General features: G+C 38.2%; 1 protein-coding gene across 1 annotated transcript; it reads left to right on the top strand.

The window, feature by feature from the left end:
* The first annotated feature begins 1,571 nt into the window (after positions 1–1,571).
* Positions 1,572–74,617, top strand: LRRC2 (leucine rich repeat containing 2). Its single transcript, XM_079331319.1, has 8 exons — positions 1,572–1,713; positions 19,545–19,755; positions 33,647–33,803; positions 47,326–47,462; positions 68,139–68,284; positions 70,404–70,559; positions 72,282–72,418; positions 73,624–74,617. Exons 1-8 carry the CDS (start codon positions 1,589–1,591, stop codon positions 73,671–73,673), a joined length of 1,119 nt encoding a protein of 372 aa, XP_079187445.1. The 5' UTR covers positions 1,572–1,588; the 3' UTR covers positions 73,674–74,617.
* The last annotated feature ends 28,220 nt before the right edge of the window (positions 74,618–102,837 follow it).

The raw sequence follows: 102,837 nt of genomic DNA, 5'->3' as shown, positions 1-102,837 counted from the left end.
CCTTAGCACTACTTGTAGGAGGATCTGTTCCAGGACTTTCCCAGGCACAGAGGTGAGGCTGACAGCTTGGTGATGCCCTTTTTAACCTTTCAAAAGATGGGTGCAGTGTTTATCTTTTTCCATACACCAGGGGCTTCTCTTGATTTCCATGACTCTCCAGATATCAGGGAGATTGGCTTGTCAACTGCCTCAGTCAATTCCCTCAGAACTCTGATATGCATCCCATCAGGCCCCAAGAACTCACACATGTTCAGATTCCTCTAATGGTCATGAACCTGATCTTGTGGGAGGCAGTTTTCTCTTTGAGCCCACATCCTGCAGTCCACCCAGTCAGGACAGTGGGAAAAGAGGTTGCCATTAAGGAATGAGTAACTAAGCTTCGTCCTGGTCCACTACTACCAGTTTTCCAGCATTTTATACCAGAGGAGTTACATATCCTTTGACCTTCCTTTTGTGGGTGACATCAGTTTTTAACAGTGGAACATAATACACTGATACCAAACTTTTGGCTGCTGGAATGTGTTTCTATATGTGTTGTGGATTAGGAATGATATTCCCCAATTTGTTCTTCCTACTCAAAACACACCAGACAATGTGCTGTGCTCTCACTGCTTGCCTTCCCCTGTAGTAGGATCAAGAAAAGAATGGGAAACACAAAAAGGTAAAGATCATGCATTGAAGTAAGAATGATTTAGTAGAAACAGCCATGAAATAAAAAAAACCCCAGAAAACACAACAGACAGTAACAACTATACTAATAGCAGTGTACAGGACAGGTGAATGATTCACATGTGATTGCTCATTAAGACCTGGCATTATCTGACTGTGCACTCCAGTAAACTGAAAAAGGCAGGTGTCACTACCTCCTCATGTGCTGAGGTGAATAACCTCAGGGTCCTGACTATGGTCCTCCCAACTGCAAAGTCAGCCCTGTTGACTGACCAAAATAAAAACATGTTAGCTAGTGGGGACCATGATGTGTTTACAAAGCCTTCCCCATGTCTCTGCCTTGGGTAAATTTGTGTGTTGTGGGGCTGGTCTTTCAAACATCTTTCATTGATAAGCACATACTTATGGGAACACTGGAATTTCACAAATTCCATTGAAATAAGATAGCTTGAGGTCGTAAAGATCAATACACAACAACTCCAGATGATGTGCTTTTGCATGATTTAAAATGAATAAATTCTTTATGAGCATTCATTTTAATATTAGTCACAGAAATTATTAAAAATGCAAAGCCTTGAAAGCTATTTTCATCAGTGTTACTTAATCAAACCAGTGTTTTTTTTCAACTCTGTCTTTATCTTGAAAAGGAGAAGATGTAAGGAATACAAAAAATGCAAAGTGTAGCTGTTACCATGGATTTTATGTAGAAGTCAATTGTGTGCCAATTGATTACTGTCAGCACAAAACCCTAGATAAATTGGGTAAGATGGAAAACATACTATGTTAATATTTCCTATGACTTCAGCTCTTTTCCCCAGACAATTTTAATTAAACATGGTAGCTTGGATATTTGTTTTCCTTATTATTCCTTTTCTGAAGAGTTGGCTTGTTCTTGCAGGAGAAGTTTAATGTCAGCAATATGGGGCATCAGGTGATAATATTTGACTTTTCTGTCATAAGAGGACTGTGGGAAACTCGAGTTAAGAAGAACAAAGAACGTCAGAGGAAGGAGAAAGAAAGATTAGAACAAAGTGCATTGGAGAGGTAAGAAAACTTTTGTGTTGTTAATTTTAACCAAATCTGTTCTTATTATCCACTAACATTGCTATATACTAAATTTAATAAATAGAAATATATATAATAAATATTATGGATACATTAAATAATAATTGATTATTAATTTTTTTTTGTTTGAGTTTGATTTTAATGATGTCTTACTTTCTTTCCTCATATGATAGTAAGATAAATGCAGCACAAACAATACTTGTGTTTCATTATTTTCTTCTCTTTCCTATGCATAATATATTCATTAATATATACGCATAATATATTTTATTGTTTACCCTAAACATAAATTGAAGAGAAAAATAACATTTATATCTTTCTCTTTCTCATGTGTTACATAAAAGTATGGATTATTAATTATAGAAAGTGTGAACACATGCTCTTAAATTTCAGTACTAAGAAATACTTTAAGAATTTTTGTTGTGTTGGCAGGAGAATGAAAAGGAGTTACATTAGTGGACACATTTAATTGCTTCTGAATAGGCAATAGCAAAGAGAATAAGAATTGTTAGGTTATTTTTTCTTGTTGGAGTATTAAAGAAGGCCTTGATATAATGTTTATACTCAATAATTTTATTGGTTTTATTATATTGATTTTTTTAAACAATATTTTGCTTCCCATAAGATGCTGTTAAATATTAAAACTGTGTTGGCAAGTTTGGAAACATATGACTTAATCAATTTCCTCCCTCTGAGAAGAGGAAAAAAAATAGAAATCACTTTCTATTTTAAAAATAAAATGCACAGGGTTAAACAGTGCCCTTGCTTAAGAACATAATTGCATTGAACCTTTGTGTGGTGTTCCAGTGTTCTCAGGATACCCTCACTAGTAATTCTCACTGCCAGTGCAGCTACATTGACAGCAGAGCAGCTGGTCTAAGAGGAGACCAGGGTAATAAAAAGTCTGGCTGTCCTTTCAGTGGGACCTTTCTCCTCAAAACAGCCATAGCAGCAGTCTTGATTTTCATCCCCACTAAAGCTCACATTAAAAACTGTTATCCTAACTAAAACAGAAGAAAAAAAAAGAAACAAGAAGTTCACCCTCCAGACTGAATTCTCTAGCAAGGATAAGTTTTCTTTTTGTTGTGAGCTGTGCCCTGATTTCAGCAGGATTGTTAATTTTCTTCTTAGTAACTAGTACAGTGTGCTGTTTTGGATTTAGAGTGAGAACAATGTTGATAACACACTGTTTTTTGGATTGTTGCTTAGTAGTGCTTATGCTAAGTCAAGGACTTTTCAGCCCTTCTGATAGGGAGGGACTGAAAAAAGAGCTGGCAGGGAGCACAACCAGGACAGCTGACCTGAATGTGATATTCCATACCATAGAACTTTATTCTTGCTATATAAATTGATGGAGTTGGCCAGAGGTGAGTGATTGTTTCTCAGGAATCAACTAGGAATGGGTCAGCAGGTTGTGAGCAGTTGTACTCGACATAATTTGTTTCTCTTGGGTTTTCTTTCCCTATTTTCATTATTATTAATATTAATAGTATTATTATATTTTACTTTGTTTCTATTAGAAAACTAATCTTACTTCACTTTTTTTTTTTTTCCTTAATTCTCCCACCAATCTCACCAGGGTTTTGGGGAGTAAATGTGTGTGTGGTACTTGGTTGCCATCTGGGTTAAACCATGACAGCTGAGGGAGGGATGTTTGCTGTTTCCCTTATGGTAGAAAACACAAATGAAAGGATTTGGGATCGAACTTGATCAAACCTTATTTCTGTCCTAAAGTGGACAACATGTCAACAGCCCCCTGCCACTTCTTTTTGTTTGTTTTGGTTTTCTGTGGTGGAGAAGATGACTTTAGATTTCACTAGTACAAAAGCAAATGATGCATGATAAGTTCTCCCTGCAAGAGGGAAAGAGGGTAGCCTTACATCCCTTGAGGTAGTTAATTTGAGCTCCTATGGCTTTTGTCAGTAGCATATGTTAAGAGTAAGTTCTTACAGTGGCTTGTATTTTCCATGAAAACAAAGCATTCCCCCTTTTTTTCTGCCTATGTTTAATTGTGTAGACACACTTCCATCTGAGTGGAACTTCACTGCTTTTCCTGTGTTTTTTCCATTGATGACGTCTAAATTAATTCTCTTATCTTCCTGTACCACTATAGGAAATTTAAGATATAATGCACAGAAATAAAAGTTCCCAGGTGCATTTGTTGGATGTGCAAAGGATTTTTGTTATCTTCCTTCAAAATTGCAATTTGCATATTGTACTTTGTATAGCTGTGTGTCTTCATGCAGTCAGATTGCCTTCCAGTTAGTTCTACTTGTAGAGCTCCTGGAAAAATAAAAGAGGAAATGCATTAGACTTTGTGTCCTGAATATGAGTGATCAGTATTACAGTCTCTGAAATAAATGGCAAAGTTCATTTTCATTCTTATGGTGCAGGCCTTATAGAAGGTTCAAAGCTGATAGACTAATGGTCAAAGCAATAATAATATTAGTAATAAAGTGCCAAATTCAGTTAAAAGAAAATCCTCTTTGTTTTATGAGGTGTGCAGTGACCACTAGCATTTAGGTCCTAAATATCAGCCCACAACTTATTTCTTAAGTGCTTTTCATCTCTCAAATGTTGGACCAAAAAAATTTGAAAAAACTTTGCTAGTTTTACCTTGGAAGTATAAATAAAATTGTATTTCTAATTAAATTATAGAAATAATGTTTCTGTGTATAAATACATTTCATTATTTTATGGAGTTCTGCATTGACAAAGTTCAGGTATTATACTCAGGGATTAAAATTTTGCTATTTTTAGGTAGGTCCACTGACATCAATGCAAGTTCATACTGTGCCACAGTAAGAAAGTATTTTAGAAGCACTTTGATGCAAAATTACATTTCCCAGAAGACATTTAGAGATAGCACTTTCCTGAGATGGGGACTGCACCCTGGCATTTAAGATTCTAGATATTTACTTTGGCCAGAAGTCAGAGTGAATTCCTAAGTAGGTTGAAAATATTAGTTTCTCTGCAAATACAGTCATGCAATAGAGTATGGAATCTGGCCTTGGGGGCTTTTTTGTTTTTTGTTTTTTCCTTTTTTTAGCAAAACTCAATTTTTCTCAAAGAGGCTGGAATTTGCTAATGCCTTTGAGATTGTGCAATTTCTTGGTATGCTATATTACTATGTAAAATGACTTGATAATGCACAGTGAAATGTAGCTCCTGTTAACCTCTAGGGAACTTAGTTTGCCTTGGGGCAAAGTAATTTAGTTCGTGCAGCCTCATTAAACTGTAACCTGTAAGACAGTTTTTGACTGAATATTTTCTTAAGACGAAAATCTCACGAATGAATGAAAAGCTTCAACTGCGCATTAACGGGTGAGGTCTTGTAAAGATTTGTTTACAAGGCAAATGTTTAAGCAACTGGCCAGTGAAAGCTGAGTCTGGACAGCCAACTACTGAGGATACTGCTGTTCTGAGATACTGGTATTAGATATATTTTTTTTGTGGATTTAATTCAATCCTCTGTTTCCTCTTTGGTTTTGTGGGACTATGAAAGTATGGCAGTTTAAAGAAAACACATAAAACAGCTACTGAATATAAAAGAAAAAGCAATGGAGCAGTATTGGATAGACTTATTTTCATTTTATGTCATGTTATTGATCCTGTCAGACAAGCCCATTTGAAATCTCCCATAGGATATGAACCATAAAATGCTACAAAAAGTGTGCACTGTCCTGATATTTCCTATATGTTTATGAAAGTGCATATTACAGAAAGAAGTTTGTGTTTATAGCACTGTTTTATATTTAATCTTCTAGATCCTGGTAGTGGTGAATAGTCTTTTATTGTTACTCAAAATCCTGAATGCTGTCAGATTACCTTGATGTGGTATGATGATTTTTTTAATTGAGATTTATTTCCTGTTTTCTTTTTTCACTATTTTTTCTTTTTCTTTTTTTCTTTTTCTTTTTCTTTTTCTTTTTCTTTTTCTTTTTCTTTTTCTTTTTCTTTTTCTTTTTCTTTTTCTTTTTCTTTTTCTTTTTCTTTTTCTTTTTCTTTTTCTTTTCCTTTTTCTTTTCCTTTTTCTTTTCCTTTTTTTCTTTTTTTTTTTTTTAATGGAATAAGTTTACAGTTAGATTTTTTTGAGGGATTGAAACATCTTTGTCATTTGTGTGAAGAGCAGGTAAGATAAATCTGAAGGCTAAAAAATTAAGCATTCAGGTGAGGAAATGCCAGAGCTGTTTGCCCAGATTAGCTATCTAAATCTTTGCTGCAAAATGGCACAGCCTTCTCTGTTCACCAACACATATGCTGCAAAAATAAAAGATTGTTCATCTACCTCTTCCAGTGTCTCTTCTATAAAAATTTGTTCTCAAAGTCTGCTAATTAAAAATGCATGTTTTATTTTTTGAGTTATATAATCCCTGAATATTAAAAGTAAAAAGCAACAAGAAAACTACAGGCAGACTTTTTTTTTTCTCTGAGATGTCACATGTTAGTTTAATAAAAAAGATTTGTCTCTCTTTATCTGCCAAACTTCAGTGTTATAACTCTGTTTGTACCTGAACTAAGATTTTATTTGTTATGTTTATCTTTATTCTCCTACTCAATACCCAATGCAGAAGTTTTCCCAAGCTAGTGAAAAGCTGTAGCTTTGGCCCCAAACACAAATTATAGTCAACAATTTTGGTTAAGATCTGCAGAACTAATAAAAATATTAAGTTATTTGCCTTTGTTCGCAGGCAGTTGTGCATACAGACCATGCATCTAAAGTAATGCAAAGAAGTGCATTGTAAGGTAAAAGCCAATGTTCAACCACAAGCCTTTAAAATGCATGGAATAGCCTGGCAGTGACACTGAAATTGAATCAATCCAATTGAATTTGAAGCAAATGTTACTCATCCATCAGGAATATTATTCTGGGCTGAGCTCCAGTTTTACTGAGATGCTTCTCTAAAAATTCTATAGGATTATTTAATGATCCTGCATGAGTAGTGATTTTGATTTAAACATTGCTCAGGAGTCTAAACTCTGTCACCATGTAGTGTCCCAGTCAATTCTTGTGTCCTGGTTTAGAGGGAATAGTGCCATCTGACAACACTTCCTTTCCTTACCTAGGACTCACAGCTTTTCCCCAATATCTTCTAATCAGACATTGGACAGAGGATACCTGCTGAAGGAAGAGCAATTGAAAGAAACCCAATTACTCCTCATTTGCTTTGATGGCTCTTGAAATCCCTTTCAATGCACACTTCTTCTCAAGCTGGTTCCTCCTTTGAAAGGTCCAATTACTGAGTTTATTGTAGAGTAACTCTTTGCATCAGGTTAATTGGATTCATAATTTTGTTGGAGAAAATAAAATTTCAATCAGGGAACTTCCATGTCCTTGAAAATAATTCTTATTCTTATTCTTATTCTTATTCTTATTCTTATTCTTATTCTTATTCTTATTCTTATTCTTATTCTTATTCTTATTCTTATTCTTATTCCTATTATTATTCTTTTCTTATTTTTATTCTTAATAATAATGATAATAATAATAATAATGATAATACATGCTGTGAATCTTTTTTCTGAAGGTATACTTCAGTAGTGAAGTAGTATTTGGGAAATGATTACCTGAGAAGGAATACAGCATTAAACAAAATGAAAATACTTGAATCTTCGATATCTCTGCTGGTCTTGTTTCATAACTAAATTGTCCTGGAAGCTTATTGTAAATAGGCAATATATTGGAAAATAACTTGCCAGAGTAAAATTCTTCTATACAATATACATCTGCCTTAGTGACAGGTGTGCTTTTGTTTTACAGATATATAGGTATGAAACTTGACTTTTGTTTTTTTTTTCTGACAGACATAAGAAGCATTCAACCAGACTTTTTTACAATTAGTGGTACTATTTGAATGATTGAAGAGGAAATATTGTAATAGTTAGCTGAGTTGGAGCCTTAGACCTCATTTGGACCTTTTGTCTAAGAAAAATATATTTTTTGTTCATACTGAGGTCAAATTAGGCCTGACTTAACTATCTGCAATTTTTTAATTGAAGAAAATAATTATTGTTTCTTTAATCTGACTTCAGCTGTTTGATCAAGGCCTAGATGAAAATGAAAATATTTTATTGTTAAATAGTATTAAAAAGGCATGAACTTCAGGAGAGCTGTGACTTTGTAACTTATCTGTCATATGTGGAAATGAGTTTCTGGAATATCATGAGTCTTTGAAGTGTCAAGACCAGAAATATAATTTCTCTAAAAGTATATTAGTATTTAGAAGATTATTTTATTTGTGTGGATTTTTTTTTTCTTTTTGCTTCACTGGTTTACATACTTTTCTTCTAGACATCTTTCCTGAAGATTCATGTAATAGCCTCCAGATATGACAAAAGTGGAGGAAATTCTGTCTAATTTGAGGATTGTCACCAAATGAAGACTTAAAAGGATCTTTATTTTCATAATGATCCCTTAAAAGTGCCATCATCTCAATTTTTTGACAACGACAGAGCAGAATGACAACCATGTAGCCAAATAGATCCCTTTGGTTTGATCTCAACTGAGCCTGCAAATTTACAGCTTTGTCATCTTCTCTTCATGATACTTATATCTGGCTTGATTTAAGTTGTAACTCCAGGCCAGTAAGGCTTATAATGATTAGTCTGGGTAGTAACTCAAGGGTACAGCCAGGTGGTGTAAATTATTAGACCCTTTGCCCCTGGGTAATACATTGTTTTCATACTGCAATATACTGTACAAAATAATGCACTTTTGTTGCTCCATTATTAATTCACCTTCCATCTGTTCTAAATGTGCTTGTACACAATACTTGCATTCTTTAAAAGCCTAACAGAGCACATTAACATAACTTAATGTCTGAATAAAGAGGAAATTTGACACAGAGTTCCATATCTGTGCGAAATATACCTGTTGAATTTCCTGGTAGGTTTAATTTTTAAGCCCTGTCTTTCTTCCGAGGTATTTCACTGACTGATTTGCTTAACAGCCATTTTTGTTGTATGCATTTTATTTTACTTGTCTAGCAATGACCTCCTGAGTTTTGTGTTTTGTACATGTTATCAGAATGAGAGGGCAGTTTGTTTTTTCAGCTTTAATGTAACTCCCTTAGCATTTTTGATACTCCTTGTTTTGAGACAGTTAAATTTTAGATCTGAGACCTCTACTCTGGTGTCCCTGGGATCTACCTGACAAATCCAGCCCTGATGACTAGTAATGCAGCTTACTTTTATTGGGTTAGACTTTCTGACCTCTTTTTTCTGTTGCTTAAATTTCTAGCATTCTTAGAATTTATACTGTGAGGAATGAGTCAGTCATTTTTGGGCTTGAAGGAAGAGCAATGAGTACAAAACCTGCCCATTTTGTAGGCAACTTCTTTTCAGTGCACTAAATTATGCACTGAGTGAAATATTTATTGCTTTGATAGAAAATGAAGGAATTCCACAGAAATGAGAGGGTAGTAATGCAGAGTAAAGTTTCACAGAAGGGCAGAAAAGCTCTGTGTGAAGGACTGGAACATGTGAGAAAGATCAGTACAACAGTGGTAAATTTCAGAATATTTTAGAAAAAAAGAATTCTAGGTACTTGGTCCTATAGTCCTTGTGGCTCCTGCCTTTTAATTGTTCAGATAATTTTGTTCTCTTCCATGAAATTCAGTTAACACCTTCCCCACACCACTTCACTTCCTAGCCATACAGAGTTTTATAGCTGTATAGTTATACTCACTGGTACACAGGTTTTGGAGCAAAATATGAGGAGGTGGTTTAGAACTGTTTATTTTTCATTATAGTATATGAAAATATTGTTTTGTAGCTTTTCCTAGCAATTTTTTGCTATTGCAATATCCTTACTCTGCTGTGTTTGCAGTTTGTGGGGTACAAACAACAAATTGAATAGTTAAGATCAACACTAAAAATTGAATTGCCTCATGTGTCAAAGAATCTGAAATATTTTTGGACTATCATGCCTGCTGGTATGGAAAACTCTGTCATCTGAGCACTTGTAGACTGCAACTGATGGGGATACCCTTAGCAGGGGTGCTTAGTGAAATCAGGTGTTTGGATATCTCTCCTTCTGTAATAGAAAATTTAGAAATATAAGCTACAGCTTCTTGACATATCAGAGTGTGGGCTAAGGAGCTGTATCTGCTTTAACCTATTTTCTTGTCTTTGTCATATCAAATAAACTCAGACAAGGTTTGTGGAGATATTGTGCATAGTTGGTGGACTCTTCCTTGACTGTGCTAACAACTTCAGTCCACACTGGGGACTCCCTGGGCTGAATGCTTTTCTGTCTCTCCAGTCTATTTTTTCTTAACTCACTTAAATATCACAGCTTGCTGTGATATTAAACATTCCACAATGCAGTAGACACTGAGAAAAACTGGGAACTTTATTTCAAATATATTTTAGTATTACACGTGCCCTATCAATACTTCTAATATCAGTGATTATTCCAGATGTTGACTTGTGAGGTGCATTCTGATCTCTCCAATGATAACTGAAGCCAAGAATGAGTAACATTTCTGCAGCTCTCAATAACTTCTATAACTATTCCTTCATTGCTCCTTTCATATTTTGAGAAGTTATTGTTCCCGTCATCTCTGTGAAGCATGATATAATACAAATCCTTTTTACTACTCATTTGTATACCTGCAGTAACTTAATTTGCTTTTTTTGGTGTTTATCAGAGCTCACGTTTCCTTCTATTTTTTCTCATTTGAGGATAAATACAATTTTATATTTAAAAAAAAAATTTATGTACTTTTTGAAAAAAGGGATAAAGATATCCTTACTGTCTTTTCATTGGAATGTACTTAGTCTGAGTTTCTGCTGTCTTCATATTGTCTGTCAACACTTTACCCAGTGAGCTACCTTTTAATCATGCTCACTGTTAATTTATCTCCTAAAATATTTGTAGAAGGTGTTTTTCTGTATTTTATAAGGATATTACTTAGAAATACATTGCAGTGATCATTACAGAAGGGATTTCCTACATTTCTCTTATATTCCATGTCTAATGTGCTGCGCTTTGAAACTCTTCTCTGGTGGTGCCTCAGGCTTGCTCCTCTGATAAATGGTTATACGTATTTTCCAAAAGTGTAGAAAATGCCTGCAGTGTGCCCCTGTGCTCTGTGTCTTTGCCATTGCTCTGCTCTCTGCTTTGAGTCTCTCTAAATCCCCTGAAATTTCTCTGAGTGCCACAATGTACACAACTGTCTCAATACTTTTCTATCTAGGCATGCGATTTTGCTCTCTAAAGACTTATTTTGATAGCATTAAGTCAAGAATGACTTTTAATCTGGGCTACTGTATTTCCATAAGACTACTCTGCAATACAGTTTCATACCTTGTTATGGGCATCCAAAAGTTATTTAGTTCAACAAGATTTTGGGACATGCTTCTTATACCTAAGTTTTTGACGGGTTTCTTGATCAATGACCAAGTGGAAGAGCAGTGATGAGTGGTGCCCCTCAGGAGTCAGTGTTAGGACCTACACCTGGGTTGAGGTGATCCCAGACACATCTACAGGCTGGACATAGAACTGATTGAGAGCAGCCCTGGGGAGAAGGACTGGCGGGTGATATTTGACAAAAAAATGAAACATGAGCCAGCAATGTGTGTTCACAGCCCAGAAACTGTGTGCTGGGCTGTGTCAAAAGCTGGTCAAGAAAGGTGATTCCATCCCTCTGCTCTGCTCTTATGAGACTCCACATCCAGCTTTGGTATTCACAAAATAAAACCATGGAACTGTTTGGGCAAGTCCAGAGGAGGCCGAAGTTGATAAGAGGACTGGAGCATTCCTCCTATGAAGACAGGCTGAGAAAAGCCTGAGAAAGCTTGGGTGGTTCAGCCTGTAGAAGAGAAAGTTGCTTGGAGGTCTCATAGTGTCCTGGTTTGAAAGGACAGGTGTCTGCCACTAAGGGCAGAAGTTTCCCTTTGGAATAGAGAGTTTGGTTCCACTCCTGCCCCCCCAAGTATTATAATTGTTTGAATCAAGGACTCTGAGGCAGAGATAAGGGGGTGGGAATAACAGCTCTTTTACTAATATATCTAACTGTACAAGCAGAAAACAATAACAGTCGAAATTGCTAACAGAACGGAATAGATAACTCGGTGTCAGTCCCTTTAGATGCAAGCACGGTGTTTCTGTGCTTAGTCCACAGCTCGGATCTGCCGAAGGGCAGACGGGAACGGAGGCAGGAGGGAGGGGGGAGGGGCGGCAGCGGCCACGCCGGTCTCGGGCGGGAACGGGCTGGAGCGGCGGCTCCTCGCTCACCGTGTGTGTCCGGGTGATCAGCTGTGTCCACAGAGGCAGGAGGCTGGAACGGGGCAGATGCAGGGCAGGTGATCACAGACCGTCTGGCTCTCCTGTGCTCCGCCGTGTGGCTGAACGATCCCCGGGCATCCTGCTCCCAGCTCGCCGGAAACACGAGTGCCCTCCCGGAAGCCTCAGAGGCCCCTCCAGGGCCGTCCCCACCCACCCCTTTGTCTAGACTCATCAGGGACCCTGGGTGTAGCCCTGCCAGCTCCATTGGCATGATAATGGGAAAAATTCTTTCAATTGACACCGTAACAGAAAAACACTCAACCCCCAACATTATCCACCCCGAATTTTTTCCATGCCAACATGCTACATTGAAACCTTTAAATTATATACATACATGTAGTTATAGGCACAGTATCATAGATAGTTCACCCTAGAACAAGGTCCCCTTGGGGTATGCATCGGGTCTCTCCATCCTTTTGCATCACCCACCGAGTGCAACCTGGTCCCTGAGCGAAAACCACCCCACGAACAGGATTGTCTTTGCTGGAAGCAGAATTCACCCAGACAGTTTTCCCTAACATGCCTCTCAGGTGTACCACTGGAACCTTATCTCCATCTGCTGCTCCCAAGGGCTCTGACTGGGCAGGGCCTGCTCGGTTAGTGGAACCTCGGGTATTCACTAATCATGTGGCCTTTGGTAGATTGATCTCCCAGTTCTTGAAAGTCCCCCCACCAAGAGCCTTTAAGGTGGTTTTAAGCAGACCATTGCACCGTTCAACTTTCCCAGCCGCTGGTGCATGGTAGGGAATATGGTACACCCACTCGATGCCGTGTTCTTTAGCCCAGGTGTTTATAAGGCTATTTTTGAAATGAGTCCCATTGTCTGACTCAATTCTTTCAGGGGTACCATGCCTCCAGAGGACTTGTTTTTCCAGGCCCAGGATGGTGTTCCGAGCAGTGGCATGGGGCACAGGGTAGGTCTCCAACCATCCGGTGGTGGCTTCCACCATGGTCAGCATGTAGCGCTTGCCTTGGCGGGTCTGAGGCAGTGTGATATAGTCAATCTGCCAGGCCTCTCCGTACTTATATTTGGACCATTGCCCCCCCATACCAGAGGGGCTTCACCCGCTTGGCCTGTTTGATGGCAGCACACGTGTTACAGTCATGAATAACCTGAGAGATCCTGTCCATGGTTATATCCACCCCTCGGTCTCGTGCCCACTTATAGGTGGCGTCTCTGCCCTGATGGCCTGAGGCATCGTGGGCCCATCGAGCCAGGAACAGTTCTCCCTTGTGTTCTCAATCTAAGTCTGTCTTTGAGACCTCTATCTGTGCAGCCTGATCTACCTGCTTGTTGTGCCTATGTTCTTCATTAGCCCGACTCTTGGGAACATGGGCATCCACATGACGGACTTTCACGGGGAGCTTCTCTACCCGAGTGGCAATGTCTTTCCACTCGTCAGCAGCCCAGATTGGTTTTCCTCTACGTTGCCAGTCAGCCTTTTTCCACCTTTCCAGCCAACCCCACAGAGCATTGGCTACCATCCACAAATCAGTGTAAAGGTAGAGCTTTGGCCATTTCTCTCTCTCAGCAATGTCCAAGGACAGCTGAACAGCTTTGAGTTCTGCAAGTTGACTCGATCCACCTTCTCCTTTGGTAGCTTGTGCAACCTGTCATGTGGGGCTCTATACGGCAGCTTTCCACTTCTGGTTCATCCCCACAACGCGGCAGGAACCGTCGGTGAAAAGGGCGTAGCGTGTTTCATCTGCTGGCAGCTGGTTGTACGGTGGAGCTTCTTCAGCCCGGGTCACTTGCTTCTGCTCCTCTTCATCAGCGAGACCAAAATCTTCACCTTCTGGCCAGTTCGTAATTATCTCCAAAATCCCAGGGCGATTCGGGTTGCCAATACGGGCGCACTGTGTGATGAGGGCAATCCACTTGCTCCATGTGGCGTCGGTGGCGTGGTGAGTAGAGGGAACCTTTCCTTTGAACATCCACCCCAGCACTGGCAGTCGGGGTGCCAGGAGAAGCTGTGCTTCTGTGCCAATCACCTCTGAGGCAGCTTGAACTCCCTCATAGGCAGCCAAGATTTCCTTCTCTGTGGGAGTGTAGTTGGCTTCAGATCCTTTGTAGCTTCTGCTCCAGAATCCCAGGGGTCGGCCTCGGGTCTCACCAGGCACCTTCTGCCACAGGCTCCAGGACAGACCATGGTTCCCAGCTGCAGAGTAGAGCACATTCTTTACCTCTGATCCTGTCCTGACTGGGCCAAGGGCCACTGCATGAGCGATTTCCTGTTTGATCTGGGTGAAGGCTTTCTGTTGTTCAGGGCCCCAATGGAAATCGTTCTTCTTGCGAGTGACCTGGTAGAGAGGGCTCACAATCTGGCTGTACTCAGGGATGTGCATTCTCCAAAAGCTGATAGCACCTAGAAAAGCTTGTGTCTCCTTCTTGCTTGTTGGTGGAGACATTGCAGTGATCTTATTGATGACTTCAGTGGGGATCTGGCGCCGTCCATCCTGCCACTTCACTCCCAGGAACTGGATCTCTCGGGCAGGTCCTTTGAATTTGCTCTTTTTAATGGCGAAACCGGCTCCCAGCAAAATCTGGATGATCTTCTCTCCTTTCTCAAATACCTCCATTGCTGTGTTCCCCCACACAATGATGTCATCGATGTACTGCAAATGTTCTGGAGCCTCACCCTTCTCCAGTGCAGCCTGGATCAGTCCATGGCAGATGGTGGGACTGTGCTTCTACCCCTGGGGCAGTCGGTTCCAGGTGTACTGCACGCCCCTCCAGGTGAAAGCAAACTGAGGCCTGCACTCTGCTGCCAAAGGAATGGAGAAGAATGCATTTGCAATGTCAATGGTGGCATACCACCTTGCTGCCTTGGACTCCAGCTCGTACTGGAGTTCCAGCATGTCTGGCACGGCGGCGCTCAGCAGTGGAGTCACTTCATTCAATGCCCAATAGTCCACAGTCAGTCTCCATTCTCCATCAGATTTCTGCACAGGCCAGATGGGGCTGTTAAAAGGTGAGTGGATTTTGCTGACCACCCCTTGGCTATCCAGCTCAGGGATCATCTTGTGGATGGGGATCACAGCATCTCGATTTGTCCGGTACTGCCGGTGGTGCACTGTCATGGTGGCAATTGGCACCTGTTGCTCAATCACTTTCAGGAGTCCTACTGCAGAGGGGTTTTCTGACAGTCCAGGCAAGGTGTTCAACTGCTTAATGCTCTCTGTCTCTACAGTAGCTATTCCAAAAGCCCACCTGAACCCCTTTGGGTCTTTGTAGTAGCCGTTCCTGAGGAAGTCTATGCCTAGAATGCACGGTGCCCCTGGGCCAGTTACAATTGGATGTTTCTGCCACCCCTTCCCTGTCAGGCTAATCTCAGCTTCCAGCAAAGTGAATTCCTGTGATCCCCCCGTCACCCCAACAATGGAAACAGGTACCTTCCCCACATGTTCTGATGGTATCAGGGTGCATTGTGAACCAGTATCAACTAACACTTTATGTTTCTGGCTTTGACGTGCCAGGCCATCGCACCCACACTATCCAATAGATCCTGTCATCCCATGCCTCTCCCTGGCTAGAGGCAGGGCCCCTCTAGCCCCGGTTATTATTTCTTTCCTGGGCATACATAGTGGAGGTTCCTTCCAGGGGATCTGACAGAACATCCTCCTTGCTGTAATACCCTGCACCTTGCTTGTGGGAGGTTGAGGCTACCTTCATTTTAGTGCGGCTCCCTCGGTTAGCATTTCTCTCCCTGAGCTGACGCACCCATGCTGCCAGGACAGAAGTGGGTTTCCCATCCCATTTTCCCATGTCTTCCCCATGGTCTCGCAGGAAAAACCACAGGTCAGCTCGTGAGGTGTACTCTCTCTCCCTAGCTGGGGTACATGAAGCTCTGACTTGGGGGCCTGTGACTCGTACTGGTGCTACGCTGATCTTCCTCACCTCCTCAATTCTCTCCATCATCTCCTCCCTCATATCCCTCATCCTATCTTCGACCTGCTGGAGGTCCCTGGCCACGGCAGAGACATTAGCCTGCATTGGGCCATTCATCATGCTCTCGAAATTTCTGAGTTTGTTGGCAACAGAACACACTGTCTCTGGACTGTTATCGGCATTAATCATTGCTATGTAGGTGGTATATTGAGATGGACCCAAGGTTGCCAGATTCCATAACATCTGCCCTGTGCACTTGACCTTGTCAGGGTCATTGTCATGCTGTCCATCCCTCCCAAAGAGTACCTCTAATACTGCTGTCTCTCTCAGCTGCTGGATCCCTTCCTCAAGGGTCTTCCAGCGCATCCTACGGTGGTGCTCCTGCATTCTCTCTCTGTGTACAAACTTCTTTCTCACACTCATTAAAAGCCGGTCCCAGAGGGAAAGGAGGCCTTGCTCCCTTATGAATATCTGGTCCACACCTGAATCCTGGGCCAAGCATCCCAAATTCCTGGCCTCAGTTCCATCCAGTTGTACACCTGTTCCCGTAAGGTCCCAGACCCGGAGTAACCAAGTTGTAAAAGGCTCACGGCCCCGCCGAGCAATGTCTTTACGCAGGTTACAGAGACTATCGTATGAGAGGGACTCGGTGACAATCTCAACCTCTGGCTCCCTTGCTGGTTGTGAGGACCCTCCTTGCTGATCCCCATTATCTAAGTGCCTCATTTTAATCTTAGATTTCTTAGTTTCCACAGGAGCAACTGCTGCTGGCTGTGGCTGCTCCTGTGATCCAGCTGGAACCTGGACAGATACAACATCTACGGGTTCCACTGCAGCACCATCTGACTCTCCCTCTTTAGGGCAGGGGGAGGGTTTCTCACCAGCTGGAGAAAAATCCTCCTTCATCATCTGGCTATGCTCTTTCAGCATTTGGCCTATATCCTTCATTAGAGCCCCCACCCACTCTGGGTGGCTCATTTCTGCGGTGGGCTGTGGGGCAGGGTTAGGCTCTGGGGCAGCCTCCCTAGTCCCTGGGGCAGAGGCAGGTTCTGGGGCAACATCCCTAGTCCCTGGGGCAGGTATCAGAGTTGCTGTCCAAGCCAATATTCCCATGTTTCTGAATGCTAAATAGAACAAGCCTATCAGCAACACCAGCCACTGTATAATAACAGTGGCAATTAAAACAGATCTGAAATCCTTGAGAACCAGTGGGGTAGCCTCAAAAAACTGGGTGATGGGTTGGGAGAAAATTTCCCTTGCACTCGTTATCTCACAGTAAGTACCGTTACTGAAATAACCCCAGAAACATGCAGTTAGAGTACGATAGCTCCGGATCCATGCAACCGCTTCCCAGAAAAAAATTAAAAACCCATGAATTCCTGACATAATCAATCCACCAAACTAATCGGATAATAGCTACAGTAACTTTGGTGAGGGGGCCCAAATTCAAATAAGGGCTTGCAAATGGGAGGGAGATGGCTGTGACCACATGGAACACAAACCAGATTAAACCAGACAACATATTGCCAGTTAAGAGAGCTGTTATTCCTGTGTTAACTCTCAACTCAGTGCACTCTGTCCCACGTCTGGTCGCCAAAATCTGTCCTGGTTTGAAAGGACAGGTGTCTGCCACTAAGGGCAGAAGTTTCCCTTTGGAATAGAGAGTTTGGTTCCACTCCTGCCCCCCCAAGTATTATAATTGTTTGAATCAAGGACTCTGAGGCAGAGATAAGGGGGTGGGAATAACAGCTCTTTTACTAATATATCTAACTGTACAAGCAGAAAACAATAACAGTCGAAATTGCTAACAGAACGGAATAGATAACTCGGTGTCAGTCCCTTTAGATGCAAGCACGGTGTTTCTGTGCTTAGTCCACAGCTCGGATCTGCCGAAGGGCAGACGGGAACGGAGGCAGGAGGGAGGGGGGAGGGGCGGCAGCGGCCACGCTGGTCTCGGTGGGAACGGGCTGGAGCGGCAGCTCCTCACTCACCGTGTGTGTCCGGGTGATCAGCTGTGTCCGCAGAGGCAGGAGGCTGGAACGGGCCAGATGCAGGGCAGGTGATAGCAGAGGGTCTGGCTCTCCTGTGCTCCGCCGCGTGGCTGAACGATCCCCGGGCGTCCTGCTCCCAGCTCGCCGGAAACACGAGTGCCCTCCCGGAAGCCTCAGAGGCCCCTCCAGGGCCGTCCCCACCCACCCCTTTGTCTAGACTCATCAGGGACCCTGGGTGTAGCCTGGCCAGCTCCATTGGCATGATAATGGGAAAAATTCTTTCAATTGACACAGTAACAGAAAAACACTCAACCCCCAACACATAGCATCCTTCCAGTATCTGAAAAAGGGTCACAAGGAAGCCAGAGAAAGTCTTTTTATCAGGAACTGTATGGACAAGGGAAGATGGCTTCAGACTGGAAGAGAAGATATTAAGAAGAAATTATATCAGATATTACAAAGAAATTCTTAACTGTAAGGGTGATGAGGCACTGAAACATGTTGCTCGGAGGAGCTGTGGATGTCCCATCCCTGGAAGTGTTCAAGGCTCCTTTGTGGCTGAGGGCAGAAATTGAGCAACCTGGCCTTGTGGAAGGTGTCCCTACCCATGGCAGTGGGATGGGAACTAGATGATCTGCAGCATCCCTTCCAACCCAAATAATCCTATGATTCTGTTTCATGTGGTACTCTTTTTTACATCTTAGCACTGTAGAGAAGAATTCCATGATTAAGTGGCAATACATGTAAGGGTTTTGTTACTCCCTGTTTGGGCTTTTTAAACTTGCATGTGTTTCTCTTTCTAGGACATGATGTATTTACTTCCTCTAGGGGTACTTTATCCTGAACTTTGTGTCTTTCTTAAGCTCTTCATTTCCTTTAATCCTTTAGATTCAGGTTTCTATCAGAGGATGGAGATGGCATAAATGAATCCTATGTACTACAGGATATAGAATTCAAAGTGTGAGATCAGATTTATGATACAAGGGGCTCTGCAGAGTCTCATTTGGTGTAAGGAAGGCTTGCTTCTGTGAATCAACCAGTTCTTTAATTGACTAAGCTGAAATAAATCTCTCCTAACTATAAGCATGAGCTTTTGAGAATGCCTAATTATGACAAACTGAATTTGCACCTGAAGTTATATGAGAAAAAGCTTGCCTTGGAAATGATGTAAAAGTTACACTGAAAGTTAATCTGAAATCAGTTGGCACGTGACAACTTTGACCTCTACTTCTAAAAAGATATTGGTGTAAAAATTAAAATAAGTCGTTATATTTGAACAAGGAAGGGAAAGGTGAAAAGGCACTTCTTACCTTTTCTTCCCCATAGAAAATGTTTTCATATATCACCAGGTATTTGATTTTCTTTATGCATATAACCCGTTCTGTGAGAATATATTTCCTATCCTAGCAAATTAAAGATCATAATTTTTGCTCTTTTCCATAACAGTTTGCTTAGTCTCCAGTTTTCTGTTGTTCTCTGGGTGTTACTATATAATTTTATATATATTTATAAATAGCCAATACTTTAGATGAATAATTATATTTTGTTAAGTTGTTCTGCAAACACAGATTAAGCTTTTGAACTTACCTGCAATATTTTTTCAGCTTATTCACATAAACATTTTTTGGCACTATTTCAGGATAAAACAGGAATGGAATTTGATACTAGAGTGCCGTAAGAAAGGTATTCCTCAATCAAAATACCTCAAGAATGGCTTTGTAGACATCAATGAGAAGAACCTGGACACTCATGAAAAGACTTCTCACCTCAAGAAGAGTCATGCCTTGTCAGATGGAGTAAATAAGGAAAAAAACAAGTTTATTTTTCAGCTTTCTGGAGAGCAGTGGACGGTAAATATAATAGAAAATATGTTTCTATTGGCAAAGAATTTGGGTGACTTAGACTGTATCTTTTAATATCCCTTTTTTTAATGGCAAATGCATATCAAATTGATGCTTTTCCACAGTGTTAGAATTGACCAATGTATTTTTACCTCAGCCTGAACTAGTGGTTTAGTTCTCAGGTATGTGTATTTTAAATTCTCTGCTGATATATGTAATTTATCTCTCTTAATAATTTTGGTGTGGGCAATAATATTGCAATAAGGTCTCTTTCTCTAACATTCCCCAATGGGTGAAGAGAGATAAATATAAGATTTTTTGGTTTATTGCTGTCTTCTATTAATCAGAGATCTGTATTCTTGCTCTAATGTTGTGATCACACTTTCTCAAGCTCTGCTCAGTTTAAAACTGATATTAACATCAATCCACAAGGGTCTAACTGAAAAAAACACATTTGACTTGCAGATACGTTTGATGTGAAATAACAGTTTGCAGATAAGATGTGAGTAACTCCTGGCTTGAAATTGAGCAAGTGGTGAGTTGGAGTTGGTCAGAAACTTTCAGGAGTTGTAAAAGCTTTAATTGAAATATATTTGAAGAAACACTACTTTATTAATGAAAATGTGAAATTAAAATTTTAATTTCATGTGGTATTTTCATTCCAAAAAATACAAGTCAGAACACTGATAAAAAGCTAGAATTATTTTTTGAATTACCTGAAGTGCAACTTTAGCTTAGATTTGATCTTGAATCTGATGATATTTTCTTTTTTGGCTTTCTTTCTTTTTTTTTCTTCTTGCTTTAACTTCCCTCTAAATAAGCATACAATATTTGAAATTTCAGGAATATATAAAACCCTGGTTCCCATTCAGCTCTACTAAGAGACTCTTTCTTGAACTGATACCTATCATTGATCTGGTAGGACTGATTGCTGAAAAGTTATCACATCTCTTCATTCAAGAACTTAGGATTTTGAAAATTAAGTTTAAGATGTGTCGTCAAAACCTGCATACTTCTGTGTATTGTAAACCTTTGTTTAGAGGTACTTTAGAAAAATAAAAAGAGAGATTACAGCTCCTTAGACATTGATATAGTAGCAACTGCAAATTAAACTTTTCTGTTGCGTATTATCTTTTGCCAAACCATTAAAATTTTGCTATATCACTGTAAGTTAGGCTTTACATTAGGAGGCAAAGTCAAACATACATTTTGTTCTGTTTTTCCAGAATATTTAATTTTAATTTGATACTCTGAAATATCCCATTTAAGAGAAATTGGTGTAATGCTACACATAATATGCCACCTTGAGCAGTACATTCCTAACCACCATGGGTTTTGATATTCTGTGGTCTCCTTTTATGATCAGGTGACCCACCTGATGAACTCAGCTGTGGCTGTTGTGTCTGTTGTGTGCTGGATTTCAGGAAGGCCTGTGACACTGTCTCCCACAGCACACTCCTGGAAAAGCTGCAGCCCATGGCTTGGACAGGAGCACTCTGTGCTGGGTTAGGAACTGGCTGATGCTAGGTGTTCCAGTCTGGGTTTTCTCCTTTGCCCCGAGATCACCCCAGAGGGACACGAAGGTGGTTCAAACCCTGGTTTTCTCTGAAGCAGTCGAAGAGAGACTGCTGGAGACGGTTTTCTCTTGTTCCAAGGATTGTTTATTGTTTCTTATCTCAGGGACTTTTTGCCTGGCCAGCAGAGGTCTGCTCAGCCTGGCATCCATGGTGGAATCTGCCTGGTGAAGGCAGGGCTTATCTTATATAGGTTTGTACTACATATTACATGTTTACAAAATTTTCCCAATACAATACAATTTTATTAAATGGTCCAGCTCTGATCCAATTTAAAAGTGCCAACATGTCATCCAACACGGATGACAGGGAGAAGAAGGAGGAAAAGATATCCACCCCCCAAATTCTCCATCTTGGCCACGTGTCCCTTATCATAAACTTTCCAAAAAACCTATTTATCTACATTCTAAAAGTCTAATTTATACTTTACTAATTTTGGTGACCTGTTTCCATTCTCTTTGTACTGACAGCTTCCCCCAGGGGTTAGAATTCAGCGCCTGTGACACCAGGGTCTCACTCAGGAGTCTTTGAGACCCTTGCCAGGGGGATTTTGAGACCCCCAAGGAGGCCAAGGGTATTCCCTGGGCTCCCACAGTGCCAAGTCCTGCATTTTGGTCTCAATAATTCCTGCAATGATATATTCTGGGGACAATGTGGCTGGACAGTGCCCATGCAGAAAGGGACCTGAGCCAGCAGTGTGCCCTGGTGGCCAAGAAGGCCAGTGGAATCCTGGCCTGGATCAGGAATGGTGTGGCCAGCAGAAGCAGGGAGGTCCTTCTTCCCCTGTACCCAGCACTAGTGAAGTCACAGCTTCAGTGTTGTGTCCAGTTTTGTCCCCAGTTCAAGCACCTTGAGACACTTGAGTGTGTCCAAAGGAGGCAACGGGGCTGGTGAGGGGCTTGGAACACAAACCCTGTGAGGAATGGCTGAGGGAGCTGGGATTGTTTAACCTGGAGAAAAGGAAAATCAGAGGTGATCTTATCACTCTCTACAACTCTCTGAAAGCTGGCTGAAGTCAGGTGGAGATTGGTCTCTTTCCCCAGGCAGCAAGTGCAGAATGAGAGGACAAAATCTTAAGCTGTGCCAAGGGAAATATAGGTTGGATATTAGGAAAAAGTTTTTAAAAAAAAAAGAGTGATCAAGTACTGAAATTGTACAGGGAAGGTGGATGTGTTTAAAAAAAAGTTTGGATTTGGCACTTGGTGCCATGGTTTAGTTGAGGTGCTGGGCTGGGTTGGACTTGATGATCATGAAGGTCTCTTCCAAACTTGTGATTCTGTGATTCTGTGTGATCTTCTTATCAGATGTTCAGTGTGTCCATATCAAACAGCCATCAAGTCTCATTGTCCAGCTCTAGCCTAGTTGAAGTGGGTTTCCTCTTTCAACAACAAACTGTGACAAAGTTCAGATGTTTGCAGACAAATTATAGCTGATTTATTTAGAGATCAAAATTGAAATGTTACTTTCTAACAGCTGTCTGTCTAACAGACAATTATTTTAAAATTGTGAAAACTTATTTGACAAAGTTCTGAAAGGAGTGTATATATTACATAAATTGTGAAAATTTTTCACCTGTTATACAAATCATACCACTTATTTTGCTTTACATAATCTGAACTAAAGACAGAATCAGATATATAGTATTTTCCCCTATTACTTTTTCACAAAAAGAAAGTATTCACATTTAAGCAAAATGAATTTTCAGACTATGAAATCAGTGCTGCAGTCTGCCAATTTGTGCATGAATAAAATCTATGGACATATGACAGTTTTCTCATAGAAGTCTGTATGCTATGTAACTGGGAGCAGTGGGTCAATTGTGGTTTAATATTTTTTTATGTGCTTTGCACACACAAATACATCTATGAGTTGAAAGTTTCGGTGATTAAGCACTCAGGGACTTGGAGAAGTCAGAATTGGGATTACCTGTGCAGATTCATAGGCACATAGCCAGCTGGATTTGCTGTTGACTGGCCACTTACCATTGGCAGCAGCAAACAGCAGAGCTCTGTAAAGTATCCATTTGGGGATGAGCTGCTGAATCTTCTATCTTCCTTTTAGCTGATAAGTATTTCTATTATGTTTCCCCTTTTCTCTCATCAATGAAGCAACAATATGTCCTCCAGAGAGTTGATAGCTAAATCTGAGTAGGTTGTTGGTATGACTTAGAGGTTTAATTTTGAGAACAAGGCTTGCTTCTGAGCTATACCCTTTCTTTTTATGGATGCTAGGAATCTAAGTCTCATGGAGGAGTAATCCTCAGTATAGGGATATGGCTTTAACACGTCCTTTTTGTAGGTTTCAATGTCAGAGTGCCCAGGATGTCTAGATGGTAAAACCATACTCTTGTTAGAAAGAAGCTTCTGCTTTGTACTCCATATTCAAATAGAATCTGCCTTACTGATTGATTGTTGAGTAGAAGGTTAAAAAGTGGTCTTGTAAAATGCTCTATGATGGAGTCATAGTATTGTTTAGCCTGGAAAAGACCTTTAAGCTCATTGAGACAAACCATTAACCTAGCAGTTGAGAGATGTAGTCAATGCCTTTGGTCATGCTTTGCCATGAGGCTATCTGGCACCTAGAGAATGTGGTCTCTCCTTATCTCTGAGGATACCTTTCCACATCCAGAGTACTTGTGGATAGGTAATGATATTCACCCAGCTGCAAGAGCTTGGGATAGCTTGGGTAAATATTTTGAAAATTATATGCATCATGCTTTTTTGAAAATAACATCAGACCTTCTTCTGAGAACCTTAGTAAAGGTGGTAATAAGAGCAGATCACATATTTTGAATCCCTAATAGGAATTCCTTCCTTCGAGACCTTGTGCCACTTTTTTCCCATCTCTCAAATATCATTGATACAATAATGCATTTTCATTTGGTGGAGACCCACTGTTCCTTGTACTTGTAAAGTAATTATTTTAACACATAAAGCTGTTTGACAGCAACAAAATAGTGAGGGGAAAAAGGAAAATTATTTTTGTAATAATTAGCCTTTAACACTTTTTGGTTTATTCCTCTTAGTATTTGTGACTATGGGCCTCTTTAAAGGCATGTATTTCTGTAAAGAAGATGAATAGAGTGAGTGATTCATGGATTTAAAGCCAAGGAATTATGACACAGTGCTAAAGTAGACAAGGGAGCAGCTCAGTTTGTGTTTTTAGCAAAGCTAGAGTGACAGTGGGATCAGTGAAAAGAGACTGGAAATAAAAATAATCAAGTACAAATTTTACTTCTTTCTTAGAAGCAAGAATAACAGTCTTAAACATGGCACAGCTAACACTGGGCATGCCTTGAAAGGGATAATTACAGAAATGAAAACTATTTTGATGCCAGGCAAACAAAAGGAGAAAATGTTAGATTGCAACAGTGAATGGCACACTACAGTGTTCTGTGTAACTCACATAAAAGTAAAAAGCTCACACAAAAAATACTAGGTTGGACAAGTAGGCACAAAGTAGTAGCTAAAGAGATTAGAACTTAATTTTACAGTGTATGAATTCTGAAAAAAATCTATTCTGTTTATGCAGATCCATATTTCCTTGTAGATCAACAGCCCTGGAAATAGAACTGGCCTTTGTGCTTGAAGAGTAAGTCACTCTGAATCTGAAAGACATTTTGTAGATTGGGTTCTGGTTTAGCCCTGCCTATCTTTGCAGTTTGTTTCAGCCTGTGAGTAGTGGTTGATAACTTCACTTATGAGATAATCTTACCTTTATCTGTCAAAGCTCCATCTGGGGCTGCTTGACAGCACCCTTAAGATTCAGGAGTCCTTGTCTCTCTTTTACATAATGGATAAATATTTTAGGCTGTATATTAGGGAAAATTCTTCACAGAAAGAGTGTTTGGATATTGGAATGGGTTGCCCAGGGAGCTGGTGGAATCACTGTCCCTGGAGGAGTTGAAGAAAGAATGGATGTGGCACTTGGTGCCATGGTTTGACAAGGTGAGGTAAGGTCATAGGTTGGACTCGATGATCTCAAAGTCTTTTCCAAGCTAGTTAATTCTGTGATTCTGTGATTCTGTGATTCTGTGGTTCTGTGGTTCTGTGGTTCTGTGACTCAAGTGTCTACCTCCCATGGTGTGCATTTCTGCCGGCTGAGAACAGTATATGCAGTATATGCAGTATATGCAGTATATGCAGTATATGCAGTATATGCAGTTAAAAAAGAAAAGAGCATACAATAAAAAATGGGCTTGTCTTAATCATAGAATATCAATGCGATACTGTGAATGAAATCAGACAGGTTTTCTCTTCTTTTCTTTTTTAATAAAAAATGGGGAGAATCCAGTTGTATTGCCCAAGAAGTGAGTCTCCTAAATCTTCCTGTGTTTGCAAAACACTTGGGACTTTAAAAGCATGAGAATGGTGTGTTGTGCTACAAGTAATATCAGGTTCCCAAGGTATGTTTCAGAAAAATAAAAGTATTTATTTGAGAGTTTTACAGGCAAACACATTGTGAAAAAAAAAAAAGAAAAAAGTATGGATTATGGATCTTTGAATTGTGTGTTTGAATTGGATGCCTAGGAAAAGAAAAAAAAAAAAGCAAAATTGATGCAACACTTGAGAACCTCTGTACACATAAACATGTATCTACTCAATTAAATTAGTTCTTCAGAGAAACAACTATTAGAACTAGAAACTGAGGCAAAATAATGCCATGAATATTCATATGAATTTTAAAATTGAATCACTTTAACTCTGTTTTTCCCCTCTGAGTGTTTACTTTCTGCTGTTAATTAATGAATGTTTATTCTCTAGTGAATCAGTGAATTTTAAATGTTTTCCACAAAATATTGAGGATAAACAAATTTTTTAATGTTGTGATATCAATATTGGCAGAGGAAAGCTGATGATGCTTCTCAAATACATAGTAGGACTGTTCTTGGTTATGCTTCTTTACCTGAGTAGAGAATTTGTGTACACATCTACTTTAAAAAACCTTAATGTCAGACGTGCAAATAAGTGAGTGGTGGTAAAATTCTTTACTCACAAATCATTACTTTCATGCATTTAATTTCCTCACAGAACAAGGCAACGAATTAATATATTTGAATTTATTCTCACAGTTTTATTGTCTGGCATAATATGTATTTTCACTGAGAAGAGAAAAGAATCAGTGAGGTTTGAAAAAAACATCTAAGGTCATTGAGTCCAGCCATTAACTAACATTAACATCTATGTTAATAGCCCACAGAGGAGGAGCATTGGGGCTCTCCTGCTCTGCCTGTTGGCATGGGCTTTGCCAGTAGTCCTCTTTTTCTCAAGAAGCAATAGGACAAGTGAGGTTGGAAAATCATCCTGTTTATTGACATGTCCAAAACAGACCTCTCCCCCACTTCTTCCTTGAGATCCACCACAGATTTGCAAATGTTCATGGTTTAAAGGAATGAAAAAAAAACAGAGAGTTAAAAAAAACCTCACTAATTTAATCAGCAAATTACCATTACAATTCGACATTAAATTCCTCTGCCTAAATGAAGGTGCAAATGCAACCAAATCCTGGTACAAGAACACTAATTTTACTCTGTGTACTAATTTTATTAAGATATGAGTAAAAAAGAGTGAGATTGGGAGGAGGGAGAGATACAGAGTTAGAGGGGATAATACAAGCAGAAAATAGCTGCTAGACAGTGCTTGTTTAAACGATATGATGCAAATGTTATTAAGCCTTCCCTTACACCACCTTTTAACTTAAATTTTGATCAGTAGTCATAGTCTTTGATCATATACTTCATCCATGGTCATGCTGGGGATGTACCAAACAGAGGGAGAAAATAAGGATGAAGCAGAAGAAATAATGCAATAAATATATGCTTCACATATGAAACAATACTCTATGAGTTTTCATGATCAGAGTATAGACATCAACCAGGAGGTGGGGCTCCAACCATTAAACCACTCATTGGCTTCATGGATTGAAACAATTCTGCAGCTTAACCAGCTAGCTCTTTCATCTTCCTTAATGGAAGTAGAGGCATAAGGAATGGTAATACAACATTCTGAGTTGTATACAACTCATAATACATCTTTTTCTTTTAAGTAATTGATTTGGTAAAACATTTTTTTATACTTGTTGGACTTGCAATTTTAGTTCTCCAGAGTCATGTATTTGTATTGTCCAACTGCTTGATCTATGCACTTACTATGTGACATGGTCTGATAACTATATAAGGTTTATCTTAAATCTCAAAGCTAATCTGAACCCTCAACAGCTCCTCATCTTGCAAATTCTGTCGCCATTATAGTCATCGAATATATTTAGGGAGACAATGGGAGCAAGTTAGTCTTTAACAGATAGTGGGTATGAAGGAGTCCACAAATACTGACTGTTGGAGATGGATCTTGACTTCCAGGAACTGGGAGTGTCAAGCCATGGGGTGAATAAGTCCCAGGTTAGGCCTATCGGGTGTGTGCTTAGGCATCCCTCAGTGCTTTGTCATAAGGTACTATATTGGGATAGAAGTACAGAGACAATTGGCTATGGACAGAGCTTCTCAGGTGGCCTTGCTCCTTTTTTATATGTGGCACAGTTACTTGCTACAGTGAGGTTAATGTCTCAACAGGGACACAAACAGCATCTCCCTTCCCAAGAATTTTTTTCTCTGAAGCAGGGCACTGAATTTTATCCTCTGGAATCTTTAACCCTAAACCCCTAAGTTGCTCAATAATACAGTTTTGAATATTTCCCACTTTACCTGCATCTGGGCCCCCAATCAATATATCATCAATATAGTGGTGGGTCCTTATCCCCTCATCTACTGGAATTGTATATAATTTTGGGCTAGGGTAAAATGTGTTAGCAGGGAGGAGTCCTAGTATCCCTACAGTATTTGGTGAAAGTGTATTTCATCTCCTTCCATCTAAAAGCAAAACGACTCCAATGGGTCTCCTGAAATGGAACCATAACATACATATCTTTCACATTGGTGGTAGCTAAACTTGGATGAGCTTCCAGTATTATGGCAATTAACTTAGCACCGATAGGCACCGCTGCTGATAAAGGTGCAGTATTAGCATTTAATGTTCCATAATCCATGGTCAATACCATTTTCTGTTTGGCATTTTTTGCTATCCAAACAGAATAGTTACAAGGAGAGTGAATGGAAACAATTATCTCCTTTTTCTGCAAGTCTAATATCACATCAGAAATTCCTCCTGGACTTGACAGGAGGTACTTTTTATAGAGAGATTTTCTTGCCCTGAAGGCATGTTTCTCACTTGCTGTGCAAATTTATCATCATGCACAGTACATTCTTTCAGATGTCTCTGGAAGTGGGTTGGACGCCTTTGGGGGTTTTGGGTGTCTTGATACCCCTCTACAGTCCAAAGCTGCATCTTGGCCTTCCACCTGCACTTAGGTGGTACTGTGTTGTGCTTCTCTCTGGAAGCTGCAGCACATTTGTCCTGGAAAAGCGCTGCTCCACATGGGCCTGCACAGCCTACTGTGTGGCAGTCTTCTCCAGCCACATCCTGTCCTTTCCCGTGGCATGTTATTACCAAAGCTCCTTGGTTATTATCAACAGTTCTTGTCTTTTATTACCACAATACTTGTCTGGATCGTCAGCCATCCATTTATTGTTGCTTGAGACATACACATTTGCCCCTTGTCCTCTGGGATTTTACAGGGGTTTTGTACAGGCCTAGGGCCAGTCGCCATCTCCAGAGATGCACCTGACGCTGGCAGCGGGATGCCACTGCTCTGGCTGTCCTTCTGGCACCAGAACACCCTGCACACACAGGTGTCCTCCTGAAGAGGGAGGCCTGTTGTGTGGAGACAGCTGTAGGTGTGAACCTGCTTAGGATACACTCAGATGGCTTCCTGTTCCACAACCACTCACTCTTCCAACCAGAGAGTGGTCTCTTTGGAGGCAATTCTTTCACTCACATCCCACATATTGTCAAGGTTGAAAAAACAATCTTGCTCCCAATCCATGTTTTCATCTGAGCAGGACAGCAGATCCAGGTCATAAGAAGGCCTGTCATGGCCCCACCTCGGCAGACCCAATTCGGTGCTCCAGGTGTGTGCAGTTCACTGTCCCAGTGCATGGTAAGACCTTCCTCCTCAGTACTCCAATTTTTGTCTGTGCTGTCCTCTTTCTGGGACAGCTCTTGGTCTCTGTTATCTTCCCAGTCTTTCTCCCTCTTAGCCAAGGTCTCTGCCTTGGTTGCTGATGCTGATAGGAGTGCCCATGCTGCCAGTCCTTGCTGCCTGCTGAGGACATGGGATTCCATCTGGCTTGATGTGGAGGAGCTGGGGATGACCAGCAGGGCCTGGGTGAATTGCAGCTTCCTGGATCTCTCTGTCTGGATGGTGCTGTCATCCTCACATCCTTCATTTCAGCCACCCAGAGAGGCTCAATAAACAAGGTCAAAGCTGAGCCCATTTCTGTACTGCTTAAGGTTGGCTACTGAGGTGGGATACTCCATTGTTAAAGCCCAAGTACTCTGTCCATTCCTGTTCTGTGAGGGGCAAGGGAGACTTTCTTTTCTAGCACTCCAGCTTTGGTTTTCATTGTGCTCCACTTGAGACAGCTCTTGGGGGTCGTAGCATCTCAAGCATTCCATCTCCTCTACCAAGACCTTCTGCTGGTCTCTGGTACTTGCAGGACTGCCCCTGCCCCTTGCCCACTGAGGGTGTGGGTTTCCAGAGGCTGGCAGGGAGCTGGGCGGTGGGCAGCAGCTCCCTGGCTCTTGAGCTTCAGTGGTGGAGGCACATAGCATTCCTCTACCTGCAGAGGTGCCCATGGCTGCCTGTGCTCCCAGGCAGTAGGAGAAAGCTGAGGGGAGGAGGAAGAAGAGCTGGTGGTCTAATTACCCCAATTCTTCACCCTGTGCCTCTTTGGCAGCCTCTGCCTCTGAGGCATCCAGGGGAGATGCTATGTCCTGAAGAAAGGCTTTCCTGGGATTGGGCACTCCAGGTCTTAGTGCTCCTCAAGTAACCTCAGGCTCAGGGCATGGCCCTATATTGACAGTGATCTCTGGACGCCATGAGATCCCTGCATCACTGAAAGCCCAGCAATGTGCTGCTGCAATGGGGCCACACCAGCACCCTATAACAGTGGGGTTAACAGTCAGTGCAGAAGCAGCCATGCCTGGCATAAGGCAGACCCTGCTTTTTCTCCACACAGAGGATCCAGCTGAGCTAAACCATCCCCTCCCACTCAGCCCCAGTGCTTGTGGCCCTGCTGAGCTCAGCCCAGCTTGCCTGCAGCTGCTTGGGTGCCACCACCATCCATGTCTGGATGTCAGAATCAGCTGCTTGTTGATAGAATTTCCTTTTTAAGGTTTAGGGCTTGCCACCCAATAAACCTTTCTGTGCAGAGCTGTAAATTAATCAAAGAATGCTTATGTATGTGTGAGCATTTTACACACTGGGTGAAAGACAACACACAGTTTTGGGAGAACAGGGGGGACACGGGGGCAGTGCCAATGTTGTGCCGGGGACCTGTAGCAGGGAGTGCCTGGAACAAGCTTCATTTTTTTTAAAGGAGTGGGAGATTTGGGTCCAAAATTTCATTTTGGCCCATGACAGATTAAAGTACAGAGCGGGAAAAGAAACTGAATTTAAACTTCTTAGAGCTTTGATCATAGTTTTAGTTCAGGCTCAGGTCTAGCAGGTGAATTCTCTCCAAATTTGAAATATTATAATCAGCAGTGGTTGTATGTTTGTTATTTATTTCCTCTTTAAATTTTTTCTTTTCTAAAAATCAAACAAGTTTGAGGTATTGTTTTGCTGTTAAAGGCAAAAGACAGTCTGTCCTCCAAGTGTCAGTCTTCATGCAGCAATTTATCAGCAGGCTGCCAACTTTAGCATGGCAGAAGAAGATACAAAAGAACACAAAAGAATCAGAGAGTAAAGCAAACACAAAGCTTGTGGAAGTTTCAGTTCCAATCCCTATCTAGTTTGTAACGAAGCAAAATATCACATCTGTCTATGTTTCTCGAATACAAATATAAATGCATTTTAAAATGGAAAATACCAGAAAAGCACATAACAAAAAATTTGCATGCTTGCATTTGCAAATTATAAATATGATCATATGATACAAAGAAATATTCACAAAAAAGAGAAGCAAGATGGTATTTGGAATCTACTTCCATTCTTTTGAAGTCATGTCTAAATGTATTTCTCTTGCTGCAGAGGAATATCTTTTTGTGCTCTAAACAAGTCTTAATGCAGATATAAAGATTAAAAAAATCTTTATATATTAATAATAAATACATATTTTTTGTATTTTGTCTTAATTTTTCTAAAATGATGAATGAATTTGGTCTTCATGTGGTAGAGAGCCTTGTGTGCTGCATTGTTTTCAATGTATGAAGGAGAATTTTGTGGAGTACCCCTTTCAGTGTGGGAGAACAGCATGTTCTCCAACAAACTGTTGGCTTCAGAGAAGAAAGGGCTGTATTTGTCACCAAAGAGCTGGAGACTATGTATTGTGACAATAAAGTGCAAAAATACACTAGGTCAATAGAGCTACACTTGGAGAAATAGAGTGGAAAAGAGTGTCTTAATAAAACATCTTTTCCCATCTAATATGATTATTCATCTCTCTCTCTGAATCATAGTTCTTCCCTACAGAGTTATCTATGACACCCCTGCTAAATACTATGCTCTGTGTGCTGAATTTTCCATTCTTTACAGGTAGGAAAGACAATACTAATTGAATTTGCTATTCTTATTTTATTTTGCTGCAGAAAAATGTGCAGCACTGAAGATGAGAAATAGCAACTAATTCCAGAAAGTTGGAGGGATTTCTCACTACCAGCCCTGAGGCGTTTGAGGCATTTTAATTTTTAATTGTCATAAATGGGCAAATATAGATGATGGATCACAATGCAGTACACACACACACTCCTAACCAGAAAGTGAATTAAGAAATTACACCATTTGTATCAAATATGGAAGGGAAGGTAACAAGGCAGAAAAACAATATATAGTTTTTATGTTTGCATGCATAAATTTGAAAATCACTGTAATGAGAGGCAGTAACAATAAAAAAAAGGCTTCTGATCGACGGTCCATAAAATTAGATGTTTTAATTTAACTAAGAGTTAAGTAGCACCAGTACTAATCCAGAAGTTCAACATTAAACAAAAAAAATCTAATGAATCATTCTTACAAATGTCTTGGGAGATCTATGAAATCTAGAAGAAAACAAAGGAGAGGGCAATATCCTTGTTATAAAATCAGTGATTCCTACTGTGTCATATTCTTCGCATAAATCACATAAATACATAAATCTAAAATTTATAAAATAATCAAAGGCTGATACTTTCACATCTCTTCTTACAGAGCAAAGTTACTGGTAGAACCTCTTCCAGACTTTATTCCACATGTTAATAGTGCACAGTGTTATAAAACCTAGGACAGACTGGTAAATTATGCAGTGCTAAAGAAAGTGGAGTTTAAATGATCTGATCTTCCACTTTTGGATTTGCTTTTTGTCTGCTTCAGGTTCAAAGAATTTGGTGACATAATTCAAACAAAGACTTGTACATTGGAGTACCAATTAATTAAAGCAATTTTGTAAGAATCAAAGACTTTATAAATTTAAGTTTCATTCATGTATTGAAGACTTTTGATAAATAGAATAATCTCAAAATTACTCAGAAATTAAAGGAAATTTCAAAATTTCTGGAATTTGGAAAACAAAGGATTCTGCATGACTAAATCAAAAATTACTTTGAAATATGGATTGATTTAAAAATAATTTAAAGAAAAATTAATTTTTTTTTTTAATTTAAGAATTTCCTTAGAAACACTTTAAAATTTTTTTAACATCGCTGCAACATCTTAGCAAGTTAAGCCAAGTGATATATGTGTGTAGTATCTGAAATGGCTTATGCCCCCTCTTGGAAAACAAGTTTTGAGACATTGACAGGTATTCAGAACAAAGTCACACCTTGGTTTTTTTCTTTTCTGTTTTAGCAAACCCTGTTTAGATATTCTCTATGCACTCTTTTGTTCTGTGCTGCATTTTACTGCATCTTGATGTGTGAATTAAAGCACTGAAATGTATTTTAAAGAAGTCCTCCATCTGGAAAAAGGAAATAATATGTGAGACACCAAACAGATTGAGTTCTTTGGATAGGTTTCTGTTTTAGAGCAAATAATTGCATTAAGAGTTAAAAAAATGAACATATGATGAAGACAGCTGCAATGCTCTTCAAAAGCAGACAGGTTCTGTAAGGCTTTGGCAAATGACAATTCTACATCAAGATAATTAAGCCAAGGTGCATTTTTCTCCCTATATGGAAACAGGGTAACAAAGTTCTGACTTCATGCTTTCTATTTATCTATTCTTATTTCATTGACAGGAACTCCCAGATTCCCTGAAAGAACAGCTCTATCTGAAAGAATGGCATGTATACAACACATTGATACAAACCATTCCAGCCTACATTGCACTGTTTCAAGATCTGAGAGTACTGGAATTGTCAAAAAATCAAATCAACCATCTTCCAGCAGAGATCGGTGAGTTGGTCCAAGATACTCAGATATTTATATTCATACCATTTAATGCTATTGAAGGGAAATAAATATCCATGGATATTCTTGTTAATTTATTGATAATTGTCTTGTTTACACTGAACACTCCCCACCACATTTTTATATCTCTCTGGCTTTAATTATACTTGCTAAATTGTATTGAGAACCATTAATATACTATGGGGAAAAGTGCATTTTTGTTATCTGATTATAAGGCAGTTATTGCTTCTATTTAAGTAAATGGAGAATTTTTTCTGGGAACAGGTGGTGTTTTATATTCCTTACAGATTAAGAAAAATAGAAGTATTGTGGAATTTTAAGCCTTGAACTTGAAGATGAATTGAAAGATAAGATTGTGGGGAAAAGGAACCAAAAATAGAATTCTGCAAAAAATACACATTTTAATTTTTTTAAGAGTTCAGTAATGATCTTAATTTATAAAATATATTTATCATAAGAGTAGTTGATTAATAGAAAAATTTGGATTGGAAGGGACCTTAAAAGTCATCTAGTTCCAACTCCACTGCTGCAGGCAGGGACACCTTTCATTAGACCAGGTTGGTCAGAGCCCTTCTTCAACCCAGCCTTGAATGCTCCAGGGATGGTGCTTCTACTGCTTTTCTTGGCAACCTGTGCCAGTGCCTCAACACCCTTATGGGGAAGAATTTCTTTGTAATATCTAATCTAAAGTTACTCCACCTGGTGTTATAAGTTTCAGAGAAACAAATTCTTAATGCTTCAATACTTTGACCCTTGACATTTTAAGCTACATAACAATAATTTTAATGCCTGCCTATGCTTTTTAATCTTACAATAGAAAAGCTTGTTTGACAGATTGTATTGGTATTGAGAGGGATTTACTGCTTTTATAAGGAAAAACATAGCTGTAAGAGGTGGCATATTTGAAAACTGAAATACCTGGGCTGATTGTGTCTCCTGTGCTGAGCTCATACACCCAGGTACACTAATACCTCAGCCTTTGATTTTAAATGCAGTATTCCTAAGCTTTCCCCATGAGTGCCATTCCTTATGTACATTAAAAGATAAGAGACTCTGAAAGACTTCAGTTTTTCTGCAGAGGAAAGACTAAAAACTCCACCTCCCTTGATATCATAATTTTAACTAAGAAAAACAGGAAGAGGGAGAGCAACCCGAAAAAGAAATCTGAGATAGAACTTTCTACTGTTTTAGTATTCTATTAATCAAATAGCACTTGTGCTTTTGATTTATTTATTAGCACTGTATTTAAGAAAAAACATTTTACATAGACATCAAGATCTATTTTATAATTTCAGCCTGGCATCTAAACACACTAACAGATCATAAACAAGACATAAGCAGGAGATAATGACATACAATGAACACTAATGATTTTATCAGGGCTTTGACTGCAGAACTCAGATAGGTCAGTGAGTTTAACGGACAAATACCTTATAACATGTAGTTTGGAAGAAAGTGGAAATAGCATGTAAGAAAGGGGAAATGCTACTGACAGAGGCTACCCTAAACCATTAAACAGCGGGTTTTAAAGAGTTGTTGCTTAACAAGTGAGGCAGGTAGAAGCAGAAAAAGTTTTTCTTTATTCTCACTGTTAATGAAAATGATCCCTAAGAAAAAAAAAATCACTAGTGCTATTAAAATCTGTTTCTACAATAAAGGCACAAACACAGATCTCAGAATCACAGAATTGTTAAGATTGGAAATGGCCTCTTAAGATCACTGAGGCCAATCATAAACCTATCCCCACTGTGTTCATCTCTAAACCATGTCTGTAAATGACACATGCACATATTTTTTTAACATTTTTGAAGATAATTTAACCTGCTATTTGAGTGGCCTGTACCAATGCCTGACCAACCTTTTAGTGAAGAATTTTTTCACCAGTATCCAATCTAGATGACACCTTGTGCAACCTGAGGGAATTTCCTCTCATTCTTTCACTTCTCCCACTTTTCTCATGGGAGAAGAGGCTGACTCTCACCTTGTTACACCTTTCTTTTCAGGCAGTTGTAAAGAGTGATAAGGTCCCCTTCCTTTTCTCCAGGAACAACACCAACTCCCTCAGATACTCAAAATCTGTGCTCCAGACCCTTCTTCTGCTCTGTTACTCTTCTCTGGACACTCTGCAGCACCTCAGTGTCTGGGGCTGTTTTGGATTAGAAACAGTATTCCCCAATGTAATGTCCCCACTAAAGCACTCCATACCATGTGGCACTCACTCATTTTTCTCTCTCTCTCTCCCCTCCCCTTTCAACCATGTGGAGAGGAAAGTTTGAGGCACAGAAGGTATAGATTATGGGTTGAGATAAGAACAATTTTCTGGAAACAGCTAAATCATCAGTGACAGAGCAAAGCAGTGGTACCCAGCCACACTTACTTGACTAGAAGGACCCTTTTTCCCACCATTGAAAAATGCTGAGACAGTATAGAATAACCTCTGGGTATTAGCAATGCCCTCTTCTGGCTGCTGCAAAATTTAGCCCTGTCCTAGACAAAACCAGGGCTGATTTGAGGTGTGGTCTCACCAATGCTGAGTACAGCAGGACAATAACTTCCTGGGTCCTGCTGATGACATTATTTTTGATACAGGCCAGGATGTTTTTGGCCCTCTTGGCCACCTGGGCACAATGCTGGACCATGACTGGTCCAGCACCCCCCAGATCCTTTTCTGCCTGGCAGCTTTCCTGTTCCTTTCCCCCAAACCTCTAGTGCTGTATGGGGCTATTGTGATCCAAGGACAGCAGCTGACTCTTTGTGTTATTGAACCTCATACAATTGCCTTCAGCCCATTGATCCAGATGGTCCAGATGACTCTGAATATCTTTCCTCCCCTCTGCTAGATGAATCCTCCCACCCAGCTCAGTGTTGTTTTGCAAAGTGACTTAGGGCACTCGATCTCCACATCCTGATCCACATCCTGATCAAAGACTCTAAGGAAGGGTGGCCTCAACTGGAGCCCTGGGGAACACCACTGGTGACCAGAGGACAAGTAGATTGTTCTAGAAGAGGGTAATGTAGAGCCTGTTCCAAACCTTTCCTGGGAAACAAGGAAGAATGTCTCATTGTTTCTAGTAGCAATCACTGTTCTTTCAACTGCATTAAAATGATGGGATTTCTGCTTATCAGTAGCTTTTGTGTTATTCCCATTTATTCACTTTCCCTCTGATATGTTTATTGCACTAGCTTATATCCATGATTTCTTTCTTTCAATGTTTTGTTGCTGGTTTTTTTTTTTTTTTTTTGTGTGTAAATGTTTGCTTGGGATGACCAGAGAATGTTAGAAAATACTTTGTTGTAGGGCTTCCCTCAAACACGGTGTTATAGCACTCACCACCCCCCTCTCACCCAGGAAATTTTGTTCAGAAATTTTGTTTTTCAAGATTCATTAAATCTAAACAGTCCTCTTTGAAACATAGATTTGAACATTAGTCACTGCGTAACAAAATTAACAAATTCGCTAGTCCGTTGATAATACTTATACATAATATATATAATATATATAAATAATATATAGATGTAATTTATATATATTTCTACATCATAGTAGTATTTCTAGCCTATCCAGAAACTGATGCATAATCACTGAAGTAGTCTAAAAAGAAATAATACAAAAAGCCACTCCAAGACTGTGTACCTGAACTGTTCCCCATTGTTTTGCCAAAACTTCCTGATGTTTTTCAGTCTTACTGAATGTTCTATCTTGATAGGCCACTTATTAATAAGGCAGTGGAACTACTCTTTTTGTTATAGCTAAAATTAGAGGAGGTTTGTCTTAATTTGTGTAATGCTCTCTTGTTTACATGTAGGCGATGTGCTTGCAAATAGCTGTGTTTTTATTTCATTTACTATATGTGCATACCGAGATGGATATTAATGTGTATTGGAAATGTTAATTATTTTCATAAGACAATATTATGTAAAGGTCTTGGATATTTTGAAGTTTTTGAATACTGCTTTTAAATGAAACCTTTCATATTTTAAGTATACTTATATATAAGTCAACTTATCTACTGAATTTTCATAAGGAAAATTATCAATGTGGACTTGATTTGGGAGCTCTATCTAAGCAAAGAGTGAGAACTGAGTGTTAAATCAGAAGGTAAGGTGTCTGGAAAGGTTAAGTGCTAAGGTATTCATCATTTTGTCTTCTGCTTACAAAGCAGCAATAACTAGGTAAATATCACAGCTAAAATGTACTTGAGAGCAATGACAGATAGTTGATGCTGGCAGTGACATGCATCTTGTTGAGTCTTTAATCTTCAGACAGAATTGAAGTCAAGTTTAGATCAACAAATCATCTAGCAGAGGATAACCTGGTGAGCCATATTATGACAACTTTTGGTTCTCACAAGAGGTAAAGGTATGAGACAACATGAGGTGATAATAATATTTTCAATGAAAAAAAAATTATTGCTGCAGTAGAAGCTTCTGGAATATTGAAGTTTATATTCCTGTTTTACCAGATTTAGAAGATAATGCTCCACCCTGAATCAGAGAGAAGAGTTGAATCCATTATCAGATATTTTAAATCACACTTTTATAGTCACAGATGTACATGAACAAGAACAAGTTTGTAACAGAAGACAGCTAAGAATACTTTTGACTTGATAGTTTCTGTGTAATAGAAAATATTTTAATGAGAATCTTAAACGAAAAAGAAAAAAAAAAACAAAAAACCCCAAACCTGCAGAATGGAAGTGTCTATCTTAAAATGGTTTGTCTTGGAATAACAGAGAGAGTCATGAATGGGGTGTAGCCAGGGGATTTTCTTTGTCTTCTGTGCAAGATTACAGCTCAGACTTTGGCTATGTGTCTGCAGTGTAGTTGCTGCATATAAAGTAGTGCTAGTGCATTAGTAATTGCTATAACTGAAACCATCCCACAATATATTCTCATAATTACATTGGAAGTAGTGAGCTGAAGTTTCATATGTTCCCAAAGCCTTTATAGTGGCACGGAACTGTAAGGTTATATTGGGATTTTTTTTGTCCCACGAAGTATCCATGAAACTTCTGCAAGAGCTCTTAGTAAAATATTTGTACTGTGTCCTCTCTTATTTTTGATTTTCCAAATATTTAGGATTCAAAATAACTGCTTTTGAGACATACTTTATTAAGAAATAATATTAATAATATTGAGAAACAGAGAATTTTTGTCTCTTTTCTGCTGTGCGCAATAAAGTTTCTTTTGTGCATATCATTAATCCAATTTCTAGAACTCATAGGGGAAAACTATTAGTAATAGAATTTTAAGTGACTTCTTGATATCTAAAATAGCTTTTCCTGTTAATAAGATTCCCAATGTGTTTTGTGTATTTCCAAGAAGAATATACATATTCTTGTCTTACATGCCTGTTCTGAGGAACTGCAAACTCATGTATTATCTTTGTCATTTGTTCACTGTTATTTGTCCAACGGCTCAGTCTGTATGAAACAGAGGAATATTTTGTTTATATCCCCACTTTGAAGAGGCAGTATTAAATACTGGTGTTGCAAGTATTTATGAGGATATTTTTTACTCAGTTTTCAATGGCACCCCATCTTCTTGCACTTCCTAAATGAATGGCAGTGAGGGGCAGGGACCAGGGGAGTTAAATCACTTGTTTTGCAAGCAAAGGTTCATGACAACCTGAGGAATCTGAGTATGGGTGTGTCTGTGGGAACTGATGAGATGCATCCCAGAGGCTTGAGGTTACTGCCTGATGTAGGCACTAAGCCATTCTGTGACTCTGAAAAGTCATTGTGGTCAGGTAAAGTCCCAGGTACCTGAAAGATGGGAAACATTTTGCCCATTTTAAAAGGTAGAAAGAAAACCTTGGGATCTGCTGACCTGTCAACATCATCACTGTCGCTGGGAAAATAATGATATAGATCCTTCTGAAAGCTATGCTAAGGCTGACAGAGATCAGGGGTGTGTTTTGAAAAAAGCAACATGGCCTCACTAAGGAAAAGTCCCTCCTGATCAATTTATTGGTCTTCTACAGTGGAGTGACTTTATCCATGGACAAGAGAAGGGCTCTTATCTGTCTGGACTTTGGTAAGGCCTTTGACATGGTCTGCCACTACGTCCTTCTCTCTAAAGTGCAGAGGCATGGATGGGATATGTGCACAGTTCAATGGATGAAGAATTGGCTAGATGGTCTCATCCAGGGTGTGCTGGTCAAGAACTCAGTGTCTGGATGGCTGTTTGTGAGAAGCAGTGGGTCTCAGGAGACTGCATGGGAAACAGCGCTATTAAGTGTCTTTATCAATGATTTGGGCAGCGGGTTTGAGTGCACACCCAGCAAATTTTCAGATAATACCTAGGATAGGTTAACTTGTCTGTCATCCAGAGGAACCTGGACAAGCTCAGGGACAGGGCTCATGTGGATCTCATGGGGTTTAACAAGACCAAATACAAGGTGCTGTGCTTGGATTGAGGCACACTCTTGTATCAGCCCAGGCTGGGGATGAACAGGTCAGAGCAGCCCTGTGAGAAGGGCTTGGGGGTGCTGGTGGGTGAGAGGCTGCACATGACCCAGCCATGGGCACTCCCAGCACAGAAACCAAACGTGTCCTGGGCTGCATCCAGAGCAGCGTGGGCAGCAGGGGAGGGAGGGGATTCTGCCCCTCTGCTCTGCTCTGTGAGACCCCAGCTGGAACCCTGCACCCAGCCCTGGGGTACCAACACAGGGAGGATGTGGAACTGCTGGACTGATATCAGAAAGGGTGATTAGAGGGATGGAGGGCCTCTCCTCTGCTGACAAGTTGAGAGAAATGGACTTCTTCAGCCTGTAGGAAAGAAGCTCTGGGTAGACATTCCAGGGGTCTTTCAGTACCTGAAGGAGGCCTATAAAAAAGCTGGTTAGGAACTGTTTACATGGTCTTGTAGTAATAGGACAAGGGTAATGCCCATAAACTTAAAGAGGGTAGGTTTAGGTATTAGGTATTCTTCCCTCTGAGGGTAATCAGGTTGCCCATACAAGCTGTGGTGACCCATCCCTGGAAGTGTTCATGACCAGGTTGGATGGAGCTTTGAGAACCCTGGTCTAGTGAAAGGTGACCTTGCCTATGGCAGTGGGGCTGGAACTAGATGATATTTAATGTCCCTTCCAACCCAAGCCATTCCATAATTCAATGATTCTATGATTGCAGATTAATGTGAAATGTTGTCCAGCATTTTACTCCAGTTTGCACAAGTGGATCTACATTTGCATTTAATGGAATCCTTAGATAATAAAGGCAATCTGCAACCTCGTCTGAATTTTTTCTCTGACACCTTGTTAGGACCACTAATGTAGGCTTGTGAAAAAGGTAAATTTGTACTACAATTATTAGAATGCTGCAATGCTTACAAGAAATTAGAGACTTTAATTACCAATTCAGGTTTTTAAAAGTGAATTAAAAATTTAAACTGTGAATAAATGCAACAACTATGACACTGGATTTCCTATCTAAAAAATAAATAAATCTTAATTGAGAAACTTTCAGGGTGGCCATGGATGTGATTTTGGCTTTTACTGCCTTTCCATAGAAAACACAGAGATGTTAGCTCTTTAATTCCAGAATTTACACATTTTATAAAATGAAAAGTCAGTGACATTAAACATAGTTAAAAGTGGTATTGTACAGCAATGATTTTACTAGTACTACTAATTCAGAAGTTTTGCTTGAATGCTATTTGAATGTGTACGTGGGAGTCAAATCCTGCTCTACATTTGTGCAATCATGGAAGGGATGCCACCTCCTCACTCCCCACCTAAAGCTGCCTCAATGGCTGTATTACATGCTCATTAAGCCTGATGTTGACTGGGCAGCATACCAAAGATGGTGGAGAACTTCTGCACTAAGGAGACATAAATAAGCCCTAAGATGCAGATTTCAGAGTTGTGAAAGTCCTACATACTGTCTGACCACCCTTTTTATTCCCCCTCCTCCAAATGACAATGTCCATAGTACTTGAAGGCTATTTTGGGATTCATCCCCCCACAAGTTTGTGCTCCTTCCGTCAAGACACAGGATTTGAGACTCTTTAGTTTTCGTGGATGTTTTTTATGGTCAACACATTTGTGCTCGCTATCTGACAAAGTTAGCCTAGCAGATCTCACTCTGTAATCTGAATTACCATTCTGACAGCTTGTATAGCCTAACTCTATCCTTATCTACATTGCTGGTTGTAAAAAATTTAAAACAGTTATTTAGAGGAAAGAGTCATTAGACATGTGGTGCTAAATGGAAACCAGGTTGAAATAAAAATTTTATAAAGGAAAAACAAGTTGTTCCCAACTCATTTGGTTTCTATCTTTTGAGAAGATGGTTGAACTTTAAGTAGTAGATCTTTTCTACCTGGTATTCCATAATATATTTGATACAGAGAACTATGGAAAATGAATGTTCAACTCTAACAGAATGGACTTTGATACCACAATTGTAAAAATGAACAAAAGACTTGTTAAATAGAGGCCAAAATATGTTTACTTGGAAAGAGGTGGTATTGAAGAAGGTTATATGTGGATTTTCTCAAGGATCAGTCTTGATCACTTTATCACTTAGCATTTTTCAGGAACAGAGTTCCTCAAATTTTCTGACACAGTTTGTCTGTGTGCTGTCACTGCAAAATGGGTGGAAATATGGTAAGGCTGATGAGCAGATAGACTTCTGAAAAAAATACAGAGATTAAATTCACAGTTGCAGAGCTCAAGGTCATGTATTCAGTTTTCGTGCAACGTGGCAGAGATCATTAAATGCGAAAACTGAAGAAATGAAATTCCAAATCTAACAGTCACAGGAGGACTATCCAGTAATTTTAGATGAGAACAGATGCAAAATAAGTCCATTAGGACCTTTTAAGGAGGGTAATTTTTATTTTGTCAGCAGAGACTAGAGAAAATGGCTTATCCAGGCTAGTAAAATAAATTCTGAGATGTCTGTTACCTATAAAAACATCAGAAGTAAACACCAGGGAAGGGAAAAAAACCTGTTTAAAGATGAACTAGATAAAAGAATAAACGGTTATAGAATTTCTACAAATAAATTTAAGCTAGCAATCTGAAGATCATTCCAAATAAAGGAAATTATGGAACTCAGTAACTTCTTATAACAGCATAGCAGCAGGAGATGTAAAATATAAACTACTTTTCAAACAGAATGTGAGAAATAAAAAAAATATGATTATGTGAACTGGTCATGCAAGGAATTTATCCAGGAGATCCTGGTTAGTCTTATATATGTCTTATTGCCCTAGAGGGCGTATTAATACTTGACTACTGCTCACATGTCAGGTGGTATAACTTAATCCAGTGAAGAGCCCAGAGGTGAAAAATAGCCCCTGTAGAATTCCAAGAGATTGCTCCCTGCAGGCAGATCTTGGCAACCTTAATCCCATTCATCTATGTTGTCCTGAGTTTGTTATGGAAATAAAATTCAGTTGCATGACTCATGCTTTTTCCCAGTAATTTTCATAATCATAGTCACAGCAATTACTGTGAATTTGACTGTACAATCTGTAGTGCCCTTCTGTCTGTTAAAGAGAGATTATATATCACAAGAAAAAATGTGATACAGTTTTTACTTGTCTTTTTTCCTTATACCTGCAAACCATACTGGGAGCATTGTCACATGTTAGGTGCTGTGAAAGTCAGACAGAGAAGCTGCGCTTGAGTCCATCATACTATCTAGAAATGCTGTTGCATTTTTGTGGTTTCTTTTTCATAAATAGTTCTGCTCCATGTGTCTAATGCATCAGAGATGACCATCTCAACAGAGTTAGACAAGACAGTGACTAGCATGTTGGTAACACCAGATGCCTTGCCTAGTGGTCCATTAGTAGTTCTCGAGGAGTTCGGTTCTCTTTCAATTTCAGTGGCCCAAAAATTAGCAGCTACATCTGTTGTGGCTTAATGCTTATATACAGCTTGCTCAGTCCCCTGCAGTCCAGTCTCCTGCAGCAGGATGGGGAAAGAAAGAGAAAGGCAAAAGTGAGAAAACTCATGCATCAGGATAAAGATATTTTAAAAAGAAAATGTAAACAAACCAGTGATGCAAAAGCACTCACTCACTGCAAATGGATCCACATTCAGTACTTAAGCATTAAGGACCTTGGAAAAACTCACTCCCATTCTGCCCCTGTCTCCAGCTTTTACTGCTGAATGTGACATTGTATGCTACAGCATATTCCTTTGGTCAGTTTGGATCCAATGACTCAGCCCTGTCCCCTCTCAGCCTCTTGCCCACTCCTAGCTGATTCACTGGGGCAGTAGAGTGAGAAACAAAATATTTTGCTATGTTAGCACTGTTCAGTTGTTACCACAGTTTGGTCATAAATCCAAAACAACACCATATGAATTGCTCTGAGAAGCAATAATTCCATTCCAGATAGAACCAGTACAATATTCCAGTGCTGAATGAACAGGCAAAACATTCCAGGGCTATTTTGAATAAATGGTTGTTTTTTCATTCCAATGTGATTTGCTCTCTTTTAACAAGGGGTTAATTGAATGAGGAAGTAAATTGTGATTTTTCAGATTCTCTAGTTTTAAGGCATTTCTGTTTAAGTGATTATTTTGTTGCAATGAAGTGGTAAATTTATGGTTATAACACTTAGCACGTGATGTAACATCTTCATCTTCCTTATGATACTAAACCTGGTGAGGCTTCCTGATAAGTAGACTAAACTTCTATTGTTTTTAGGTGCTAAAAATATGTAAATAAGATAGTTCATACATTGACACAATTAAATTAGTTTTATTACCCAAATAACCCTTGTCAGATAGAAGTGTACTGACAAAACACTGTCTGATGTAGTCTTACAGAAATCTTTTTTTCTATTTTAACTAAACCAGCAGCTTACTCTAAAGGAAAACAAGGTCACCATCCTAAAAGAATAGCTGAATTTTGAAATACACCTTAGTTTCTGGCAGAGCTAATACTGGAAGGAAGCTGTGTGGAAAAACCTATGCTTTTCTTTGTTGTAACCTGTAGATATCAATATAACAGTTCTCACCATATATGTTTTGTCTACTGCATATGAGATGATTTGTGTGGTCCAGTTGTCATTTGAAGACAATGTTGTGTCCAAGGGAAACTATGGGATTTATAGAAAATGCTGTGTGATCTGGTGACTGCTAGTGTTGGCCATCGAGTGGCATGTCTCTGGCTCTGACAACAGCAATTTCTCAGGGGAAAAATGTAGGACCTTCTACTCCCTATGCTTCTTCTCTGTCCTTTTCTGTGGAAGCACCAAAGTGATCAACTCTAAGCCAAACAGCTCTAAGACAACCTTTGCTTTGGAAGAAGTTTGACTAAATGTTAATGTCTTAACAATAGGATCACTATTATGACACTGACTTGAGGATGCTTCGCACTCTGCAATGTCAACCCAATCTAATAAAACACCAGATTCTTATGGAAAAAAAATGAATAGAAGACTGATTGTTGTGATTTAAGAATGGTACCCCAAAATTCAGTACCCCTTCAAACCATGCACTCATCTCTCTTGCCCCTTGGCTTTCCCCTTCTCCTTTCCCTGCAACACTCTTGTCAGACAAGATCACTGCCCCACCTGGTTTCAACAGATGATGATAGAACACATACTTATGTTTACATCCTGCACTGCAACCCAAGACAGCTCTGTGGAGGAGAATGGGAGGAACAAAACACAAAGATTACACACTAAGAGAAGAAAAAATTACCACAAACAGCAATAAGTTAATAAAACCTACCGTAATGACCACAATACTAATGACACGAGTTACTAGAAAGACACATTCACACAGAAAAGACCTCAAATAATAGAAAATTAATCAATCAAATGGCTCCCTCTGCCATGGTTACTTGACCTAACCAAAACTCCTTCCTGGAAGAAAGTCTCTTTCTTCCACTCCTGACAAATATGTGAGGAGGTATAGAATACCATCTGCATTCTGGTCATGCCTTTTATCAACTACTGGAAAAATTAGCCCTCTCCTGGCCTGACCTGAGACTCTGATTAATATAAGTTTATGGTTGCTGTATATCTTGTCTTGCTTTAGAAATATCTGGTCTACTTTGAGAGGCTGTTGACAATGATACTGTTCTCTCCCAGTTTCCAGCTGAATGCTGTATTCTGTCTCTGGGTAGAAGGGAATACTACAGGAAAATAAATGGAGTGGAATACTGTAGATGATAGCAAGCTGAAGTATATACAGTTGATATTCGTACAGGAAAGGATGCCATTCAGGACCAACTTGACAGGTGGGCTCATGTGACCTTCATGGAAGTCAACAAGGGAAAGTACAAGATCCTGCAAATGTGCTGGGGTAATTTCCAATATCAGTGCAGGCTGGGGGTGAATGGGTTAAGAACAGCCCCACAGAGAAGAACTTGAGAATACTGGTGAATGAGAATTGGATATGAGCGGCAGTGTGTATTTGTAGCCCAGGAAGCCCAGGAAGTATCTTAAGTTGCAGCAAAAGAAGTGTGACCAGTATGTTGAAGGAAGGGTGTCACTGTGCAACTCCACCTGGAGTACTTTATCCAGTCCTGGGGCTTCCAGAGCAGGGAAGACAGGATCCTGCTGGAATGGCTTCAGTGGAGATTGTCAGGGGCTGTGAAAATTGTCAGAGGTCTGGAACACTTCTATGAAAGAAAGCTGAGACAGCTGGGAATGTTTAGACTGGGGAAGAGATGGCTCCATTAGCACCTTATTAACACCTTTCAACATATAGAGCAGACTTAGGAGAAAAGTACAGGGAGGCTTTTTAGCAGTGCCTGTACTGACAAGACAAGGGACAATGGCTTTAAATGGAATGGGAGTAGGTGTAGGAAATTTTTTGTGATGAAGGTGAAGTGACATTGGAACAGTATGCCTGGAGAAATTGTGCATGACTCATCATGGGAAGTATTCAGTCACGTTGGGCAGGGCTTTGTACTAGATGATTTTTGAAGGTTCCTTCCAAATGAAGCTATTTGAAGCTATTTGTAGCATAATACATGATCATGCAATACAACTACCAGTTTTTTCATAAAATGTTCTCATTTCATTATGTATTTCATGGTTCCTTTGATAACAAGCCAGCTATTTGATATATTCAATTTTCTTCCACTTTGATTATATCACAGAATAACTTGCATTTTTTTTTCAGGATATTGTATGTTAATTACATTTCTACCCTTCTTTTGCTGACAATTATGTAATATTATAATTTGAAGAAACAAAAAACTTTGTTACTAAATGTAGCATAGAATATTATTATGGCCTTTAAATTATGCCAGTAGATATGACAAATCACATTGAAGAAAATAATGAAACACATACACACATCCATTATGTAATCAAAACTGTGCAATGCAGAATACTAAAGACAGAATTCTGATGTAAGGCTGTTAGTGATCACTGCAGAAAATATTTATTAATCTCACTCATCATCACAATAAGGAGCCTTTTCTTTGCTTAACTGAGAATACCTTATATTTTTGTTTTCTCTCTTTTTTTTTCCTTTTTTTTTTTTTTTTTTTGGAGTACACTGATTTGGATTATCTTACCCTCACAGGCTGCTTAAAAAACCTCAAAGTGCTCAATGTGAGTTTCAATAATTTGAAGGCAGTTCCTCCAGAATTGGGTGATTGTGAGAATCTAGAAAAACTGGATTTGTCTGGAAACATGGAAATAACAGAGCTCCCATTTGAAGTAAGATAATAATCTATGTTTGTTTCCATCTTTTTTATTTGGCTTAAAAGGTATTTTATCACAGTGTTCAAATATTTTCATAACAGATTAAATCATATTCTTTGCAGTTTTTAAAAATAACGTTGTAATAGTAATATAATTGAAAATGCTTTAGAAACACTTAAATAAGGCCAAGGTACATTGTTTTGGTTTCGAAGTGACTAAATTTTACTTGCACATATTCTGTTATATGAAGGAGGGCAGGATCCTAATGGGTGTTTGGCTGTGGTAATAAGCAGAAGGCTGCAAATAGGTGTTTCCTGTAAAAATGAAGTGCATCTTGATAGTGAAATTCACATACACACTTTGTTCCTCGTGTCTGTTTTCCTCTAAAAACTGTATGGAGAGTTCTATAAACAGCACTGCATTTTGCTTTGAGCACAAATATCTCTCTGAAAAGGATATTACGTGTGAGGAATGGCATGAATGTATAATAGACTGAGAAAAGAACTCCCAGGCATGCAGTGACATTATTTTTTTTCTGTTGGCTGTATAACTGCTCTCTGCCACAGCTGCTCTGAGACTTATTGTCAGGGAGAAATAAAATCATTGGCTGATACCTAACCACAATTTTATCTGTCATCTGTATTTCTCAGGTTCTTAATACCCTGATTTCTGGGGGGTGAATAGAGGGATCTTTAGGGAAAGTGTCAGGCTCTTCTTTACTGATTCCTGCTTTTTCTCTAAACATCTGTTACTGGTGATTCACAGGCAATATTGGAGTGGATTAAACTTATGTGAGATCTGATTTAGCCCTGCTTATGTTCACTTCTGAGGAAAGTAATAGTAATTAATTTTCTCCCCTGACTTTTCAGAGTAAAGTAGTTTATCTGAAAAGAATTGCTAAAAAATTGTGTGAAGAAAACTGAAACAAAGAGTGAACCTTCCCACTGTAAATAGGCAGGGAAAAGAAATGCTAGCAACAGAATAAGCAATGCAGGTCTTTCTCTTTCCTCGTCTCCAGGAAAACCAGTGAATGAAACAGGTAGAATTTAACAGATAGAATTGAACTAATTCCCTTAAAAAGGAATCATAATGGAATCAGAAAATCATATATCCTGAACAGGCAAAGGAATTAAATAATATTTTCTAAGAAGAGTGAGTATATTCAAACCTGTGGATGGTAAATTTATTCCCAGTCACTGCTATTTTTAAATAAACTGAGTATTTTCCCAGTTGCTTACAGAGGTCTTGTAGTGCAAAGATTTACCCATGTTTATGAATTATGGGTAGCCTTTGCATGTAAACCTGCATGTGCATGTCTTTCCAGGGCTGAGCCTGAAAGACTGGTGTTTCCTTTGGAGAACTCAAAAACATTGTTTCCTTCTAAAAGTCTCCTCTTCAATAAGATTGAAAACCGCAAAACTGAGTGTAGGTTATGGCCTAATGGTCACTTAAAACCTATGGAAAAAAATTGGAGCTGTGCAAATAACTTTATATAACAGTAAAAACTGCAAGCAACATCAAGTTCATATGGTACAAAAGGTCAAGAAGAAAAATATTGGCATTATCTATTATGTTTCTCTGGAGGCTGAAACTCAATTTATATTTGTAGTGATCTGGGAGGTAGGCTACACAGCTCTTATGATTTATAATTTAAACTCAGTTTCTCAGAATCAACATTTCAAGGGCAGCTTTGGAAACTGAGCATACAATTAAAGGAAAGCTTTTGTTGAATGATGTGAAATGCTGCAAAGTGTTTGGCCTTTGGCATACTATGGCTCATGTTATTCAGAACTATTGCATCAGTATCCTTACTAACATAATAGGTGTCTAATATTGACTCTCAGACAAATAGTTATAGTCATTAGTAGGTAACTATTTAAGGAATTAAAATTTTGAAAAAGGGAAAACAGGAAGACAGGCTAGGTTGAGATAATAGCCAAATGCCTACCTGCCTGACTACTTCATTCCCCTCTTCAGCATGACACTGGGAGAAAACAATTTGAGAAATCTCATGTTTCAAGATAAAAGACAGAGCGATTGTTTCTCCTTTACTTTCATAGGCAAAAACCCTCTACTTTGGGAACACTAATTTAATAATATTTGTCAATATATATTTCATTAGAAAGAAACAAAAATACTAAAAAAAAAACCTAACAAACAACTAAAAAAAAAAAAAAAAATCCCTGCCCTCCTAAGGTCAATTTTATTTCCGATTCCATCACTGAGTAATACAGAGTTACAGCCAGTACACAGTGGTTTATAGCTGCTTCTTCAACCTCACACTTTTGTTCTCCCGTTGTGTGGGGTCCTCATGTGCTGAACTTTTCCTGGAATATCCGTATGCAGCAGCAGGAGTCTTCCAGGAGCTGTAGTGTGGACATCTACTCCATCACGCAGCACCTCTGCCTCCTACTGCTTTGACTTGATATTCCCTCTGTTCTTTCTCACTCTTTTTAATTTCCCCCTTTCCGCAGTGGATTTTTTTCCCTCTCTCTTAAATCAGTTTTTAGAGTGGTGCCATGTATTTTGTTGAGGGGCTTTGCTGCATCCTGTGCTCAGTCCATTGGGGCCATCTGGAATTGTTGGCATTTGGGACAGCCTGTGGTATCTTCTGCTGAATGTCTTCCCCTAAGCTGCCCACACTGCCAGCACCCTGTCATGGACAAGCAACACAAGAATTTACAACCACAAGTTAGATTATATCACATATTGTCTAATAAAATTGTTGCTAACATCCATTAATCCAGTGAAATGCTCTTAAGGTTTGTCACATCTCTCATATGGAGTGAGTACTAGGAATGGAGATTATAAACAAGTAAATATGTGCAAGCTCTGTTTTGGTATGAGAATGGCTTCCCTTTGCAACATTAGGAAGAAAGAGAAAACTGGGCAACTATTAGAAAAAATAATATAGAGTGTTGATAAAAATGTTTCTCTTTTATCCTCTGTTAGGAAGTCAAAATTTTATTTGACTTTCAAATAATTAAAAGTTTTTCTGGGAAGATTAAAGGAGTATGTGAGAATGGCATCAGTTTTCTTCTGTGTAAAGCTTAGTAAAAAGTAATAAAGGCCAACTGCAGACCAGTAGAAATTATTAAAGCATAATTATTATAGTCTAATTTTGCCTTAGTTTTTTCTACATAGAGTAATGTAAAAAAAGAGCCAGAGAGACACCCCATCTGAAACCATAACACTATTCTTGTCTAAATGCACCTCATGGAGTAGCTGTATCAGCCTATTAGGAGCATGTCCAAGTGCCTGGACATTTTCAGTATTTCTGTTTGGGTGTGCTTTGGAACGGTACCTTAAGGGACGTGCCTTTTGCCGCACCATCAGGAGGAAAGCACATTTCTCACTTATCTGTTCATTTCTAGCAGAAGGCTCTTTCTCTGTTTGTAAAAGCTACTTTCAGCACTCTGTAAGACATCTCACTAAATCTTAAAATGAGGTAATCTGATGCTACATGAAAAAAAATTGAAGTTGTGTGCTCTTATCTTTTACTTGCTCAAGGCTTAGGGCTTCATATCATTCTATATTATGTCCAAGAAGGAGCAATCTGCTTCAATGTCTAGTTTTCAATTTTTAAAAATTTATTCTGTTGTTGGATGTCTAACATTTTTAGATATTAAAAAGTTCCATTTAAGATTAATATTTGATTAGTATCAATTGAAAGTAAAATTTGACAGACAAAGTTTATGGATCTGCAGTGGAGTTCAAATCTATATTAGCCTCACTTGCAAATTAATAATGTCTTCTTCTGGATATGAGTGAAAATATTAACTGCAATTAAATATAAAAACTCAACCTACATGATGTTACGTTTATGTAGTTGGCTTGTACCAGGTTATTCTAGACCTCAGTAGCCAAGTTAAGCAGAGGAAGGTTAAGGCTTGAGGCACAGTCCTGCCTGATACAACACATGTAAGATTCTCAGATGGAGAGGACTTTGTTCTTCTAGTTAGGATGCTTTGAGATGAACCTGAACCTTATCTAGCCCCTCTCTTACCATAGTGTGACTATACTAGATTCTATAGATAGTAGTTACAGGGAGAAGATGGATGGATTTATTTCCAAATTGCTTGTATATTTTGTGTGTGAATTTAAGAATTGATATGAAACTGGTATCATCATACAAGTTATGCGTGGTTCTTTGGACCTCCAGGTGCTCTTAGGCACCAAAGCTCTTAGGCTCCTACTTCATCAGTAATCTTAAATAAGCAAAGCAGCTAATAGTTAAAAAGGTTATTTATTACAAACCACATCTTATTACAAAGCACATCAGTCTCAAGAGTATACACACAAGCAATAGCAAACAGCAATGGCAAAAACAATGGCAACAAAGCAGAAAGGCAAGAAAGGCAAAAGGCAAGTGGTTAAAAGCAGCAATGGCTAAAAGCAGCAACTCTCCCAAATACATACTGTTATGTAGGATTTTTCTAACAAGCTAAGCTGCAAGCTCAGATCACCACTCCTTAAGCTATTAGAATTCTAGTTTCTTAGCACTCCATTGTATGCATACAATCTGTCTTGTTCTATCTAAGAAATGTTAGCAATATTCTTACTATAGCTCTATTATGTCTGAGTCCTGTCTACAGCTGTGGTCCTGGAGCCTCTACTGAAGATATTAGTATCAACCTTTACTAGAACACTCACTGCTACTGCAGCATTTGAAATCTTTCACTTACTAAAAGCATTAGAACTCACTCTAAAACTTATTCAATCCCTGCACTCTGATTTCTCTCTGAAGAATTCAGAGAGACCCCTAACTCACTGACTCCAACTGTTATGAAATAAATTTCTTCTTCCAGGAAAAATCCTGTTTTATAAATGGTATACTTTCTGATAAAAGTTTGTAGAAAACCAGCTCTGACCTTATTTCCAGGTGTGTTTTCTTCAGAAAGTTTTACTTTCTACAGTTATTTACTGAATAACGCAATTAGAGTTTTCTGTGCATGATATTTCAAAGAGACAGCTTTGTTGTGGATTTCTCTTTTTTTCTGCCAATAATGTTGCTGCAGCCAACAGTACCTATGTGACCCAAAGGAACTTCAATGAAAAGAGAAGGAATATGAAGGAGTTCTAATTTCCTCCATCCATACCATCTGGTACTGCACATGCTGTCAATCACAGGACAGGCAAGGATTCCACGAACAAGACAGAAATGCTTGCAGTAGATGTTCTCATACAGAAACAAATTTAAAAGGTTTTTTTTCTTCCAAGTTATTCTGCCTTGAACAGGATTCAATATTACATCTGAGCAGTCCCAGTAAGTGATTAGAATTTTTTCTGCATTGTCTGGGTAGCACAAAGTGAAGGAATTAGAGACTGTTAAAGCATATGAATAATTTGTCAAGCAGAGTGAGTATCTATGAATGCCTAAATTTTCATGTCAATCCTGTAAAAACTGATCTTTGAAATTCATATAAATTAAAAGGTTATGCTTCATGGCTGCTTTAACACACTGTGATTTCAAAAGATCAAATTAAATCTTGTATTTCTGATGCACAGTTTCAGCTCCATCCTTATATAAGCAAGCACAGACATGAAGACCTTTCAAAATCATAGAACTGTAGAATGGTTTGGTTTGGAAAGGATCCATAAAGATCATCTAGTGAAACCCCTCTGCCATGGGCAGGCACATCTTTAGCTAGAAAATGTTTCTCAAGGCCACATCCAACCTGACTTAGAATGTTTCCAGGAATGAGATATCTACCACCTCTCTGGGGTGCACCAGTGTTTCACCACCTTCATTATTAAAAATGCATTCCTTATATCGTCTAATTCCAAACTCTTTTAGTTTAAAAACATTACCCCTTGTCCTATCACAGTACTAAAAAATGTCTCTGTCTTTCTTGGACTTTAAGAACTACAAGGTTACAGTGAGATTTCCCCTGAAACCTTTTCTTTTCTAGGTAAAACAACCCCAGCTCTCTCAGACTGTCCTCACAGAGCAGGTTTTCCATTACTCTGTTAGTTTATGTTGTTGTCCTCTGGACACCCTCCAGCAGTTCCACATCCTGTGCTGGTACCCAGTGCTGGGTGCAGGGTTCCAGCTGGGGTCTCACAGAGCAGAGCAGAGGGGCAGAATCCCCTCCCTCCCCTGCTGCCCACGCTGCTCTGGATGCAGCCCAGGACACGTTTGGTTTCTGTGCTGGGAGTGCCCATGGCTGGGTCATGTGCAGCCTCTCACCCACCAGCACCCCCAAGCCCTTCTCACAGGGCTGCCCTCCATCTGTTCATCCCCAGCCTGGGCTGGGACCACGGGTTTACCTGACCCAGGTGCAGCACCTTGTACTTGAGCTTATTAAATTTCTTGATGCTTACATGCACCCAGCTCCCAGGCTAGTCCAGGTCCCTCTGGATGACATTACATCCGTCTGGATGACATCACATCACATCACATCACATCACATCACATCACATCACATCACATCACATCACATCACATCACATCACATCACATCACATCACATCACATCACCTCATCACATCAGTCACATCACATCACACAAGTCACCCGAACAGATCAACTTCACCACTCAGCTGAGTGTCATCTGCAAATTTATTGAGGGTCCATTTGATCCCACTGCTTACATCATTGATGAAGAAATTGAATAGCACTGAGGCACACCACTTCCCACCAACTTCCATCCAGATATTGAGACATTGCCCAGTACACTGGAGATGAGACCACCCAGGCAATTCCTCATTCACTGACCACTCCAGCCATTAAATCCCTGTGTCTCTCCACCTCAGAGAGAAATAGTGCTGGGGAACCATGTCAAAGATTTTACAGAAATTCATACGGATTACTTGTGTAACTCTTACCTTATCTTTTGATGGAGTTCTTCTACTGTAGAAGTCCACTAGGCTGAGTAGGTAGAACATTTCCTTGGTGAAGATCTGCTGGCTGTCCTGAATAACCTCCCAATCTTCTGTATGCCTTAGCATACTGTAATGGGTTTGTGTGGCCATGTTTAGGTAATGTGAGTGCCACAGGGGCGGCTTCTATCAGAAGCTTTCTTCAAGTCTGGGACAGCCAGTGACAAGGCTGGTCAGGGCAGTAATGGGGTAATGCTTCTGTTATATTTAAGAAAGAAATAGAAGTTATTATGCAGGTGTAGTCGTAACCAGAGAAGAGTGGGGTGAGGACATGTGAGAGGAACAACTCTGCAGATACCAAGGAGAAGGAGGAGGAGAAGATGCTCCAGGTGCGAGAGCTGAGGTTCTGCTGCAGCCCCCGGTGCAGATTATGGTGAGCCAGTTGTGCCCCAGCAGCCCATGGGGGTCCACAAGGATGCAGAGATCCATTTATAGTTTCACCTTGGCCTTCCTCACCCCATCTCTGTACAAATAGAATGAGTTCCCATAGTCTTCTCAGATCATCTGTCCTTGCTTCTGCTATGCATTTTCTTCTTTCCCTTTAGTTTGACCAGCAGTTCCCTGCTTAGCCATTCCAGCCCCTTGTCATCCTTGCCTGATCATTTATGCCTGAGGATAGAAAGATCTTGCACACTGTGGAAGGCATCCTTAAATATCTGCCAGATTTGTTTTTCACTCTTGTCCCTGACATAAGTTTCCCAAGGGATTGCTATTGACTAAGCCTTTGAAGAACTGGAAATTTGCCTTCCTAAAGCTCTGGGTCCTGACTTTACTCTTCGACTGACTCATGTCCCTCAGGACTGTGAATTCCATCAGTGTATGATAACTGCAGCCCAGGCTACTAATCTATGTCACCAGTTAGCTTACTTGCATTGATGACCTACATGTCCAGGAATGCAACCCCTCTGGAAAGGCTTTCTATGGTCACAGGAGTTAAAACTGGTGCTATTTCTCTGTTTTGCTTACCTGAAAAATATAACTATAGATAGTTGTCTCTCAAATTGCTTAATAATGCTAACAGGTGTGACCTTAAAAAACCCCCTGACATGACTAGGGATTTATCAGCTACTAACATTAGTTACCTATGGTTTTCAAACACAACAGTATCCAGAACAGACATAAATATCCTTTTATACATTAGTATGATTCCAACTGATATTTTAAAACTGAGGTTCTACAAGTGGAAAATTTTCAGTCTCTTTTGTTCTCTTTTTGTTTGTGTGCCCAGTCCTCTTCATCAAAGCCATGTGTTTAGTAGGAAGAACAGAGGCACAAGCTATATGTGTGTGTGTGTGTAGGTTTCAAATAAATCCCCACTGGGCATTTTCATGTAACTTGTTGTCTTTGTGATTGGTGACTGACACATCTCAAAGCCATTACCTAGTAGGTGGGACACCAGCTATCTCTATAGAAATGTAAAATATTAGGTTGCTTTACCAGCACATTACTTTTCAAATCTGTGTGCTTACAAACCTATCTCGTTTCATTGCTATTTGTTTTTTTCTTTAATGCGTGTGACAATTATAAATAAAAAATGCTATCAAATGTGCAGGACATTAACTTCCCAGGGGTTTCACTATCCTATAAGGCACTGGAAGGACTAATCTGTAGGTCCTTCCTGTCTTATTAAATGGGACTATAAAGAACGTGTTAAATCTTTCCTTCTGTAAGATTTTTTGTAGATTGCAAAGGAGCTATGTATCATATTTGTAAAAAATGGAATTTTATTCATTTTTTTTTTCAGGAGACCACAAAGCAAAGAGGAGTGTTATAATAAAGGGATTAACTTGGTATGGGGAAGCCAACCTTTGGTAAATTTTTCATTTTAAATCACTAGGAAGAGTCCAATTGACTGTTATTGGGCCAACATTTCTGTATATATGTTTTTAAGTCTCAGAAGTGGTTTTCCAGTTTCTTGGCCTGGTTGCACCTCCATTAGACAGGATTTGATCTCATCCTTCTTTGTTTAGGACTTATATTGTCTTTAAGTTTGCTTAAAGCTCATGATAAGTTGCTTTCCCATGCAGTTGGTCAAAGTGTCAATCCATGCAAAACAACAGCTGTGTTATGGAACTGGTATAAGATGCCATATCAAACACTAGCAGGAGGGGTGTGAAACCCAAAAAAGCAGGTGCAAAGGTGTTAGGTGTCAGAAGAGATTCTCAGAGGCCTTACTGCTGCAGGAGCTCTCACAAATGTTTTAATAGTTGAGGGGCTAAAGAAGGACATGGATCTATGTTAGGAAATAGGATTATGCAGTTAGGCATGGGAAAATGTGTCAGTTGATCCCACTCTTGACACTGTGCTTCCAAAGCCTTCTAATTAATATAGCATCATTTTAAAACCATGTCACTATCAGAATAAGTCAGCAGCTAATAATAACAGTCCACTCCACTGGAGATCTGACCCTTGCTTACCTCCATTTTGTGGTGCCAGTGACCTTTCCTTTACCTTTCACATTGGTTCAGTAAAAGTAATATCACCTTTCACAGCCTAAAATGTTTTTGTGACAGGGAATGACAGACAAGTAGTTTTACAGCATAAGGGAAGATTTAACAATGACCAAAGGGGCATAATGTGAACATTAAAACATGGCTATATCATTACAAAAAGCATGAATATAACTGTAAAATAATTCAGTGGTAGGAAAGAGTATTTGGTACTGTTCCAGCTCTGCTTTCACTTTGAAAGCAAAATAGGCTTTCAAAATTCTACTAATATATCCTCCATTCATCTGTGAGATAATCTGAGGCAGATTTTATATAGCTACTGAATAGAAGCAGAGAGCAGAACAAATACATAGCACATCAGACTTGCATGTTTTGTCTTGCAGAAAAATGTCTCTGGTGCAAACATATATGAATTGATGAGAATCAAAACAGAGTTATAGTTGAAGGGAGAGAAAAGCATGCTATTTATTTTTCCATAAAGTACAGATAATGAGAGGTAATATTTACTCCTTAAGAAGAATGAAGTTGGAGTGTATAATTGAAATTAATTTGTTTAATTTATTAATGAATATATTTCTATCAGCTGTTGACTAATTACAGGTTACATATTTGATCAACTCTTCACAGCTGTAAGAACACTTGGTAAGGCTGACTGTAATTTTTATTCATTGTCATTGATCAGTGGGAAAGATATAAAGACTGAGATAGCCTGATCAGTTGAAAGTAGACATAATCACAGCATTTTTTTATCTTATACAAAACTCAGGTAAGACCTCTGCTTTACTGGTCCTGGACAAATTATACCCAATGTGAAATAGAAGAAATATCCAATTTGTGAGGGAATTCAAAGAAGATATGTCCCAATGACTCCTACTTTACATATTGAAAAGATGCCAGCTCTCAAGCCTGGCCTCTGTCATTCTAAACTGCAGTACAAAGCAGGATGAGTTCAGGTTAAGAAATTAATGGCTGGAAAGCTCAGAATAAACACATTTCTTCACTTGCTGTTTAGACTATCCATCTAATTCACTATTTTTTCACTATGTATTTTTTCACTATTTCACTGTTCAAGGGTTTGACAGTGGTAGCAGAGGGACTACAAGTTTCTGGATTGCATGTGCGCATCAGTGTTTCATAATTTGCTGTTCTTTTCTGCCACTCTGGTTTCCCTTTGAATTCACTCATTTCAGTGAAGAGAGGTGTTTTAAGGTGAGGCCAGGCTACTTCAAACTGTCTTTAATACAGCTGAAATATATTTTATTCTCAGATATAAAATGCTCTTTGAAATAGTGGTTAGAGGAAACAAAAAAGTTATTGAGATTAGATGACTTCATGTGTTGCTTCAGAATGTTGGACTGCATTTTTCAAAAAAAAGGGAAGAAATGAGGAAGTTCTAAAAATACAGATAATCTTAAATCTCAATTCATTTCATTGCCATATTTAAGGTCTTGATATACTTGTTATATTACATACCTGTAGTGGGCCTCAGCATCTCAAGACTAGAAATCAGGAAACCTGTGTTATGCTTTTATCTGCTGTACATTTTTACCTTGATAAGTGGCTTTCTGCCACTGTGTTTCTGTTTACTTTTTCCCATTTGCCTGCAGTGACTATTAATGGTATTGAAATAACACAATAGAGAACTCTTACATTTGTTTTTAGAGCATTGTATCCCAGATTTATTTGCAGTTTTTTGTGCTCTGGTAATGATGATAACAGTACAGTAATAAACCCTAAAATTCAGATCTGCTTTACAAAAATTTAAACTTTTAGTTGTTTTGACATTTGAAATCTCAATAAGCAGTATTGTTCTACATGAACATTCTTGTAGAATGTAGAATATTCTACACTGGTGCGGTGTTTGTGCTGTATTCTGAGGTTGAAAAAATTTGAACTGTGCTGGTTTGGACTTTGGCATAGAAATAGAGGTTTTCATTATTTTTGTAAATGTCAGTTTCCTCAGAATTCTGCAAAGTTATTAAAAACCATATTGTCATTGCAAATTCTAGAATCTAATCGTGTAGAGGTTTCATTTTATCCAGGGGTGCAATGCTTTTTGGTTATGTTGCACTTGTGAGGAACATTGTGAAGGAAAAGTACTTCATGAATTACCAATTTCTCTCAATTGTTCTAAACTTTACAATTTTTTCTAATCCTGATCTTGGTATTTCAGAACAACTGTAAACCAAAAAAATTTAAAGAAAGTAACAAAATACTTCCACTCTGTTATTACCTATTGTTCATTTCTACTATAATTTACCTAGAGAAAAATTGGGAATTTTGGTATTTTGTGTATAATGTTGTTTTGCTTAGTGAGAAGTAATTTGGGATTAATTACTGTATATCCCATTACATATATATATACAACTATTTATTTGCTTTTTTGACCATTAATGCATAGTGAGCACGAGACTTTCACAAAGTTACATTTTCATTTTTGAGTCTTTTCCCAGGTTTCAGTCAGTTTAAGAAATGTTCTTGCATTAGCTTGTGCTTCGCGGTATTAAGTTTTATTTGCAGTTGTGAAAATCTTGACAGCTTCAGATGCATGCTGTTAATAATAAATGTTACTACAAAGTATTTGCTCAGCAGTCATACTTTCTTTAGTTATATTCATGTTTTTATATGCTCAAAGCATTATATGGGTATTTGCAAAATGTCATGGTCACAGAAAATATTATCTGATACTGCACACGATATACATAAATGCGTCAAAATATTTTGTTTTATTATTAAAAAATTACTGGGGCTATATATGCCTCTAGCAGCAATATGTAGCTAAACAAAGATAAGTAGCTTGGACCCAATCTGAAGGGAATTGAGTAGTAAAACATCTGTTTGTAAGCTACTTATATTGATATAGGGCATAGAAATAAAAGTGTAAAATGTCTCTGAACTTATACTGTTTCAGTACCATGAAATCTGATTCTACACAATTTATCTTCTGAACAGCTATGCTGGGATAAGACAGATGACTGATTTTGTTAGTCATTTTTTCCTTGGTGTTTAAGAGACACAGGACAATATTTAGCAATCTAAGGGGCTTATGGAACAAGCTTTCAGCTGCGTTTGTGCCTATATCCTCCCGAGGTACTCTGAGCCAGTGGAAGAGGACTTGATATAATTTAGACCTAGAAGCTTCTCAGATATACAAGAGCCTCTTGGCTACACTGAAGACTGGCCAGATATATTCTATGCACGCAGGTGTTTTTCTGTTTTTAAAGACCATTTCAGAAATGTTTCATTAGTATATAATGGGTAAAAAAACTAATCAGCAAATCAAATAGCCAATGAAAAAAAAACAAGGAAAAGATAGACTTTCCTGTAAAAAGCAGATGATGTTTGCAGGCTTGTTATTTTATCATCCCTACCAAATATTACATGGCTGAGTGGAATTACGAGACGGCTGCTCTCCAGAATACATCTCTGTAAATTTCACATTGGGGAAATCCTACCTCTAAAATGCATCTTGAGAGTCCAGCTTCATTGCATATTTACTAGAGTATGTGTATGAAAAAGTATTCATTTTATCTTTATGAGTCACCTAATAAGAACAACATAATACAATAGATATCATAAGGTTACATGGTCACAGACAGGAAGGAGTAGTGCAAAATAGCAATGAAGCATTAAGAACTGTAAGAATTCACAGCCTCGTGGTCTTAACTGAACCAACAAGTTCTTAAAAAGTACTCAGATATCTATATCTGTCACTGTAAATACAACATACGTGCCATTCTTTAGCTTTCTTGTCCAAGTCAGGAAATCACTTCTTGCATATCTGATTATTTTCCTAGTATTAGCTTTATTTTCAATTTGTTTTTGCATGTCAAAGCAAGACATAAAAAATACTAGCAATACTGTTATAAAATAGGGAGAACTTAATTTTTGGGAAGAGATATAGTCAAATTTTTTCCTGCTAGCTTTGTCACTTCCTGAAAGAAAGTGTATAAAACCCATGTGTGTCTAGCAGCACTAGAAGAAAGGATGGAAGCGGAGGGAGAGAAAATTTGCTGCAGTCCTGTCAAGCCACAAAAGAGTGACCTGTTGTGTTAAATTGTTGACAGTGACCTCAGTAGTCAGTTTGCCTACCATCAGACTACATATGTAGTCTGCAGACTTAAAAGAGAAACTATTTTTATAGTGGATATATTACAGCAATATGCTGGACTACTTATGGTCCAATTCTGGACCAGATATGTCACAGTATGCAAAGTAGTTTTATCTCCACTGTGGATTTCACAAATCTGGGGATATTCTTCATGAAACACCTGCTTCAAGAAAAGACAAATCCAGATCCAAGTTGCAGGGTTCTGCTGGTAGACAATTATTCACACTGCTGTATTTCTCAACACCACACATGGCAAGTAATGTCAGCCATGGGTTTATGTACCAAATTATGGGATGGGACTGCTGTGGAATGTGTCTCGAGCTGCTTTATTATAATTTTTTCTTTCCTCCCAAGCATCAGTCTCGTTACACACTTGGGACAGCAGGACAATGCCAGCAGCTCATGTCCTCAGCAATGGCCACAGAACGTGATGTTGCAATGCACTTTGAAAGTTTTTTGATAAATCACAAAAAAACCCGTATTGACAGTAGTTCTATCCAACCACTGTAAGTCCACATACCTTTGGTTAAAACAATTCTTGCTTATTTTGAATACAAGACCTGCTTGTAAGTCTTAAAATACAAGGTGCAGAGCTCCGTTATTAAGCTTAGACCTTCCTAATATCTTGCTAGATGTCCTTTTCTGCAGCTTAGAGAGTTATTCTAGCCAAGTGTTAATACACAGACCATTGTTCTATTTGTCCTTGTGTTCTACATCTCACAGAACTTTTCTGCTGATATGCCTTATGCTTTCCACTCTGAAGCCTGCTTTTTTGCAACTTTCCCAAGACCCTCTGATTTTAAGGATTCCCACAGCAAGAATCTTGTTCATGGCTGATTCTCTTTGACATTTCATGAAAGTCTTTTTTCCTTATGAGGCTGTCTTCTTGACCTGGTGTAGAACACAAACTGCTGTTGTTCCCAGGCACAGCTAAGCTATTATTAATCTAACTATAATTTCACCCAGCTAAGGTGAAATAATTTCATCATCAATCACCAAAATAGGGTGATTGCAACAAATTAGAACTACAGAACCACATTCTTACTTTTATTTCTATGATTTTCTTGCTCATTTTTCCTATTTATTTTGTGTCTGTCAGTATTGTATCATTACTTTGTCTCTTCTGATGATATTACCTCTTCAAACATCCCTGATAATATTTTCCTTTGAAGTGAATGGTTACTATTTTATCAATGTAAAACAAAATAGTCAATGTATTGCAATTCTTTATTTGAACAGTCATCTTTGTTTATAGCATATTTTTTTAAAGTTGCTACAGAACAAAATTTCCATGTATTTTGAATATTTTTCCCACACCCCATTTTAGAAAATAGTGATTTATTCTGGGTTTCAGAATGAGCTCAAATGAGCATACTCAGTTTTTTGAACCAGAAGGGTAAGCATTTTGTCGTTGTGGCAAACCAGAATCGTTGTACATGCTTAAATCATAATTAAGATGGCACCATGTGAATAGTATTTCTTCAATCACTATACATCTTGAAGCAGAAATGAAAACATTTTTGGCTTTATCTCTACTCTTTTGTGAGAGTAAGCAGTATTGATAATGTCTTAGTGAAGGGACAGAACATATCTTTAGGGACTCTTTTGGTAAGTTCAAAGACACTTTGTTTGTAAACATACTGGATAGATCAGCTAATGTCTGTATGCTACTGGCATTGCTCTTCTTCCTCTTCTAATGGTTTTAATTGAAACATATGAAGAGTGCACTCCCAAAGGGAGGTACTGGACCTATTTAAATTGATGAAAAATCTTTAACTGACTTTTGGTAGAACCTAAATGTTTTGGTAGAACCTTAGTTTACAAGTTTTGAAAATTTGAGTATGAGATGACTTAGTGATGGCAAAGCTCAATACTAAATGCAGACTATGTCTAGCTGCAGCATCAAAGCTATGGAAATTTAACGTAAGTAATCAATATAAATTTATTTTTTTGAGACACAAGACTTGTTTTAGCTTTAGCCCAGGATATCATTAATTGAGTACTTAATTATGTACATGTGACTCTTCTGTTGGCTTGGAACAACTCCTATACTTAGATTTAAGCACACAACCCACATTCTTAGGGATTTTGATTGTATGTCGACAGTCCTGCCCTTATTTTTATGTGATTCTTCATTTGCCTGTGAATGATCAATACCTGATACTTTCGTGGACATTACATGTGTTGCATATATTGTGTATTTTGAGCTAATGAAAGATTTGTGCATACAAAAAACCTACTTTAACAATAAGAAAAGTCCCTTTCCATGAAATTCTAAGGCTAAGATTATCTTAGCTGTATTTATTCTATTAGACACTAAACTTTAGTTATTTGACTCATGAAAGGGGACAATGTTAAACTTCCAAGTAAATTGTTTGGCATAAGGATTGTGGTGTCTGTTGGTGGATGAACTCTACAAAAGGTTTAGGATTTTAGCATTGAAAAATCAGAATGATGCCATCATGGTGAATGGTATCTTTCACTTAGGTTTCTTATGTAAAGCTTACCAAAACATCACAATCCAATCAGCAAGAATGCTTCTGCCCCAATTAAGGTGTAACAGCACCATATACTGATGGCAACAACACAGATTTTATTTTACCATCAATGTGAGGTAGAAAGAAAGAAATAGAAAAGGCAGAGGGGGGAGAGAGATATAAAGTAGAAGATATTTTCCTCCACTGAATCCAGTAGTGGCCCATGGGTCCTTAATAACCCTGGGCTTCTTGGTAGTGGTGTTCCTAAGGCCTTTCAAAACCCTTCACTATTTATAGTTTTAGCAAACAAAGGAATTAATGCTCATTGCTCTCTTATTCTGTTGGTCATATGATTACCTCACTTCTCATGACAATAAGTCCACACCCTCAGTTGTTCTCTTCTTTTGGGTTGGTGGGTTTCTTGGGTTGGTGAGCTGTGAGTCAGTGCTGTGATGTCCCCCTGCAGGAATTACCTTTTAGGCAGATGGAGATGATTTCAGCACAGTTGCAGAGCTGGCTTTCCTTGAGGCCCATAAATTCTGCATTCTTTGTGGTCATTATCAGTGACAGATTCCTCTCCCCATGCTTTGTTAACCTCCCCCATGAGACAACACTCAGACAATGGCACCACATTTATCTTACCTCATCTCAAGCTCCTGATGTGGTGGCTTAATTTACTGCCCATGTTCTAGATATCCACAGAAGCATCTTCAGAGGGGTTTTAGTGATTGTGGATGCTATGCATACATAGCTTGGGGTGAGCTTTGTTTGCCTGGTGATAAGCATATGAGCAGTGGCTTCTTTACGCATGTACCATAGTGTGAAATTTTTTCTGGATGCATTATCCAGGATGTACTATTGAGATCTTACCTCCACCAGGCCTGGAATTAGTGCCATCCTGTCACTCCATTATGTGCTTATGTCTTTCATCTCATGGCAAAGTCCTTCTCCTTAACCCTGGCCTTAACAGACAACTGTGCTGTTTACAGCATTGCACAAGATGCAACCAAATGAAGTGCTGCTGGATTTCACGTATTTTTGGGCTTCACAAGGTTTTATCACAAAACACATAAAATTAGTACTCTGTTTCTAACCCATTGGATTGGCGGTTGAATGCCTTTGCCTTACCAAGTTTAAGAGTCCAGTTTAGGAGTCTGATGATGAACTGTGCTATAAATATACAACTATATCTTCATGAAAGGTATCCTCTGCCTCTAAAGATTCTTTTACTTAGTTTCTGTAATGGATGCTTTTATCCATGAATGTCAGTGAGATTATACAAGAGGTTACAAAGAAAAGACAGGCGCTTGGTTTGAAGTCATGATATCTAAGTGCACAACTATAAAGTTTGCTCCTAGGGTGGTTCTTTTTCATATATATCCTATTGTGTTCAGCAGGTTTATAATGAGTGTCAATTTATGTGAAACAGTATATATGACAGCTCATACTACTGAAGTGGTAAAAGTTTCCTCTGACTTCATGTCTGAAATTTCTGGGCAGAAATGCATTTGTAATGCATGGATAGACATTTCTAGGTTAATCTTTTGCATGTCTTATGTATTGACTTTCATGGGTTTCAGTTTCTGTTATTTACATGTCAATGAAAAATATGGTATTTAGCACAATGTTACACCTTTTAATATGATGATGCTGAGCAACAGGCAATTCATGGTAAATAAGCATGTGATCTATAACCAAATCCCTTTCACAGCAAAAAAGCAGAAGAAAAATAAAAACACAGCCATTAATAAAGTAATAATTCCATCCCAGACATGTTGTCCTTTTTTTCAACTGAGGGTTTAACTGGCAGAAAGGAAAAGAAGTAGTGGGCCTCTACAATGTAATTTGGATTAATTCTGAGAACAAAATTACGAAGATATCGTGCATTTTGTCAAAGAAAAATGACAAAAATGATTAAACAGAAGTACCACAATAAGTCTGTCCAGGTAGCTAGACTATTAAATATGGCTATTTTTTTTTTAGATATAACTTTCATAAAGCCTCTAAAGTGATTGATTCAAAGTCATGTCATAAGGAAAAATAGTAGAAATCAACATCAAACAAAAATGAATGATAACTTAAAAATTATATGAGAGCCATGCTTGTTTGAAAATGAAATGTAAAAGGCACAAAAATCTATCAGTCCTTTAAGAAGAAATAAAATATAGAGTGGTTTCTTTAGTAAATATAATATGCAGCTGCCATAATTTCTAATGCATCATCTGTCACAGGCATTTTTTTGTAACATATCATGAAGATATAAAATTAAAAACTCCATTAGGTTTCAAGATACTCTAGAAAATGGACAGCTTTGTTAAATATTACCTTAAAAGTACAACTACTGGGGGCTTGCAGCATATGCAATGTAACCATGGCTCCAAATGTTCTGTAGCATGCTGAACCAAAATTTGTATCGATAGAGTAGATGGCCTTATGTTTCGCTTGGACATTTTTATGGGAAACTCCTGAAAATGTTTATTTTAATCTAATCAAGTATTAAAGTATTAAACCAATCTATATACCATACTATTTGAAAAATGCAAGAAACAGCTATATTTCTTAAAAAGGTAATATTGCTATGTTAGATTGCTTGTAATATTTAATTCAATATAGCACTTTCTGGGAAGACTAGTTGAGTAAATATAAATTTACCATCTAATCTTAGTGTTACCAAGTTGTTTTAGTGTGACAGGTGACTGCATGTAAAAGCAAAGTGTTTAGGAACTTAAGTGAATAGTAAAGAAAGTGTATTGTAACATATATCAGCTATTCTGCATTTATAGGACAGATCTGTTCTTCTCTGGGGATGGTTTGAGAATATTTTGGGGGGCATTTAAGCCCCTGAGATCTTGCAGAGTTTTTGGGAGGAGAATTTGTTGAAATACATGTATCAAAGTTTTAGCAAGTTATTCTGAGTTTAGAGAAACTTTAAATGTTTGCTTGGGATTTGAAATTGTGAAGATAATTTGAAATGACAAAGTTATTGCAGTATAAAGATAGTTCCACTTATTTTCTTTACTGTCTTGTGGCTACAATCTAGAAGACTAGCTGTGCTTTTGTTCGATGAGAGATTCTGCTTTTCTGGAAAAAAGATACAGTATCTGGAAAATTTACAGAATATGAGTGAATTGCTTTTATTCAGTCCCCAAAATGATAAAATGGTTGGAAAGTAAAATGTGTCACAATAAAATGTGTTTGCCTGCTCTGAATCTGTAATGGGACATATCAATGGTGATATCCAGGACTGTTTTAAGATAGTGGGGGGAGGTTTTGAAATTATAGTTTGACTTCAGGAACTCTGGACCTCTCTTATGTTTTTGAAAGACAAACTTCATTGTGTAGTAATTTGTAACAGGATAGCTCCAGTAAATCTCCCTGAAAATGTTTTTCAAGATATGAGATTTTGCAGCGTATGAAGTAATAACTAGAAAAAAAGTAACAGCAGACAAATAAAGCTCACAAAACCCCAAACCAAACTAGAATGCACATCCTATCAAAACAAAAACCCTAAAACACAAAACCAAAAAAAACCCCAAACAAACAAAAACAAAACAAAACAACAACAAAAAACAAAACAAAAAACCCACAAAAAATCATAATCAAAAACTCTCTAAAGAAACTAGCTCAAACTAGCTTTAAACAGCAAGGGTTAAATTAAGGTGAAAGTCTGGCAGTATTGCAATCAGAAGGAGCTTGGATAGATAATATAAAAAAATTCCAGGTCCTAATTCTTAAAAATTAAAAAATAATTGTCAAGGATTCAGAATGTATTTTATTACTTTATCATTTTTTCATATTTTGTCCTTCACATGTGCTCTGCTCACCTTGGAAGTGGAAAATGTGTTTGGTTTGAGGTTTTTTTCTATATTCTAAGGTACCCTCAGGCAAAGACCACAGAAATTTTTTTGCTACATTTTTTCTGTGTCGTGATCTGTAGAACATGATAGCGATGGTGACTGATGATTAGAATCTCAGAAATAAAATTTTGATTCTAAAATACTTTTTCGTTAACATTTATGCTTTGACATTCACTTTAGCTAGCTGCACGGTTGTATGAACACTGGTAGAGTGTGTAATTGATTCACTACACAGAGAGCTCTATTCAACACATTAATTTCTTTAACAGTTATTTTACATTTGTACTTAATCTTCATTGCATTTAGTATTACTTTAAAATATAATTACTTTGAAAATAATTCCAATAAAAATACCTAGTGAACTTTATTTTAGATTCACTTTGCAGTATGGAAGATGTGTTTTTAAAGATCTTTGAAAAATTTTGTACCAAATTATCTGTTGTCTTAAATTGATAGCTTCATTTTCTTATCATGCCCTAGTGTTACACTCTCAGTGCATGGTAGAGTTATAGTGAAGAGAATCTTTGTAATTTTGATAGGAGTTTTTAAATTTCTGATTTTGAGAATGGTAACCTGGTATCTATTAGTTATAAAAATTGTCTTTTGTTACCTCAGAACCAACTAATTTTCTGGTTCCAGACTTGTCATCTAAACCTGTAGGTTTTTAAAGAATAAAAATTTCATTCAATCTCCTGATGTTTTTAGAAAGGTGATGAACAATTTGGGAAATAGATATTTCTGAATTACTTTTTTATAAAATGATGACTAAAAGACAAGGCTGGAAAAATGGTTGAGTAAAAAATAATGAATTCTTATCTTTCTAAGTGCTTTTAGAGGAATAAAAATGGCTGATGAATGAAATGTCTTCTTGTATTTGCAAAAAGTAACTAAAATAAAGCACTACTTCTTTCTAGCTAAGTAACCTGAAACAACTCACATTTATGGATGTGTCAGCAAACAAGTTCCATTCTATCCCAATTTGTGTACTCCGGATGTCTAATTTGCAGTGGTTGGATATTAGCAGCAACAGCCTGAAAGATCTCCCGGAAGACATAGACAGGTATTTTATGTTTTAATGCAATGACAGGTATAGGAATGCTTAAATGAATTTAGATAGTAACAAGCTTCCAAGGAATGCTGTTGATGGAAAGTCACATTTGGAAATGTATCAGGTATTTTTGCATGCAAATATTTTGTTATTATTGAGGGACTGGGTCCGAGAACAAAAACTAATTTTACTAGCTCATTGATAGCAGTCAGTTAACAAAATATATTTTTTGCTGCTTTCATAATAATTTGTCATAGTATTTAGACATGTTTTTTTGGGAAGTTCACCAGATAAACTCTGCCCCAGTTACAGCAAAGGGGATTCACCATATGGAAGTGGCAGCATTAACTCACTGGAGGGTGGATGGGGAGGAGGAAAAGGTGAACTAAAGCATATTTAGGTTACTCAAAGAGCCTGAAAATCTTTGTGAATAGAGAAGAAAAATATTGGCAAGACTCAAAATATTGGTAACCCCACTGACAATTTTCCCTTCTGCTCTGAGGTATATATGAATGTGTGCACATATACTTACTCTCCTAGTTTAGGTAACCACTTTCAACTAGTTTTTAAAAAAAGTCATGCTAATCTTTTTAATGGGACTTGCTAGCCTGAGAAAGTACTTTTCTTATCCCTGAGCTTATCTATTCATTCTGGAGTGCTACGATGACTTGGTTTACAAAACTTGACCTACCTAGCCTTCAGGGAAAAATCCCAAACATATTAATTAAATTTTATAAAAAAAATATTCAGGATTATTTTTTTTTTCTGAGAATAGAAATCTCTGAGGCAGAAAAAACTTAGCAGAAAACGTATTCACTCCTAACTTTTGCAAGGCCTTTTTTGCTGGGCAAAAAGACTTTTCTGGGACATTGTATAATCACAGATTATTCTGACAGCAGCGCTGGTCTTAACTTGTGTTAGTAATTCACAACAGAAAACATAAACTTGTCATTTTTTTTCTGGGCATCTTACCAGAGATTTAACTAACTTCGAAGAGTTTCTCAGAGACCATTCTTCTTTTAGGGAAGGATACCCTCTCAACTTAAAGAACTTTTTTCCCTCTAACCTCTATTTCTTTGTCATCAAATTATTCACTTTCTGCATTTAGTCTTCTCCATTTTGTTGCTAGATTTGATGCTAGAATATCATAATCAGACTCCAAAAATAATGGTTTTCTTTGTTTCAGTTTGGGTTCGTATGCATACAGAGGCCTAAAAAATGTCAGGATATCCCCACATCAGTAAATGTATACTCTCATTCAGACTCATTATTTCAATGCCTGTGGTGTCAGGGAACCTCAGTGAATTAACATTGTATGTAATACCATTACAATAGTCTATGATTAAAAAAGATGTGTTGATGGTAAACTGAAGTCTTACTTAATATTTGTACCTGAATTCAAACAAACCACATGAGCCTGATCAGCATAACCTTCCAACAGCATTTTAGGAGTGAACCCTTCCAGTTAAATAAGACAAATTTGTTTCATCAATTTACTATACTTTTTGTCTTGTACCTAATACAAGGAATAAAGGCAAAGACACAAATTTCTATTGCATTAGGAAAAACCAGGGGAAACAAAAGTTCCTCCACAAAACACTGTCATTAAATTGATTTCATTAGGACAACTTGCAAGAGCTTTTTGATGAGGAGCTGGTCCTTCTCTTGCTCCCCACAGAATTAATTACTAGTGAAAAACAATACATGGAGATGCACTGCCTACCACAGACAAACCTAATTCATAGAAACCAGCATATGGGCAAAGGTGTGAGCTGGTGGCCTCTATTTTTCATTAGTTGCAGGATGCACATGGTGAGGCTTTATATCATGTTCTGTCAGCATTTTCTGTATGAAAGCACAGTAATTTTTTCTAACCTTTTATCTTGAGCGTGCTTCTGATTGCTTGTCAGAGGTATGCCATTACTACTGTGATGCTGAAACAGTACTGGAGATTTCCATTAAAGTTGATGAAATTTCATGAAAGTAGTGTATGAGTGACTTTTTAAAAAGACAAAGATGTTGCATGCAATTGGTCCTATTATACACAAGATTAAGTCAGTATTACTATCTTGGATAGATGTTTGTTTGAAACAAATATTTTATGTCATCTCTATCTTTGACATCTTTACAGGTTAGATGAATTGCAGACACTTCTCCTACAGAAAAACAAGTTGACTTATCTTCCACGAGCTCTTGTCAATATGCCAAAGCTCAGTTTGCTAGTTGTCAGTGGTGATGATCTGGTTGAGATACCCACAGCCATTTGTGAATCAACCACAGGTTTAAAGTAAGTAAAAGTGAGAGAGAAAGGGAAATACTCTTAAGAAGATAAGGTAAGATACGCTCAGGAGAAATGCTTTCACCAGCATCAGTTTCCACAAATTCTGATCCAATTTTTATCAGAGTGTTAAAGGAGACGCTGCATCTATATGTCTAAACTGCTATTTGGGTAGGCTGGGTCATAGTAGCTCCAATTCTGGAGCTGCAAAACGATGTTTCAGAGTGGGAACAGTAAACTGGAAGCTAATTGCTGATAAACTCAGTGCTGACAAAAGCATCTTGCTGGGAAAGGAAAATATGGCTAGTAAAATGTTAAATGAGGCCACATGCATTTCTTTGCTATGAAATACCACCTTACTGCTGCATGCAGGATAAGAATAAAAGTCCTTTTAGTCTGCAATTACAGAGATACTGCATTTCTGCAGCCAATGTTCACCTTTTGATTATGGAATCATTTCAGGCTCTCTACTGGGTCTAGCTCAGGGTGGCGTTAGCTGTGGATGGAATTACTTTTCTTCTCTTAGAGCTATTCTTTGCACTGGTAGCTAGAAAGGTGTTGATAACACATTTAGCATTTACTGAACAGTGGTGGCACAGCATCAATGCTGTCTCTCCAGCCCTCCCTCCCCTTAAGAAAGCACTGCAGGCAGAGGGTGAGCTGGAGGTTGGGAGGGCACACAGCCAAAACAGTTGACCCCAATTGTCCAAAGGGACATTTCATGCCATATAGTAGCATGCTCACATATAGAGCTAAAAGAAAGGAGACGTGTGGTGGATCATGTGTTAACTGAAGTTTTTATCTTCCAAAGAAGCCCACTACATATCCTGAGCTCTGCTCCCCCAGGAAGTGGCTAGGTGTTACCTGTTGAGAAGTAGAAAGTAATTTTTTTGCTTTGCTTTGCCTTTTTTCCTATGCATAGGTTTTACTTTTCTTGTTAAGCTCATCTACAATTTTTCATCTGCTATTCTCCCTTGTCTAGTCGAGGAGAGAGGCAGAGAGAGGTGCTTTATGGGCATCTGGGACAAACAAGTTAGCTGATCACAAGCTCACAGCAATTAATCAGATTTTTTGAAAGCCATATGATTTGTTGGAATATTTATTCTTCTGAAAGCAACAAATTTTAATTTTTTTTCTCCTCCTTGGAGTGAAAATCAGAGATTTTCAGAATGCTATGCACTTACTTGAACATTGTATAAGCTGTTTATGTAACCACCTGGTTTTTCACCTGCAAAGTATAGCTTTATGAAATTTGCAATTACAAAGTAATTCGTGCCCTGTCATGTTTTGTAAAAGACAAGTAATGTAATAACCAAAAATGGGAGGCATATATTGTCAGCTTAATGATTCTGGCAAAACTCCAGATTGCTAGGCAATATTCCTAGGATGGACTCCATATTGCTCTTTAACAAATGGGGAAATTACAGTGTAGTTGGTCAGAAGTTCTGTAATAAAGAACTATACCTGTTATTGCAAAGAATGATTAATGTGGATAGATGGATAAAATATAAACCTGATAATTTTAATATGCAAAGTGGATTATAGAGAAAGTTCCATTTGAAATCTGTATTTCTAACAATAGATGTATGCTAACTATGCCATAATGCAAAATTGAGTTGATGTTGTTCACACTTCTGCTTCTAGTCAGGTAGAAATTTCTAAAGCATCATTCATGATGGCCAGTGATGTTCAGATGCCTATACATGTATTTGTGGGTTAATCTCGCTCTAGATTTGTAAGTCTCAAGGACAGTCCGGTTGAAACAATTGTATGTGAAGACACTGAAGAAATTATAGAAAATGAACGTGAACGTGAGCAAGTTGAGAAAGAGTTTATGAAAGCATACATTGAAGACCTGAGGGAAAGGGGTATGTGTAAATGTGCAGTGAGCTCTCTGCTATCTTGGAAATAAATGCAGACATACATTATGAACATTCATTTATAAGAGGACAAGTAACATACCCTTAAACTGTAGTTGTCTCTTGTGGTATTAAATAAGACTAACAGTGAAATGCCAAATCTGCTTTTTTAAAAGTTTGTACCCTAATTAAGACTCTTGGTATTGAACAAATATATAAAAAATTAATTGTGTTTGTATGTGCCTGAACCTTAATTGATGGATGATATACACAAAGAATATTCTCGTTCTCTAGATTTACTTACTTACTTCTCTTAGGGTTATTATTAGTGATTTTGAATTCCTTAAGAAGTCCTTCTTCTCCTCAAAAAGAAGCACAGTGTATATATGAAAGCCTCATTGTATTCAGAGAATATTCTTTGACAATATTATCTGCTTCAAGGTACTAACTATTCAACCACTATACAATTGTAGTAGAATACCTTCCTTCATCTTTATTATACAGCACCTCAAACTTTACATTTTACTTCATGTTGCTATTCCATTTTATATTTACCATCATTGAGAAATTCTCGCTCTTGAGCATGCTTTAATAAGATTTGTTAAGAAAAAGGGGGAAGATTCTTGCGTGACAGAATATCCCATAAACTCATTTTAATGCCTATGATAGTTTGTGTGTAGAAAGGAACTTTTGTGGAATGAATCTTACAGATTTTCACTCCTTGCATTGAATTTAAGTAGCTCATGGTCCTACAACCTGTTAAAAGATAAATACAAGTAAAGGCCACAGGGTGTGGCTTCATGATACTTTTCATGCTGTTAACACCTATAAGCTGTGCATATATTAAGAGTAGGACAGCTTTATGTTCTTTTGGGGCAAAGCAGCTCAGGGACACAGTTTTCTTCCTTCCTAGATAGAACTTACCTCCCTGCTTTTTATGAAGAGTTTGGATCATGAATCATTTTTGTATTTCCTGATTCTAAACTTTCGTGCTACAGATAATGCCAATACCTGCTTTTGAAAAAGGGACTGTAGAAGGAATGTCTTCTATAAAACATGAACCAGCAGAATTTCTGAAAGATAGCACAGAGATCATTTGTAGAGTACCTTTGAAACAAGACTAAACCAAGCTGTTTCTAGCTAAAGGCCCCATTTATTTGTGCTGGATTACATAGCTAAAGTCTGAGATTTATTCTTTTTTTCTCTTTTTGCAGAGTCTACTCCTTCCTACACTACAAAAGTAATGCTCAGTCTCCAGCTCTGAAGATTAAAAATCTCTATATCTCTACTGAACATCTGAATAACTCTCTTTTTATCCACCTGAATAGTAAACACATGAAAATATAGATGGCCAGAATGACATCAAAATCATAGTGAATTATTTATTTGTTTCTGTAGTTTTTTCAAATAACTACAGATAAAACAAGGAGCAGTAGAACTTCATAAGATGATGTTTCACATTTTTAGTCAACATGTTTATTTTCAAGTTCAGAGGAATAGCCACTAATTTGCATGTACACCTGCTGAAAGTAAATATGCACTGCAATTAAGTATACACAAGCGTAACTGAAGGGTGAAAACATTGTATGTTGTAGTTGAAACAGTGAAACACAAAACATGCTCTTAGGAAGAGATTTTATTTTATAAAAGGGGATCGACTTATTTAGAAAATGAATGTAATCTGTTGTTTCCTTAAGACCAAACACACATATAGGTATTTGCAATATTCAAAATAGAAGACACCCGTAATTTGCATTTGCATTCTATTCTGCAAGAAAATTGTCCTTGGACTTTTCAGTTTAGATAAGTTTCAACAACTTTACACATAGAAACAGTAGCAGCTCTCATTTTTTTCCAAGCATATTTTAAGCTTTTACTTGTTTGCAAATTCAAGTACCAATGTGATTGAAATTTCTGTGCTAACCAGTCTTATATTATAATAGCATGCTAAGATTTTAAGGCACTAAGTGGTGTCAACTAATACTATCAGCAAAATGATGATGCAGATCTTCTATCAATGGTTTCAGATCACAGGATTTTGTGGACATTTCGAATTTTCCAAGTTGTATAAGAATGAGTTTGCTGGTAAAACATTATTTTGCTTGTTATTTAATAATCTGTTTATGTACAATTATTTAAGTGTAGAGTTTCAGAAACCTAGTTTACATGTACTTTTTGTTTAATAAAGCAATCTTTTTAATTTAAAAAGACTTGAGACTTTGAGAATTGAGACTCAAATTAGACTCAAATTATAGAATTTAAATGGTTCTAAACTTATGAGTTCAGTTAGGTGAGACAGTATTTACATCTTTTTTTTTTGTTATGGATGAGCTATTTTCTGTTTTGTGCAGTAGAATGTCACTTAATTAGCCATATTTGAAAAGTAATGAAGAATATGCTCCTCAGGCTTCTGTATAGAAAAGTAAATTTAATTGTTTTCTTTTCTTTTTGACATTCTAGCATTCAAACCTTTAAAAGAAAAAAAAGAAATAGTGTGTTATTTATTCCAGTTACAATATTCTGCAGTTATATTACTATCAAAATGAAACTCATGCCAATTAGTCTCTAGGTGTTAATGAAGGTTGTAAGCAAGTTCTGATCTAAGGGAAAGTTTAAAGAAATAATTAAAAAAAAAAAGACATTGATCTAAAGCAGAACAATAGAAGACAATTTTCTTATTATTATGAGGAAACTGAAATAGGAAAAAGTAGTGTCAAAGAGTTTTAGAGAAATTTGGCTATGTGAAACTTCCTACCCTACTTTTTAAAATTGAAATTATAAATTTATTTGATCAAGTATTGATATGGCTATAATAAACTTCTGTAAGACATCTGTTCTGATATTGCTAGAAATTCTATTTCCAGAATTCTGTCATAGTCTAATATCCAGTGAAAATTATAAGAATGGAAATCACAAAGTCTGTATTTATAGAATGGAGTTGTAACTACAAAAAACTAGAGATGCAAACACAGTTAACAAACAAAAGTACCAGTGCAAATTCTACTATCAGCAGTATTGGATATAAACAGAAAGTACGTGAATAGACAAGTCATATTAGTTCTTAGCATTTTTTCTAATCTGACTCAAAAAATTTTCCTGTTCACAGATAAGAGCAGATAATTGGGGGATAGAAACAAAAAGCATACATAAATAAAACACATGCATTTTAAAATTCATTGAACAGCATTGTTCACAAGTCAATATTTACTTGTCAATATTTATAAATGCAAGATCAATGTCTAGAAGCAGTATTTTTTAATGCAGCAGGCAAACATAAGGCAGAAGACTAAAACTTGAATTCACATATCTGAATTAGAAACAAAAAGTCTGTTTTTCTATAAAAGTAACCATGAAATGACTTATAAAACACAAATTCTCAATCACCAGTAATCTTTAAATTAGAATTATCACTTTCCTGAAAGAAATCTGTAACAATTAAGTCATAGAAAGTGCAAGGTCAGTAGTATACAGGAGGTTCAAAGAGTGTTCCCTAACTTGACTTCAGACATCTGTCAATGCAATTTTCAAGAAATCACAGATTGATTCAGTTGGAAGGGACATTCAAAGATCATCTATCCCAACCCCTTTCTCATAGACAGGGACATCTTTCATTAGATCAGTTTTTCAAAGCCCAGTCCAAGCTGACTGTGAATATTTCCCATGATGGGGCACCCACAACATCCAGAGATTGACCAGCCTTGTCATAAAGAATTTCTTCCTTAGATCCAGTATAAAACCAAATTTCCCTATTTCAGTTTCTTACTGAAACTCACCCTTTGTCTTGTCTCTAAAAATCCTGCTAAAAGTGCCTTTCTGCAATGTTCTCTTAAGCTTATTTGTGTTGAACAGCTGCAATAAGACTTCTTTTCTCCAAGCTGAACAACCTCAACTCTCTCAGCCTTTCACAAAGGAGAGGTGTTTCAGCTGTTTTCTCAAAGAAGAGGTGTTTCAGTGATTTCTGTGGCCCTCCTCTGGATCTACTCTAGCAGGGCTATATCTTTCTTGTGCTAGGAATGATTCAATACTTCATGTAGAGTCATAGTAGAGCAGAGCAGAGACTCCCCTCCCTTGACCTACTGGCCTTGCTCCTTTTGTTGAAGCATAGGGCTGGTTTTCTGGGCTCCAAGAACACATAATGAGCGAATGAGGTCTATTTTACATTCATTAGTATCCCCACGTCCTCCACAGGGCTGAGAGCTTTTAATCCTAGCTCTCTAAGTAGAACATTACTTTCTCAAATGTTATCCGTATATAAGAATTTTTTTGTCATTGTTGTTAACAGAATTTGTTACCTTTACTTAAGGGGAAGATGGTGTACAATGGTCTCCATTACACCTAAGACATTCAGTGGGTAATTCCAGCTGCCAGCTGTTACTGAAATACCAAATTTCAGTGTAATTCCATTTAAGTCATGCTTCTATGTCCTTGTTATGGTTTATGTTTTGACTAGCTCCTCTCCCTACAGTCCTTTACCAGAAGTTGTATTTCTATATCCTTTACATATTTATCATATGATGTTAAATATAACTTTATTAGAGTCCTCCAGTGTAATAAAAAAACATGCATATCAAAAGATACCTCATTTTGAATTATATCCAATTGTATTGCTTTTCTCACCTATTCTACTAGCAATTATAATTAAAACTATTGTCTTTCACTAGAAAACAACACTACCAAACAGAATTCTGTTATTGGCATGTTTAATATTTTTTCAATTTTTGAAAGTGAATAATTTTATGAATGACAGCAATTTGGTTTACAATGGCAATTTATGTTATTTACAAGCTTCTGATGTCAGGTACTTAGATACCTTAAGGAAAATAATGGTTTTTCTTCTGTACTGCATTTTCTACACCTGCCAAATACTACACCTACTGAAATTCAATACTTTATTCTACTTTACAAGTAGCTGCTATTTCAAAGCAGCATGACTGGGAGGAATTGAAATGTGCCTTCTAGAATACTCATGGGCTCAATGTGCAAAAGTAAATCAGAAAATCACATTTGGATTTGTTCCTTTTTCTTATTCTGCACTGTGGCCTTGATCCTAAGGACAGCATATTATAAGCCAGGAAGACAAACTTACAATAGCAAATAACCTCATATTTAGTTAACGAATGCCTAGGAATAAAACAGTCTTGCATCAGATATTGGCTTAATTTACAGTTAACACTGCACAATATATTCTTGTTTTCCTCCCTTTAACATTTATGAAACATCAGAACTGATTTACTATGTTTACCTTCTGCAAAGGAAGCACCAAGCAAAATGAAAAATTGAACGACCTTTTCTTGACGATAGGTTTATAGGCTCTAGGTTTGTGGAAGATTTCATAGAATCACAGAATGGCTTGGGTTGGAAAAGACCTTGTAGATCACCTAGTTTCACTTCCCCTGGCCATGGGCAGGGACAACTTTCACTTGACCATGTTGCTCAAAGCCCTATCCAACCTGGCACTGAACAATTTTGGGGACAGGCATCCACAGCTTCTCGGTTCTGGTGACTCATCATACCCTGAGTAAAGAATTTCTTCTAATGTTTAATTTCATTCCACTAGAAATTTTAAAACGGTTTCCCATTTGACCTGAAACTATCAGATTATATATAAAAAAAAAAAAAATAGCTCTCTCTCTTTTTAAAAGTCCTGTTAAGGTAGTGCAAGTCTGCCATAAGATCAAAGTCTTCTGCTCTCCTTGCTGCACAACCCCAGCTGTCTCAGCCTGTTTTCATAGAAGACAACCCTCTGCCTGTGTTGGCCTTCCCAACAGGTCTTCATCTTTGTTGCCCTGAAGACCCCAGAGCTGAATGCAGCACTCCACATGGGGTCTCACAAGGACAGGGCAGAGGGAAAAAATCACCTCCTTCAACATGCTGGACATGCTGCTTTTGATGCTGCTCAGGATACAGTTAATTTTTCTAGGCTGTGAGTTCACACTATTTACTCATGTCTAGCATTTCATTCACAATTCCCAAGTCCTCATCAGGATAGCTCTAAATGACTTCTCCTTCTGTGTTCATGTCTGGGGTTGCCCTGATCCAGGTACATCACCTTGCACACGGCCCTGTTGAATCTCATGAGGTTCTCATGGGCACACTTCTCAGGATTGCCCAGGTCCTCCTGGATGGTATCTCATTCTTCAGGTGTATCAACAGTACCACTCAGTTTTGTTTCATCTGAAAACCTGCTGAGGGAGAACTTGACTTCACTGTCTGAGTAAATGAGACATATTGAAGAGCACTGGTCCCAACACAGAGCATTGAGGAACATCACTTGTCATCATCTCCACTTGCACATTGACTTCAACTCTCTGGATGTGTCTGTCCAATCAATTCCTTACCTACCACACAATCCACCCTTCAAATTCCAGTCCACTTTGAAGACAATTGGTCTTCATTATAGAGAGAAGGGTGTTGTGTGGAACAGTGTCAGAGGCCATACAGAAGTCTAGATAGATGACGTTGGTCAGTCTGTGCTTGTCGATAGTTGCAGTTGCTCCATCACGTAAGGCCACCAGTTTGCTCAGGCAAAATTTGTGCTTAGTGCTGTGGTTATAGGAAAAAAGGGGTGTAGTTTCTAGGACTGTTTAATTCCGTACCATCCACATTATTTTGGGGCCTTGGTTCAGCTGCAGCCTGAAGCAGAAGGTTTACCATCTTTGGGCTTGAGGGAGGGGGTGTGGAGTTTTCTGGATCAGACCAGCTCATCCAACCCCTCTCTGCTAATAACAGTCCCTGTGCTCGCTGGCTCAGATCACTTCCTTTTCTTTTATGTGCCTTAAGACATTTTCTAGAAGGATCTGCTGCATGATCTTTCCAGGCACAGAAATGAGACTCCCCAGTCTGCTGTTCTCTGTGTCATCTTTTCTCCCCTTTCTAAAAATACTAGTGATGTTTCCTTTTTTCCAAGCATTGGAGACTTCACCTTATCACTATGACTCTTCAAAAAGGATGGAGAAGTGTGTGGCAAATCACCACTTGGGACTCCAGGTATATGTCATCAGGTCCTGTAAATTTGTGGTTATTCAGTTTCATCAAGTAATCTCAGGACTGCTTTTCATCGACAATGGAAGGGAGCTCACTCCCTCATCCCACCTAAATATTCAGGGACTTGAGAGACATGAGATGCCTGGTAGTGGGTAAAGATTGAAGCAAAGAGCTTTTTGAGTATTCCATCCTTCTCTCTGTCTGTTTATACCAGATTACCTTTTGCATCTAGCAGAGATAGGAGTACATTCTCTTTGGAATTTATTTTCTGACCTGCATATATATTGCCCCTTCTGGGCTGGAAATCTCCTCACCTTTTGGGAGAATCCTTCCCTAATTCAGTGGTGACGATTTGCAGGTACTTCTTTGCTGTTTCCTGGAAGTGTTGTTGCTTCCTCATTCCTCTCTGACACTTGGAAATATATCCCTTTCCCTTGCTAAGTATGATTTTAAAGCCCTGCCAAGAAGTCCAGCCAGTTTCCTTCCCAGAACATGCTCACCTCACCCAGTCAGGTGAGGCCCAATGACAGTCAGCTGTTTTTTCAAGGGTTCATCCTGGATCTTAGAAGCCAAAACCCTGAGCATGGCACCTGCCATGCAGTAAACTGTTCTCTTGATCCATTCATCTTCTTTCTGGGACCCCAGTCTAGAGCTAGGAGTATAGAGGAGAACACTATTCATGGTTCTGATCCCTTCAACATCTTTCTGAAGGATATGAAGGCTCTTTTGATGCTTTGCAAACTCTTTGTTGCAGCCTAATTCTGTGTGGAAGAGTAGGAGTGCATGAGAGTCCTCTGTTTTTACCAGGTGTGGCAGTCTCTTTGTGACATTGCAAATGTGAGCCTCCAGTAGATGGCAAACCTCTCTAGAGAGGTCCAGATGGCAAATGAGTACTTCAGTGACTCTCAGTGAGAAGTCAGCAATTACTAACAGTGTTCATGCTTTTTTGGTGTCACTCCTTCTGCACAGATTAGCTCCTGCTTCATAATGTACAGGAGGAGGTTGGAAAATAAGGATTTTCCCCTGATTCTGAGACCTCATTTGAACTGCTCCTAACAAGTAGAACTGCAACTCAGCATAACTCCGATTCTGTACTTCTAGAGTAGCTACTATACACTGAGCAGTTCAAGAGGAGTCTCCTCTCTTTTCAATAGCTGAATCTGCTACTTGGGCTGATTCCAGCTGTGGCTACATTCTCGACTACAGCTTGCTCTCTTCTTCACTTCACTGGTCCATTAACAGCCACGGTATTGCTGAGTGTAAATAAGCAATTTGCATGGTGTTTTCATTGTCTGCTGACTGTCATTAATATGAAAGGATCATTACTGTCTCGTACTGCTCCCTGGAACTTTCTGTTTTCTTGTTACCAGCTGCAACATAACTACTCAAGGTTCAGCAAAATGTTAGTAAAGATGCTTTTTATGTCTAAAATTAAATCGTATTTTAAACATATTGCTTTGACTATGTTAAAAGTTTTTATTCTTCATTAATGCTTCCAGCCTTTTCCTAAAATCAACAGTGATATTTATAAAGTAATTAAATTAGCTGTCAAATCCTGGTGAATAGATCTAAAAAGAAAAATATCAGCTTAGAGAACTGAAAATACATTTTAGTCTACACAAGAGCAATATGTGAGTTCAAATTTATATATACAACATTGCATTTTCTTTTTCACTTGTTACATAGGTTCAGACAATTTGAAGCACAGTCAGCCTTTGAGCCTGTGTATTATGTAATGACATAAAATAATACATTTGCAAAAAACAATTTGTTATACTGTAGGGCTTTAACTTGATAAAATGCTATTCAGTGTTTCATTCTTATTCTGTGTTTGCTGATTTCCAAACTGTAATGATCTGTCATCAGTGGTATTTATACAACTTCCTGTCAAGGTAAGTATTTGAAAATAAGTTGAGTCCAAACTTGTGGTACTGCACTGGCCTCAGAGAAGTAGGGCAGGTCATCTGTTTGCTCTGAGGCCATTAAGTAAAGTGATCACATATTGCCAACTTCAGAAATCACTGCTTGATGTAGCCAGACAACTAAAGGGATTGAGCATTTATCAAATAAAAGAACAAACAGAAAAAACCCCCCAGAAAACCCACCAAAAAAAATCAACAACAACAAAAAATAAAAAACAAAAAACAACAACAACAAAAAAAAAACAAAAACAAAAAAAGCAACAACAAAAAAACCCCCAACCAACTAACCAACCAACCAAACAAACAAACAAAAAAACCCCAAAACCCACCAAACGATGGAAATATGTATTTGTTTTTAGATTTTAAAGAGGTCAATATTGCCAGGTTTACTTTCTTTATAGCTAAGGAAGCTGTCTGTCAAAGAACGTGTTGGCATATTACAGTAGCTTGTGATTCAGGAATGAAAGTCTAAAGAAAGCAATATTTTAATTGCATTGAAGTGATCTTTGATAACACCTTGACAGGGATAAAAAATATATATATGTTTCTATAAGTAGGCCTTAGATATGCTAGAAAGCCTTCCTATAAGAAAGTTTATGCTTAGATGTCCCATGGTTGCTTTTCCCCTTTGGACTAGTTTAAGGATGTATTTTATCAAGACAAAATACTCAGAGATTTCAGTTTCCGAGTAATTGAGAAAAGACTTCCCTTCCCTTCCCTTCCCTTCCCTTCCCTTCCCTTCCCTTCCCTTCCCTTCCCTTCCCTTCCCTTCCCTTCCCTTCCCTTCCCTTCCCTTCCCTTCCCTTCCCTTCCTTCCCTTCCCTTCCCTTCCCTTCCCTTCCCTTCCCTTCCCTTCCCTTCCCTTCCCTCCCTTCCTTCCCTTCCCTTCCCTTCCCTTCCCTTCCCTTCCCTTCCCTTCCCTTCCCTTCCCTTCCCTTCCCTTCCCCTTCCTTCCCTTCCCTTCCCTTCCCTTCCCTTCCCTTCCCTTCCCTTCCCTTCCCTTCCCTTCCCTTCCCTTCCCTTCCCTTCCCTTCCCTTCCCTTCCCGTCCCTTCCCTTCCCTTCCCTTCCCTTCCCTTCCCTTCCCTTCCCTTCCCTTCCCTTCCCTTCCCTTCCCTTCCCATGCCTTGCAATCATTGATCATGGCATCTGTGTGAAATGCCTGAATACTGGCAGGAAGCAAATGTCACTATAGTCCCTGGAAAGTATTTCTAGGCACACTGACAAGAGCATAATGGGAAGCTGTTTGTATGGCTTCATCCGGAGGAGTTCATGCCTGGCCAGCTTGGTAAATTCCACACTGAAAGGCCTGGCTTGGTCCAAGGATGGCCTGTTCAAAGTCTAATCTGAGGCCAGTATCAATTGGTGATCTCCAAGGACAATACTATCTGAGCCTGTTTAATATCTTCATTAGTAATTAATTAGTAACAAATTATTATCATGGTGATGGAGCAGAGTATACCTTCGGCAAGTGTGCTGATGACAAACTGGCAGGAGTAGTTGATATATTAGAAGGCTGTGCTGCCATTCAGGGATTTTGCTCTTAATCTGGAGAAACCTCTAGAAATGGGCTGACAGGAAGCTCTAGAAGTTCATTGAGGAGAAGTGCAAAGCTCTGCACTTGAGGATGAATAACACCAGGCATGCCCAGCTGGAAAATAACTGCTCTGGGGGTCCTGGTAGACACCAGGTTGTACATGAATCAGCTGCAAGTAGGCAAGGGCTAACAGTATCCTGGGCTGCATAAAGAGGAGTATTGCCAGCAGGCTGATGGAAGAGATCATTCACGTCTCCTCAGCCCTGGTGAGGTTACATCTGTGTCCAGGTTGGGGCTTCCCACTACAGGTGATGCACTGACATGCTAGAAATGTCCAATGGAAGGCCACAAAAATGATTAAGGGACTGGAGCATCTCTCTTATGAGGAAAAACTGAGAGAGTTGAAATTATTCTTCCTGGAAAAGAACAGATTTTATCAATGTAATAAGTACCTGAAGGGAAGATGCAAAGAATATGGAATTAGACTGTCCTCAGTGATGCCCAGGGACAGGACAAGAACCAGTGGGCATAAGTTGAAACACAGGAAGTATTTCATGAAAATCAGGAAATGTATTTTTACTAAGACTTACTGAGCACTAGCAGAGATTTCCAGGGAGGTGGTAGTCTTCATTCTTCAAGAATAAAAAACCCAACCCAGCCTAAACCAAAGAATGCAAACCACGGCCAAACAAAAGAAGCTTTCTGGATATAATCCAGGGCCATCTACTCTAGATGACTGCTCCTGGGGTGTTAGACAATATGATGCCAAGAGATCCCTTCCATCTTCCACAGTTCTTGACCTGGGGATAGGATGGGTATCCTGAAAATAGTTTTGCTTCATGTAGCTAATTTCAGCACTGCAGAAAGTTTATTTGCATGGCCTGATGCGCAGGTTCATTATGGCAGATTTATTGGAAGAGTGCTATCTACCGTGTTGTCAACTCTGAGATCTGTAATATAAAACATGACTGAATGTTTCTATAATGCAGTCATGTTCAAAAGAGAGAAAATGAAATATCTTAAGTCATGGATGAATACTCCTGGCATTCATCAGCATTTATGGATATTGCAAGCAACTTCAGTAAATGGAGAAATTTGGTCTGTGCAGCTCTAGAACTGCTTCACTGTCTCATGGGATGAGTATCGCTGCACTGTGCATCAGATGTTTGTATCAATAGATGTGAATATCGTGAAGAAATTCAGCAGATGTTTGCAATGATGCCATTTTACACGTGGGAAATTTTCTCTGTTGCATATCCCTTTCTGCTATATGGTGAGAATCACAGTATTGTTAGAGTTGAAAGGGACCTGTGGAGTTCATCCACTCCAATCCCCCTGCCCAGGCAGGGCCACTTAGTTCCAGTGACACAGGAACAATCCAGGTGGATTTGAATGTCTTCTGAGGGGAAGACTACATGACTTCCCTGTGGAGCATGTTCCAGTGCTCTGCCACCCTCAATGTAAAGAAGTTCTTCCTCGAGTTCATGTGGAACCTGTGTATTTAGTTTATGGCCATGGATCTTCATGCTATTGCTGGGCACCACTGTAAAGAGCCGGGCACCATTCTCCTGACACCCACCTCTGAGATATTTCTAGGTGTTAATCTTTTCTTGGCTCCAGACTAAACAGGCCCAGATCCTGCAGTCTCCCCTCATAAGACAGATGCTCCAGACCCCAAATTACCTTGGTGACCCTCTGTTGGACCTGCTCCAGTGGCTCTTTGTCTCTCTTTTACTGAGGAGCCCAGAACTGGACACAGAGCTCCAGATTCAGCCTCAGCAGGGCCAAGCAGAGGCACAGCATCACCACACTCAGCCTTCTGGCCATGTGTTCCCTGATGTAACCCAGGATACCCTTGACCTTCTTGGGCACAAGGGCATGGATAGCTTATGGACAACTTGTGATCCACCAGGTTTCCCAGGTGCTTCTTCACAGAGCTGTTCTGTCTGTCTGTACCCCTGGTCTGTGCTGACACTTGGGGTTCTTTCTCCCCAGATGAAGAAGGAATTGCCCTTGAAGAAGACCTGTATAACCTGTTAGTAGGGTTTCCTGTTTAAAGTATGATCTCGGGACTACATCTGATTTGCTATTGACCTGGAATTGAAGAAATGGCACAATAAATGCTGTGTCCTGTTTTTTACAGTATTCACTTTTTTTCCCTTTAGTACTACAAGGATTTATAGTAAAGGCAGGCACTTTTTCACTAAGTAAACAATTGAATCCGTGTCCTTGGATGCTACAGTTTTGTTAGAGGTGTTTTGCTTTTCATGTTGAAAAAAATAAGAGTGAAGGAAAAGCAGATTCTTTTCTGTATCTAAAATAAAATCAGAAATACAAGTAGCTCTGAGAAGCTCAGGTCAATAAGTAAAATAGTTTTAAATACACAATACCAAGTGAAGGTGAGAAGAGTTTCAGATGAAATCTCTGAATTGATCAGCAGGGTCTCTTGGTCAGAGTTTGACAGTAATTTTTTTTTGTAGTGTTATGTCAGCATAATTAGTTTTTCCTATTGCTTTTGGCCCCCTCGGGTAACCCATGTGGATTAATTTTTTTCCATGTTTTAATTCTGACAAATTCTCTGTCTCTTTTACAGTTTCTACTATCACAAACGGGTTTAGTAAAGTACTTCCTCTGAAATAAATGTTCAACAAACTACAGCCTTGCCTCATTAGCAACCAGCTTGTGAGGAGGTTGTAGGTTATCCGTTGTAGGTTATCCAGTTGTTGGCTCCTGACATTTTCTGATCTATTTAAAATCAATGTAGCAGATACACATGGGAAGTGCCACTGTGAACTATCAGAATAACAATTGCAAGTGGCACCTCTGTAATACTGGAATAGGAGAGAACTCTGGAAAACAAAATGTCAGCCGTGTTCATGATACTTAAGTATTCCATTTTACATACAATCTTCTGGGAATTGTAGTCCATTCCTCATGCTGTGTGCAGTTACTAATTTCAGCAGCTTTTGTATCTGGCTGATGGTTTCAATTTCCTTTCTCTAAAGCTCCCAATGAATTCTTTATGATCTATTTCTACTTTTTATTTGAAAACCATATTGATATAAAAATATAAGAAAGAAAGAAAGAAAGAAAGAAAGAAAGAAAGAAAGAAAGAAAGAAAGAAAGAAAGAAAGAAAGAAAGAAAGAAAGAAAGAAAGAAAGAAAGAAAGAAAGAAAGAAAGAAAGAAAGAAAGAAAGAAAGAAAGAAAGAAAGAAAGAAAGAAAGAAAAAGAAAGAAAGAAAGAAAGAAAAGAAAGAAAACCCAAAGCAAACTAACCACTGTCAGAGAGTTCACTGATTATTCCAATACTTATTTTGGAGGAAGATAAACATTTCTGGACAAATTTTGCATTGGAATCTTTAATTTAACTAAGCCATAGAGATTACTTAAAGGGAAAACTGGTGAATATTATTGCATTCTCAACACTTTTTAAAATAAATTTAAGGCTTTAATTTTTTGTACAGCATCAAGGGTCAGCTGATTGGAAGGAAACACTGATGTGCATGTATTGTTTGCAATTACAGTCTAGGTTACTTCTTATCAAACACCTTTGTCAGTTATTTTTTTTCTTTGTTTTACCTTTTCATTGTGTCTCACCCTACATTTCACCCTTAAATTTTTATTACTTATATATTACACAGCTTTAAAACACATTTGTGCTTAAGGAGACTTTTTGTCTTCATTCTGACCAAAAGGAGCATTCTGAAAGCCTGTGTCCAGATACAGCAACAACTGTGGCAGACAGTACAGACAGTAATTAGAATTTAGCCTTATCTGCCTATTCCTGCAGGTAAAATTTTGGCATCTGTTGGCAAAAAGCAAGGACTGGCTAGCTATCAGAAATCCTGTAATGCAGGGACAGTAGAGGCTGTAGGACATTTTTGGCTTTTGAGAGGGATGGTAGACAAAGTAGCATTTCACAGTCACAGAGATTGTCTCCTTCATGTAAAAAAGACCATATGCTGTCTGCTCTAGTCTTTGTAGCTCTATATTAGGTATGAAATACTTTTATTATTTTATCAGTGGTCTATGGAAAAAGCATTCCTCCCAACTTCTATGAGCTTGGCTTTCTGAAGTTCCAGAAAGATTTTTAGCCCAGATGATCTACATGCTCCTCATTTGTGTCTCCTCAATTTGCAAATTAGCCAGCTCTCTTTCAAAAAATCTGTATATGAAGAGGTACTACACTGTGGCAAGCAGGAAGGTAATTATTTTCTGAATCTCCGTGGTCCTCTATTTGTGGGAAAGAAATTTTCATTTTAGAGAGGCTGCACTTCTACATAGAAAGCAATTACACATGTTGGTAGAAATTGGCATGGATTAGTGTTGTTCTTCTGTCTTTTGTAATGTGAGTAGGAAATTTGCCATTGTAGCCATGTCACACATACAGATACAGAGTGAGAAGTCTAAAGGTAAGTGCAAGGCCATTTCCAGCTCAGCTAGATACAAACTGCTCCTAGTTTGTAGGGGACCTGGGGGACCATAGAGGCTGTCTGTAAGGGCAAGTGGTGTATCTGGATGATTTTTGTGGTGACAAGTAAGTTACCTACTCATATATCTTCTGTGTGACAGCAGAGTGCTGAGGAAATGGCAGCTAAGTGCAGGAGAGACTTGATTTCTGATCTGGTTGAGATGCTTAATGTGACATATTTTTGGCACCACAAGTGGTATGAACAAAGAAGAGGTTTGAGTAGCTGGAGCTGACAGATACTGTCAAATATGGGAGACAGGTAGCAGCCTCCAGCCCTTCTCCCCATTGTTACTCTACATCTTGGTCTTATTCTAAACCCTGGGGGAATCTGGCTAACTGTTCCCACACAAATCCCCACATACACAAAGCACAACTGCCAGTCATCCAGTAATCTTAAATTCTCTTACTTAAGCCTGTTTATTGTGGTTCTGTGAGATGCACTGTTAGTAGGGCAAGCTGGGGAGAGCACCTTGGTTCATTGGCATTTCTTGTCCTTTCCTTGCCTGGCTGGAGAAAAGATGCTGGGCCAGGATTGGGCTGCAGCTGCTGAAAGTGGATTGTCCAGCACAAATGCTACATGTATTGCTCTTTGCCTTATCCTTGGGATTGGTGTTATGGCCCAGAGACACAAATATATTTGTCACATATTTCTATTGCTCTCATTTCAGAACCACTTTAGAGAAACTTTGATCAAATGATTAGGAATCATGTTTCATAAGCATACTTTAGACTAAAAAGATTTTGCTTCCCAGTTTTAGTGCTACTGAAGATTACTGCAATATCTAGCATTTTAATATAAAGCCTTTCCATACATTAGATTTAGAAAGGTTTATTAGAAGGGAAGCTAAGGCATTAGAGTGATTGATTCTATGTAATCCATGCCTTGGAAATCAGTGGCATTTGCCAAAGGAAAAGTGTTCCCACGATCTGCTTTGACTTTTGATGTCATAGTATAAATTTTCAGGAAATTACATACACTCAATATATATAGTAATTTCTTTTGCAGTACCAAGCCTTAGGCTAGACACTACTCTGCATTTTAGTGTCTATCCAGACCAGTTTAGTTAAATAGCATTAATTTCATGTTCACATAATTTTTCTTTTTAATCAGGTGTTTGAGTAGAACTGTTGAAGGGAGAAGATTACAGCAGTGAGTAAACTGTAGCAATGAAATTGCTTGAAAGGGATTATTTGGCACAATTAATATGTTTAAGGTATCTAGATGAAACTTACAGCTCTGTGGAAAAGACTGCCAAGTGAACTGAAGGTCCTTCCTCTACTTCTGGAATCCTTATATAAAATGGCAAAATAAAAAGTAAACGTGAATTCATAGTATCATCATCATTATATTGTATGCAACTTTTTGAATAGTACTGGAGCTGCACAAATGTTTCACTTTGACTTCAGCTTGCACATTGCCTAGAACTGTCTCCTCCATTTCCAAGGGGCAATGTCTTTAAATTCATGGGCTGTAAATATCCTGAGGATTCTATGTACTATTTGGCTTGTAGTGGCTGTAACTAATAATGTAAGTACTCTTTGTAAGTAAGTGACGATTTCTGGCCAAATTATTTTACAGACCCCACTGTCCCACAAATGGGCATCTCACTTATTTCTGAGATGTTCTCTCACTTCTGTAGAGTGTCTCAGTCTCACTGAAGCCAATTTTCATTAGAATACTTGAAGCACCATTCTTAGTAACTTATCTTCTATTAGCTTCTACTGCTAATTCAGCTTGACAGCTGAGATTTATTTAGAAATGTAACCAATCTCTTCCTCTCTCCTCCTACCTCCTCACTCTCTCTCCTTTTACACTGATTACATGGAGAGATCTGCAGGAATTATCATGTGATAGGAAAAATGTGTGATTATTACTACAGCTTTAATGTCATGTATGATGTAGCATGACTTATGTAACAGATACCTAAGTTTCACGAGGTTGTTTTACCTTTTTTGACAATAAAAAAAATTGCATTAGTATTTTCTTTGTTTCAACCATGCAGATCATATATATTTTCTTTCTTTTTTTCTCCCCTAAGTTTACATATACCTTCAGTATAGCATTTTTAGCTATTTTAGAAAATTATTTTCTTGCCATTTGCTGTTGAATATGTAGTTCTTTCTCATAAAAGAAGTTATCATTTTATATTACTAATATATTTGGGGAAAAATTCTGAAGATTTCAAAAGAAAGCAGCCATTGAATTTAGATCCCCTTTTAGTGTTAATTTCTAGTATGTGACTGGTGTGACACTTGTGGTGTCCTATGCAGGACCAGAAATTGTACTCAACGATTCTGATGGGTCCCTTGCAACTCAGCATTTTCTTTGGTTCTATGAAGATGAAGTGTCTTATCATTCTGAAGTAAATATAAATTAAGAATCTTAATTTTCTGTGTCATCAGAGACACACATAATTGCTTTATTTGTCTCATTGAATTATCCTTGTATTTTCAAAATGTTCAAACACACTTTTTCACAAGGAAATACCAAGGGCAAGGGAAAAGAAAGGTAAAAAAAGTCAAGATTTTCTGGTGAATACATTAATCGAAGAGGGTAAGCAGTGGAGAGGAAATATTAAAGTGAATGGACAGAGCAAAAAATCATGTAAAGTAATAGAGTGAGTGTAGTGGGTTGCCTCAGCAAACATTCACCTATCTATTCCCTCACATTTGCAGAATGTGGACAAAGTAGAAAGAAAATGAGAAGATTCATAGATAGATGTTGCCAAAGCACAGCAGAAAAAGCAATCCCATTAAAATTGTAATTTTCATATTTGGGAGCAGGACATTCCTCATTGTGACACCAGATACACAGGGGATAGCTTCACCTGTTTTACATGCTGAGTATGGAAAAAGTTCCTGTTTGCATACTATATTTTACATATATAGTCATAGGTTTTCCCAGAAGAAACAGATATGTGACAATAATTTCCCAAAGCCATTAACATATATTCCCTTCCATCAGCACACAGGTTCTTCTGTCTTGGGAGTGCTGTTAGTCACCTCTGGTGATCAGCTACCTCGTAGTTGGGTGACCACATGATGAACTGGTGTTATTTTTCCACATTAGGGGCAAAGTTAACACATCTGGTGAAGTTCATTGTTTTGTAAGTCCTTAGATCGATGAAGTGTCATTTCTTATTCCTCCCTTTGGTTAATGTTTATTGTAACTTTTGACTGTACATTTCCATAGCCTCATGATTTTGTAAAATTATCATTATATTAGCCCATTAGGGGCAAGCAATTCTTCACCTGGAAACATGAGGAGCAGTTGAAGAGGCTGGGATTGTTGAGTCTGGAGAAAAGAAGGGTCAAGAAGGACCTTTCTGCTTTCCACAGCTCCCTGAAAAGAGGTTATAGCCAGGACAGGGATCTGCCTCTTCTCCCAAGTAATAAGTGACAAAATGAGAAGAAGCAGCCTCAAATTACATCAGAGAAAGTTTAGGTTTCATTTTAGGAAACATTTATTCACTGAAAAGGTGTTCAAACATCAGAAGAGAATGTCCAGGGTAGTGGTGGAATCACTGTCCCTGGAAGTGCTCAAAAGGAATGTGTGTCTGGTAGTTGGGGACATGTTTTTGTGACAACCACAAAGGGTTAGTTAAACAGTCAAACTCAATGGTCTTAGAGGTCTTTTCCAACCTTAACCTTAAAAATTCCATTATTTTATGAATATATGAACTGGAGATTTCCACATTTTAAACACATTTGAGTTGAAATTTTTAAATAAGTATTGTTTCTGTGATGCTTTTGTGTTGTGTTTTTCCAACTGCTTGTGAAATAACAATTGAAAGTGAAACTGGACAGAGTAAAACAAAAATTTTCAAAAAAATTTCTCACAAGCCAGCAGGTAGGAAATAGACTACAGACAGCAAAAACCCAATATCAACCTGATACTACATTCACTATTGATCTGATAATGTTATTTCAGTTGCCTTTAGATATATTTCAGTTACCTAAACAGAAATCATCCTGTGGGTTTATTTAGGCTTTTGTAAAACAGACAAACAATCAAGCAAACAGGCAAATTAAAGGACAGACATCTTTTGGCTAAGTGTGTGGAAGAAATTTCAACAGAAAAGCAACAGATGTCAAAGGTAAGGACAAAGCTATTTTTCTCAGGCTGGGAATCCCTACATCATCTGTGATATAATGTATGAGGTGCCACTCAAGGTTAATAGTCATCTTTCACTCAGGGAAATCTTTCACTGTTTTTCCAGCAAACAAATACAGACGATATGTGTATTTTTTAATCTGGTTTCTATCTTGAGTCTAGCACACTTTCCCTTCTTTTTGCTACATGGTTTACGAAATGTCTGAAACATCTGACAAGTTTATGTGACTTCATTAATTCCCTTCTCTTGATTGACACTCAGGGGATTGATGGCATTGATTCCAAAATGTACAAAAGAAGAGAGGTGAAAACAATATTTGGCAGGAAGATAAATTATTTAGAAAGTAGGATAGTTGATCTGAAAAACCACAGTGAAGTTCTTGCTCAAAGAAAACACAAATCTGAAATAGAGGAATAGAGGTCAAAACTTTCAGGATCTGAAGAGATACACAGAAAATTATATAATCCTTTAGTAGTTAGTTGAAAATTAGTTCATACTCTGTTGTGAGGCCTCTAACAAAGTCTTTAGTCTTTTTAGTTATGGTAGGAAAAGCAGGGCAGGTTTGATGTAGCTCCATTTCAATCAGAAGCTGTGTAGGCTTTTAGCAGTTGAGGATTTGTACTTTATTCTGGTTCACAGAATGAGATTTTTCATGGATTTCATATTTCTGTAGACTCAGGCTTAATGTGCTACATCTATTGCCCTGAAATTACTCCATATTTTCAGTTTAAATACAGTGATATTGAGATATTTAGTCTCAAGTACCTTAATGCTGTGCCATCAGTGACCCATAATTGTATGTTTATTTCTCAATTATGTAAATCCCTGAACTCTGCCTGAGAAAGGTTTGATTTGAATAATTATTTGACTGTTATTTCTGAATAACCATGAAGTGCCTATCAGATATTTTCATGTTAACTTGGTGTAGACATTGTAGACATTGTCACTCCCCTAAAGGACATAACTTTTTGTTTCCATGCCTATTATGTCCTTCTTGGCCTCAGAAAATTAAATGCAACTTGTCTTCAAGAAGAAATCACTATTTCAGAAGAGGTAGAAGAAATAAAGGCTTGACAGTAACCTAATCAATGAAGACTGACTGGGTGATGAATTAGTGTGTCCTTCTCTATAAGCCCTTCCTTTCCTTTCTCTCTCCTTCAGCCCTCTGATCGAGAGGATCATGTTGTGCATTTGAAGAATGCAGCTGGTTTGTATATCAAAAGTGTCAAACAAAAAAATCACAAACCAAACCAAAGAAACCAGAAGTCATTGGAACTGGTTTCAAGTCATGTTTAGTGCAAAAGATTTTGTATCTATATAATAAGAATTAAATTATCAATAAGAAAAAGAATTCTGTGAAACCAACAAACTGCAGCTTAGATGCTAGTTATCTAGGAGCTGTAATAAAATCTTTTTACAGAAGCTGAAATCTTCAATTTTGATGTGATTAGAAATGCCTTTCACATTGTGAAAATTTCTGGAAAAATACGATTTAAAAATGCTATGTGAATGGTTTACTCTTTTCCCCAATCCATCAATGTATGGTTAAACTGGTGGTTTTTTGTTGCCCATCTGACACTGATTAAAAACAATCTGTAATAACTTGTCATTTTTCTTTTAGATGGAATTGTGTTTTGGTATTTGCTATTAAAAAATGCAATTTTTAAATCATTAAAAACCTTGTTTAAAAGATAAAGATTATCAGCTGTTTCCAGAACCTGTATTACCTACAGCTTAAAGAAATTAATGAGAATGGTACCAAGAAAGAAAATATTGTAATGCTCAGGTCTAATGACACGACACAGTAGTCAGCTAACCATATTGAGGAATGAGATGTCTGTTGATAACGTTCATAAGTTTTGTAGTATTATTTCATAAAATTCTAATTGACAAGAAATTGAGGTCTTTTTGTTGAGAGGTGGACTGCTTTTGTATGCAAAAGATCTGAAAATTTCGGTACTGGTACCAATGTTCCAAATAATCAAAAATATGATATTAATCTGTTGTAGAATTACAGAATTTTTGCTAACCAGCCAGCTATAATCACAAAAAATTTTGATGTCGGACTTTCACTAACAGCCCTTTTGAATAATTTGTCCTTCAGTGATAGAGATCATGACAATCAATTTAGTCCTGTGTGACCCAAAATTTGTAGTTCTTTCCTACTGTGTTGGGGTCTTGAGTTTATGAACTCAAAGAAGTTTACGAACTTAAAAATCTGTTGTTGCAATTGCATCTTGCACCCCCCTATTGTAAGAAGTTTATTACATGCATCAGGAAACAGGCCTATGTGATAAATGTCATCCTTTGCTAAACCTTTGGCCATCTTACAGTCATAAACATATTGCCTGAGGTCCTGCCAGGTATTTGTATTTTCATTGTATAAGATTTCTTAAGAGATTGTATTTTTGCCTTTTATTTAATTCAATTTTTAAAAATTTGGTGACATTATATACAGTCAACAGCAGGAGAAGATTTCCATTGCAGCGAATTGAACAGGATGTTATTGTGTTGTTATGCATGCCATATGTACAATGATTGCATTTATTTTAAATTTTAATTGAACACACAGAGAGAGATTTGTTTGCAATTAGCAAGATGATTTTTTCTTCCTACTTTTTCCACTTTCAAAAGGCTAACCAGACATGCAAGAGAACAGTTTTCATTTATTCTGAAGTGGACACAAAATAAATTTTCCTGCTTTAATTATCAGTTTTTCAGCTGAATTAATCCATAACATGAATTAGTTACTCTGTAGGTGCCCCTCATTTTAGAAAATATTTCCATATTGTTAAATTGGTAAAGAAGAAATTAAAGAAGGAAATTTACATTTTTGAGTATCAAGTATAATCACAAGTTAAGCCATGGTTTTGGTTGGTGTTTTGTTTGTTTGCATATTTACTTTGCACCTGTTCTTCAAACTCTTCTATGCAATTTTCTTTATCGTGTGTCACTAGCTCCTAATTTCTCCATCAATGTGATGATGGCATTGAGGCTTTATCAGTGTGATGATTTCCCTTATTGTGTTCAGGATTCTCTTTGTTTTGCATTCATGCAAGTGTGCTTGTGAATTCCGACATCAGAGAGAACTACCACCTAAAACACAGTGCTTCAGTTTATAGATATGTAAAGATTAATTCATATTCAAATCAGGTAAATAAAAATAGATTTTAATATGTTCTTTGCTTTAAACAGTGGCCTTCAGGTGCTAGGTATTAGAACCTTATATCTTCCAGGGAGGAATACAGGTAATAAGTTTGTCTATTGCTTCAAAGTGACACTTCGTCTAATCCCTGTTTACGCTGTATTTAGGAGGTCTAATACATGTACAAAAAAATTATGGTGTAAATATAGTTACAAAACCATGGAGCTGAAGTGTCTCATGTTTCTTTCTGGCACTGTGGCTGAAAGTAAGATGCATTTTTATCAGGTTTCCACTGAACCAGACAAATCTTAATGGGTTATCAAATAATTCAAGTTAAGACAGTGGAACGCAGAGACTTAACAAAGTTCATTTTTTTACAAAGAAGACCAAAATATCTTACGTATAATTGCCTTCCCAGCTCATATTCTTTTGAATGCAGTGATCAAGGGGAATTTTTTTTTGCTGTTGATTCTAACATATGGTTTCTTATTTCTCTGCTATCTCCTGCTGCGTGTTCATTTAATAGCAATATCAGAAGGTTAAACAAAAAGTATTTATTCTCAGAAGAAAAAATTTAACTCATGGCATGAAAAGAAAGAACTACTGAAGCAACATGGGATACATATTAATGCCTTGGAACAAGCAGTGAAAAATAAAGAGCAAGTATCTTAAGGGCCACAGACATCTATGAAATTGCCCAAGAGGAGCAGGCTGCAACTAATTTCAAAACCATGTGGTAGTAACTTGCTTTCTCAAAAATTTCCAAATTAAATGGTGAACTTCTGAGTCCTGAATCGTGGTAAAAAATTCACTGCTGAAGGGAAACTGGCTTTGAAAAGTCATGGTATCTAAATACTTGTTTAGGTTTTCAGGACTTCTGTCAAAGTCATGGGTGCTCCATCTCTGGAAGTGTTCAAGGCCAGGTTGGATGGGGCTTTGAGAAACCTGGTCTAGTGGAAGGTGTCCCTGTCCATGGCAGGGAAATAAGAACCAAATAATTTTAATGTTCTTTCTACCCCAAACCATCTGTGATCCTGTATGTGTAAAATTCCTGTACAGACCTACAAACCTGTATGTGACATGGCACAGTTCTTTATAATAATAATAATAATAATAATAATAATAATAATAATAATAATAATAATAATAACATGTAGAAAGAGAGAAGACTAAATATAGAAGAATATAAGAATATCCTTTTTATTTCTGCAACATGACAACTGCGGGAATCTAGAGTAATCATTTCAAACAGAGATAATTTTATTTGTCATCTCATACTAGCTGTTGGAACTTATTGTAGGTTTCAGTAAGTGTTCAGTGATTCCTGGAATTTAATTTAATTGGCTTTTCCAGTCAAAAAAAAAAAAAAAAAAAAAAAAAAAGCCCCAGCCTGAAGTGCATTGTGCTATCATGATTTTATGTATGTTGTGTCCAAACAGATTACTGTTGGCTTTTTGTAAGTAAGTTTTCTAGACCATAACCACAGTTCTGGCAATTTTCAAGTAGACAAGGTCAGCTTAGCTATTCATATCTCCTCAAACAATGCCTTAATTCATAATCTTTTATGCCCTTCTTTTTTTGCAAAACACAGAAAGTACAGTGTATTTTCAGTCAGAAATTGACTAAACAGTTGAGAAACTACTTACATTTTTAGCATAGTAGAGTAAATTTTAATTTAATTTTTGCTTTAATAATTTCCTGCATCAATAAGCAAACTAAAGAAAATTAAATGTTATGGGTACAAGGGATATTTGAAGTGCCCTGTGATGGCAACACTCGTAATTATACAGTAGTGCAGTCTAGTCTTGTGAGTACTTGTGCTCTGTGATGCTGAACTGTGAAACAGGAAAAATTCCGTAAGCACACAGTTACAAAGCCAGGATATGCTTTGGATACTAATGAAAACTAAGCAAAGCTCCCAAGCACTTAGTCTGTGTGTGGATGGGTTGCAGTGCAGGCTGTGGAATAAACAAGAGCTAGTGAAGCTAGGCTGGATTCTGGAATCAGTCCTTTCCCAATCTGGTTAAACTTTACAGGCTGGTTTACCCTGCTTTTCATATGAGGGTCTGTGCAAGATGTTTCTGGTGCAAACTCACTTGTTTAGATACAACTTAGGTACCACAAACACATCTCAGCTTCTAGACTGGCTTCACAAGGTTTAGTACTGCCTGTCTGCATCTTGGAGCATTTTGAAAATGCAACTATGCTGTATTTGTTCAGTTTAAAATATTCTACAGGGGCGTTAAAGGCTTTTTTCAAACCTTAAAGGAAATTTATAAAACAGGTAATTTTGTTTTGGATAGATGAAGATTGAGTATTTGAAGTATTTGAAACATTGTTTCAAAGGACATTAAAAAAATAAAAATTACCCAGCTTTATCTCCACTCAATTCTCTTCATCAGTTGCCACCTCCGAACTGGAATTTGCCCTCATCTCTTTCCTTGTCTTTAAGAACTGGAGAACAGATGACAAGGGTTTCCAGAAAGGTGACAATTCTTCATAAACATCTGAGCAAGTGAGTATCACAGCACTGAAAATTTAACACACTGTCTCTCCTGCATGTCTTATCACTTTCAAATCAGCAGGAAAAAAGAGACCAATTCTATCTAGCATGCTCAAAATGCTAATAAAAATGGAGGAAAAAAAGTAAGTAAAATTGTTGATGGAGAAACATTAAATGAAATTTATGATTGTGTGATGCCTCCCAAATTATACCAACACAGTAGGGGATTTTATGACTCCAAATGATTGCTGTTTTGAAGGGAAAGGCTGTTGTTTGGGATTCCTAAGGTGTGTAGCAGATGGTACTGAACTGAAGCTGTGGATGATATTCACAGCAGAAACAAAAAGCCTTAAGATGGAATTGACAGGTTGTACAAAAGTGAAAATGCACCCCAGTATCTTGGTATTATTATGTGAAGTATTATGAAAAAGCTAGATTAAAATGGCACTTTGATATACATTTATTAAATAGTGTTTCATTTATTTTGAGCCCATCTGGAATATGTCTTCTAATAAATAGGCAAAACAGTGTGATTGCTGTGTCTAATAATTATAGGACTGGCTAATTTTAATCTTTCCACCCTACTTATGAGGTGTAAATAAACACTTTGTGGATATTAAAACCAATGTTTTAGTTTAGGTGATTTCACTTTTATTTTGGTGTGATTCCTATGAATTAAAGAAAAAATACAGGAAATAATTTTTTTTAATTTTTAGTTATCTATCCTTGTTTTGAACTATAACAACTAAAAAAAAAAAAAAAAAAAAAAAAAGAATAAGCAACAGCCAGTTTGTGTCCAGCAATGCTAGCTGTACAGAGCAAGTTGTCTGTTAACTATATATTCAGCATTCTGATCTCTTTTGAAGATAACAGGATATTCTGAAACTTAATTTCCACAGGCTTTCTTTAACCAGCTGCTGCTATAATGCTCTGTTAATTCACTTTAAAAGCAATAAAGCAAAGATATTTTTTTCTTAAAATATAAGTGTTTGATTTGTAATAAACAACTCTGATAGAATTTTTTGCCTGGTTTCTTGACAACAGTTCCGGGAAAAAAAACCTCTTGTCTATGAGGTCCTAAATTTATGGACATTCTAGCACCAAAAACCACATTTTCAGGGCCCACAAACTGACTCTACACCTCTGAAGCCAATGAAATTTGATATGGAATGCCTTTCTACAGGCACTCTAGGAGCTGTATCAGTTAGCCATAATTTTTAACAACTTAAAGGACTATAGTGTAATTTCTGTTCTTCCCTGACCCCTCACCCCTAAGAATTCCCTTATTATAATTGGTCAGATTCTGAGTTTGGGCATTCCTTAAGTGAGATTAATGACTGTTAAAATGTCTTCACTGGATAAAACCCTTTAAGCTCTTCTGATGAGAGACAAAGCTAAAAGTTTTCTTTTATCTATACTTTTTATAGTTGTCAAGAATTCCCACTGTTAGCCACTAGGCTACAGGGCACAAATATGGGTTAAGAAGTTTTGCAGAAAGCATTCTAAGATACTACTGGAATTGAGAGTGAATCTAGAAATATTTTTAAAGGTCATATATATATTTATGAGATGAGTGTGAAGGTCATCCGATGAGCTTCTAGAGAGTGCAGATGTTCAGTGAAAAATTCTATTTATAAATAAGATTTTCTACCACCAGTGAAATGCTTTGGGAAACTAGAGGACTACTGACTTTAATTTCCGTGTAGATACACTTCAAACTATTATTATAGGTAGAATCATAGGATAATTGCCTCCTACAATATGTGTGCCATTCTGCTTGGTTGATGAGGAAAGTCTAGATCTTTAGTTTCTTTACTTTCTTAGTGCGTCCCCTGCCAAAAAAAAAAAAAAAAAAAAAAAAAAAAAAAAAGACAAAAGCAGGCTGTTTTAGTGACTTTTGTTTGTTTCCTGTGGCAGACTGAGTTTGCTGGGGACCTTGTGTTGAACCCTGCTCAGTAGGAAGATGACCAGCAGCCACTCCTCCACATAGCAAAAGGACCATGTGGTGCCTTCACAGCTGAGAAAGCAGGTCCTGCCAGGCCTGAAGGAATATGAAAATAAATAAATTTCCTTAAGAATTCAGAGGAGTTTTGCAAGCCTGGAGATCTAGGTAAAATGTTCTTGTCCTTGGGGCAAAGCCACATTGTGCTGCACAAGACCACAGTTAAACTGGAATGTTTTCTCTAAGCTGACAAATTCTATATTGGAGAGAAGAGGAAAGCAAAAAGAAGCACCCTAAAGATGGGCTTCAGAGAGGGTGCCCAGGCATCCTGAGGGCAACCTCCAGATCTCCAGGCCTTGAACTGGAGCAACAACTTCCAGAGCCACCCAACACTCCTCCAGGTCTTGTGTCCATCAGGGGCTGCAGGTCTTTGCCACGGTGATATTTGCCCTACAGCGTGCACCCAGGGCTGTGCAGTGGCACACCAGAGGCTGCTCTCTGCTGGGCTGGCAGGGCTCCTGGGCCACCAGGGCCAAGGGAGCAGCTGCATGTGTCCCTGGCCCTGCTACCTGCCGAGGAGAGTCTCAGTGCCACGCCAGCCTCCTTCAGCAGGGCTGCCAGCCCAGGGCCAGTGAGATCCCCAGCGCCTCCTCCATGGCCAGAAACCCCCTCTTTGCTGTGACTGCCATCCCTGCAGAGGACAGAGACCAGAAGGGAGCAGGGGAGGCTGTGCTTAGGCTCTCCACTTCCAGCTGGGGCAGCGAAAGCTTTGCTGAGGGCCAGAGGAGGGCAAATAACCCCCACACCTCTCAGCTAATAAAAAGTTCACACTGCATTGATCACCTCTGAGGTGCTGACCAAACCAGAACTGAAACATCAGCTGGGGAAGGCACCAGCCCTCAAGAGTTCCCAGCTCTCCAGATCAAACTATAAATAAAATCAATGCACAAAAGCTACTGGAAAAGTCTCAATGCTATGAGCAGGGCATGAGATGTCCTCATGTTTTTTTCTTTCTTTGATGGTGGGTGGGGACGTCTGGGGATGTCTGTATGAACCAGGTTGTTCCAGACTCTTTTTCTGTTCCCTCTGAAAACTAGTGCTGGCCTTCTCCAGGCCCTTTGTTAGCTGGTCTCAGGGCAGATATTTCCAGCTGGTGTCTCCAGGTCCAGTTTGTGCCCCACAGCTCATCACCCCAGGGCACTCATGAGCTCTTCAATGCCAGCCTCTACCCCACATCCTGGTTCCTGCTTTTCTACCAGACTGAGTGCTGGGTTCACTACAGCTGGAACAAATTCCCTCCTATTGCCTGGAGAAACGACTTGGTGCTGCTCTCTGTGTCACCCCAGGGTCATACCCTGCCAAGGCAGGAGCCTCTAGAAGTTCATGAAGGAGAAGTTTGAAGTTCTGCCCCTGGGGAGGGACAAAGCCAGGCACCAGCACATGCATTAGGCTGCCTGGTAAGCAGCCAGAAAAAGGCAACCATGCTGCTTGCCCTCATGTTGTGATCCAGTTATAAGAATTGTCTGTGCCTGAGTTAAGGTGCAAACAATATGGTGATACTCTGTGCCTGTCAATCTCTCTAAATGAAGCATTTGGGCAATGCTCTTTATAACAGACTTTAACTTCTGGTTCATCCTGAAGTGGTCAGGCAGTTGAACCAGATGATCACTGTAGATTCCTACTAAAGGGATGATTCTGTTCTATTCTATTCTATTCTATTCTATTCTATTCTATTCTATTCTATTCTATTCTATTCTATTCTATTCTATTCTATTCTATTCTATTCTATTCTATTCTATTCTATTCTATTCCATTCCATTCCATTCCATTCCATTCCATTCCATTCCATTCCATTCCATTCCTGTTTGATTTCACACAGGATAAAACCTAGGAAGGTTTTACAGGAATTTGTGGAAGGGTGTTAAGTCAGGAAGTTTACAGGCATCTTGAATTCCCATTGAGGTTTTATAAAACCCCACCCAAACCAAGCACCTGCATTCAGTGATTTCTGTGCACATGTATGTGAGAGATGGTATACACAAGCACACCTCTACATGTGGATACATACAGTCCCCTTTTGCCTGCATATATTAAAATGAAAAATGAAAATTAAAACACACATAAACACACAATCCTACATGCTCAAATATATATTTACTTTTACAAATGAGATCTATTCAAGCTTTGAAGTTTTTTGACTGAAACTGCAAAGCATGTATCTTATGGTGAATAAATTACTGATTTATTATTTCACAAAACCTTGTAATGGTTAAAACTGTAGCTTATCCAGTTGTTCAGCCTGATGTATTATATTTCATATAAAAAATCATGCTGTCATATCCAATTTAGAAAAGGCTGGCAAGAGTAGCGTTCCTATTTACAGCTCCATAAAGTGAAGCAATAGCTAACTCTTCATAACACCAAACTTATCAGACTAGCTTTATATACTGAGGCTATGCTGACTAATTAAATTCTAGTTGGCACATTTGATAATGAAATGTTGAATTCTCAAAAATTATTGAGAGCAAGAATGGAGAAAGTGGATGGGAAGGGGTATTGTCATTCTTTTCTCCACCACCCTGAAGTCTGCAAAAATATTTTATTGGCAGATTTGATGCAGAAAAACCAGTCATTTACCTGATCTGGACATGATACAAAGTCACTAGGGATTCTCTCTGTACATACTTACTCTGCATCTAATTAGGAGACCCAAAGTTAAACAGTAATGTTCTGAAATAGCTGTCTAGAGCAAATGTCAAGCTGATTCACAAGTGGATTCTGACTGTTGCAGTTGTTTCTCTTCTGAATCTCAACCTTTTTGTCCTGCATGTTAAAAATATGCTGTGGAAAAGATAATCTCTTGCCTAAAGAATTTGGAATTGAGTTTCTGTCAGTAATAAGTATTAGCTGTAAGCAAAATGTGCCCATTAAATTAAGCTGGATTTATTGCACAGTTTCATCACAAAAATAGTTCAGTGGAGCTGAGTTAAAAGTGCCATTCTTTTAATAACCTAACTGACATTGAAATCAATGTTAGGAGGGTACAGAATCCTCTTTCTTACTACCCTGCTGCAAGGCAACTGAACTCCTTTGCACAAAACTAAAACTTAATCAAGTGGATTGGCTAGATCCTCTTTATTTTTTTTTAATTATTTTTTTTTTTTTAATTCCCAGGATTTTACAGTAGTCTTTGAATTGGGATAGTACTTTTAGAAACACTGGGTTCAAATGCTAAGTAGAAAGTGCCATAATTAACATTATAGGTGAAGTTCCTAATGCTAACATCATTTGTGTAGAAGGGAGAAAAGCCACTTCATTCTGAAATATGATGACAAAAATCACCTGATGTGACTTTTGTTAAAGCAAACATAGGTTTATGTGCATTAATGTAATGCAAACACAGATGTGTGTTTGCAGCTTGAAGTATTTCTTCTGTCTTGAGAAATGTTGTTGGGAGGGGTGTGCTTTGTCAGTCTCTGAGGATTTACCCTTCCCTAATAAAACAGATCATCTCCTAGAAAATCCTCTGGAGTTGTGGAATCTATTTCCTAAAATCAAATAATTATGAGTTTGGGCAAGATTTTTGGGCTTGTGTTTCTGAATGCAAGGGAGCAGTCATTGCTGGAAAGTTCTCTATGGATCTGGCATTTAACCTCTTAGAGGGAAATTTTTGAAACCATCATCATCAGGAGTTAGTGACTTAGTGACTTCACCACTGGAGTTGGCTTGTTTGTACTGTTTTTTTTCTTTGTTTGTTTGGAGGTTTTGTTGGTTTTGTTTTGTTTTGGTGCTTTTTTCCCCAAATTTGT

Source organism: Erithacus rubecula, assembly GCF_903797595.1.
Source record: "Erithacus rubecula genome assembly, contig: SUPER_Z_unloc_2, whole genome shotgun sequence".
NCBI classification, from domain to species: domain Eukaryota; kingdom Metazoa; phylum Chordata; class Aves; order Passeriformes; family Muscicapidae; genus Erithacus; species Erithacus rubecula.
Note: the sequence above shows the minus strand (reverse complement) of the source record. Positions and strands in the feature narration are given on the sequence as shown.

What these genes read in the sequence shown, in the direction of transcription:
- LRRC2 (XM_079331319.1), top strand. Translation starts at nt 1,589, where the DNA reads ATGGGGCATCAGGTGATAATATTTGACTTTTCTGTCATAAGAGGACTG. An exon ending in TTTCTGGAGAGCAGTGGACG is followed by an intron (nt 19,756 to 33,646) that starts GTAAATATAATA and finishes TTTCATTGACAG; the next exon opens with GAACTCCCAGATTCCCTGAA. An exon ending in GAATCAACCACAGGTTTAAA is followed by an intron (nt 70,560 to 72,281) that starts GTAAGTAAAAGT and finishes ATCTCGCTCTAG; the next exon opens with ATTTGTAAGTCTCAAGGACA.